Raw genomic sequence first — 141,558 nt, 5'->3', positions numbered from 1 at the left:
TGTGGTGATGGGCAGGGAGCTGGTGCAGCGTGGTCCTGTGGCATCGATGCTGGTGCTCACGTGGGAAAATGGGGTTTGTGCCTCTGCTCCAGCACCCGGCATCTCTGTGAGCAGCAGCATCACTCCATGGCCTGAACCTCATTCCCCATCATCCCGTCCTGCCCCGCTTGGGAGCGAGGTTCAGGCCATGGGCTCTGCTCCACCACCAGCCAGCACCAGTGCAGGAAATCACGCTGAGACACGAGCTGAGCTGGGAAACTTTGGAGTTTTGTAATAACTAATAGGTATTTTTGTAACTCAAATAGCAACTTGCCATCAGATGCTTGATAAGAGCCTGTGAGTGCTCGATTGATCCGGGAGCAGCCAGACTGAGAGTGATTGTGTTTGTCTAACTCTGAAATGCCCCTGATGGAGTTGGTGCCACTGACTCAGAAAGACCTTTGTGAGGGATTTGCCGGTGGAGGGCTGACGTTTCCTACCCGCACCATCTCGAGGGGCAGCAGATAAGCACCGGAGGTGGTGGCCTCAGTGGATGGCGGCCATGGGGCCGGGTTCACTGCTGGGATGCTCAGAGCAGCCCCACTGCAGTGGGATGGGTGGTGGTGGGAGGCTCCCTGGTGGATGCTGGAAGAGGGGATGGATGCGTGGTCCCATCCCGCAGACACAGTGACTTCCCCAGTGATCGTGGTGTAAAGCTCAAAAACTGGAGTAAATGAACAGAAAAATGCTAAATTAACAGGAAAAAAGTAACCTTTGAGCTACTCGGGCTGAATCATGGTGGAAAACCGCATCACTGGTGATGGGAAAGCCACCAGTTGTGTTGGGTTTGTGTGGCAAGGGTTTGGTGGCAGAGGGGCTGCAGGGGTGGCTTCTGTGAGAACCTGCTTGAAGTGTCCCCATGTCTAATGGAGCTACAGCCAGCAGCTCTAAGATGGACCCACAGCTGAGCCCATCAGTGATGGTGGCAGCACCTCTGCGGTAACAGTAAGAAAGGGGGGGAAACCCTGTGGAACAGCAGCCAAAGGGAGGACTGACAATATGTGAGAGCAAGAGCCCCACAGACCTCAGGGTCAGTGCAGAAGGAGGGGAGGAGGGAGGGTGGGGGGAAGATTTGGGTTTATTTCTCATTACCCTGCAGTGATTTGATGGCAACAAACTGATACCCCCACGTCACGTTTCCCTTGGGATGGTAACTGCTGAGTGATCTCTCCCTGCCCTCATCTTGTACCCGCCAGCCTTTTGCTGTGTTTTCTCTCCCCTGCCCAGTTGAAGGGGGCAGTGATGGAGCAGCCTTCTCTTCCCGCATCCTTTCCTGAGGGTGGGATGCAGCTGACGCAGCAATGGCTCCATTGCTGGCAGGGGCGATGGCCCCAGCTCCATGTGGTTCCCGTCTCTGCCCATGTGGGATGGGAGGATGTTTCTATAGCCCTGGCTTTGTCTTCCTCCCAGCAGTCCTTCATGGATGAAACTGCTGCCATTTCCCTTGCCAAAGGAAGATGCTTGTTGCAGAAATGTGCTCTCTGTTTTCCTCCTCCCCTTTGTGCTCTGTGGACTGAAGCATCTCCCATCACAGAGGATCCTGCCCGTGTCCCCGCAGCCACCGACCCTGGGCTCCACTGAAAGCTGCCACCGCCAGCTCTACGTTCCGTGTCCAGAGCTGGAGCATCCCAGGGCAGGCACTGTGAGAGAGCATCACTTGTGCCCAGGTAAGTTTGGGTTGCAGGGGCAGGGATGTGCTGCTGGTTTCGTACCTTTCTCTTGCCCACCACGCCTGGTGCTGGTGCTGATAGGGCTCAGGGGCATCCAGAGCAAATCCAAAGGCTGTGATTAACACCCCATCATGTGTGGTTGTTGTGGTTTCCTGCATTTACAATGCTTTCCAGCAGCTCTTTTGCCCCTTTATTTTGTGCCCCCGTACCTGCTGCAGCTCATCCCCTCTCCTCCAGCCCTTCCTCTCTCCCTGTGTTTTCCCACCCCACAGAACAGTTGGGTTCATTGGTGCCTTTTGCCTTCTTGAAAACTTGTTTTCAGTGGCAAACAGGAGATTTGCTGTTTATCACCCCAAAACCTGGATGGGGCTTGGAGCAAGCTGCTCTAGTGGAAGGTGCCCTTCGCAATGGCAGGGGTTGGAACTGGATGAGCTTTAAGGTCCCTTCAACCCAAGCCCGCCTGCAATTCTATGATCCTATGGAGAATGCCAGCCTTTCCCACCCCATGGCAACCGAACAAGGAGGCAGCACCCCACGGTGCTCTCCATTAACTCCTGAAGGTGAGAAGAGGGGAATGAACAGCATAAAGCAAGAGCTCGTTTGTCAGTAGTTTATTGCTTAAGCCCTGAGACATTTTAATAACATCAGTGCAAGGTTGAAATGAAGCATCCAAATATGTGCAATTTGAATATATTAACTCTCTCATAATACAAATACTTTAAATAGAGGGAAGAACAATAAATTACGAATCCCTTGTCGTGGAAAGGCAATCGGGCAGTAAGAGTTCCCTAAGGATGAGGTAGCAGTATTTCAAATACAACTCTTCCACAGACCTGCTTTTGTATAACTTAAACGACCTGAAGAGTGTCTTTCCCTTTACGTTGTGGGTCCCAAGTGAAGAACAGCTTTCACCAGCCAGGACTTTTCTGGCCTTTAATCTTCAGATTATGCAGTATAAAAATAAGTTACTTAAATAAAATAGAACAATAAATAAACCCCACAAGTGTGATGCCGATAAGCACCCGGCAGGTCCAGAGCTGTCCCACAGCCTCTCCCAGCCTTTACTTGTAATAACTTAAACTCTATGATCCTAAATGCCCACCCGCGATGGAGAGGACCCATTCAAGGTTGAGTGCAGAGCCCTGGAAGCCCCCTCCCTCCGCTGATCTCTCCTGGCTCCTGCTCTCGGATGCTGCCCTTCCCCAGCTCTGCTCCCATGAGGAGCCATCCCCCTGTGTGCTGTAGCAACCTGTTAGTGACAAAACGCGTCACTTCAGCCATAGATTTCGATCTCTTTAGGAAGAGATGGTGATTGCGAAGAACCTCTCTTCATTGGGAGGAACAGGAAGCAGATAACTTGGTTTTGGTTTTGGTAGCTGCTGCAGGAACGAATTAGAAGCTCAGCCTCCTCTGATGGCCCATCCAGGCATGATGCTCAGATCCCCCCCGGCTGGGGGAATCTTATCACTCCCAGGGAATGGGAGCCCTCCTGAGGGGTCTCATCCCTCCGGGTGCCAGCTGGAAGAGCCGCAGGGCTGCGAAGGGAGCACCAAGGGCAGCCTTACCCAGACAAGACCTCTCGTGCAGAGCTTCAGTAAGGTCTAACACACAGGACTGGGTGGGAAGCTTGGGAGATGCCCAGCGCCTGCCAGGAAGGGAACATTTCCCACCAGAGCGGTGTGATCCCGGGTCCCTGGCGTTCCCACTGGGACCTGCTGTTAGGATTGCATTGGGTTTAGGAGGGCTGGGGCAAGAGCTGAGGAAGTGCATGCAGCGAGGAGCAAAAAAACCTCTGCAAACCCTATTTCAGAGCTGCCAGCAGCACGGTCCCTGGGCTGGGGGCTGGCAGCGGTGCTCGGGTATCATGGTGTAGCCAGCGTGGCCAGGTGCCTGTACATCCCCTGGGTGAAGTTGCCCAGCTCCGGTAAGAAGTTGCGCAGGTAGATCTCGTTTTCATCGCTCAGGGAGCAGCTCTGGGGAGGGAAAAGAGTCACTGCAGAGCTGCCAGCAGGATGCAGCAGCTTAGCCAGGCTACCGGCCCATACCCATGGTTGGTTGCCAGTGCCTCTGCCTCCATACGAACAATGCAACGAGTAACACAGAACTGTAGACACAGAACCCCAGCCTGGTTTGTGTTGAAGGGACCTTAAAGCTCCTGCAGCTCCAACCCCTGCCACGGGCAGGGACCCCTTCCACTAGAGCAGCTTGCTCCAAGCCCCTGTGTCCAACCTGGCCTTGAGCACTGCCAGGGATGGGGCAGCCACAGCTTCTCTGGGCACCCTGTGCCAGCGCCTCAGCACCCTCACAGGGAAGAGCTGCTTCTTTGTATCTAACCTAAATCTCCCATTTCAGTTTGAACCCATCACCCCTTGTTCTATCACTACAGTCCCTGATGAAGAGCCCCCCTCCAGCATCCTTGTAGGACCCTTCAGATACTGGAAGCTGCTCTGAGATACTAGGAGGTGCTGCCCCAGGAGGTTGGGAATTTGTCCTTCACTCAGGACAAGTTCCTGGCCCCTGTGCTCAGCATTTGACCCCCATGGTCACTGGTGTGAGGATGGCCGGGGCTGGTGGAGACATTCACCCTCTTCCCATGGAGGCAAAGTACCCTGCAGCAGCACAACACCCAAACCTGGCCCCATGACAGACAATCAGTATGGGCTTGATCAGTCCTGGGGTGCACATGGGGGGCTGGCACTGGACTGGGGCTGTGCTGGGTGAAGGGGGACACGGGCACCCGGGGCTGGGGGCTGCAGGTCCTGCTTACCGTGTCTCCGTGTAGGCTCTGCAGGTTGATGATGAGCGGCTCATAGTCCTTCCTGCACCGCGTGATGCCGCTGAGCGCCGCGGCAGCCTGGCACAGCAGCTCCTGCTCCGAAACCTGTAAACCAGGGCAATCATTAGCACCGTGTAGTTCAGTTAAGTCAATGCCACTGAGTGGTGTCCACGGCTGGGGGGAGGCTTCGGGGAGAGCTGGGGACAGAGGCAGGTCCCAGGGTGCAGCCGGCATCACCCGAGTGACTGCACTTGAGCAGCTCTTGCTCAGTGACTAAAACAAGCCCCTCTGCTACGTGGGCTGTGCACCACGGTGAGGATGGTGCTGGCTACGTCTGTGCTCATTACAACTGCGGTCTCCACCTCTCCAGCATCTTTTACCTTTCGGTCCGTGAAGGCGACCTGTGCCACTCGGGTGTCATTGCAGGGGACCTGGGGAAGCGACACAAGGGAAAGGCATTGTTAAGAGACTGCCATTAGGAGGCCATCACTACAAGACCATCATTAGGAGATCACCGTTATGAGACCATCCCTGAGGAGCTGTGCCATGCATCAGGAAGAGGTGCCATGTCCCCATCCCTCTCTGCAGGACACGGTGTGGATGCACCCTGGATGCTGCCACCACTGAGAAGCATCAAAGCAGGCTCCTGGGAAGGTGGGACCTGGGCTTGCTCAGCACTTGCAAGCCCTTAAAGGGGAAGGGGCAGGAGGGTGCCTGGGTGCTCAGTGGGTGCTGTGGACCAGAGCAGAGCAGCTCACATTGCACCAGGACACCATGTCCCTGTCACCCTGATATACTCTGTATCAGCAGCCTCTTGTACCACCAAGTCAAGGGCTGAGCACCCAATGTCCAGGCTGAAACCAGTGCCCAAAGCTGGAGGTGGGATGCAGCAGACTGAGCCAGGGGTGGGCACTGGTCCTTGTGGTGGCAGTGCCTTGAGCACCAAGGACCATCACCGTTATCATGGTCAATAATGTTCCTCTGCTCTGTAAGCAAAGCAAAGCCAGGAGGTGTAGCAGCGTTTACCTGTGCTCTGGAGTTGAGCAGTTGGATGCGGTGGGTGATCTCTGAGAGCGTGCGCTTGGGAGAGGTGTTCATCAGTGGTCTGGAAGAAACGAGCTGGAGCAGGGAGAGGACAGCGAGAGCAGCCTTCAGCCAGGGGAGCATCCTGCTGCTGTGTGCTGGGCTGGCCGGGGCCCCTCTGCCTCGCTGCTGGGCACAGCCGAGGTTTTATAGAGCGGAGAAGGACCAGCATCTCCATGGGCTGCCAAATATAGGTGTCTTCCTGTGCTGATGGGGCGAGACGGTGGGAAGTGCCCTTGCCCCAAAGAAGGGCATTATGTAATGATGGCAAAGGCTTCTCGCCCTTCACCGGTGCGATCTGTGTCAGCGACCATGCAGATCTTAATCACCTAATTGATAGATGGAGAGATACCGGGATGAGAAGTTGAGAATTGCTCTTTGATGTTTGAGGATCTATTTACTATTGAGTGTTTGTAACGTGCTGCATGAACATGCACGACTCAACCATGCACACTGCATGGGCAAAGCCAAGCCATGAGCAGGTGAACGTCTGCAAAGCTTTCCTTTCTCCTCAATGGAAAAGACAAGCAGCTAGGCAAAAGGACCGGCCTTGGGATGTGTGGGGCTGGATGTCTGCTGGGCTCCTGCCCTGGATGTCAGTGACTTGTAGGGGATGACATGACCCCATGGTTGAGTTTGGGGCCGAGCACCAGGAGCCAGACCACTCTTGTCATGCAGGTGGGTCTGTGTCCAGTGGCTGTAGCTCAGGGATCACGCTCAGGTTAGAAAACCAGGGGATGAAGTGACACCGAAGCAGCTACTTGCTTTCGCACTTGAATGTGCCCTGCGCTGGGGATTCCACCAGCAGGGGATGTGGGTAGGAGCACCCTGGTGCTGCTTTCCAGGGCACCCCAACCACCTCCTGATCTGGGGGACCTCTCCTCCCTTGTCGCTCCTTCTCCTCCAGGACCGCAGCGCCCTGTGCAGCTCGGGTGGGAAAGGGCATCCTGAGCGCTGGCAGCACTCTGGGGCAGGAGCAGGCTGCTGCTGGAGGGCTGTGCGCTGCGCGCCCATAGGAGCAGCAGCTCCGGTCGCCAAAGTCAGACCCGAGAGAAAAGAGAAACCTCAAAACTTTTATCAAGATCCTGAACATCTGCAGAGACAAGAAAAAAAAGCCTCTTGCATGTAAAGGAAGAAGCGGCTGAGGGGGTTTTCTGCCGTGTGGGTGTGTGGGTTTAGCTAGGACTTGCTCAGCTCTGTAGCACATATCCCAGCCTGTGGGGATGGCTCCTGCAGCACCCAGCTTGGCGCGGTGCCTTCCAGCCCCACGCAGGGCTGTGCCTGTGGGCCATGGCCTCCCACGCTGTCCCCTTCCCATCCCATGCAGTCCCATTCAGTCCCACGCTGTCCCCTTGCCATCCCATTCAGTCCCACACTGTCCCCTTGCCATCCCATGCAGTCCCATTCAGTCCCACGCTGTCCCCTTGCCATCCCACACTGTCCCATCCTGTCCCATGCTGTTCCATGTCATCCCATGCTGGACCATCCTGTCCCATGTCATCCTATCCTGTCCCATGCCATCCCATGCTGTCCTACGTTGAACCATGAGAGGACATCAGAAAACCGGCAATAGCCACCTCATCTTTGAGCGACAATTATCACCACGGCTGAAGTGTGTTATTAGTGGGAATTCCACAGGGAAAAAGTTGACTTTCTAAAGTAGCTCATTTCTCCCCCAGTTTCCTAAATGCCTTTTCCAAGCACTGCTGCAAGCAGAGGCGACACTGCTTGGGGCACCCCATGGCTCTGCTCACACCAACACCCCGCACGGCTGCCCTGGCTCGGGCAAACCGAGCCACAGACCTCCCCCTGTACCCCGTCAGAGGCTTGTAACCAGTTGTGAACTGTTAAATTCCTTTAGAAAATGTAGGAATTTGAATGTTAGCCTTGTTTTAATCGCTATTTCTAATTCTCAGTGAAGTCAACGTGTTGCACAGCCCCAGGGAGAACCAAACTGCACGTTTCTGCACCCAAAGGCACGGCTTTTTCCTCTTCTTTTCCTCCTTTCCCAGCAGTGAGCCAAGGTTGGTTGCCCATAAGCACCACACACAAAGGGAAGAGCAAAGGGACAGGCTGGAGCCGTGGCCACCCCAGGATGGTACCAGTGGACATGGATGGAATCAACGGGAACAGGTATGGCCGATGGCTATGATCAGAGAATGGTTTGGGTTGGAAGGGACCTTGAAGATCACCCAGTTCCACCCGTGTGGCATGGGATAGATTGCCATAACTCAGACTTACAGGGGCTGCAGCTCCGTGTGGCAGTGTCCCCTTCTCTTCCCTGGCTCTGTAGGAAAGGGGAGCAATGGTCTGTGCTTCCAGATGGGTTGAATTTGTGCCTTCCCATGCACGCAGGTGACAGCTCTGCCTCAGCACCATTGCGGAGGCAGGCACAAGGAGTGGAAGGTTTCCCAGCCAGCTGCATTTGTCCACCCCTGGCGCCACGTACCCCACTTCTCCTGGGGGATTCCCAGCTCACAGCTGACTTTCCTTCTCCCACGGTTCCCTAATGCACTCAGCATGCCTTGTCCTGGCAATGGGAGGCCAAGTTCACCCCTATGGCAGTCCCGGCTGCACCGAGCCATAGGTTTTGTGGAGGGGAGAGACTGAGATCATGACATTAAGACCAGTGTCAGAACTCACATGGTCCAGTGGACGCTTTAATTGTGGTGATACAAACACCTCCAGGTCTCCCCCATCACTTCTGAGAGCCTAATTTTGGACAACCCTCCCGTTTCCTTCTTTCCAGTACTCTTCCAGCTTGGCCTGGTAGGAAATCCTCATGGAGAAGCCACCACACAACGTTCAGAAGATGGTGAAGTTAACACAGCATTTTCTAACATGAAAAAAAACCACCCAAATGTGGGTCACTGTGCAGTGCCTACAGCAATGTGGTATCTCTTGAATCAGTGGCTGACTTTGCAGACGCGTGTTTCAGCCCCAGGACATGGAGCCAGCGCTGCAGCGACAGCCATGGGCTCGTGTTCTGCAGAAACCAGATTACAAGAAGCAGGAGGAAGGTGATGGAGGAGAACTGGAAATTGCATCCCATTTCCCGAAGGTGTAAGCTTGCAGGAAGCAGACAGTAAGTGCTGGCTCCTGGCACCGTCTCTGGGGTAGGGGAGTAAACAAACTGTCATAGTGAAATAGATTAGAAACGATATTTAATGTGACATTTAAATGCTATCAAAGTGAAATGATGAAGCTTTTGGAGGCATCGCCTCTGTTTACTGGTTTGGTTTGTGGTGGTTATTTGCAGACAACTGCATTGGCATTGTTAGCTGTAACCTTGAGGGCATGCAAGAGCTGTGCTTGCCTAGAAGGTGGCCTGCAGGAGCAGAACGGGACCTCACCACTGGAAGCTGGACAGAGGTTGCTCCAGGGAGTAGCAAGTTACATGTTCTGTAAGTCACGCTGTTTGCTTCAAGCAGGTCAGAAAGCAGTTTTGGTTGGGAAAAGAAGGCACAAATTCATCTTCCCTGAAGCTTTAAGTACCTGAAGTGCTTTGGGCCGTGTTTGTCTTTGCAGCAGGCAGCAAGCAGGCAGCAGTGCTGCGCTGCACAAGTAATAGTGAAAGAAACATCAGCAAATCGAAGTGTTGGTTTTCCACTAACTGTAAATACACATTTAAATAGCATCAATTCCACTTAGAAACGAGACTGCTCAGACAGGGGTGTCCTGAAGCTTCTTTTTGTTCTAGTGAAAACAGCTGCCAACTTGCTAAGTGCAGATAAACCAAAAATGTGATGTTAGTGAAGAAATCAGTGCTGCGGAGGCTGAGAGGGAAGTCCCTCAATTGAGTGGTGCATTGGTGCATGCTGCAGCCCTCCAGATGCTGCAGATCCCTGGCTCTGAGAGTATTGGCCACAGCTGAGGCTGCATCAGCCCCCCATCCTTTGGAAGGGATTTATGCCCAGCCAACCCTTCCCTGTCAACACTTGTCCATGCAGGTGGGTGCTGGGTGCCTCCCTGGCTCTGAAATCACTGTGCCAGGTTGGACTCCTGGGCCTGCTGCAATTGTACTCAGTGATGCTTCTGTGATGGCGTGGAAAGGTATTTCTAGTTGGTACTTTTGGCTCTTACATTGTGGTACATCCGAGCTGTGTCTGCCTGCAGCTGTGCCCTCCTTGTGAAGGTGTGTGCCTGCGTTGCTCAGAGTCGCGGCTGCCCATCCCTGGAAGTGTTCAAGGGCAGGTTGGACGGGGCTTGGAGCACCCTGCTCTAGTGGAAGGTGCCCCTGCTCATGGCAGGGGATTGGAACTGAGTGAGCTTTAAGGTCCCCTCCAACAAAAACCAATCTGTCATTCTATGATGCTTTTATGTGGAGATCAGAGCCACCCCTGTGCCGGGGTTTCTCTGCTGGAAATCCAGCCAAACCACAAGGGCAAGCGCAGAGCCACTTTCTTCACCACTCTGCCACCTGCACAATGAGCTACCGCAATAAATCTGTGCCTCGCTTGCCTTAAAACACCTCTGCTTGGTTCCGCACTATAAACAGCGTTGAACTTTGTGTAGCAGCATCACGTAAGGGCAACAACGCCTTCTCCCTGCTAGCCTGCTCCTCTTGCCCCCTCACCTTCAGTCCTTTACCTACAGGACACGGCTGGAGGAGACCCAGGCGGGAGCAGAGGCAGCTGCTGCAGCAGCCGTCACTGTGCGCTGAGGCAGGAAGCGTGGTGGTGGAGCAGGGATCCCCCTGACGTGGCGCTGGGGGTGGCTGACTCTGCCCATCTGCAGCCCAGCTTCCTGTGGCTCAAACTACTTTATGGAAGGACTGCCAGCCATGGCTTTAACCTGGGGCTGGGGGGAAAAGGCACGGAATTCACAGAGGTTGAGGAGGTGCTTCTGAAGCTGATGCGATGCTCATGAGCTGGGATGTATGTGTCATGCTAAAACAAACTGGTAGGGCAGGAAAAATTGAAAATTCAAAGTCATTTTTTTTTCCTGTTGATTGTATCTGTAAGAAAATTCCCCTTCAGGAAGTAGTGCTAGAGTCAGTGAAGACTCTTAGTTAAAACTGCATCTGTAATGCATGGTGTAGCATTTTCCTCTGCCTTCTCCTCCCCCTCCTCCTGGTCTGGTGTTAATTGCTTTATCAGGGGACTGGTAAAGAACGCAATTGCTAGGAAGTCCCATTCATTTGCTTACCTGAGTGGTTTCCCAGTGACGGGGCCACCCTGGTTCTAGTGACTTGCAGTTTCAGAAAATTCAGGTGGAAATCATCCTTAGCTCAAGTGCTCAGTTTGTGTCATTACCCTTTAAGGCACCTTTGCCCAGGTCCACCTTACTCTCTGGCCACGGAGGCACTGAAAAACATCAGCTACTGAGATGCAGAATCAGACCTCTGCTGTTGTTGGGTTTTGTCTCTTTTGGTGCAGATGCCCAGACCCTTTAGGTGTTGGTGATGGTATCATGAAAGTGTGGGGCTCAGCAGAGGTGGGTGCTGGGGCTGCCTCTGTCCGTGGTGCTTAATGGGTCCAGGTTATGGTGATCCTTAAAACCCAGACACAGATTTATGCAAAAGCTTAGAAATTCAATAGTTTTTTAGGTTTTAACTGAAATTGTTATAAACCCTCAATAACACAATAGGAAGGAACTGTATTTTCAGGTGCCTTCATATGACCCCTTACAGGGTCAGGCAGCCAAGCCAGTCTGTAACATGTAATTACTTAAATTCCTAATGAACGTATGAGCCCAGCGAGCTGGCGCTGCATTTTATGATCTCAGAGCACTGGTCCACGCTCTTCCTTATCCTGTAGAAAGCTTCCACGTATTCCGAACGGACCAGAAGTTCCACAAAATCCTCATCGTGAGTTATCACCAGAAGCTGAAAATTACGCTGTTGGGAGCGGCTTTTTATTATCCTACAAAGAGATAGTGTGTAGTATTTATTTAAACCCCATTACTAGTGATTAGTTACTTAGTAATTAATGAGGTACTAGTGATTAATTACTAGTCCTAGTCTTAGAGGACTTGTATAAACAGAACAAAAGTATTTATTGATAAAAATATCTGTTGATCAAAATGTTTAACTATTGATAATGAATGACAAGGACCATCGAGCAACTTTTTTACCCACATAAAAATCCTTAAATTATTTAAGAAACCCTTTTTCCTTTCCAGATAAAGGAGAGAGAATCTAAACCCACTGCTTTGCATGTATATTTGCAGATGCTAACAGAGATAACACCAGCTTAAACTGTAATTAACTTCTGCCAACTGCTATTAACGTATAAAGAATACCCATCTTTAATGTTCTCAAGAAGGGATCACTTACTGCGTGAGGGCATGGGCAAGAGACTCGATGTTTTCTCGATCAAGGTTGGTAGTAGGCTCATCAAGTGCCAGTATGCCGCAGTTGAGGCAGAACGTTTCTGCCAGAGCAAGACGGATAATGAGAGAAGCAAGCACCTAAGGGGAAAAAAATCACCACCAAAATCTCACTCTTCAAAGTGTTTGCAGAGGATCTACATGTAACATGCTGTTCTTAATGCCACTACGAACCATGGGTAAAGTTTCCATAACGATGTGCTGATAGTTCATAAAATGGCAATAATTAGTGACTGAAAAACTACATTAAAACTTCAAGTTTGAACTGAAAGAGCTGTTCTGCAAAGTGATGTTGGGAAAAATACCAGAGCAGTCAAATACTCAAAACTGGAGAGATACTGGAAGTAAGGATTCCAACCTGAGGTAAGGATGCCACATCAACACCTTGCTCTGTTCAAGCCCCACCATAACACATCAGGGACAGTGGAAATCTGTACGGGTGTCACTAGGTTTGAGTTACTGACCTGATGATGCCCTAAACCTGAACACAGGAGGATTTACCACCTTACCCGTTAGCTTTGTGTTATCATACCTAATCGCACTGCTACGAGATCTCCTGAACCAGTGAAAACTACAGAACCCTCGATGGAAACTGTGCTCTCAAAAATACTTTCCAGTGATCACAACTGCTGGCATCACACTTCACGATCAAAGAATTCTGAGAATGTAAGCTAAGAAACTGTGAACAAGTTTCACTCTCATTTACATAGGACTCTAACGTAACATCCTAGAGTACTTTAGGAAAGGACACATTTTTTTGCCTATAGTGCTGTTTTAGAAGGTTCGGATTTCCCCTAGAATTTGTATGGAATTTTCAAACCCAAGTAAGTACCTACCCTCATGTGGGATTTAATTTGACAGCATTTTTCATATTCAAGCAACAATACATTATTCACCTTCTGATGAAGCATCCTTTCATGACTCTACTGCTGTATGCACTTAAAGGTATTGTGTATAATTTTGTTTCATTCCTTGATTTCATTTTCTACTACTGCCTGTACCATCTGGTTATGGAAAAGGCCTGGCTCCCAAGAAAGAGACTGGGCAGAGAATGGATGGAGAGCAGACTAAGGAAGAATACTTGGGGGTGCTGGTTGACAAGGAGCTTAACACGACCCAGCAATGGGTATGGTGTGGTATTTGGTGACATGAACTGAAAGGTTATGTTGAGCAGGAGACAGCAGCATAACTTGGAGAAAAAAAATGTTTTTTCCACCCTTAGAGGTAGATGAAGTTCTGAAAAGAAGACCGAGGGCAGCCCTCAGGACATCAAAAATAAGGAGCAAGTCAACAGACCTAAAACTATGGGAACCTTAGTGGTAACTAGCAAGAGACAGACTGGGAGGATTTGAACTTGAGGAGAGGGAAGTTGAACTCTTCACCCCTGCAGGACTTAGACCAGTCCTCAACTGAAACAACCCCAAAATAGGGTTCAGAGGTTCAGGCTCATATATTGCAGTGAGTAAAATCTAGACGCATGAAGGGAAGCTGCACAGAACTGTAAGTTACAGCTGGAGCCACTTCTTCTCCAGGGTCACTCAGAACACATCCCTCTCCTGCATTCACCTGCAAGTTTTTAGTTCATTTTAAAAAGCAAATGCTGTTACCTTCTGCCCAGCACTACATCTTCCTCGCATATCCAGTGCTGTACCTCCCTTTACCATTACCACTCTGTAATTGTAATTTCTTCTTTTATCAGAGGCTGAGACATTCTCATCGGCATCAGAACGAATTTCTATGTACTCAATATCTGAAAACAGGAAGGAGACAGTTTTCACATTATTAAAAATGCCACAGGTTACCAGGAGGTGAGGTCCACTATGCAGCAACCACAAAAGCTCAATTCAGAACTCCCACCAATAGCTGTTTCTACAAAAGGAGTTTTTCCTAAACTGAAAGAGTGAACTTGTGCAGTTCCTCTGCTTCAACAAAACTTTACCTTTAGAAAACATGGAAAAGGGAAAATCAACCCTACTTATCCTCTAACTTGCATATGTGTAATAAAAAGATTATTGTGGTGAACAACAGATGCAGCCTTTAGAATGAAACCAACTGGGTTTAGATCCTGGATTTTCCAGGTTTTGAAAAGTCTCTTCCACCTGCAGTGCTCAGTATCAAAGGGACACCTATGGGCAAAGCTACCACAGTCAAAATCGCACATACCTTGTCCTCTGTAGGTGCTTCGCCAAAGTTCACGGATTATTTTGTTGATTTCTTCCATCTTCATGCTATGAAATGTCATTATTGCTCTAAAACACCAACAACAAATGCAAACTGTTAAAGGTGTGACCACGGACTGCCAGGGACTGGAGGCGCTTTAAGGAAGGCAGCAGCTCCCTTTCCAATCCCTAAATACTTGCACTAAAAATACAACAAAGACGAGTTCAATCTGAATGCAGAGGTATCTAAAGACTAACACACGACTGCATAAATAACCCTGCTCTCACAAACAGCTCAGTCTCAAGAAGCAGCAGGGTCATGAAGACAAAAAGATTTGCAAGAGATAATTTATGTGAGGTATATTTAAGACTGACACCAAGGAGACAAACATGATGTTAAGGCTGCCAAAACAGCAGTACTGTTACTCCTTGGTGCAGTCTCCCAGCAATGCAAATAACTGGGTCTCCATAGGAAAGGAGAGTGGAGAATTCTTCTTGAGACTATAACTTATAATCACCCAAAGAGACATTCTGACTAGAGCTGCCTTTCTCCTCAGCAGCAAGAGGAACATAGGATGTCACTATTTCCAATTTAATTCCCCTGCTTAACGTATCAGCATGACTTTAGTTCAATAATAGACAAACTCCTTATGAAAGCATTCAATAAAGGACAGGATTCCTAACTTAGTTTTTTAAAGCCAAAAGTATTCTGTAATGAAACAATATGGTGGAAACAAAATATACTTCTGAAATGGACTTCTTTTACATAGGCTTTTCCTACTTCCCCTCTTACAGGAAATACTTCTACCTCTTCTGGGGAATACTGAAGAATCAACTCTAATAGGATTTGTTAAGTCCGAAGAAAGAAGACCGTGTTTTCAACTGTTTACTTTGTCAAACCCAAGAATGCATTCCTCATCAATATTTATCATAAACCTCTAAATATTAAGTCAATAAAGATGATCAAGTGATAGCACAGAACACCCGAAAAGTCAGCTTTCCCAGCTACAGAGACAGCTTTCAATCTCTGGCCATTAGAGCTAACATTTTGTCTCACCGATCTTTGAGACGATTACCAATAAGTGATGCTTATCTATTCTTCTTGAAATTACCAGACTGGTTTCCTGTTTTGCCTTAAATAGGAACAATAGATGATGTGATACCATACAGAAAGATTCTGAATTCTAAAAGGGAAGTTCTTGGAGTGCATTTCCATTTAAGCTGAAAGGGAAGAATTATGCAAGCTCTGAACCATTTAGATCTTCACAAAATACATTATGGTTTAGCTTACATTTTAATTCTACATTTAATTTTATCTTATCATTAAAACCGCTCAAAACAGGATTCCTCTAGACCATCTTTTCAACTTGGAAAGTTCTCCTCTGCTTAGTTTCTCTTCTTAACCGTCATGCTGCATGCTCAACCACACTACTGCTCTTCCACACCGCTTTTTCCAGACCCTTTTCAATGCAGGAGACCAAAGTTCCATACTCTATTCAAGACAAGGGTGTGCTGGGAATTCATAGGGTGCCCAAATGCTTCTTTCTTTCTTTTTCTCTTTTTTGTCCCTAATATTTACTTCATCTTTCTGTCACTGAGAACCAGTTTGTATTTCCTAAAACGTATGCACTGACTCCAAGATCCTTCCCCATCACCCACCAAGTTGCAGCACCTCACTGCAATTCCATTGTAACTGAACATTCAGGGGGTTTTCAGGGAGCCCTATCTTTTACTTTGTATATGTTTACAACTGCTGAAATGCTATTTTCGGCCACTCAGCCCAAGACTAGAAAACCAGCTTCCAGAGGAAGCAGACACAATCACAAAGTTGACTACACTTTCCATCAAATGCAAGACCTGCTGCTTTTCATCTTGCCTTCTCTAATATAAGCACAAAACCACCCACAGTGGAAACAGGGGAAAGCCACCTCTGTATAGTAATATTCTTTCATGCAAACACAATTGTTTACCTCAGAAGATCACGGGGAACAAAAAAAATCTACCTGGTGTATCTTATTTGTGTCAAGATACGACCAGAAGATGCTAAAATATACTGCTATAGAAACGGAAGAGTATGAGAGACTGTGCAAGAAAGACATGGGTTAATAATGAAGGATTTAAACCCAGATTCCACCTTGCCTTAATTGGTATTGTGGAGCATTTTGAGATAACGTGAGACAGACTTTTAAGAGCACATTCTCCCCATTAGCCATCACAAATCCTGTAATACTTCACTTCCCTCACAACCAAAACCCACCAAGAGACAGGCAGAAAGGAAAACCACCACTAATTCTGAGACACACAAAAGCATCCTAAAAATGCCTTCAAATCACTACAGAGGAATAGGGACAGAGGAGCAGCCTCCAGCTCCACTGCCTCTTCCATGTGTCCTCATATGAAAACTGAAGCTGAATGTGTTTGTTGTCTGGATACTCTCCAACCACCACTCAAATGTCAGTCCTAACACGTACGGCCATAACTCAAAACAGGTCCTACAGAGAGCTGAGAATAAATTCACCATGATCACTAGACTTATCTATGACTCTATTAAACTCCAGTTATTACCAATGCATTCCCTGTATGTACATTAGATACATTAACTTACAAATTTCCTACATCCTACCAATCCTGTGCAGTTTGTAGCATATTTTCATTAATTTGCTTTAACAGTTGTACCGTGTCACGTTATGTTAATATTTAAATGCCAGATTTTATAAAGAGAAATCATTAAATATCTCCAAGACTTGTATTGATTTCCTATTTGTAAGTCACCCCTGGAAGTCTGAAACTGAAGCTGCTTTTGGATCAAGGTTATCATTAGTAACAGAGATTAAAACATTGAAGGATCGCCCTCAGATGACAGTACTTACTTATCAAGAGCCTTGTAATAAAGGTCCAGGTCTTTGTTCACTAGCTCTGTTGTTCTCATGACAATCATCATGTCCCTGTATTTTCCCTCTGCATCTTTGAATTGTGGCTCTCGAAGTTCCTTTTTAAACCGGACAATCTCCTCCTCAAATCCATGCTGCCGACCAAGGGCAACATGATGGTTTCTTTTCAGAGATTCGATTTTCTCCTCTAGATGTTTCTGTTCACTGTGAAACCATAACTGACATGTAAGTCTTTTGTATTGAGTGTTTCACAATTTATCAGTCAGGGTTCTAATTCGGAGCTGATGCAGGTGGCTCATTTTATTGTATCTACAGTTAAAATTATAGTCCTAACATCACTGAAATGAAGACATAATTGAAATAAAAGCATTTTTAACTTTGGGAAGAACATATTCAAATCACTATTGTGGGTGGGAGAAGCAAGTTACGGAGGTCGGATGCCAAAGTGCTGTATGTAGAAACATACAATTCATTTCAGAGGTGGAAGTAAATTAGGATGCTGAGCAAAATAAGAGGAATTAATTGAGTAACCCCTTGAAAGCTAAATAAATGGTTCACATCTAAGCACTAGCATAGGGCTAATTCCTTTTCAAAAGTGTTTATTATCAAAGCAATTAGTATTAAACTACTGAAGTAAATACAAGCTTTTCTGCTTGCGGAGACCTACATAAGCAGGCTGTAAATGACAACTAAATAATCTGATCCAGAGACACGAGTTATTTTTACATGTGGCTTTAGCAATGGAATTCATTAAAAAGATGGCTTAGATTGGAACAGGCACGGACACAAGTGCACGTGTGTATTGCTAGCCAGAAGTACTATGTAATTCAGACTCATTTGTGTTGTCATCACAGGGACATTACACAAACGTGAATTTGAGGAGGAAGTGGTCTGCATGAATGGGGAGAGAACTGGACCAGGAAACCCACTAAAAACCCAGAGAATATCACATTCAGACACCCAGTGAATTCTTGTGCAGAACATGCCTTGCTGTTTTGAAGCCACTTACTTTTTCATTTCCGGGACTTTCATTTCTCCCATCTCCCTCACAAGTTGCTTTATATTGTCTTCAACATCTTTGAGCTCTTCATTCCTCTTCCTCAAAGTAAGATTATCCTGCAGCCACCTTTCCTGTATCTGTCTCCACAGAAAGCAAGAAGTTGTGTAATGCTTCAGTATATTGATTCCCAGTTACACAATATGAGCTCTGCACAACTCTAAAGCATGCTGCAAGCATAGAATAACCGGCGACAACAAAAATTATCAGAGTGAGAACTCATCTTGTGCTGGAAATAGGGTATAAGGAAACTAGCAGTATTATTTCATACTTCAATCTGAAATAACAGTATTTATTGTCACAGGTGAACAGATTTACTGTCACGGACTGATCCTGTGTGTGACTACTATGCAGTGTTTCAAACGGGGCCGTTACTTAGTCCCCCATGTCAGTTCTGTTATGTTAGACAGTAGAGCAGGGAAAGACATCTTTCCTATAAAGAATGTAAACAGCATTTGAAATACATACACAGGAATTTAAGGTACATGACAAAACCTGGAGGAAGTAGCAGCTTGTGGTACCTGCAGTTCGGTACCTCACTTCAGAGGGCAGGTATCCTCCACATAAAGGCTTTTAAAATGCATCTGCTTTTGTATATACAAATCTCAAGCCTTTTTCCAGCCTAATGCACACAGAGCAGCTATTCTGACTAACACCTGATCAAGTAAATCAAGAGAAGACAAACTTTGCATCACCACGGACATAGGCAGACTTAAACCAAACCCAGAAATCAGTTTAAACTATGCAAAAATACGTTTACTCTAAACCAACACATCTACCTTTTGAGTGTCAATATCCTGTCGAATCGTTTCCATCTCTTTACTTATCTTTTCCTTCTGTTTCTCCCAGTCAGCTAACTGAGAATTCACTTCACTAAGTTCAGACTCCTTTTGCTAAAGAAATAGAACAGCAGACAGTTTAAACACAGAAGTATTTCTGATGTCAACCCTTCATTGACTGGGGTTTAGGTTACCTTTTTATAGTCATCTCTTCCTTTTTGAACATAGTTTTCTATTTCTTTCATGTACTTGTTGATATCTTTAACTTTCTCATTAATGCCATTCATCTGCAGGGAGAAGATTTCAAATGAAATGCAGTCTTGTTCAAGAACCGATACCCCCTGTATCAAATATTAGATACTGGATAACACTACTGTCAAAATACAGTTCCTTATCGTAATTCCCTTTAATTTACTTATAAAGCCTTCAGCTTCTGAAGGCCAGATGCTCCTTATCACCACGCAAATGTCTTCCAAAACAAATGGTAAATCACTCATTTGAGCTTATACAAGAGTCACTTCACCTAGGGAAAATGTGGTTGTCTCTTAGCCAGGACATGTTAAGAGTCACCCTTCCTATTCCTCTTAGGTCTATTAGGAAGGGCTTCTTAATATCACTGGTCATTAAATATGGGCAAATGTCCTTTTAACAAGACAGCCAAAGGTTAATTACAATTGAGTTCATCTCCTGACCTAGTTATGCTCCTTTTCTATCCCCAAAGCTCCACCAATCTAAAGCACTCACTAAAGTCACCATTTCCTAAAAGCAAACTTGTTGCCACAGCTTCCATCCATGCCTGAAAACCAACATATAACCTTATCTTCCAGCTAAGCCAAGAGCAAACAAACCTTATCCTGTGTTTCTTTATTACTTGTAGTCCTTTTATTCACTAGATCCTCCTTCTCCTGCTGCAGCTTTTCTAAAGTGGCATCCAAGGGAAATACCTGTTCTTTTGCTTCCTGCAAAGTAGGTGGAGAAAATCCTTTTTATTTTCTTATTCCATTAAAGAGCCATAATTTTTCCAAGTGGTAAAAAAGTCATGTGGTTACTGAGCTCTTTTTGTGTGTGTGGTTATTGAGCTCTTTTTGTGTTTTCATAAACATGAAAATATGTATTAATAAATTCTGGACATTCCCAAAGATACGTAATAGCAACACCTTAAAAAATACATCTTATTTTCTAGGATTACAATGTTAAATATAACAGGATTCCAAGTTTTCTCCCAGAACAACAACGCTAAGGGTTAAATGATGAGTATTTCCTACCTTGATCTCTCTGCATAAGGCCTGAACCTCAGTGCTTAACTCCACTGTTTGCTCCTGCAGCTGGTGACGACGCTGCATGTTGCTGGAGAGCTGAAGCTTCTCTGCTTTAAGCTCATTAACGGTGCTCTTCAGCTGCTGGATCTGATTTTGTTGGTCTTGCTTCAGTTTCTGGTTTAACTCAATTTTACCAGTGACTGCAGACGAAAACAGACACCGAGGGAAACAATCTGTTATTACAAACATTATCTTCCGCATCAAAAGTCAAGTCTAAATTAGGCCAAAGCAATCATTAAACTAAAATGTTAATGGCAGGAAGCTTGGAACGTTCTTGTCAATGCAAAAATAAAATACCAGTCTTGTAGGACCTACCTGTATCCCACAAGTGCTTTTTCTCTTGTTTTTCTTGGCTTACTTGCAGAACAGTCCTACTTAAATCAACCCCAAGCAGCTTAGCCTCCTGCTGAGCAATTTTACGTTCAACATCCCTAATATCAGTCTGAAAGTATGAGGAAAAGCACTATTACTATTGTAGTAGTGTTAAACAATGTCTTTTTCATCTCTGGCACACAACGTGACTGGGGCGCGAGGCACACATGACTCAATGCGTTCGCATTCATCCCTGCTGCTGGAGCAATGTCACATCATTATCAGGAAGGTTCTGTCAGCCACAGGCTGCTGGAATCTGGGATTCCTGTTTGTGAGAGGAAAACAGCCAGTGTGGATGGGCAGGCTTTAAGACACCCCAAGCCCACCTCAGAACAGCTACATGGGCTACTCATCCCCGTGCCAAGAGAACCATTGGAGCCTCAGGAGCTGCTGCCACTCGTGAAGTGCTCTCAGTCCTTTGCCTGGCTCCAGGCTCTCTCGTGGTTCTTGGTCAAGCCAAGATTTTGTGCTGGTAATACAGGCATGTAGACTGTCAGAATCATAACAGTGCAGGATTATCCATTCCCCTTCACCATATGGCACGGAATGAGGAAGATGTGACAAGATTTCAGAAGTACATAGAGTAAAAGCTGAGAATACACTGCACTGTAACGACTGCGAGGACTGAAATACACTTTGGTGTACTTCCAGTCATGCTCCAGCTCTGGATTATGCCTTTCTTCCCAGTTACTATAGCACAGAACTGAACTCAAGGGACTCTGTGGTCCTCAGAAGAAAAAAATCATTGCATAAAGCTTGAAGCTTTATTAGCCCCAAGCTCACCTCTCCTATGCTGTCTTTGAAAGTATTTTTACTTTGCTTCAAAGGTCTTAAGACCTCCAGGTTTTGTCATATTCTTGACTACCATTTGATATAGTAAAAGAAATTACCAAACATACCTGGTACCTTTCCATTAGAGTTATATCCTGTAAACGTGCCTTGGCACCTTCCTCCTCAGATAAAGCTGTCTGCAAGAGTGATTCCTGCTCTTCTATCTCACCCTTCAGGCCTGTCAAATCCCTGTTTGCATTCTGTATCTTGTTCCTCAGGTCCGGTATGTCCCTCGCTTGGAGTTCAACCACAGTTTGCCTTGAATGAAACACAAATCCATCAGATTTCCTTTGTCAAAACAGCAGCATAAGTTCAAGACATTCAAGATCACAAAGTCTGTGACAGGATCTAATAGCAGAAGACTAAATTTAGCCAATATAATTCCCTTAACCTTGCCCGTATTTGATGACGCTGACGTTATACACCCAGCTAAGGAAACGCATCTCTCGTGTTGGGTAAGTAGGTGAAACAAGCAAACAAAATCTCTTTTGGTTTTTAACTTAACTGGAGCAAGGGCTCAAGAGAGGGATGAAATCCCCTGTGCAAGAGTGCCCTCTTGTGAAGGAAAGGATTTCTTGAGGCTCAAGCACCCTCACCTCCGGGCAGGAAGCCTGCCGACTCTGCCCTTACTCTGAATGCTGTTCATATGCTAAAAGAAGAGGAAACCAGGACTCCGACCAAACCTCTTTAGGCCAAGTGTTATTTGTTGATGCTTTGGAGCCTGTCAGTATTTTCACAGCTTTAAAAAGACAGCCTAATTCAGCCTGGAAAGTGGGAAATACCGCAGGCACCTTTCCTGCACTTGTTAATGTTACCTACACTTTGTGTTACCCTGCGTGTTCAAAACACCCCCCCCCCCAAAACCACCCAAACATCCAAACCCCAACATAAAAAGGTTAAGTAACTACAATAACAGAATTCACTCCAATCTATGGATTGTCTGTATCAGAGGCAGACATTCCCAAACAATGGAGCTGCAGCTGAGTGAACCTCAAGGAAACATAAATGGCATTTATGTTTTAATGGCGCTAGGGAAGTCCACTATAAAATCCAGAGATGCCTTTCTAAAACAGGACAGTTCATATGAAACTGCCAGTTCATACGAAACTACTGTTAAGGGAGATATGAATCAAGATAATTTTCAAGGGTGTTTAATACAGGTTCAGCTCCCATTCTGGCTCTACAAACTCCCATTTCAGCTTTGTTAAGACACATATTTAAGGTGATGCGGTATGAAAAACATTTCAGTAATGGCGAAACCAGTCTGCCCATTTCAAATCACAAGGGTAAGTAACAAGGAGGGAAACCGTGCCTCTATAGTGTAAATAATCAGCAGAAAATGAGCACAGAACTACTTTTTCTGTCTAACTCTCACGAGACACCCCAAACGACCAGAAATACCAGGAATATAAAATAGTTTAACATTAAAGTCCAAACGAGTGGAGAACAAATGCTAGGAAGATACTTAACAACTGAGAGTTCCTGATGAATTAACAAGCACTACAATCAATCCTCCTCGATGTCTGCATTACTTTCAACAATAAAACCCAAGGATGTGAAAGCAAACAGCTTGCACCAATCCGGGGCGCTAAGGACTTTACCTCAGTGGTTTCAGACTCATCATTTCATCGCGTTTCTTCTCTTTCCTTTTAAGCTCGGACTCTGTTGACTTCAGTTTGTCTGGAGCAAGACGCAGCTTAGACTGCAGATCACTGATGACATCTTGCAGCTCGGCCTCTGTTTCAAACCCCCTCTGGCAAACCGGACAACACGACTGCTTCTCCTCCGTCAGCTGCGTGATGAACTGGGAATAAACGGCAGTGGCTCCCGCAAGCACGGCTGCGTTAAGAAGAAAAGACTTTATGTTGACTAAACAGGGCGTAATCAGATCCCATCTGTACTTACCATAAAAGAAGACAACATTATAACCCATAAATCACACAGGTAGGGAACTGAAATGGTTCTAAGTGACCTGGTTGGAATTCAGTGCTCCCCCTGAATCACCTCAAGTCCTTGCCAACCTGAATTCTTCTATGAGTGTTTTATTAAACCATGCTCATCCCTCTGCAATCAACAGAAGTGATTTAGGAAAAAACAGTTAAGACACAGTAAAACTCTTTTCTGTGCCTACTGTTTGCCCTGCACAAGCAAGAGATCATCTCAGTATCCATGGCTTACACTTAAAACAAGCTTTAGGAAAGGAAGTAGCCATATGCGGAGGTACCTCGCTGTTTTGAGCTCTTCTCAATTTCATCCTGAAGCTTGTTCAGATCACTGTCGAAGTCTTGGCTTCCACACACATCAGAGAGTTTCTCTTGATGAAGGGACAACTGCTCTTCTTTGTTTCGCAGCTCACTGCTGATGTGGGTTTTCTGATACTCTACTGACGCCAGTCGCTTGCTGGAACATCAATCAATGCACAGATGCTTTTGTCACAAAACCCCACAGATTTCAAACTGCTTAAGCCAAAACAAAGACTTGGGAAGTTGATCTGAAATTGATACTACAGAGCTGTTCACCAGCTCTTCTTTAGTGACGTTTCAGGGAATCCATAGCATCAATGTTTTATTGACTGAAGTACACCATAAAGTGCTTCATTTTCATTCTCTTTTGGTTTATTGCTGCTTACTGATGAGAAGCTCATTTCTAGCAGCAAAGCTATACAAAACTTTACAGAGCACTACAATATCAACCTTTTTGCCCCCTACAACAATTACTGCTTATGAGCTACTACTGAACCTCTTATGCAAAGAACGCTAGCACCCTTCTATGTGTGCTCCACACTTCCTAATTATGCCATATGCTTGTACTTAAAGTCTTGGGGGGTTGTTCTGTGGAGGTGCAACGTGCATCATTACACACTGTGGTGATCTTACCTATTCTTTCTAACAAACTCCTCTACATGATCAAACGAAATCAGGACAACGTAATCACACATGAACTTGTCACACAGTCACCAAGCACTGTGACTTACAAGAAGGTCAGAAGAGCAGCAGTCTCCACTATCTGCTTTTAGTGCTGCCTCTGACATGCTACACATGTTGTGATTTATTAACTAGCACAAACTGTGGCAGCCCTACATTGCACAAATTCTGCAGGATGCTTTCTTTGATGTCTGCAGATAGCTAAATAAGCAATCATAAGGTAACAAGGATATTAAGCATATTAAACTTCCCAACATTTAAAGTCATATAAATCATATCATAATCAATTAACTAATACGTACTGAAGGCTGGCAAGATTATCCCTCGTCTGATTAATCTTCCTATTTTTACTATGAAGCCAGTCTTCAAGCTGGTTTTTATTTGGAAAGTATCCCAGCAGTGATGTCAGCTCCTCAGAATGTCTTGCTTTTACTTTTCTGATCTGCTCTTCTTTGTCTGCCTGGCGAAATGAAGCATTTTGAGTTAGTTTTTTCGTATCTTCAAGCCCATGTCACTCAATGTGTTCATGCAGTTAATGGCTTCTCTGCAGTCAGACAGAAGCTTTATGTCCGATTGTTGATAAACACCTGAAAATCACACAAATCTCAAGGCCCTGTATTCATTTTATGTCCCTGTCCCATGAGATCATGATAGAAAAATTACCTTGTCTTTCTTCAGCATCTCCATTTGGGTAATAGTTGTGGTATGTAGATTCAATTGTTCCATCTCTTGATCCAGCTTCCTAAGAGCTTTGTCCAGGTTTATTTTCTCATTCTGCAGAGTCCTTACTTCCAGTTCCAGTTTCTCCACATTGCTGCTGCCCTCAGTCTTCTCCAGCTCCTTTTCCTAATCAAAAGCCCAGAAGACTTACACAGTCAATGAAGTCCTAACTAAAGGTAACAGAAGAGAGCTCTCAAGCTGCCTGGCAGCAGTGTCATTTGCTGTTACAGGAATGACACAAGATTTGTAAAGAACAGATGAAAAAGGACAAAGGCTGTGATGCTGGCATATTTTTCTGGCCCAATAATCTAAGACTGACTGACCTTATGATATTCCCCAGCTGTGGCTATTACCCTGCTTATACCAAGCAGCATCACTCTATCCTACGCATGCAGTATAGAAAAACAAAGCAGTGAACGGTCCCTGTCCCAGACGGCTCACCATCTAAACAGACAAAGCATAAGAGAGGGGATTAAAAGGGCAAAAATGCAGCAGATGGAGTAAACGTCAAGAGGTTTTTGTTTGTTTTAATGATACAGCCAAAAGGTTTTACTTCAGACTCCTATAAACGCTTTAGAAAGGTGAACTTACTGTCCTGGCAATCTCCTGCTCCAGCTCCAGAATTCTGTCTGAAAACCCCTCCAACTGCTGCAATTCGTGTATCACATTCTTCAGCTCAACTTGTTTCTTATCTTTAATGCCCGATTTCAGGTCAATGGTTTTTTCTAATCCAGTTTTCTGGTCTCTTTTTTCATCTATCTCCTTCTGTTTCATTGCTTCTTTTCGCGTAAATTCCCTCTGAAAGAAGTCAGCAACAACACACTCATTTTTTCACAGGGAAACAGCATTTAAACACACTTCTTCACACAAGCTTGTGAACAGTCACCACTGTAATACAAGCCATTGAAATATGCAGATAACTAGAACTTGTCAGGGATTTTCTGCTGAAAGTTCTCGACAGGAAGATGCAGATGCATCGCACTGGAGTGTTCTGTGAGAGCAGCTCCATTTGAAGATGACTTCAATAAACAGTTGCTTGTTTTTAAACCAGCTGCCCACTGTAATTCATCCTCAGGGTTTTTAGCTTCTCAGCAATCCACCTGCCTGAGAGGGCTGCTGAGAAAAACCTATCCAAAGAACTGCCATCAGGTCACTTGATGACCACACCGAGTTCCAAAACTCGTTTCCAAGGAAAGATTCACGCAACCCATAACAAAGAATTCCAGAAGGAAAACCAGCTTCATTTCCCTCCCAACATTCTTCCTCCCAGCACCGTGAAGGCACCTACGGACCAATATCACACTGCTAACCAATACTAACCCCACTACTAAACCAACAAAATTCTCACCATCAAATGTTGCGCAGCTTCTGTATCTCTTTGCTGCCTCTCCTTCAACAAGGTGTGAAAACTGGTAATGTGCCATTCATTAAAAGGTGTCTGCTCAAAACCATCTAATTCCAGCTGTGCTGCCAAGGACTGAATTAATGAATCCCTCGTGGAGATGTGTTCTTGGTGACGATCTGCTTCCAGCTGAAGACGACCTTCACAAGACAACATGATATAAGCACCCAAATACCGAGGCAGAAGAGATACGCTGAGTTGTGACTCATTTTCTGGAAGTATTTGAAACTGGAGTATGTTTTAAACACCACAAAAAGGGTAGAGATGAAGTCTAAAATACCTCGTTCAATAAGGAGCTCCGATTTCTCACTGTTAAACCTCTGGCATTCTTTAGTGGCTCGATCCAATTCCCGCTTACAGTCTAATAATCTCTTCTCCTTCTCCTTCACTGTTTTCTGGTGGCTCTGGTACCTATCCCTTAGTTGTTCATCTGTTCCTTGAAACACCTGTACAACAAACACAAGAAGTTAACTTGATTCTGTATTAATTACATTTATAAGCCAATTATTGATGTTTTAGAAAACATATCATTTTTGCCATAGCACAATTCAAGAAATAAGAAATAAACACCTCCCATCCAGAAGTTCCATATGAAGACATACACTGGGAAAAGCCGAATGTGCTACAAGCAAAACTGGGAAAAGATCTGTTTTTCTCAGCCTGATAAAACAAATTCACCTAAATTCTTACCACCGAAGGATTTCTTCCCATTTACCCAGGAGGTTTTAGATGCCCTGGCACAATCTCAACAAAAGACTGACCATTGCTTCTTATTTTAAGAGAAAGAAAGACAAAAATCTCCAGGGAAATGAGCAATATTCATGCCAGGAGACATCCCATAATGGTCAATCTGGCTGTCATCAGCATATTGTGAGAGAGAAATACGCTGTTACCCACCATAGGGCATTGTTACCAATAATCACCACTATTTCCTGACAAGCCAGATGATGGAGGAGGGAAAAGTTACAAAAAGCCATTTAACCCAAATGACACAGACACTAATACAGCTTTACTGAGCTGTATTTGCAGTAGCTGCTAATATCAAGTGAGTTGCATGGGCTATGGAAATACTCTTCACCAACATCTGATGCATAACAGAACATACACTTAGAGTGAGGCATCCTTGCCTATGGCAGGGGGGATGGAACGAGATCATCTTAAGCTCCTTTCCAACCCAAACCATTCTATGATTCTACTCAGTTCACTGGGTAGCAAAAGACAAACCGATTGTACAGCAGAAGGGATGATAGCATGGAATTTAAGAGGCAACCTTCTCCATCTTCTGCTGCAAATCCTGATTATCCTTCTCCATCTGCCGCCTCCTGCTCTCCAGGGCCTTGACGTCGTTGTCTATCCTCATGACCTTGGTGAGATTCTGCTCGACTCTTGCCAGAGAACTCTGCAAAGGGAAGAATGCTGCAAGTAAAACATCTCACGGCTGATGAATCCCACAGTCTATTGCTCCACACAGCAGTCTACATGAGAAACGTTCACCTTATGAAGTATTTTACACCTGGGCCGGAGCAATCCCAGGCACAGCTCCAGGTTGGGCAGAGAAGAGATTCAGAGCAGCCCTGCAGGGAAGGACTTGGGGGTGTTGGTTGATGAGAAAATGAACATGAGCCGGCTTCAGTGTGCACTTGCAGCCCAGAAAGCAACCGTATCCTGGGCTACATCAAAAGGAGCGTGACCAGGTCGAAGGAGGTGATCCTGCCCCTCTGCTCTGCTCTTGTGAGACCTCACCTGGAGCATTGTGTGCAGTTCTGGTGTCCTCAACATAAAAAGGACATGGAACTGTTGGAACAAGTCCAGAGGAGGCCACGAGGATGATCAGGGACTGGAGCACCTCCTGTATGGAGACAGGCTGAGAAATTTGGGGCTGTTCAGCCTGGAGAAGAGAAGCTGCGTGGAGACCTCATAGCAGCCTTCCAGTATCTGAAGGGGGCCTATAGGGATGCTGGGGAGGGACTCTTCATTAGGGACTGTAGTGACAGGACAAGGGGTAATGGGTTAAAACTGAAACAGGGGAAGTTTAGATTGGATCTAAGGAGGAAATTCTTTCCTGTGAGGGTGCTGAGGCACTGGAATGGGTTGCCCAGGGAGGTTGTGAATGCTCCATCCCTGGCAGTGTTCAAGGCCAGGTTGGACGAAGCCTTGGGTGAGATGGTTTAGTGTGAGGTGTCCCTGCCCATGACAGGGGGGTTGGAACTGGATGATCTTAAGGTGCTTTCCAACCCAAACTATTCTATGATTCTATTATTTTTAAGGGTAGGGGGTTTAAGTTTTACTTTAGTTTTCATTTTAGTTACAGGTTATCATGGTTCTAGTTACCAGCTAAATCTGAGAAAGAGAGGTTTTAAATTAAGCTATAAACCCCCAACGCTGCTACAGGAATTTCCCAAAGGATGCTCATAAACCTCCATTGACTGTTTACAGACTAGACCAGCACCTGCCAGGGTTGCTGAGGTATGCTCGATTCTGCCTCAGAGCAAAGGAGTAGATAACGCAATATAAAAGACTAAGATCTCAATCAAGAAATTCATCGAGCTTTCCCACTTTTCTGTGTTCTTTATACTTATGAACTGCTTTGTGTCAAAGTCTTAACGTAATCATGATGCAAACTACCTTGAGAGGATCAAGCTGACTCTCAATTGCTTTTACATTCTCCTTGGAAGCAGCCAGCTGAGCCTCTCTGTTGCTCAGATGATCCTGGATTTCCTGTGCTTTCTCTTTATTCTGTTTCAGGTATTTCAGCTCTGTCTGGCACTCCTTTACTTTCAAGCCTTGTTTCTGCCGGACCTGACGGAGAGTTTCGAGTGCTTTAATATACCTGTAAACCAAACAACATCTCAGATCCTATGGGCCATAGAGTAACAATGTACAAAACAACACCTTAGGCATCTTTGTCAACAGCTACATTATTAGGGAAGACAATTTCTTACTTAGGTGTTATTTAGTTACAGTAAAGAGAAAAACCTTGTTGCTGAGAAGATCTCATCAAACTTCTGCTTCAGGGCCTTCCCTTCACTTAGGGGCCAGTTGGATTCTTCTTGGTGGCAGAAAATGACATTGTTGATCACTGATTTGGAGACACCAAGGGCGCTGATCATCTCTCGATCGATTTCAGCACACTTGGAGCTCAGGCTGACCTTCTCCCCGTGCCTATGTAGCACAGGTAAAGAAAACCCCCAAAGCAGTTACTAGCAAGTTCTTGTAAAAGCAGTAAAGTGCATTTTAAGCAGTGTAATCTCATTGCAACGTACTGATTAAAAACCTTAACAAGCTCCCATTTTTAAGCACGTAATTACCATTTTCAGCCCATGCATTTAACACTGTCGGAGTCTGTATCCAAGGCTATCATTACACATTTTATAGCTATGCAGAACCACCAGAGGGAATAAAAAAGATCTTGAATGCAGTGAACACACTTGTCAAATAGTGGAGAGCACAGTTAAACGTGGGCTCACAATGATCTGAAACTGAAAATGGTGCTGAAGGAAGCAATGCCTACATGTTCCACACAATGCTACCTTCAAGCTCTATCATCATTGATAATGATCATTATTAATATAATTTTCAGAGAAATGCAAGTGAGCAGGTAAGTATTTCCTAAAGCAGTGGCTATCAAATGGAGGAATTTCTTAATCAACTAATAAAGGGATATAACTACATCTAAGAGCACTGGTGGCTACTTCAATGAATACATTATTAAGTTTTCTCTTGTCTTACACACAAAAATACACAAACCCCAAGCTGATCTCCACGCCAAAGTAAGGAAGCAAACCTTGACAACTTACTTTGTTCTAGTAATGACAGATTCAAGGGTTTTAAATTCTGGTTTCTTGCCTTTCTGGGAGCAAACCATGGATCGCTGCACAGCTACGAGCTCTCCATTGACATCTCGAAACTGCAGTCGAATCTGAGCTCGAACATCTGTTTCATTGGCAACCTTCAGTAGAAACAAAATACTGAGTAAGGGGAATTCTTGTCAATGCTCACATGCAAATGGACATTCCAGCTGTGGATAATGTTCCAATGTCCCCCAGCTCCCTGTTTTTCCTGAAGCAACGCAGTCAGCTCATGTCTGCTTAGAACTTGAGCATCCGTTTCCATCACAAACCTGAGTGCAGTGAAGTATTTTACTTAGGAATATACACACATTCAATCTAATCACTGTGACTTTTACCTTTGGATCGTGAACAAATGAGTTCCCTTTGGTGCCAGGAGGAAAATCTCCAGTGGATATGTACTTAAGACATTCAATGATAGTCTGTGAAAACAGAAGTAAGTATATAGCTATAATGGCAATTTAGAGGGAACAAGCTGGACTGCAGGCAAAACCACCCAAATAGTTACAAACGGGTTAAATATGCGAGGAGAGAGAAATATGAAACAACATTCTCTTTCCTGAGTATCACGACAATATGGTCCTTGGCAAAATTAGTTTTAACCAGGATCTGGGTCAATTCCTTATGAAAATATCAATCAGTGTCCGTAAAACCCAGGCATGAAAGCAAATCTCAAATAATGCTAAACACAGTATTTGCAGTGAACAGCAAGATTTCTGCAGCATCATTAGTATCTTGCTGTAGAGATCACTATTTGCATTTTGAGGCCTTTCAGACCCATTTACAGTTCGAAGCCATACATATGCCAAGCCTTACCGTTTTCCCTGCACCATTCGGTCCCACTAAAATAGTTAACGGATTAAAAAAGCTGATAATTTGTTTGTCCTTATCCTCCACACCAAAACTCCTCACTCCAAGGATACTCATTTTCTCAATCCGTGACATTTCTACGGCGCTTCCCCTCCTCCAGGGTGAACGTTAGAAAGCCTGCAAAATAAAACCTTGTGAGAAGCGCAGAAGGCAAAAATCACAGCGCCTCACTGAAAGCGCACAAGGCATCTATGCAAGCATGAAATATTAGGGCTGCCTTTAAAATCACAGCTAAGATTCTTCAGTAATGGCTCAAGTAACACAACAGGTAAGGCAAAACTCCTGTTTTTTAACCAGAGAAGCTGTGGCTGCCCCATCCCTGGCAGTGTTCAAGGCCAGGCTGGACACGGGGGCTTGGAGCAAGCTGCTCTAGTGGAAGGTGTCCCTGCCCGTGGCAGGGGTTGGAACTGGATGAGTTTTAAGCTCCAGTCCAATGCAAACCAGGCTTGGATCCTGTGATTTGTTTTAACCCGGGAAGCTACCCAACTCCAAGCTATGAGCAGTGTCATACTAGTTACCACTAGATCAAGAACAGCGGCCAAAAACAAGCCTTTACTCCACATCACAAAAGCCTCACACGTGCTTTCAGAATGCCCCAAATACAACACGAGGCCCCAGGACTGATTCTCTTTAAAAACTCCATTGTAGCACCGCAACGCTACGAGAGCTTCGCTCCAGCCGCTGCTCCCCACAGGGCCGCATTCAGACTCTCACGGGACACCCCGGTTAACCCTGTCCCGACACGGCGTGGGAGGGGAAGATAAAAAGCAGGGGACAGCGCAGCCACCGCCGGACGGGCGAGCACAACCCACGGGCGGGGGGGAGCCGATGGAGCCAACTGCCCCCCCCCGAGGCCGCGCTGCCCACGCCGCACACGTGCATTCCAAGCCCGTGTATTGCGATGCGCTCCCGAAGGAGCGCGGCTCGGCGCCCACGCTGCGCCCCGACGGCTCCCCCCGGCCTCGCCGCCCCCCGAGCCCCCGCCAGGCCACGGCTGCGGTGGGAGGCACCGGGCGGAACAGGGCATTTCCTGGGCAGAGGCGGCAGCGCGGGAGGGGGTTCCCCGCCCGGAGCCCGCTGCAGAGCGAGGAGGGGGAAGATGAACGGGACGTTCCCCAGGGAGCGGCGATGGCACCGCGGCGGCGGGAGCGCCCCCCCCCCCCTTCCCGAGCCCGTTAATACCCCCTAAGCCGGCAGCCCGCTCACCTCCGCTCCCCGCCGTCCTTCCGCGCTCCCCAGCAGCCACCGCGGCCGCCGCCGCTCCGCCCCGGCTCAAGACCGCCCCTCGCTGCGGGCGCCGCGGCCGCGTTCGTGTTCGCGTCTCTGCGGTGAGCGCAGAATGAGGAAGGGTGGGGGAAGCGCGCTGCTGCCCGGCCCTTGTGCGCCTGGAACCACAGCGACGCTCGGCTGGAAGGGACCTTAAAGCTCCTCCAGCTCCAACCCCTGCCACGGGCAGGGACCCCTTCCACTAGAGCAGCTTGCTCCAAGCCCCTGTGTCCAACCTGGCCTTGAGCACTGCCAGGGATGGGGCAGCCACAGCTTCTCTGGGCACCCTGTGCCAGCGCCTCAGCACCCTCACAGGGAAGAGCTTCTGCCTAAGAGCTCAGCTCAGTCTCCCCTCTGGCAGGTTAAAGCCATTCCCCTTGGCCTGTCCCTGCAGGCCCTTGTCCCAAGCCCCTCTCCAGGTTTCCTGCAGCCCCTTCAGGCACTGGAGCTGCTCTCAGGTCTCCCCTTCAGGAGCCTTCTCTTCTCCAGGCTGCCCCAGCCCAGCTCTCTCAGCCTGGCTCCAGAGCAGAGCTGCTCCAGCCCTCGCAGCATCTCCATGGCCTCCTCTGGCCTCGCTCCAGCAGCAAGCACTTTGATTAAAACTACAGAACAATAATAAAATTCTCATTCAAGAGGAACGGGCTCTGGCAATGCCAGTGCTGTTGGCAGTGGTGTGTGCTCTAGTTTTTCCAGCAATAGGATGAGTCCTTGGGGCTGTGGGTTAGCGGTGGTTCACCATGACGCTGTTGGTAGTGTAAGTGTGATACATCCCTCTCACAGTGACAGATGAGAGTCAGGAAATGGTTTACAAACCTGAGGTGCTTTTTGATCTGGTAATTCACTTTCCTCGGTAGGAAATCTACAACCCAAACTGCAGAAATTCCACATCAGTCTCAGTGCAGGAAGAGAATGTAGTCATGTATCTGTATGATTCCTCCACTTAGGTTTAATTTGAGGGGAACTTTCCCTTTAATCCGTATGAAAAATAGGGAAAGAATGACTAAGCAAGTGGTATAAGGTATCCTTGAATAGCAGGACTCAAGAAGTGCTGTTAGAGTATATGAGATGTGTGAGGAGCCTCTGCCACATACCCCCTTGCAGCGGTTGTGAGGCACAAGCATTGTACTTCGGCTTCCTATTGTAGTAATTAATACAGGCCATTGTGATCACTCAGATACCATTCTGATGGGTGGGGTGTTCAACCCAGACATGTGGCCTCCCATCAAGCAGAAATATTCTACCTCATGGCATATAGTATTCTTTTCCATGTTTTCCACCTGCCTACAAAGGTTGTTGGAAATGGAATATAAGCTGTTTGTAAAGAAACAGTATTGCCTTCTTTTTATTTGCTCTCTCAATGTCTCTTGTGGACTGAGACTTGCCATGCACAGAGGGGAACGGTGTTGGACTTACACCCAAACGTGAAAATAAATCACAGCAGCTTTTCACATGAAATGCAAACAGCTTCTGTTGTTCCACAGATGGCTCAGTGGCAGCTGACCGAAAGCCACTGCATGCTTCCAGGTGAGCGATGCCAGCAATTGCTACAGGCTGGAAAAGAAGCCAAAGAAAAACTCAGTTTCCTGATTAAATTAGAACAAAATTAGAAAGCATTCAGAAGTGCCTCCTGTGTGCATCTGAAGGGAGACTGCTAAATAACGGAGTTGAAATTCCGTGTCTGACAGACAAGATACTTGCATTCATCTGGGAGATGAAACCTTACATATCGATCTCATTTGTCTCTGCTGCAGTTGGGCACATGGCGCTTTACTGGGAGACACTTACCCTGTGCTCCCTTCATGCAGTTTTGTCCTTCTGCTCCCACGTGCCTCCCATAATGTCACAGCTCTTTCTTTATCCAGCTTCGGCCAGACTCATGGGCAGTGTCACACAAAGAACCGCCACGGCTCTGCCCATGGGTGACGGACAGAAGCCTCCCGTTATTAAAAATCAAGCGCCTCTTGCTTCTCTCCCAGGTCATGCCAAGTGAGTAAGAGGGTGTTGGTGATTCATGTGCTGGTGCGAGCCCGGAGGGATTAGATTATCTGCTAATATAGCAAGAAACGGTTGCTCCTTCAGTTCTTGTTAACTAGAACAACAGATAAACTCTGTTGGACTATCATGTGATATGAATTAGATACGAGATAAACTAATGTCTATATTACTTCGTAATGAAACCGCCACTGTTTGTGAAACGTACCAAAATGCTTGCTTTATAGCCATGCTATGAAACATGGCAATGCTTGTTTGGCTATAAAACAAGCCTTTTCCATGTGGGAAAGGGAAACCTTTCAGACGACCTGCGTTTCTTCTGTCTGGTTTACCACAGGTGCTTTTTATCCCTCTCCATCCATGGTCAGGCAAAAGTCTCTCTTGCTCAGTATCCTGCCACTAGAAGTAGTCAGGCGCTGATTTCTATGGACGAATGCCAGTTTGTGTTCTGTTATTCCTTGTGCTCTTCCAGTATGCAAATGTTTTCGCCTGGGGGCCTCTTATATTTCTCTGGATATGCTCTGACAATAGATGCTCTATAAGCCTGGTGTTAAAAGCTTTTTTAAGGGGCTTTTTCAGTTAGAATCAAAAGATTCTAACTAATGGTTCAATTAAAAAAAAAAAAGGTTTTCTTAACTTGCAGGCATTCTCCTCTGGTTGACTTTTAGGACAAGAATAGGTATTTGAATAGTAAAGGAATAACTGTTTAGCACTGGTTTTAACAAGACTGATAGGGATCTGCTCATAAAATTACATCCTGAGCAATTAATTATCTGATTGCGTAAGGTTATTTGCAACATTCCGCAGCCGTTTGCACAAGGTCTGCTGTGTTTCTTGCTTCTCAAGCAGGTGGCTATGGAAAGCAGGATGACTCTTCTCACCCTGGCGAATGATGGGTCTCATTTTGCTGGAAAATTATAACCTTTTAATGAGCAACCGTTGCCCTCGCACAAGCCCTTTCCAGGCCTCCGAAGGGAGTTTTTAACCATTTATGAGCACTTCAGTATTTCTCAGTAGATATTTTCCGCTGATGTTAAAGGACAAGCCCGGATGCCAGGACTGCTAATTTCTGCCATTAGTGCCCATCGTACTTTTGCTATTTGGCTATGACTAGTTAAACCCATGTTTCCCTCAGCTTTATATTATATACTGAATTTCACAGAAGAGCGAGGCTGAAGGAGGAAGGCTAAAGGAGTCAGACTGGTTAAGTGGTGTTAGGGTCTGTGATGCCTAAGAGCTTGCTATTATTTTTTCCTATACCTAGAACCACAGTTTATGTTAGAAAATCCTTTTGAACAAAGGATGTCCTACTACTGAGTGGAATGTAAGAACTATTTAGGTTTCCAGATCTCCAGCTACCTGATTGTGTGTTGCAGAAATAAGAACAGAACCACATAAGGATGTGTGTTCTAGAAGGAATGCTCCTATTTCCTGTGATGAGCTTTTGATACCGTGTAAAAAAATGACATCTCTTATCTACAAAGGTATTTTCCCTTATTTGATGTCAGAGGGAAGGAAACCCCCAACCTGTCCCCACTGAGGCATCCATCCCACAGTGCCTGTAGTAATTCACACTGGGTTCTTGTGCCTTTTCCTATATGAGAAAACTTTCCCATTGATTTAATATTCAAGGTGTACATGGGTATATATAGGGACCTTGTGGCGTTAAGCTGGCATAAATCAAACCTAGCTTTCCTGGAAGCGAAAATGCTGTTGCTCTATGTCTTCTTATTGAGTAGCTGCTTCTCTGGCTCAATGGGAAGTGCAACAGAAGAATTTCTAGTGAACTTCAAGGATTTAGTGGATCTGGCAGACAAGAAGGTGGGTCATTGCCTTTTCTTCTTCATTGTCTACTGTGTTTTGAATGGAAGCCTAAAATCAAGCCCTGGCTAGTTTCAGCTTAGGTTGCGTGTCCTGTTTTGTTTGTTCAACTTGAGATGCTGAAGGCACTGCGTGTCAGCCTCTCCTCGGAAGCTGGTGCTGCAATTGTTTCCCCAAAGGAAGTTCAGAAATAGAAAACCTGATGGAGACGATATGTAGTTAGGTAGAGATGCTTAACAATGTGGCAGTCGCTTGGAAGAGAATTACCCTCTAACACTGTTTTCTGCTTTAAAATCTTAGAGCTTTCTTCCAGTACCTGCCAAGAAATTTCAGGTAAGACTTTTAAAGCTTCTTTATGACTTTTGTTGTTAATCCTGTGGAAAATGGTGATGCTCTGCAGAACTTGAGAGAAAGAATGAGTTAGGCTACTAAAAGAGACCGAATCTCACAACAAGGGAGTACACGTGCTAAGAGTGTTTTCATCAGTATATTCATCATTCTGCCAAATTCAGTGAATTTCCTTGGATGCAAAAAGTCATGGAGATAAATAACCAGTTCTGAGACTTGGCCATGCTCCTGCTGAAGGCAAGCTCAGGAGCTCGTGCAGAGAGCTTAATACTGAGGCTGTTCTTGACATCACTATGAGGTGAAGAGCCTGAGTATGACCTGGTGTCATTTAGAACAGAGACAGTGAATACAGTTGGTGCTGCAAACACTGACATGTTCTTACCTCTCGGCAAACAGCCAAGTTGAGTTGTTACAGAGCATCGTGGGGTTTGAAGGGAGCAACTTACAGGCAAGTTATCACACACAGCCCTGTTGATCAGTGGGTTTCAGCCTGTGGTCTGCAGGTTTCTCAGGCTCTGGGAAGTGAGAAAGGGTTCATGGAAAACACTGAAGAACAAGCACTCTGTTGTTGGGAGGCTTTACCTTTGGAGGAATGTTTAGAGTCTGCAGCTTTAAAGGGGGTGAAGAACAGACTTTAGAGACAGAGTTTCTGTCCTTCTGCATGGAGACAGTAGCTGTGAAAGGCAATTAGCAGATGGAATCTTTTCAGGCTCCTCAGTGTGATTTTGATGAATCACTGCAACCCCAATGGATTTTAACACTCTTCTACAACTGTTTGCCCTGTTTTTCCTTTCTGTTGTTGGGGGTGGGTTTTTGATGCTACATGCATTTTTCTCTCCTCAAATTCCAGAAAACACAGGAAAATCATAGAAATCATAGAATCAGCCTGGTTTGGGTTGGAAGGGGCTTAAAGCTCATCCAGTTCCACTCCCTACCATGGGCAGGTACACGTTCCACTAGAACAGGTTGCTTCAAGTACCATTTCCCCTAATTGTGCAGAACTAGAGTAGGCCCTGAGTAACTGCTGTTTCTGCTGTGCATGCAGTTAGTTACTGAACTGAATGAAAGACAAAATCTAACTCATCTGCTTCTGCAAATCATTTTGCTTGGTATATTTGTTTTTTAGTGCAACCACGTTCCCTGTCACCTCAACAGAACCATGAAACAGCTGAAGCATTATGTTAATAATGATCAAATGAGAAGATACTTTTCCCTGATGGAGAAAAACAAGGAGGCCATAATATCAGCTTTAAGTAAATCACATACAGTAAGTTCTTTGTCTGTTATTTGCAGTAATTAAATAGGTAAAAATCTGATGTTCTGAATTAATGGCTTATTCATATTCAAACCGTGAAATTAAACAACTCAGCAGCCTGGTCAGCTAAAGCCAGCAGCAAAACTGTGATGCTGTTTCCAGACACTCTTCATTTTGCAATGGTTTTATAGAAAACCCTTGCCTGTATAGAGTCTGGATGGAAGTTACACATTTCTAAAAGATGCATCACCCTTCAACAAATCCGAACTTGTCATTAGCCAGGAGATGAATAAGAAAAGGCCCTAAGCCACATCTCGGTAAGCAGAGTCAGCCGGGAAGCGATATTCCCACTACTCAAAAGTCTTCTCTCTGTTCATTCATGAAGACCTCTCATTCCTTCTGATTAAATATCACCTAGCTGTGGTTGAATAATACAGCCACAGCTCCGCAGCAATATGCTCTTTTTAGTCTCTCCTTTATGGCCACTATTACCTGTTGGTATCATTATTCTTCTAGAAACCCGAGAGGGACGGTGACTGTGCGATAAGAGAGGTGACCCTGCTCATTGCCCTGCAGCACTACAAGAGGTTCTTACAGAGGTTTCATGAGCACTGCTAGAAGCCCTGCTGACGGGTGATGCCATCCCAGCAGGTCCGAGATGCCTCTTACCCAACACTAGAGCCAGTTCTGCTGGAACCCTGCAAAGCTGCCACCGAGCCCTGACGGCCCAACGTCAATGCGGATGTTTTATGTGTGTCTCATCAGCTATTTATGTCTTATTGCAGGTGTAAATGTATTTATTTAATTTATAGAGAGCTTTATATTGGTACCGAGCTCAGATGTTCAAACTGACCGTTAATAAAAGAACTTCAAATTATTCCAGCGTGGGTTTCGTGCACTGTAGTGATTAGAGCATATGTCAAGGCTTGGATAAAACCATGTGAGTGAAATGGAGAAGCATGGATTGGAAGGCAGGCCCCTTGCTGTGCTCTCCTGCAGATGTTTAGCAAATTGGCAGAATCTTCATTTTCTGAAGGTAGGAGAGAAAAAAAGAGAAAAAAGCTCTTTAAATACGAGCAGAATTGAGTTTGAAATCAGGGTGTTTTCCTGAAGTTCCGTGGCATAGCTGCAGCAGTACCTGCCTGAGGCGCATTATTTATTTACGGATATGATATCAAGATTAAATAGCTGAGATAAAAAGATGAAATATCTATTTAATCTATCATAATATCATATTTATGATCAAAGATTAAATACATGTAGTTATTTAGAACTTTTTGGTTAGAACTTCCTGCTAAGAGCTCGTCTCAGTCTCCCCTCAGGCAGGTTAAAGCCATTCCTCTTGTCCTGTCCCTACAGGCCCTTGTCCAAAGCCTCTCCCCAGCTTCCCGTTAGGCACTGGAGCTGCTCTCAGGTCTCCCCTACAGGAGCCTTCTCTTCTCCAGGCTGACCCAGCCCAGCTCTCTCAGCCTATGCAAACCACATTACAAATGTGTGCAATAATATGGTGTACCTATGGTTGGGAAGGATATTGCTCCCCCATGGCAAGCTAAGCCTCAGGAGGCGAGCAGAGACAAATGCTGCTGACTGCTGAAGAGACCACGCTGGAGCTGAATTATCTAATTAAGCAGGAGAGTCTCTAATTAGAGCATATTTAAATGCAGCCTTGTGTAAGCTCAGCTCACACCTACAAGTGTATTCTTCACTATGCCTTTGCATGCCCCATCCCTGGCAGTGTTCAAGGCCAGGCTGCACACAGGGGCTTGGAGCAAGCTGCTCCAGTGGAAGGTGTCCCTGCCCGTGGCAGGGGCTGGAGCTGGAGGAGCTTTAAGGTCCCTTCAACCCAAACCATCCTGTGATTCTCTGGTTACCTGGCAGTGGGTCCATCCCTGCAGGGCAGAGCACAGGGAAATCGGTTTTCTTTCAGTTTTGCTTTTCTGGAAGCATTTTCCTTTCTGCATTAGTACAGGTTAGCAGAGTTTGGAGCACCTGAAATTCTCATTTCATGCTATCAGCTCCTCAGGAGGACTAGTGCCAGGATTGTAAGACAATTTAGAGTCCTTGTGAGCATTTGAAATCACCCTGAGTGGAAGAAATTAGTTCTTGATGTGCTGCCAATGCGGCGCATCATGTTTGCCATCTGGCCAACCTAGGGAAAAGTCATTTCAGAAGAAAAAGGAAAGGTGCTGTGTCAAATCAGAGTCATCGGGGCACGTGAATGAGGTTCTTAGGAGTGCTGGGAGGGAGGAAAAGGCTGCACACCTAAGGGCAGAGGATGTTACGAGGCTGGCAGTGCAACCTTCTATTCGCACTGGAATAGAAACAAGGGCTGGTGGCTCCATCGAGTCACCTGCATGTCTCTGGGCACTGGGCTGGATCCAGCTCAGGAGGAGGCAAGCCCAGCAGTCCTGAGCAGCTCTGCTTTCCCAGGAGCAGAGGGAAGAGGAGGGGTTCCCACAAACCACGGGTGCAGCTTTTTATGTGGCCAAGTATGTGGCATCTGCTGCAGCTGAGATGCTGGTGCTCAGGTGGGACATTGCAGCCACTTCAGAGGTGCTCAGGAAACACTCATGGTTAAGGAGATGTAACGTTTACTGCTGATGTTAATGATGACATGGAGTTTCCATGTGTGAGCTTGCTTTAGTCAAAAGCTGCCCATTTATTAAGGAGGATTAAAACCCAAGATACGGCCTCCAAAGCCGCATGATCTCCTCATACATCTACCCTGCCCTTCAGATAAGGGAGGAAAAGGACACGAACGTCACTCTGCCCTAGGGCTGAATTTACGCCCTCCCGTTTACCACCAAAACACCCACACGCTGTTTCATGGGTGTCCCCTCAGCAACACCCATGGGCTGCGCACCCCGATCAGACCCCCCTTTGACACGTTTTGGACCCCCTCTTGGTCCCTAGACCTCAGAATAGAGAGGGAAAGGGGTTGGGACCACAGAGGGCTCCTCACCCTGCAGCACCCCTGTTACCTGCTCCCTGCAGTGTGGCTCTGGATGAGTCCTTCACGTCCCCTGGGACCTGCCCCAGCAGAGGGGCACGGGCAGCTCCGAGCTGTCTGCAGGGATAAGACAGTGGGAAATGAAGCCTGGGCCCTGATATCCAGAGCCCATTTTCTTGCTCCTGGCCGCTGGAGAGGCACGAGCATCTGCACCACATCCATGCTGCACGTCGTACTCGCACCGGTAAAGAAACCTTATCTGACCATCGGGACTTCATTCGTATCTAGATGAAGGAGCAAAACCAACTGCTGCAAACAGTTGCAGCTTCCAGCTAATGATGCCAGCAAACAGATACGAAGGCAGCAGCAGCAAACGATAGCTCACTTGTTCCTGTGGGCTGCTGCAGGTCACCTCCTCTGGGCACCACAGTGCTCTGAGCTGCTGTGGTTTATGCAGGGGCTTCACGGCGCTGCGACAGCCAGGGATCAATGCTGCGCTGGGCAGGAAGCACTGAGCAGCTCCCACAGCTTCCCCGGTGCTGGCTGAGGTCCTGCAGCACTTCAAAACCAAGCTGCCCATGGAGGTCTGCAGTGATGGGGTCACACCTCAGCCTGGCTCGGCAGGTACAGCCCAGGGGCCAGCCAAAGGGGAGAGGAGGCTTTGCTGAGGTCAGTATGAGTTTGTAGGAGACCAAAAGACACAAGCAGTAAAACACCAAACCCACAGCGGACTGAGAAGGGAGCATAATATTTTCAGCTGCATGGCTTGGAGCAAGCTGCTCTGGTGGAAGGTGTCCCTGCCCGTGGCAGGGGTTGGAGCTGGAGGAGCTTTAAGGCCCCTTCCAACACAAACCATTCCATGACTCTGTGATGACTCAGACTTACAAATTCAGCTTGAGGGTGCCAGGCAGGTTCTCTACAGAGCTCCCAGCAATGCACTGGTGCAGAGTCAGTGTTCCTGCAAGGATCGTATCCTTGCAGGTACCACATGATAGGAGACCTCTACAGATAAGCATGCAGTGTAAAACAAAACTCTATTCCTGTCAGGGATGACAAATGCATATGGTGAAGGAGGCAGCAATCAGCTTTCAGGTTAGCTCGAGCTAAGCCACACAACCACTACTGACTTTTGACTGCCCTAATTCAAAGTACTGAGATATTGAGCAGCTTACTCATCACTGCTGCGGCATGAGGCTGTGGGGCACGAGCCATGCGGAGTGGAGCCAGCAGGTCCGCTCCTTCCCAGGAGAAACGGAGCTGGATTCCCTGCTGCCCTCACAGGAACCCACCAGCAGAAAGCCAGGATAGCGCTTTTTGGTCAGTGACACTATTCTCCTTGAAAAGACATCAAAAAGGAGTTCCTCCAGCTTCCAGGAAGGAGGCAAACCTGAGTCACGGAGTTAGCTAATGTGGTCAGATAACATCGTAACACTTTGGATGAATTAAGATCTTAGATGTGACCCCTGTGAACCCTATGGGCTTCCCCCTTTGTAGCGTAAAATCAGCTCCCTGGCCCCTGCCGTGCCCACGGGATCCGGGCTGACACGCTCAGGGCATCCTGCATCCCACCTTCACACCCAAAAGGGGCTCCTTCACCATGCCCATCACCAGGGCCACCCTCCCACTCCAGCACATGCTCCAGGGCACTGGGTTATCCTGCTGAAAATGAATTAATTCTTATGGAATACCTGCATTTTGACCACACTTTGACACAAGTGTTGCATAAACGTCATGTTCCCTTTCTAGGCAGTGGTCCACATGTTCTCCGTGGAGTACTTACGCCACAGCCTTTTTCCTATTGCCTATCAGAACATCAGATACTGTTATCAGAGAAACTCTGAGTTCTAGAGAAGTGCCGTGGAGATGACAAGTGCTTGGTCATGCTTGGGGTCTTTCTATATATTAGTGTTTAAAAATGGAAAGGCCACATTCTTATACATTTATTACCTACTTCTGTGGAAACGCTGACTGGGTAGGGAGCGTGCCCCAAGGTTAAACCCCAACTTTACTGGAACCTGTCTCTTCCAGAAAATCTCAACAAATGGCCTTTTCCCTATCAGCTTCAAAAATCAACCAAAACGGTTATTTCCCTGTAGAGAGACCATAAAACGGGAGAAGAGTGGTCCAGGGCCACTTCAGGGTTCTCTGAGCACATCAGGATGAAGACCCATCTCTACCTTCTTCTGCTGGCTGCAGGCATCTCTGCTGCTCCCTACATGAGCAGCACGGCTGAATTACTGACATCATTGCAGCAAATGAGCGAGTCAATGGCCAAGGACAGTCAGGTAGGTACAATGGCCATGATTCTCACCTAAAACCTGACATACTGAATCCTCCTGTTCTTGACTAGCTAACCTTTTTGAGAGTCTATTTATATGACATTTTGTTTAGACTCAGGTAATGAAGATGATATTTCAAAGGCTTCATTAATGTGTTCTTTTTTCAGAATCTGAGGATTGAAACTCCAGATGACATAAATGTAAGGAAACCTCCTTTTTTTCTTTTAAAGAAAATTAACTTTTTCCATAAATTTAGTCATTGGAAATGGAGAGAGCTTTAAAATCGCTGCCTCTGTATTATACCTAAAATACTTTGTATTTAAGAGCAATGACTTTAAATGCATATGCAGACAGCATCATGCCATGATGTTCTCGACCAATGCACGATGCTGTCTGTGTTTTCTCCCTTTCATCTTCCTCATCTTTCATCACTTTGTTCTCCCATTACACCTCCTTCTGCTCCTGCCACTGATGGCTGTGTCCCCTCCTTTTTGCCTTCGTCATGAGTTTAACCGATCTCTTCCAAAGCAACCCCACGCTGTCAAGTGTGACCATCATCACTCTTTCCTTCTGTATCCCTCAAGCCCTTTTTGTCACCTTGCCCAGACCCTGAGGTCTCAGAGACAAATGCCAGCTACCACTTTAGGGAAGAAGACCAGGATTCCCAGGGCATGGTCATGCTTGGGATGGGACAAGGCAAACAGGGCTGTGACATGAGAGTGTGGCCATTGTCCCCATCTCTTCCAGCATGCAGTTGTTGCAGAGGCTGATGCCTGGAGTAGCTTCAGGTTCAGTTGTTTTCTTTCTCTCCTGTTCAGACAGCTCCAGCTCCTGGGGCAGAAAGCATCTTGCATCCAAACTGGGCACATAAACCACAATAATCTGCTGACACGAGCAGATGTGAGAAATCAGACTGGTCCTCAGATGGCTGCAGAGGAGCTAGGACAAAGTCTTTAGATAATTACATGGTTCATGTGGGCATTACCCTCACAGAACTATCATTTGCCACGTGTCTGTCTGCAGAGTAAATACATGTGCACATCAGCAAGCCTGTTTGCCCCAGTCATTTGCAAATACGAGTCCAAAAGTCAGTAACAATTTATTTGCCACCAGGCAGCTGCATGAAACTCGTGATGATTTCCAATACTTACTGTGGTCGATGGTTACAAACCCTTGTATCTCAGCTTTGCTGTTTCTTCCATCTCAGGATGTGAACTGCATCAGCACCATCTTTGAAGGAGCAGAACAGCTCAAAACTGATCCAGCCATGAAGAAGTTCAGTGGGTTTTTCCAGAAGTTTGAAAGACTGAAGCAGTCGCTCACACCAAGCCTGGGAAGAGAGGTAGGAACTTGCTTCTTGTCCCCTTCCCTTGTTCTAGTCCACCTCTAAAATAAGGACTCCCATGCATGATCAGCATATTTAAGGTTTAAAGAGAACCATATAATTTATAAAAGCATTTCAAGCTGCAAAAGCTCCAGATCATGGTTAAATACTAAATGAAATCATTTTCTTCATTAACTTCTCAGGAGAAATGTGATACGGAAAGGAAGAGTGCAACAGTGTTCATGAGGAAGCTGATGACGTTCATCCAAAAAGCAGCACTAAAAAACGCAAGAGCATAGAACTACAGGTTTCTAGAATCGCTGCAGATTTAAACAAGCAGTCAAAAGGTTATTTGGTTTAAGAGCACTCCTCCTGCATGTCAAGATGAGGCAGAGCACGTCTTTGGTTTCAGTGGTGCTGTGCTGGTTGGTGTTTAGTGTGTAATCTCCGAAAGCATCGATGGCGAAGTGTCATTTGTATTTCTAGATGGAAATCTGAATGCTTGATAAAGCAGATTGGGCAGGGGGTATGGAAGGACCTAGGCACAAAACCGTCGGGTTTCTCATGAAGGGGTCACGTTCATCTCTGAACAGTCACAAGGGTAATGAATACAGATGATACCTTGGTGGATGCTTTGCACTCTGCCCAAAATCTTCCCCAAGCACTGAGAAGCACTGGTCCCACTCTACCCGCAGTTCTGGTGGACCAGTGGAAACCCAGCAGCTAAAGATCTTCTAAAGGTCTTCTAGAGCTAACAATAACTATAGGAGTGTTTAGATAAATATGAATTTATTTCTATGGTGCCATTTAAATTATAGTAAATTTTATAGATATATATTTTTGAGAAAATATTTATTCTGTATTTTTACTAATTTTAATAAAGTGAGTAAGTGTCTCTGCCTTTTCGTCCCATGAATTTCTTCCAAGCTATTCCCACACTTGAGCAAATCTAGTTATTGTAAAATCTCTGATGGTCAAAGGAATTAGATCCTTGAGGTGAGAAGTGTATTGCTGGAAGCTCATTCCAATGATGCACAAACCACCAGGTGCACATCCCTGTGATGGAGCTGAGCTGGGACATTAACAGAGCTGTTGGGGAGCCCCTGCTGGAACATGGGGCCATGGAGACCTAAGGGGCTGGTCACAGAAAAGCTTACTGGTTTCTCTCCCTCCTTTTCAACAGTTAAAATAGAAGGGGAGAGAACCCAAGTATCACAGTGCTCCCAGGCACCTGACTGCCTTGGTTCAGAATGCCTGGGCATGACATGTCCTGGTAAGGACCATTCCTAGTCCATTTTCAGGTGCATCCCAGAGACCCTCACTGAAGCATGGGTGAGAATCCCGTGCTACCAGAACACATACACAGGAGTAAAACACCTTCTTGCCACATCAGTACTGATTTCCCCAGTGTTTTCAAGAGTTATCATCTAACTTTTATGAAGGAAAAATACAGTTTTTCACAGTACAGCTCCATAAGATGAGGTGCAAAGGGAGGGAGGGGTGGAATGGGCAGATGCTGGTGAAAAAAGGGTTAATCAGCAAAATTATTTGTGCAGACCACAACAACCAAAGTTATTGGTGCAGACATTGTTCCGTAAGACTTCTGGCTCTGCCTGCACCAGCCAGAGCATCCTCCCATAGCGGAACGGGAGGAAGGCTGACAGCAGGTGGCAATAAGAGACCGGAGATACAAGATGTAAACCCCGAAACCCTCTCTCTGGCTGTTTCTCGGAAGTCAGTCTTTTCCTTCAGACAGGCTTTGAACTCCAAACTGGGCGAGCCTTTTGCCTCCGGTGTGATTGGAGCAGGAAGGAGTCATTGAGTAGCCATTAGCGTAATGAGTATAACCGCTGGGTGCAATCACAGCGTGACAGCTAAATACGGGCCCAGGAACACTTACTGTACAGATCCCAGCTTAGTTTTCATGGGTTCAGTGCCTGCACTTCAGAAGGGCCCACAGGTGGACAATAGGCAAGGTCTGACCAGTGCCAGTGGGACAAGGTTATGGTGAACACCGCAGGGATGGCAATGAGAAATGGGCGAGGAACAGAAAGGGTTGTGCTAAACCTGCCTGTGGGTGGAGAAAGCAAACCCCTGTCCATCACCTCCATAAATCAAAGCAGGACCAGTTCAGTGCCACCAAAAATAAAGGAACTTGTCAATGTTAATGCTGCCTGGCAGTCACTGTGCCCCTGATGCCCCCTCAGCTATGAGTCCCTCAACCCACTCTGGTCTGTCGTCCTGGGACCCCCCCTCCAGCACCGGCTGATGGCTTCACGGTGATTCAAACGGTGATTTCACGTTGTGAAGCAAAGACCGGGGTTCACAGCCTGGTTGGGAAGGGACCTGAAAGCTCCTGGAAGGGAAGGGACCCCTTCCACTGGAGCAGCTTGCTCCAAGCCCCTGTGTCCAACCTGGCCTTGAGCACTGCCAGGGATGGGGCAGCCACAGCTTCTCTGGGCACCCTGTGCCGCTGCCCCCCCACCCTCCCAGCCTGCCGCCGGGTTCGGGGGGTTTTGGGGTGGTTTTGGCTCCCCACGTGTCCCGGAGGGGATGGGGAGCGCCCCCTCGCGGCCGCGGCCGGCACTGCGGCTTCCCGGAAGCGCCTCAAACCGCCCGCGCCGCAGCTTCTGCGGGAAACCGAAACCAGGCGGCGGGACGTGAGGTGTGAAGGGAGCCGGAGCGGGGCGGGGGAAGGGAGGGAGGGAAAAATGGGGGAAAAGCAGGAAAACAAAAAAAAAAGAGGGAAAAATAAAGGAATAAATAAAAACGTGAGGAAAAAAAGAAAAAAAGGGTATGGGAAGAAAAAACCTGGGAAAAATGGGCAAAAAAAGGGGAAAGAAATAAAAAGAAAGGTGAAGAAAAAGGGAAAAAGATTTTCCAGGCCCCAGGCTTGGCTCTTGCTGATGTAAGTTATTATTGTTATGAAGCCAGGCTGCTTAGGGCTGTGTTTGCACAGAGGTGGCTGCAGCTACATCAAGGTTAATGGTCAATGAATAACAATAAAGCCTAGGGCATAAGGCCGGGCTGGTTTGGCATCTGTTGCTTGCAGCACATCATTGGCACTATTGCTGTTGCCATCATATGAGGCACTTGGGACCCACCTGGTCCCGTCCCCCCCCCAGAGCCTGGAACAGCACAGCCGGAGCTCCCATCCCTTTCTTGGTTGGTTGGTGGGACACCAAGCTGCCTTCCCAGCACATCCCACCTTTGCTATCCCATCCCTCTGCCCCTAATGGTGCTACCGTGACAAGCCCAACGACGCTTTGCAGCGTCTGTAAGAGCTTCCTTTTTGGCAGCCCCGTTGAACGAGGATGGGATGGAGCATTCCAAACAAAGCAGGGCTATTGATGCTCTTCCTGAGGTGAAGCAGAGGTGAAACACTCCCAGGTCCCCTTTTCCTGGAAGGCCATAGTATTCCCCCAAGGTCTCCCTGCCTCCATGCTCCAAGTACTCTGGTGTGCTGGAGCTGCCAGCTTTGCCTGGTAGGCAAGAGCAGGGTGCAGGCAGAAACATGCAGAAGCCTCAGTGACCTCCAGCCTGGGCAAGCTGGAGCTTGCTGGAGGCTCAGCACCACACTCCAATGAGCAGCCCCTGTTCTGCCCCTGGGAATTGCAGCACCTTTTCCTATCAGTCCAGAATCCCACCCAGCAGGGAGCCGGACACCAGGCACAACCAGCCTTCCTGCAGGCTGCGGCTCCCTTCGGTTTAATGCCTGCTCTTCAGGGGGCTGGTTGGGCAAGCGCATCCATGGAGACCTTCAGAGGGGTGCTCTAAAGGCATATAAATATATATATACCTTTTAATACACAACTCACCTTTCCTGTACTGATGTGAGCCCCAGCTGCAGTGGTGGGACTTCAGTGCTGAGGAATGAATGGACTCCTCATTCAACTTCACATGGGTCAGATGCAGGGACACCATGGGTCAGCATGGCCCCACTGAGAGGGGGGGAGGCGAGGAGGACTATGATATCACCACTGACTCCCATGCCCCCCACCAGCTCCTAGGAATGACTCTCTCTGACCTTTACCAGGAGGCTCAGGCTGCTGCAGGGCTGCACCCTCATCAGGCAAACTCCCCACAGCTGCCAGGTGCCTGCAGCTCCCAGGGTTTCCTTGGCAAACACTTCAGCAAAGCTCTATGTCCTCCTGCAAGGACAAGAGAGCAGTGAGGGGCTGGGGAATTCTGGGGACAGCAGTCGAGTTCTCAGGATTTCCTTTCTCTCCCGCCAAACCAAGCACAAAATCTCACTTGGGTTCAGTCTGAACCCACACCGTGCCCTCAGTGGGGACAGCTGTGTTGATCTGGGGTCCCAAGATGGGTCCTTCCAATTCCAGGAAGCTGTAAGTGGCCCATCCCAGGATATATTTATTGTAGCCTGTGGATCAGAGCGCTCACTGCTATTACATCATGCCATCTGGGCAGGCTTTCAACATTGCTGACATTATTTATTCCCCTGCATGTGCTTCATCCAAGCTTCCTTTTTCTAACAGAGGCATTTATAAGAAATGGAAAGAGCTTGCAGCACGCCCTGCTGCGAGCCCCGTGCTCTCGGGGCCACTCACCCAGGAGCAGCCGGTTTGTGTTGTTTGCCAATGCAGGTTTTACGGCTGACAACTTCACCCCTGCTCCTTCAACGTCTGCTCTGCATTAACCCCTCTCGTGCTGCCTGCCCGGAGCTGACCTGGGGCATGGAACCGTGCCTGTCCCTTAGCAGGGAACCGGGGCATTCATTCTTCAGGTGATGGTGAAGGCTCTGGCATCCCTGGCGGTGTTCGGGGCCGGCTTGGACAGAGCTTTGGGCAGCATGGTCTAGTGTTAAGGAGTACCCATGGCAGGGAGTTGGAACTGCATGATCTAAAGGTCCTTTCCACCCCAAACCATGATTCTATAAGGCTCCACACCCATTCTGTGTGCTCCAGAAGGAATTGTTTCCGAGTTTGACAGGGAAAAGGGAGGAAGGCAAGTGGGGGAAATGAGAGAGAATTTGCATCAGAGCGGGTTTCTGTTAAAACAGGTAGAAAGGAGGAACAGCCCCCCAGAGGGGGGTTGAGAGGACAGTTGAGGGCTGGTGGGCATGAGGATGCATGCTGCCAAGCAGCAAGGGGAGGAAGCAGCCAGGGCCATGAGGAAGCAGATAAGAGGCTCTCTCTTGCCATGCTCCCACTCTTCCCCTCCACGAGCCCCTCCTGCATCCTGTGTTTCTTCACTCCCCGCACCCAAATACCACCTGGGCATGCAGAGCCTGGGCTCTGTTCCCTCCTGGGGCTCGCTGTCAGTCCCCAGAGCAGCTTCCTGTGGCAATCCCTGTCCCCATCTCTCCGTGTCTCCATCTTCCCATCCCCACCTCTCCCATTCTCCCAGTTGCCAGAGCAGGGATTCCCTGCTAAAGAGCTTCTCCCTTGGTTGGATTCAGAGTCCTGGGAAGGGAGACTGCCATCAACACAAGGTGAAATACTCAAGGTCTTTCTCCCCAGGGTACCTTAAGGATTTAACACCCGAGGGACATCTGCCCCATCCATACCTCATGTATAGCACTGGGAGAGCACAGGGCCAGTGCACTGGCTGCTGCATGGTACCTGCACTGAACCTGGGGGTAGCCCTGTCCTGCTGCACACATGAGGGCTCCTGCAGCATCACCGTCCCTGAGGAAAGGGCACCCTGCCTCTTGCTGAGCTAGGAAGGGAGCCTGGGATGGGCAGTTATCGGAAAGCTGATGGACTTCTACACCAGTGCTCCGCTTACCTGGAGGTGAACGTGGCTCTGGAGCGTGCCCCGACTTCGGCAGCTGTGTGCGTGCTGGAGCATGCTCATTTCCTGCCCTCATTTCACCCCCCAGCATCTAAAACGTGTTTCTGGGTGTTCAGAGCCTGCTGGGTTTGGCTGGGGGAAAGCATGAGGGGGTCTCATCCCCACTGAAGGTAACCTCAGAAGGAGGGAAGAGCGGAGATAAGGTAGGAAAGATGCTTCTTTTGCACTGCTGGCAAACCAGTGTGCTCCGGGCAGCCCCGCACCAGGCGGGGTGCCCATGGGTGAGAAATCTGTGCCACTTATCCCTAGGGAAGAGGGAGCCAGGCTGTGCTCTGAAGATGGCAGGTTTGGGGGGCCGGTGCACAGTGCTGCTGGCTGGGACGTGGCCATTCCACAGCACACGGGGTTCAACATTAACCACTGTGCATGTAGGCCAGGAGTGAAGTCATCCTGAGCTGCTTAACCAAGCAAAGCAGGGAACAAAGAACGACCTTAGAGCCCATACACCCAATTCATCACTCTCCTTTTCGGCTACACCAGGAGCTCTGGGGTTGATGCCACATAGTTTGTGGTTTTTAGCATTACCTGAAATACAGTCATCTTGGGAGCAGCTTATTTCAGGGCACTGCTGATTGAGACAGAGAGGTACCCATTATAGAATAACAAATACCACTTGCTGGAGTTGCATCAGTCAGGAATTTGATTTGGTCTTAGATAAAAATATCATCAAATATTTCCTCTGCACTGGGAAAACAATCCCAGACATGGGATCTCCCTGGATTGGGTAAATGTGATGGAACAGTCCAGCAATCTGGTTCTCTGTGTCTCAGTTTACCATTGAAACAAGAGCGCTGGCAAATATGAAAAAGGGGGAATGCCAGAGGTTGTTGAGAGCCACAGGGCCAAGTGGGTGTCTGAGATAAGAATGATGTGAAGTAGAGCTGGAGTGGGGCTGCAGCTCTGCAGTGAATCAGAGGTATGGCAGTGCCAGGTTAACGGCTGGACTCCGTGGTCATAAAGGTCTTTTTCAACCTAAATGATTCTGTGTTGTACAGAAATTCTTGCTGAGTGATAAATGGGGTGGAGCAGGAGGGTTTTATGACCAATCATTTATCGACTCCTGGTGGTGCAGGTGTTACCCCTTGGTCACACTTCTATACACGTGCGTGTAAGTCCAAGTGTGTGTTCTTGCTACGTTAAGCAAGCTGCTGAGAGGGCTGTTAGTGTAGGGGTGCACATGGGAGAAGGAGCTGGTTTTGTGAGGAGAAAGCTTTGAGATGCAGTGCAAGGACATCCTGACACACAGTAACATCAGGAGAGACAAGCTGTTATTTCCTTGTTTCAGCTGAGAGATAACAGCGCAGCAAACCAACGTAAGGCATCCCAGCTTGGGCAGGTCATGCTCCATGGAGGCTTGTCATGCAGATACGGGAGAGAGCACGGGTAGAAAGGTCAGTTCAGTTCCACTGAGTAGGATCTGTTTGGGCTTAAAGCAGGGAAAGGGGAGATTTAAGGCTGGGACCGTTAACCTTCCTTCGTGCATTCCTATTCCTGTTCTGTGTGGTGCCCGGTGCCAGCTCCTGGTGGGACAGACTGAAAAGAGCCAGTAAGGATCATAACAGCACAGAAGTCTTGTATGAGACAAGTCACTCTTCAACATCCATTCAGGTATGTGAGATACACTGGCTGTGTGCACACATTAACCTGGCAGAACAGGGAGCTCAGGATTCGGTGTTCTTAGAGCTGGCTGAAGGGTGAAGGCAAACCATGGGAGGTTGAAAGGGAGGACAGCATCAGTATTTAGGTTGTATAATGTTGTGTATATTGTTAGGTTGTATGGTGCTGTGGCTATTTTTGTAGGTGATACCTGCACCGGAACCTCAGATACCTTCTGTCCTCTCTTTTTCAGGGCACTTTCTATTACCTGTAGATCTCCAGACGTCTTGTGCTAAGGAGTGAACCTGTGCCCTCTCACAGACCATAAACTATAAATGTCCCAGTGCCACACACCTTGTCTATGCACCACTGCCCGGCTTTGATCATTTAATTTACGTAATATGTTGTATCTTCACCTATGAGGAAAGCTCACTGGTGCCTCACCCAGCACAAAGACCCAGCCAAGGGTCCTATCAAGGTTAAAAAGTCAAGGAGACAAAACCAAATCTGTTTAGGGAAGCAGGACACACCTACAGGGCGTTCTTCCGCACTTAAACCCAGGTCTGGGCTTTTCCACCGGAGCAGCTTGCTCCAAGCCCCTGTGTCCAACCTGGCCTTGAGCACTGCCAGGGATGGGGCAGCCACAGCTTCTGTGGGCACCCTGTGCCAGCACCTCAGCACCCTCCCAGGGAAGAGCTTCTGCCTAAGAGCTCATCTCAGTCTCCCCTCGGGCAGGTTAAAGCCATTCCCCTTGGCCTGTCCCTACAGGCCCTTGTCAGAAGTCCCTCCTGTCCAACTGTGGAGGCTTTCAAACCAATGACAGAGCAGCTTCAGGCAGGGTTCATAATACAGCTTCCCACCGGAACTGCGGTCTGCTGGTGCCAGGCAGGGAATCGTGTCATACACCGGTCCCCTGGCTTAGGTGCACCTTGATGTGAGCCAGAATGACCCTGGTGACTCCACGGACCTGTTTCATTGAGCTGTGCATTCAATGAGCGTGCAACATTAGAACGCAGCAGCGCATTCCTGTCCCTCTCCCTGCATCACTGGGCCGGCTAACGCTGACACTGAATGGCTCATTTCGTGCTGTCTGTTACATGCCAGGAAAGCATGAATGCGGAGGAGACAGTCTGGAGCATCCCTCACAATCTTCACATATTTTCCTTTGCTATTGCCCTACCTATCTACAGCCATGACTGTTCCCATTACTCCAGGCCCTACCACATCCCTTCTGCAGCTCGCTAACACTGACTAACAAAACCTGTACGTGGTTTCTGCCCTCCTGTTTCATTACTCCTGTTGTCAATAGCAAAAGCGTGTCTCATGGAGCCAGCGCCAACCCAGAGTCCTGCGGCAGTGAGCGAGCAAGGAACTGATCTGCTCAGAGCCAGCACCGGGGCCAGTTCCTCAGCGCTCCACACCAAGTTGATCGGGACGTGACTGGACCAGTTTCCACCCATCAATGCCCTCATCCAGACCTGGCATTTCATCCATTTCCTTTCCTAATCTATGAAGGTTGCTGCGGGCTGGTGGCAAGTCTGCGTGTCTAAGCATTGGGATTTCTGTGCCATCTCCAGCTGCAGGGGATGCACATGAAGGGCAGCCGCACACGGGGAGGATGGGCTGGGGCTGGATCTGTTGGGGAGATGGGGGTTGGATCCCTTGGGAGACTGCAGCTGGATCCCTCATTGGGGATGGGCATGTCAGGGGGACCGGGGCTGGATTCCAGGGATGGGGGTTGTATATATCGGGAACACGGGGGTTGCATCCTTCAGTAGGGATAAGGACTGTACCCATCCCTTGGACAGGGGCTGGATCCTTCCACTGGATGGGGTCTGGGTCTCTTGGTGGGGACAGGGGCCCGATCCCTCCGTAGGATGGGTCTGGGTCCCCTGAGGGTGACCGGGGCCGGATCCCCCTGTGGGGACGGGGCCTGGACCCCTCCACGGGACGGGGGCTGTGTCCCTCGTTGTGCACCGGGATTGGATCCCATGGGGAGCTCGACCCCCGTCGGGCCGGGGCTGTTGGGGGGGGCGGGCTCCCCCCGCGCCGCTGGTGCTACAACGGCGTGATTTCCCCGAAGTGATGCCGGGCAGCGGGAGCCAATGGGAGGCGCAGCCGCCCCGTGGGGCGCCGCTGATTGGCCGGGACTCGGCAGAGCCCGGGGCGGCGGGGAATCCCGGCCGCCGCCGCCGCGTTATACCCGAGGGCGCGCCCCGCAAGCGGCAGAGGCGGGTCGGGCGGCGGGCGAGGAGGGATCGGCTCAGCTCGGCGCAGCACGGCACGGCTCAGCTCGCCTCATCTCTTGCACAGGCTTGCACGGCTCGGCACAACGAGGTGGGTCGCGGTGCTCCCCGTCCCGTCGCTCGCCCCCCCCCCCCCCCCCCCGCGACTTTGCACGGCACCGGGGCTCAAGGCGAAGTCCGTGGGAGCGGCCCCTGGGGCACGGCTCGGCGGGTCCCCGCGGGGCTCTGCCATGCGGAAGCTGTTTCGGGCCGCTGGGCATCCCTCCGGGGAGCCGCGACTCCTTACGCAGCCCCACGGGACGCGGCGGGTTGGACGGGGCGGGATGTGTCCCCCCCCCGCCTGCGGGGTCGGGCATGTCCGGGCGCTGCTGCGGCTTTGCGGGCTCAGCCGGAGGCTCCGCTCCGCTGTTGAGCGGGTGCCAGCGCCGCGGCCCGAGCCGTGCTCCCCGCGGGGCAGCTCCGGCAGCCTCCATCCCCGCCGGGGCCGGCGCTCTGCAGGCCCGCGTCCCGCCGGGCAAGCTGGAAGCGCGGTGTTTTGTGCTCACTGGGAAGTTTTGCTCCGGGTGTCTTGAACAAACACCGCGAACAGGAAACTATTTCTCTAGAGGGAGGGAGGGCCCTGCCGCCCGCCCCGGCTGCGCCGCTAGAGCGCAGGGCGCAGTCCTCCGGGGGCTGTCGCCGTTACCAGCGCGGAATCCCCCCTTCAGCAGGGTCCCCCCCGCCTCCCCCGGGGCGCAGCTTAACTAATAACAAGCTTTTTAAACTACGACCGTGCAGTTGGTGCCTGTCGGGGGACGCGGAGGGAGGTCCCGTCCCTGTCCGCGCACCCGCTGCCGGGGGGCTCCCTCCCAGGGCCGGGGCTCTCCCCGCCCCGGGCTCCCCTCTTGCGGCACCCACCGCTCCAACCAATCCCATTCCCGGCTTGGGGACATCGGGCGTTTTTCCGGATCTCGACGGCGGGGGCATCTCCCCGGCAGAGGGGGTGCTGGGTACCGGGTGCCGAGGAGGAGCTGAGACTCGAGAAGCAGCTTTGGTTCCATCCATGGCGGTACAGCCGGTACGGGGTGTGTGTGACACTGCGGAATGTCCCAAACGGCAGGGGGACTTTGCTGACCTGTTACTCCTTCCTCAGGCAAGATGCCGGTGTCAAGAATGCGCATGAGGCCCTGGTTGGAAATGCAGATTAATTCCAATAAGATACCCGGACTGATATGGATTAACAAGGTGAGGATGGTTTATTGCTATTATCAGTATTACTTCTGTGACATTAGCCATCCTTGTTCTCAGATGACGCTGAACAGGAGTCAAGATCATAAAGGAGAGAAAAACATGGGGAAAATTTGCATTATGTTTGAAAAACAACTACCTTTGTTTGCAGAAAACATAGCTCTGGTTGGTACCCGGGGTGGTAGCTCCATTTTTCCTGGGAAAACTCCTAGGAGGGAAAGGATAAATGACAATAAAGCAGGCTGAATATGGTGCAGAACCAAGAAAACTCCAAGATCTCTTGTAACACCTCCTGCCCCAGCTCAGGACCTTCTCTTTGACTCCCAGGCTTAAGATTTGGCCTGAAGGAAATGCTGTTTATTTTGGTCCAAAGCTACATCCCTGTACCTGTAGCACAGGGCTTATGGAGCCAGGTCTCATTCTCTGAAGTCTCCATATCCACCCCAAGGTGATCTCTAAGCTGGGACGTGTTTTCCTTAGGATTCCTGCAGGATATTATGGGCAACTTTAAAAAGGGATTTTCTACCAAAGTATACCTAGAAAATATACTGTAGCTCATGACATACTAATAGATTAGGTGCAATATAAGTGAATTTTGGATGTATTTAAATGATTACGTGATAAATTTAACAGTATTGCTTACTTCTACTGTACCACACACAGGGTTTTCCACAGTTTTAGAAGCCATTAAAAGCCTTAAATTCCTTGAACAGCATAGATGGAAGGATGGATATTTAATTAAAATACAGAGCAGAGGGTTTATAAAATTTCTGAGCTTCTACTGGGAATTCTTGGGTTAAATCCATTGCTCCAAACTAGCACTTGACACTTTTTAAGTCAAATCTCTATGGGTTTCCCTTCAGGACAAGATGATGTTTCAAATCCCATGGAAACATGCAGCTAAGCATGGCTGGGACATGGAGAAGGACGCCTGCCTCTTCCGGAGCTGGGCCATTCATACAGGTGTGTGCTGGCTTTACATGTCCCTCAGTCACACCCATATCTCAAGACATCTTTTTGTCTTGAGTTGCACCTCAGGTAGTTATAATTACTATTGTGTGTGTCAGAAAATAGATAAGTAATCTGGTTTTGCGGTGGGAAGAACTAGCACTGAGAAGTCCAAACGCTCCCCCCATCTCTTATTTATAGGAAGATACAAAGTAGGTGAAAAAGACCCTGATCCGAAAACCTGGAAGGCAAATTTCCGCTGCGCTATGAATTCACTGCCCGACATCGAAGAAGTGAAGGATAAAAGCATCAACAAAGGCTCCAGCGCCGTCAGGGTCTACAGGATGCTGCCACCCTTGACAAAGGATCAGAAGAAAGGTAAGTCCTCAGCAATCCAGCTGCTGTTGGTACCACTGGTGTTTGGCACTGTTATTGCCAATGGTAACAGGTCATAGAATCCTAGAACACCAGGTTGGAAGGGACCTCAAGGATCATCTGGTCCCACCTTTCTTGGCAAAGCCTGGCCTAGACAAGATATCCCGGCACCCTGTCCAGCTGAATCTTAACAGGGCCCGGTGTTGGGGATTCCACCACTTCCCCGAGGAGATTATTCCAGTGGCTGATCGTTCTCACTGTGAAGTTTTCCTCGTGTCCAGTTTGTACAGACATTTTATCCCAGATTCTTTGAACAAGCCTAAAGGCATCACCAGGGGGGATCAGGACTCACTGCTGACAGCAGCGGCAGAGCTTGCTAAGCAGGGCTCAAAGGTGCAAGAGCTCAGCCCTCACCCAAAATACCAGCCCTTTCTCACATTCATCTTGTTTTTACTTAACAGAAAGGAAGTCAAAGTCTTCAAGAGAAGCCAGAAACAGGAGCAAGAGAAAGGTATGTGTCTGTGGAGGCTGCTGAAGAAGCTAGAGGTTTTGGTGGTTTTCATGCTTTTTTTTGTTCATGTAGGCACTTGCACGTTCTTAGGCAAGTTTTTCATGCTCTGCCCTTATTTCTGTAGTCCCATGAAGATACGAGGACGGAGGAGTCCGCAGAAAGGCTAACCAACACTGCTCCGGCAGATGACCACAGCGGCTACACTGTCCATGACTACGTGGGGCAGGAAGTGGAGGTTGAGAGCACGTCCATCACCTTAGGTGAGACTCTGTTTTTAGCTCTCTGAGCACAGTGGGAAGTGCCGTTCGTGTGTAACCCATAATCTCTGCACCAAAAGACAAAGATGACTCTTGGGGCTGGGCCATCAGATGGGCAGGGAGGAAACAGAGGTGGTCGTGTCTCTGCTGAGTGCCAACTCCTCCTGGTGCATCCCGCAGACCTCTCCCCATGTGAGGCGAGCAGCTCCCTGACCGACTGGAGGTCACAGATGGAGGTCACCATGGCTGACAGCACCAATGACATCTACCAGCTCCAGGTGTCTCCCCTGGCTTCATCCTCAGAAGGTAGGTGCTTCTTTTATCCTTACCCCTGTCTTTCACTGGTCTAGTGAAGACGGATTTGGAAGCAAGGCAGCGGGATGAAGGAGTGGGCATCAGGAGGAACAAGAGTTGGGTACAGTAGTAACAGTAGAGGTAACCATGCTTCCCAATAGGGAAAACCATAATAAATATGGGTGGTTCTTCACTCAGGGTGCAAATCATCTTCCCTCCTGTCTACCAAGCAGGTTCTGCTTTGGCAAGTCTCAGGTTGTTGAAGAGCATTTGAGATGAAGGGCCGTGGGGATGGAGGTGCTGATGAGATACTGCACCTCAAACCCAGGAGAGCCTCTCCTCAATGTTATCCCTGGGGGGGAAGTAAAAGGTTGTGGTAATGTGTGACAAGAGAATATGAAGTGGGTTGTGTGGTGAAGAAGCAGAAGTGCAAGGGATAACATGCAAAAAGTTGACATCTGTTTTCTTCTCTTTTTTTGTGTACTTACAAAACAGTCACAGACGAAGATGAAGAGGAAATGAATTCGAATATTTTTAAGGTAAAACCTGCCTCTCTGGTCTGTATAAAATTGGCCAAAATTGTTGTTTGCACCAAGAGAGGAAGGGAAGGAGCTGTCTGATCAGTCCTAAGAGAGCTGGACATGTAATCCAGGACCCTTGTTTAATGGGGGGGGGCTGAAGAAGTAAAGACAAAGAGAAGGCTGCTTTGCAGACATGGAGAGGACACATCCATGGAGCTATTTACTCTGATGTGAAAGTCAGAGGAAGCTCTGCTCGAAGTAGAGGTTGCTGTATTAGAGTCTGCAGAAGTCCTCAAGACTTTATCTTGCTCATCCCTCCACCTCTGACACACATGGAGCTTAATCTGTGTTTCCAGATGTGTCACGTTCATCCCACTGATAACATGGGGGGTTCATCACTGGTTTGCATTAGCTTTTTTTTAGGCTGGGAGTAAACCAAATTTCATATAACTTAGCACAAGGAGATACAATGGGATCTCTTTTGCTGACCTGTCTCCTACTTAAGGGAAAGAAACAGAACACTGCACCCATGGGAAGAAGTGGGTTTTACCATCTCCTTCCTCTCTTACAGCTGCTCGAACCAGCCCAAGACTGGCACACCACCAGCGTCGGGGGGAAAGGCTTCCTCACCAACGAGCTGGGCACACAGACCTTGTGCAACACTTACAGCTACAAGGAGCAGGATGGGGAGATCGACACAACTTCAGGTACAGACTCCTCAGTTACCACCCAAGGGCAAGGCCATGGGATGATGCAGAGCACGGGTTTCATGCAGGGCACTACCTGGGAGGGAGCAATGCAGATGGAGGAGTCCACACATCCCTGTGTTGTGAGATTTCCAAGGAGCCTGTTGGAAGGCTGTAAGGAATTTGTTGGTAAAAAGAGAAACTACCTCTAGTAGGTAGGAGTATTCTACAGCTTTGTCTTAGGTTGTGTCAGCTTTCAGGAACTCCTTGCAATGTAACTGAAGTATTTCCACTTAGCTGAAATGGGACAGTTCAGTAGAGAGTGTTTGGAGTATTGCAGCAAAACATCAGCCTAGGGTATTTACTCCCATTAGAGCAACCATTCCATTTGAGATACATTTATGTATACACATACACACACTGTTTTGCTCTTGCTGCATGCGAGTCAGTACTCACCTGTGTTTGGTTTCCTCTAGGAGAGCTGGAGTTCAGGTTCTTTGACCCGAAAAACAGCTTCGAGTTGTCTCCCTGGCTGGAGACAGTGAGAGCTCCCATGCAAGTCATTCCCTGTGGCTTGTAAAGCTCTGGCTTCCTCAGACCACAAACTGCTCTTGGGTAGAAACTTGGACAAGCCTGAAGAGAATGGAAGAAATTGTTTGTTACTGACTGAAGAAAGTAGCTTTTCTATTCCGTTTTAACTTTTAGGCCTGAAAAGTTTAGCAAGGGAAACTCCATTATCGATTAGAAAGGGGAAAGGAATCCCATCACTAGCAGGACTCCTGGCTCCGAAGATGCTCAGCAGCAGTACGCACCTTGTCATTGCTTTGGAGGTGAAGCTTCTGCTGATGGATGTGACCTGGTGGGGTACCACTGAGTGTGCTGGAGGTCTGGGGAGGAAGACACTGCCTCCCTGTGCGAGGTGCGATGGACACTTTACCCACGGAGTGCTGAGGAGACACGCTGCAAATGAGACTCTGACCCCTTAGTTTTGGTTGCTGCTTACCTGTGCAACACTGGTGACGTTGGGCTTAACGACTGTCATACACTTAGTCAGGAGAATTGCACTAATTGGCTCTCTTCTTTGATTTACTCCATCACATAGTTCATTTTTCAGCTGCGTAAATAAGATGTGAAAACCCAGTTTAGGCTTTGCTTCCACATAATACACTTACCCAGGTCCACTCATAGGATGTTACCTGCTCGTAGACATGCCAGATGTACTTCCACATAGTAGTTGAAGAGCTGCTGCATGACAACTTTTGCACTGATAGGGGCAGAGCTCTTTATTTATTCCATGTCTTCCTGGGATCCCTTCTAGCACCTGCAGCCCCTGCGCCAGCACGAGCAGGGGAGCGTGGCTGGGAGGGGTTCCAGTGTGTATGTGTTATACCTAGGAATCGAATCACTAAGCTGTAATGGTCTATTTTCTTGTACATTTTATTTTTGTATATAAAGTGCTGTATATTTGTTTTACTAAAGAGGTTTTATATACGGTATGTTTACTTTTTCTCGTGGGAGAGCTCCAAGAATGAATTCCAGATTCCTTAAGAATTACCCAAACAGCCGTGCTGTTGACAGAGACAGTCGGAGGGGTTTTTTATGAGTCATGGAAGCACATGGAATTCGCTACTTTGATCCCATTACCCACTCCCCCTCATCCCAGTGCAGCTGATGGGTGGAATCCTGCTTGTCCTGGGTCCTATACACATGTGGGGTGGTTGATTTTTATCTGCCAACATCTGCAAGTCAGAGCCGGGTGATGGGTTCTGCTGTTAAGGAAACCTGCACACCGAGTCCCTGCTGTGGATGTCCTCATCAGTGACGCCATCACCCTCTATGATAAGATGAGCAGCGAAGACCTTTACTAAATAACTCATGTTTGCCTAAAAAGATAGCACATGCACAACACAAGGCAAGGGGAAAAGCAGCTGGTTTTCCCCTGCATATTTCACTCATTTGCCATACTTCCAGGCTGGAAGGGCTCGACACGATATTGCATCATTTGGGGTGAGAGGCAAGAGCGCAGTGAGGCTGAGGCAGCACATCTCCGGCTGCAGCCACCAGCATCTGATACTGCCTGGAAAACCCCTGTGCTGAGCAAAGCTGTGCTGGCCTGTGGGGAACAGCTTCATTCACCGAGCAAGAGCAACAGTGGGCTGAGGAGAACACCAGGCTGCAGGAGAGGAAGATCCAGCCCAAAGGGCTGGAACGAGCACAGGCTCTGCTGTGACTCAACCTGCAGGCGCACAGGGACAGATGTGGGGTTTACCCAGGGAAGAAGGGGGAAAGAACACATGTCATGGGAAGCAGGTGGTGGTGGGTCTCAAAGCCAGCACATCCAGGTGGATGGGCAGCGCGGGCAGGGAGCGGCTGGGCAGGGTTGTGCAGCACCAGTTAGTCATTAACTGGCCTTGTCTGAGACAACCCAAAGCAGGCAGCTGCAGGCAGACAGCAGCTTCCTATGGCCTCATCCCAGCTCTGCAGGGCCATGGCTCGGAGGGTGATGACCTGGCTGTCCCTGCACCATAATGTCTGGCTCAAAGGTCCCCCTCCCTTGGATCCATCCAACCCCCTGGGTATCAGGGCTGCTGCCTTGGGTCACCCCCACCTCAAACCCTGCACCACTGCCCAGCACAGGTCTAGGGCAGGCGAAGAAGTGATCCAAGAGATCAGACCTGTGCCACAGCCAGGGAGAGCACATGGGGGCTGCTGGACCTGTGCCCCCAGGAAGGGACATCACCTGGGTGGCATCCACATAACCACAGGAAGTGGGTTTTGTCTCGAAACCACTGCAAGTTTGTTGCACACGGGGTGGGGGGGTGTGGGAGAGAGAAGGGAAACTTTCTATGATGCGAGCAGTGCTAAAAATAAGGTAGAGATTAATTTGCCCTTTCATGCATCGAAAGGAGCAAGATTTTCAGTTATGCTCAGATGCAGAAAACCCAGCACTTCGGCTTTCACAGGTTAAAGGTCTGACCAAGATCCGAGGACAGAAGAAAACAGTGGCCAGTGCCTCACATTGAGCCCAGAGACACGCTGCAAGGACAGAGGAGATGCTTCCCTCATGCCAAGGTACCTGTGTGACCAACAGCACGTCAGGTATTTCGCCAGTGATGGGATGGAATTTATCCATCCGGTTGCTTCGCTGCCTGGGTAACTGCCAAACTCAAAGTGTTTCACTGTTGGTTTTGTTGGTTTGAACTCTCTGGGAGGGGAACAAAAAGCAAAGTCGTGTTCTGCAGCTCAGGAGGGGTAGGACATGCTCAGACTCGGAGGATTTGGTGCCATCGATGCCTGGCTGGCTCCTCCATCACCTCCAGGTGATTTGTAGAACCCACATTTCAACACCCAGTGCACACTAAGGAGACCTTTAGGCTGCTTGCACCCAGAGGAGCATCATGAGGGCTTCAGGATAACCTCCTGCACAGGCTATGAGATGAAAACAGTTTTAAAACCTTGACGTTGGATTCTCCTGAGCTTGCCTATCCTAACCACGCTCTTCATAAACCCAGCAAACCTCAGCTGGCTTTCCTGTTTTCACCTTTACTGTGCACACAGCTCCACTCAGCTGGGAAGGAATCACATACCAGGAGAGCAGGTCACTGGAGAGAGCTCTTCCCTGCCACCCAGACAAAGCAATGAAAGGAAAGCTTTTATGGCTAGGGCTTTAAGAGCAAGCAGCTCTTTCTTGTGCTATGAACCTTGCATGACGGTGAGAAAGATCTACAGGCAATGCAGCTGTTGTAAAAATAAAGAAAGAGAGCTCCGTGCTGGAAAACCAAGAGGAGTCCTTGTATAATCAGTGGTCATTTGGGAAGTGAATGGGGCTAATGCTGCAGGCTCCAAAGGCTGCTTGAGCAGAGGCTCTCCACCACTTACACCACACTTCAACCATCACTGGTTGCAGCTTACTTGCAAACCTTTAAAGTGCTTAAAACCATCCCAAATTCTCCTTATTTTGTTTTAGAGCTTTAGGACGTCAACAGGACAAAACCTCCTGAAAATAACACAACCATCTCAGAAACAGTCCCACAGCCTGAACCTGGGATAGCCCTTCAGTGGCTCAGGCACCGATTTGGCTGCTGCAGCATCCTGCATCAAACCCAGGTTGGACACAGGGGCTTGGAGCAAGCTGCTCTAGTGGAAGGGGTCCCTGCCCGTGGCAGGGGTTGGAACTGGAGGAGCTTTAAGATCCCTTCCAACCCAAACCTTTCTGTGATTCTATGAAGGTGGCAGAAGACCTTGGTTCCTGCCAATAGGCTTTTCAGTGCTGTAGAGGGAAGGATATCCCTCATCTGTTAACTGCAGCTTTTCCTAGTGAAAACTCTTGACCTGTAAGTAAAGAGCTGTTGCTTTCCCCCGATCTTTGTCCAAATGGATTGTTAAAATGCCTTTCCATAATTAGAGGGGAGCACAACTTCCTACACTGTCCACTTGGCACATTGCTCATCATTTAATCACTCATTACTAGCGACCTGTGAGCACTTCCTAAAGGAGCCTTTAGCTCCTGGCTGCCTGGCGTGATGGCCCCTTGTGTGAGCTGGTCTTGCCAGCAGCAGAGCCTGCAATTATGGTTTCGCCTTTATTTGCTGAGGCGATTGAATCCTGATAACGGGACACATTTCCAGGCAGTCACAGGGCTTACGGTATCACACCTATAAAGGGGAGCAGGCTCCAGACCAAAGGTATGAATTTATAACTGCGGAAAGTAGTGGCACATTTGTTTGTGGTGCAAAGGCAAACTGCTGCTTAGATTGCTACTGAGTGTCTCGGGCTGCAAACACCATTTCTCTGCTGTTGCGCTGGGTCATTCCTCCTCTTCCAGTTCTCCAAGGGTCCATTTCCCCCCCCTTCGTATTTGTACACACAGCACAAGGAGGACAAAGTTCTGCAGGGCAGACAGCTCTCCCTGGGGAATGCCAAGGGGAGAAATACTGTGTGTAGGAAAGTCAGGTTTAGAGCTTAGATGGGGAAAAACGCTTCCCTAGAAAGAGGCAAAGGGAGGCAACTCACATTTTACTGTACAGTTTCTAAGTTGTGTTTTCCCCTATGCCAAGTCCTTCAGACCACTTCCTGCAGTGCTGCACTTCAGAGCTCCTTTTCCTCCCACATTTTTCCATCCCCTTCGATTTTTGTCTCCTGTTAAACTCACCCCGGCCCTCCCCATCCTTCCCATGTGCAAAAGAAACAAGGCAATAATAAAAGCACGTTTGAGCAGGCAGCACAACACGTGTGTCTCAAGCTGCTAGCACACTATGTCATTCCCCTCTAACCTTTGGTCTTCCCTGTTCTGCTCACGTCAGGATGCAGATCAGAGCGGTTCCCTGCCACATCAGGCTGTGTGTGGCCAAATCACAGACAGCACGACAGGAGTGACAAGGAGGACGGGGTACCCAGAGGGTCTATAGCCATGGGTGTAGATGACAGCAAAGAGGGCAGATCTCATCTCAGTCACCAAAAACCCAGTGGGGAGAAGGCTGAGCTGGTAGCACATCCAGATGCTGGCAGCTCCTCCCTGGAAAGCAGCACCAGCCCCTGGTCCAGACCAGCAGCAGTGTGCATTGCTCACCCAACACAGGCATCCCAAACGATGATGTGACTGCCTGCATGGAGGATGCTTGGCTATCGCAGATGAACTCATCGTCTATTTTGGGATAGGAAATTTCACACTTCAAATGAGCGCCTGCCTGCTGTGCATCGCTCCCCCTGCACGGTGAGACACGCTGCGCTGCAGGCACATGGCCGCAGCACCAACACACAGAGACACTGGGGCAAGCAGAGATGCTGCTGCAGCAACTTCTGGGGATCTTCCAGGGGAATTCAGCCACAGCAGCTCCGCACGAGTGCCTGAGCAGAAGTGGCTGCCCCTGGCAAAGGGAAGGACTTCGACTGCGTGCGGCAGTGGTTAAAAACACAAAAGCAAGGGAGCGGCTAAGGGGGAGGTTCCACTGGGAGGAGGATGGGGGAAAGGAGCTCTGGGCAACTGGAAAGTAGTGGAGGTCTTGTTCCTTTCAAAGCATGTGGTGGCACAGCAGTGATAGCATAAGGATGCTGGCCTTAATTCAGAATGAACCCAGCACAAGCATTACACATTAGCTCTTTGCAAGCAGGGCTATTAAATAGCGAAACCCAGACTAACCACAGGCACGGACACTGAACCTGCCCAGTTCTGATATCTGCATTACAAGAATCTGTTTCACTGAGTTTGTTCTGTCATGAGCTAAAACCAATAAACATTTCACCAACAGTCTTTAGGCAGAAGAAATCCATTGTGGAGCCAAATCCAGACAGGCAGGACTTTGTTTTCATCAGCATCATTGCTGAAGAAAGCAGAGGGAGCGGGGAGTGAAGCGTGGACTGTGCTGGCTTGATCCCAGGCTTGTGGCTGGTTTTTAGGATATTATTAAAGATCTGAAGGGAGATGGCATAGATAACCTGGGGCATCGCTTAAATGCATCAAGTGAACCATGTTAGCACATACGCATTGCACACAAATAATAACTGAGTGCTATATCCAGCAGCTGCCAGTCCTGCCCAGAGCAATCCTTTGCCATCACCTTTGGGGGAGTCTCACCAGTGCTTCTCCCCTTCTGCATGCAGCACCCTCTCTGGTGCTTCTTTTGGGAGCATCTTCTGTGCATGCATGCTTCTGGAAGGCCACAACTGACTTTCTCAGGGGTGTACCAGGGTGACTGAATGATTCACACCATCATTTCCTCTGTCCCATAGCTCCACACACTCCATAGTGAGGTCTCAGCTGACCCAGTGCAGGCTGGGTCCACAGCAAAGCCGTACTTCATCTGCCTAATGTTCATGGAACAGTATCATCTGTATCATCTCAGGCTGCATGCCAAAAATCCCAGCACAAGCTGCATCACATGAAGAGATCTCACGTAGTTTATATGTACTAACATGCAGCATCCATCAAGCTCACACCAACAATCAGCAGCTGCATCTGAGCCATACCAAAAGCATCCCCAATGTCGCCTACGCAATATGATTGGAACCACAAGGGTTGCAAAAGTTCTACAAGGACCAGCTGCTGTACTTCATGCTACCCAGCTAGGCAAGGGGAATGGTCCAAACCAGCACAGCTCACTGATGCTACATGCACAGCCCATGCATGGGTGATCAGTCTCTCACTGATACCGATTTTTCTCCAGGAGCCAGAGAGATGAAAACTACCACTGAGAAGAGGAAGAGGACTTAAAAACCCCACAGGAATTACAAGTTATGTTCTTGAACCTATTTTAAATTTTCATCTCGTGACTGACCGTATCACGGGTTGGGGTGTGCTTAATTTAGGCGCTGTTATTAAACTGCCCTTTCTTAGCTAATTTAGTGTTATTGTGCCCTACAGCTAGGACTCCAGACGTTTTCCCCATTGATTTAAAAAGGCTTGGACCTACCTAGGTAATACCCCTACTCAGCCATACCAGAGCCAACTGAATTCCCAGATCCTGTTTGCTGCTGGGTCCATCCCAGCACTCTGGAATCTCTGCTCTGATGTCAGCAGCAGCACATGAAAGCCATGAGCATGTGCTGGTAGCAAAGCTTGAAGGCAATTCCTGTCTTCAGGAAGTTTTCCCTCCCTCAAAACAACAATTCCTCATGGAGAGGTGTGAAGAGCTTTGCTGGCAGAGCCCCCTCATCCCCATCCCTGACAAACAGCTCCGCAAGGGAATGATCCCAGCTAAGCAGTGGGTCTATATCCTCAACAGGACGGAGCAGGAAACCCACTGCTGCCTTCCCACCCATGGGATGGGCACAGCATCCACTCGGCACAGCCCTGCCCTCTTGGTAAGGGGCTGGAAGGGACTTTCAACACCCCTCACACACTAACAACCCAGGTGTGGCTGCAGCCACTTCAGTGGCAGCTTCACAGTGAACCCTCTGCGTTCAGCAGACCTGAGGCGCGTTGCGATGGAGGAACAGGAACCTCGAGGTCTGCAGGATGCGAGCCCAGCCCTGCAGGAAAACCGACTCGCTACGGTGTCAAAACCCAACAGAACACTCCAGAGCCTGCACTCAGGACACGTCCTGTGCTGCACGTATCACCAGTGCCCTCTGTGCAGAGCCCTCCTGCTCCGAAACCGGCCCAGTGAATGGAGAGCAGCTATGAGAAAGGCTCATGCTCTACATGATAACAACTCGCACGTCTGCTGAGCAAACCACTGTTTCCTGAACGGAGGTGCCAGGCATGACTTACTGCACATGCTGGAGCAACCGTCACCGCCTGCAAAGCGACAAACAGAGCGAGAGCCTTTCCTGGTATTTGGTGCATAAATCAGGGTGCGTCCTGTGAGGCTGCTTGAGATTCTGCAGTTGAGAGCTCCCTGGTTTCGCTTGAGGTGGTGGCTGTAGAAGTGCCTCTCTAGGCAGGGTGGGTTTAGCCTAAGCCGCTTTCTATCACAGCAATTCTATAGCCTGCCTGGCTGGAGAGTGCAGCCTGATGCTGCTGCAGCAGAGGGTTGCCAGAAGCCCCTGTGGGCATCAGGTAAGGCCATACCTGAAGGACTAAGCACTTGCTTCCTGGTATATTGTCCTTTCCCTGCAGCTAATATCCTTTCCTTTCACTCCACATCTCGCCCATGGGGTGGGAAGTGACTCTATCATTACTCACGGTCTGGCAGGCTGATTGCTGCATAAACGTTTGGTTTTGTTCTTATCCCTGCAGGTATTCATTAATCATCCCACCAGGTCCATCCCCAACAAGTGCCCAGCACACAGCATTGCCTGCAGGCAAGATTCTAATCCGAGGGTAACAGGGAATTAAACCCAAGAATGACTGTAGCCCTTTTAAGCCACACGCAGTTCAATCAACAATATGAAGGCTTCCTTAGATACATTTCTAAGACATTAGACACCCCAGATCAAGACTTATTAAACCCCAGACCCTGTAGTTTACCTGCCCTTATTTCTCATCCTAGTGCCCCAGTATATTAGCTGGAGGTCACCTCCCCAAACCCAACACATCCCCACTAGCAGGACCGCACTCCTAGTTTATGTCAAGCACTTCTATCCTTGGGTAACAAGCAATAAAAACATCAAGCAATATCAAAGTACCTGGTGCAAGGAGGAGGCGATGCGATGCCAGCTCCCAGCCTGGCTCTGCTGCACATCACTTTGTGGTGTGCCACCCCAGGAGCTCTGCTTTCAGATAAGCAGCCCCCCTGGCTCCTTTTCTGTGCTAAAAAACATCATACACAGCCCTTACTAATAAGCAGGATATAGCCAGTGAGGCATGCCCCTGGCTAAGCTGCTCCATGGAAAACCCAGAGCATGGCAGGGAGCTGAGCTGAGGCAAAGAGCTGCAGGTGCTGATCACAATACTTAAATGCAAATGACAACAAAACCCACTCACAAGATAAACAGCAACACATGGGAGCACACCAGAACCCATACAAAAATGCACTGCAGCAGCTCTACTTCCTATTTCCTTTTCCTTAGAACTCTGAAAATAATAGCTGCAAAGGTCAGGGGCTTTGGGGACAGTTGAATGCAAACAGGCAGCAAAGAACACTCAGGAGCCAGGTCCCAAACCCCATTTCCAGCCTGATCCTTCCTACTGATTTCCTACCTGGAGTACCATCAGGAGCAACGCACTGCAATGCAGAAGCTGATTTATGAGAGGAGCTTTGGTGGCAGCAATACCTGGTGGTGGGATCTAGGGATGCCTAGGGCAGGAGGGACCAGCTCAGTGATGCAGCGTGGGGCTGCCAGAGCCTAAAAGCCAGCTTTGGGTCTGAATCAGCTCTTTTCTGGTGATGCCCGCTGAAGTGTCTCTTGCAAACAACCAAATTCCAACTGGTTTTTATGTTGAAGCAGCACCAAGGCTCCTGGCCAAAATCAGCATTGAACTGTGAGAGTCTGCACAGATACTGAGGTGTGCTTGGTCTAACAGCCTAGGGGAAAGGACACACAAAGCAGAGCAGGAATCATCACCCAGACCCTGTGTGTTGCACCATCACCAGAACCACCTTCCTCCCCCTCCTCACCATGGTGCACTGTGACCCCCAAATGGCAGCACCATCCCTGGTGGCAAATGAGGCCCTGGGCACTGTGGTGGGACCAGCACTAGTTAAATACCCCAAAAAGACACAAACAGCAAGGTGGGGTGAGCTGGTGGGAGCGGGACTGCAGGTCCTATTCACAGCAAGGATCCCAGCGACTATCTAATGGTCTGACACACACTGTACAGGGTATCTGAGATACCAGTTGGTGTCTGTTTAATGTTAAAGGTCAGGGAAGTGGCCCAAGGTTTGGTGAAAGAGAAAAGAAAGAAGGGTCTAGCTAAAAAGAGTGGGGAAAGTCAGGTGCGAAGAAGAGAGGTTATCCCCATGGCCAGGTAGCGTGGTGAAAGTATTTTACTCTAGCTTGTATTGCTTGTAGTCATCAAAATATAGAAGGGATGATAAATGCCTGTTTGAAGACAAAATGCAACAGGAATAGAATCATTGAATCATAGAATAGTTCGGGTTGGAAAGGACCTGAAGATCACCCAGTTCTAACCCCCTGCCATGGGCAGGGACACCTCACACTAAACCATGGCACCCAAGGCTTTGTCCAACCTGGCCTTGAACACTGCCAGGGATGGAGCATTCACAACCTCCCTGGGCAACCCATTCCAGTGTCTCACCACCCTCACAGGAAAGAATTTCCTCCTTAGATCCAATCTAAACTTCCCCTGTTTCAGTTTGAACCCGTTACCCCTTGTCCTGTCACTACAGTCCCTAATGAAGAGTCCCTCCCCAGCATCCATAGCAAGGACTTAATTTCAAATAGTTAAAGTATGTCTTGGTCCAAGGCTGAGAGATCCTTGGCAAGTAAGTGATGAAAAGGGCTTGAAGTCGATGAAAGAGGCAGTATCAGGAAATGGGAACTGAAGCAATATCTACTGGTGGGAAAAGAGAAGTGGCCGGGATATTTCTCAGCTGGTTTCACATCCAGGCACCTCCTTCCACACACAGTCACTCCTGCTTTATAGTGAGTGGGAAAGTGAGAGGTCTGAGCCAGGCTCTGTATCACCAAGGGTATAAGGATGCCAATGGAAACACACGAGTGGGAATGATTCATGGAGCACTTCATATTTAAGACACCATTTTCCCTCTCATGCAAAAGCTGCAATAGGGAGAACAACCCCTCAGTTGCAAAGTGCAAAGTCTGGCTTCCTGCTGGCACGTTTGAATTGTTTTCTACCCAGAGGAGAAAACATTAAAACCAAAAGGATCGTTACTTATGCTTGGCATTAAGGACTATTTTGGCTTAGTAAATGAATGTGTAAGTGGTAGGAGTAAGATGCAGACTAAAGAGCATGGCAAAGTGTAGAGGACACATTGCAGCTTGGTACCCAAATGTGGATGGATGGCAGGAAGAGTTACAGAAGCACTGGGGCAAATTAGCACTGAGCTCCTATCCAGCACCAAAAGTTGCTTTGGGACATGGGTTCATATTGGTCTCATACATGGGGATCACAAGACACCCCCAGAATAAAGTGACCCCCGACTCATGCCTATGGGGCCAGCACAGAAGGCTGCGAGTAGGGACACTTGTGCTTGTTCCGGCTGTAGCATCTGCGTCACCTCCCTCCAGATCTGTAGTTGTGCAGGTTTATTTTAGAAGACCCAAGTAGAGGGGCAGGTTTATGTTTCTGCTTACTTATATTTACATCATAAACCACATAAATACATCCCAGCACCGCAGCAACCGACCACACGAGCCAACAGACAACAGCCTTCCTTGGCTGTACCCAGAGACTGGGCTTGGTTTAATTCCTAACATAACTCTGCCAAACAGGGACTTCCTGCTTCTTCCTATTGTAACTCAGGGTATTGTATGCTGTCTAAAAACACATTTGGAGAGGCTGTTTTATTGCGGGTGTTTCTTCAGTAGCAGTTTGTAACTTATATTCTCACCTGTCAGCTGCTTCATCCCAATCTGCTTTGGAATTGGGCAGTGAAGTTTAATGATGTTAAAGTAAAACCTCTCAAAGATTAAGGAGGAAAAAGCTGTTTGGACTTTGAAAAGAGGGGTTTAGAGAGTGGGTGCACAGATAACAGCAGTGAGAAAGGGAAGTGCTGCTCAGGATGTCTCTGTTCACAACACTTGAATGCTTGCAGCAGATGGGGGTCCTGTGCACAGTGACTGTGGCTTCCACCCCGAGCAGCTCTTTACCTTCCATCAAACACAAATCTGGGTCTCCATCACCACTACCTAACGCAGGATTTCTAGTGCAAAGGAGGAAACCGGCGTGGCTGGAGCCACAGGTAATGCAGTTAATTCAGAGGAGAACGCAGGGGGTTTGCACCCACCGCAGGCTGCAGGGATGGAGGAGGGCAAGGAATGAGTGTGATCCGGGCACACGGGTTCTGTGTTGTGTCCCCATCTTAAAACACATAACAAGGAGGATGCAATTCACTACAGGTCTGTTTTTCACCATCTCTCAGAGTCATTTAGAAACACCAGCAGGGACCGGTGAAGCAGCAATACGATGACTGAACTTACACTCACCTCTAAGCAGCCTGGGAAACAGTAACCACAAACTTGAAGTGAATATATCCAAAGCCACAGGGATTCTGCCTCTTTTTTTTGATCTCTCTCCCCCCCCCCCCCCCCTTTTTTAGCTCATCAGCCACAATACTTTATAAATACATTTGTAATATATCAAAAAAGAAGAACTGAAAACTCCAGAGGTGCATTTTATGCAGTATGAAATGTGGTCATCTCCAGTTTCATATCTTATATCTGGCTTTTGCTGTATTCCAGGATAAGACTCAGCTTGAAAGGAGCTGTATAATGGCCTATATGGACAAATCTTACATATACAAAGGAGAAATGCATCCTGCCAGCATCCTTGAGGAAATCTGCATCTGAAATCTGAACTAAAATGTGGATCTTCAAAGATGTTTGTTTTTTTTCCCAAAACCTGTTTTATTAAACTCCTCTTTAACATCCTTAATTTAATTTTCAGTGCAGATGATGCTACTTATCAAATGCTTTCTAAATAATATCTGAGTAGGTATAGCACTGTATTTTAGGATAAGAAACCTACATATAGTTGCTCAGTTAGTGAAGTCCCTGTTTCAAACCTCCTTCAAATAGTGTGACAACCCCAGAGGCTATATTGTAGAGATACAATATACACATTCATTCCACCATGTCCCCATGTGCCTGTGGGAATACGAGCTTTACATTCCTGATACATTCACAAGCCGATTTCTAATGAACCAAGTAGTTCCAGGAAGGCGAAACGTGCTCCTGAAGAGAGGGATTGAAGTGGGATGAGTTAGTTCAGCCGAGGTTGGTCTTTCTTTTGCGCTAGGCAGGGGAAGCCCTTGCTGGGATCCCTGGTTTTGGTCATTTGGCCACTGAAATCCAGAGGGACCTGATAACGACCTTGGTAGGGTCAGAGTTTGAACGTCAGTGAAGGTAAATCCAGCAGTAACAGACACAAACAAGGTCAAAACCTCCAACAGCGACGCGATGTGAGGTGGCAACCGTCCTTCATTGCCTCACACCACGGCTGCGTGCCGAGGCAGTTGGCTGCTTCCATGAGAATGAATCCACTTCTCTGGAAGTGACCTAAAACCACACAGCTGCAATGCCAGCATTCCCAACGCCCCCACGAAGAGCAGGCACAGGCTGTGTTCTGGCTGCAGCAGGCATGAGAAACGCCAGAACTAAGATCTTAGTCTTTCCCAGTTGCAAAGCGCGTGGCTCAGAGCCTGGATGCAGGAGCAGGAGTGACTCAACCGACTTTCTTCTGCTTTTCCCTGCAGTGTCCCCTTGTCACAACAGCCACCCAACAGCTGCTGCACGGTGAAAGCTTCCCCATGGCCACTGCCCAGGCTCCGGGTGTGCAGCCCATCAACCGCGGCTCCACGAGCATCCACATCCCTGCTTCCAACAGGGACCTTTCCCAGCTCTGGCTTCATCCCGTGCCTCTTCTGGCTATAAACCATGGATCAGGAGCTGTAAAGAAAGGGGCAATGTTAGCATATTGAATATTACTGTATTCTTAGATCAGCTGGTAAAAAGAATTCTTTCTTCGCCAAAATGTATTGATTTCTTTACATGCCGATACCCATTCTCCCTGAAAGTGTTATATTTAGATATATATTTAGATATATATTTATTATATTATGATATATTATGTTATATTATATTTTATATTATTTTTATATATATATATTTATATTTATATTTACACACACGCACACATTTTTACCGCACTGGTACCAAACCAGCTGACAGTGTTACCTTCAGTGGACAGCAGGGTCTGCCCTGCAGAAGGCATCACCACGGCAAGACGTGAAGATGGAGAACTGCATTTTCTAAGGCTCCTACCCTGAGGTCACTTCCAAGACAAGGATTCTCTCCTCACGGTCCAGCTGGAAGGTGAAAAACCTAAACTGGGGAGCCTAAAACTTCTGTAACCCTCCACCAAGAGCCGTGGGTGTCCTCGCAGAGCCTCTGCTTCCCCAAAGTTTACCCATTTCTGCCTCCTCAGCTCACTGTGAAAACCAATTTCACATATTCCTTACCTCCTGTGCTGTCCAAAGGTGCTTTTACTGTCTAAGATCTGCTTTCTGCATGACCCAAGATAATGCTTAAACACTTGGATGTGACAATGTCCAGCTTGTAACAAGAACGAGCTGGAGGTGTTCGGTCATGCTGGGACTTGCAGGCTTTCCATGCCTTGTCCTGTGCATCACAATGACTAACGCAGGGCTTGCTGCTGGCTAGGAATAGAGCAAGGAGGTATCTGAAGCTCTGGAGTTTATGGCTACCCAAGCAATGAAACTCAAGCACATTGCATACAATGAGAAATGCGAACCAAGACAAGGAATTCTGCGCTGCTGAAGACCCAGGAGATGGCTCTGGCATGGGGATAAGCTCCAGCCTTCAGCTTTATTTCCATCGTTTTCAGCTTCTGGAAAAGGGAATGTAAATAAGTAGTAGATCAGATTGTTCTGGTGCTCTAAAACATTGTACTTGGCGTGCATTTCAGCTTATTCTCTTTCATTCATGCAAAGGCACTGCTTAATGCTTTCCTGTCAGCAGCCAGCCCTAACCTAAAACACACCCGCTGGATGATGTAAAATTCCTTGACCAATATTAATAAGCAACAACCACCAACCACTCAAAAGAAGGTTGGAAATAGCTGATGTAAACCCCAGGACAAGTCCTTTGCAGAAGCTTCCTCACTTCTCAGCCATTCCCGTTCGGGTAGGATGAACTCAGGCATCATCCTGGGAAGCAGCTGTGGTTGTATCCTGCATTTACAGGGCTTCCAACCGTGTTTCAGCTGAATTTCCCTGCACAACAGCGAGGGCTGGTGGCAGTCCTACTTATTTATGGAGTCAGTGGAAAGCCACATGAGCTGGCATCACTCCCACAGCATCCGTCACCTGCGCCTTGTACACAGCCAGCGCTGGTTAGCAATAGAAAGCACATGAACATAAAGGGGTGACTCAACTACATCACGAAACGAGATGAAATCAAATACTTCAATGTGCAGAGCATTGTTTGTCTCAAACAACTAAAACAAATGTTGAAATCTGAGTTGTTTGGAGCTTGCTCATCACCGCGCTTTTGTCTCAGGAAACGTGATTTAGATCAAAAGGGAATTTCCCACCAGCATAAATCACCCCGTATAAATATAAACCCAAAATAAAGGGCTTCAGTTGTGTTTATTATAACAAGAAACCCCACCAAGAGCAGCTGTCTTGTGGAAATGAGATGAAATACTTGGGGTTTTCTCAGCCCCTGACCTGTGTCCACCTGAGCCACCATCAACCCATGAAGTTTCTAAGGAACTTTTGCACCTCCTGACCTCACTTCCGTGGTCAGAGTCCTCAGCCAACCTGCACCACTCACAGCACAATGTATTTAACCTTTAACTTAACCTTGGTGCTATCCCATGGACGTTCATGACCACAAACAAGTCTGTCCCCAGGGGATGCAGCCCTGTTTCCTGACGCACCCTGCCCTGTTTTGATACTAAGGAGCACCACAGTGGGTGACTGCCCTCAGAGAGGGGCTCACTGGAGACCCTTCCTATGCTGTATTTAGAAAGGGTGACTGAAAAACCTGACAATGTGGGATTTCAGCTTCATACCCGACAAATTCTTTTATCTCCATTAACATCCGTCAACACACTGACAAGACAAGAAGAAAACGTCAAGGCCAACTTACATAATACTGCTAATATCAGTAGGTTGAGTCACAGAACTTATGTCAAAGTTTCCTGCAGAGACTGTTTCATTTGCTTATGGCTTTTCTTTTCCAAGCTCAAGCAAGCACCTTTGGAGCCCATCTAAAACCAAGCCAAGAAATGCAAGCTTGAAGTTGACCTTCAAATGTGCGAGATGATAAAGGAGGCAACTTCACCAAAACAGAGCGAGCCCTCGCCATGAGCTGCGGCATCACCTTCCTCCTCTCACCCTGCTCCTCACGCTTCAGAAACCACAGCTCTCTGAAGCTCTGCTCACCACGGCTCAGCCTGGGTTGTGCAGCTATTTCCAGCACCGCCGCTGTACAGCGGCCAAGTTCACAGAATTATTTATGTGATTTTTCAGAACTTCCTCCAAGGGTCTCTCTCTCTTTTTTCCCATACTCAACGTTTTTGCTCTTCCTAGGTCAAGCAAAAGGCATCTTTGCCTTGGCGTCGTGCCTATCTGCGTGCTCCAGTTGCTGCAGTTCTTATGGTGGGTGCCAGCTCCCAGGGCGGGTGGAAAAGGCTGGGCAGGGGGGACCCCACTTATTTACTAAGAGCCCATCAAAAACTATCTCCGTAGAGCAGATCCAGCCCCTTCAGAGCTGAAAGGGCAAGGATTTGGGTGCTTCCCCATGGGAAGGCAGTTCCCAGGTGGCTTCCTGCTGGGTACATGCTTTGCAGACTGAAAGCACTGCTGGTTTTCCTCCCTTTTTATGTCCATTGTGAGGCCTGCGTTGAGTTCCCCATCCTGCTGAGGACTTCACTGAGCACTGTTATGTGCCAGTGCTCTGAGTTATTGCCCTGCTTGAAGGCAGAAAGGAAGGCAGTGGAAATGACACTGGCGGGGTGTAAGTGCAGAAGCACCGTGAGCAGACACATGCTCCAACGGATGCTAAAGGCAGAAATTCTGTTTTCTGACAAATCCCCAACTCCAACCCTATAGTACACAAGGTCCATGCAAGACTTTTCAATGCACATCAAGCAAGTGCAGATACGAAGCTTGCACATGCCAGTTTACAACAGCAGAGGATTGACCTCTTTAATCCCCTGCTCTCATCTGTTAATAAAGCACAGAAAGTAGGCTCGGTGGTGCTGCGTTCTGCTAAACTCAGGCTCCAAAACCAGCTCCAAGTCTCAACAGCCATGGATGAGATGTTCCTGGGGCTTTGCTCATTCACCCTCTTGGGTCCCCAAGCTCTGGGAGGGCTGCAGCTCCCCGCATGCAGAGCTCAGCGTGTAGTTATTAATACAGCACACCACGGGAGGAGGGGGTGAGCGTACTTGTGTGATGGAGGCCACCAGGCTGAAACATTCAGAGCATCAAACACAGAGAACATTCAATCCTAGAATCCCAGGGTGGAAGCAACCTCAAAGATCACCTGCTCCAACCTTCTAGGCAAAGCAAGGCCTAGACTAGATGTCCCATTCAATGTACTCAAGTGTTTTTCTTCCTTTTATCAATGGCTGCTTCGACTCTTCAACTTTTTTCCTGCTTGACATGCAAATGCTGCCTCAAGCTCTTGCTGTTCCCATGTCAGGTGAATGCAGTCAGCTTTCTCACAGCAAAATCACCCAAAAGCCTTGAAACCTGAAAGACACGGGATTGCCAAGGAGAAGAGACTCCATATGCACCCTCAGCTCCTGCTCCAACCTGGCCCAGCCTCTGGTGCAGCAGCAGAGGTGTGCATGAGGCATGAGGATAGACCATGCCTAATTCTCAGCTGATGCTGCAACACTCAGCTCCTCCCTCATCCACGTTAATCAGGCATCACCCACCTGCGAGTGCAAAAGGCAGGGCAGGGCTGCAGTGAGGGACAGGGCACTGCTGGCAGCTATTGCAGCCCTGAGAAACAGCCGAGTCAGCCTCACATGGGATAAACTGTTGACTCATATTTCCAGTTTCTGATGGTTCCAACCAAAATGCATCTGTTGGGAATTCACGTGATTCCGGGCTTTCCTGTGTGAGCCCCCTCCCTTATTCCCTCATTCCCTTAAAACGTCCAGTGCTGCATTTCTCAATGGAAAGTGCAATTCCTAAGGCTCCCAAGGGCCCAGATACCTGGTGAGGATACGGTGGCAATGAGGATGAGCTAAAGCCATCACTCACAGCTCTGGCAGACAGAGCGCCCCGCAAGCAGGGAGACCTCAGCCCTGCACTCCTGACTGCGGAGAAGAAAGCAGGAGGCAATTGAAAGGCAATTACTTGAGAACAATTAATCAGAGGTGGGAGATAGCGGAGGTAACCACAGGAGCAAGCCTTTGGAGCTACCTGCCAGCACTGCAAGCGCCGGAGGGAGAGTTGGAATATCAGTGCGTGGGCAAGGAAGAATGCTTTATCTTGGGAGCACCCAAACATCTCCTTCTATCGCCTTAATCAAGCCTTAATTCATTCTAGCAATGAAATTAAAACAAGAAATCAAATGCAGGAGTATGGAAAACCTAAGCTGCCTGCCTAGATAAGTAACTCTGATAATTTCATTCACCTTAATCATGTGAACCAACGCTATAATGAAGGTCATGGTGGGAACTCTCTACATCAACAGGAAGCATGAAGCAACGCTTGAAGCTGAAGATTAGCATCAGGAAACCTGCTGCTATTTGCTTTTCCTCTCTATTTTGTACTTTCATCATCTATAAAACAGGAATACCGACACTCTTGCTAGCCAGGTGATGCATACTAAAACAATTCATTAATGTTTATGGGGCAATCAGAGAGGTTCAGATGAAAAGGGCTGAAGATATGAAACCGCAAAAGGCTGCAAATGCTTCACATGTGCCAGTGCCCCAGGGCTGCAGATTGCTCTACAAGGACCAAACCAGGGCAGGGCAGCGCTCTGGAAGCAAAGGAGACAAGGCTAAAAGCTATGGCTAAGGACCTTGGGAAGCGTCCCAACTGAATACTCCTTTTCAAATCTATTATGTTGCAAGGCTGTCAGAGATCCATAAAGGGAAGGCTTTATTTCCCCCTCACTGCCCAAAAGTCAGACTGACTTGGGCCATTTCTTCCTGTTGCTGGACAGGAAAAGATGCTTCCCATGGCAGCTGGAAGGGTTATTTCAGGGTGAACCTAGCAAGGCTAAAATGAAACTAAATTACATACATAAGTCTAGGAAATGCTGGTTGAAACACAGCTCCAAAGTGCTAGCTGCGCTCATTAAACAGTGCTGATTAAATCAAAGAGACCTCCATCAGCAACTTGTGATGCTGCAGAGCAGGATTAACTTAGCAAGAGAGTTCAATTTTTTTCTGAGTGCATTTTACAATACCCGGACGTGAGAGCAGTTTTCTGTGTGCAGCCCAGCAGCCAAAATTACCCTTGCTATTAGGCCGCAGCTAACTGGGTATGAAGCACACTGCCCACTTCACTGTGTAAGCCCGAGGATGAGACAAACCTGTTCAGTCAATCTGCTTGTTCTGACAAAGCACTTTGCTTGCAGCCATGTGATTTCCAAGGAAGTTCCCTCAGTGATGCTTTTCATTTCCAGTAGGTTGAAATGCTCTTGAAGCATTCCATGAGAGAAACATCATCATAGAATCCCAGACTGGTTTGGATTGGAAGGGACCTTAAAGCTCATCCAGTTCCAACCCCTACCATGGGGAGGGACGTCTCCCACTAGAGCAGCTTGCTCCAAGCTCCATCAAAAAAGCCAAGATAGTTTTGCTTTGCCAGTTTTCTGGCAAAAGGGTACCCCGCTATGGGCTTAGCTGCTCTCTTTGTGCAGACCAACCCAAAACAGCCTCTGCCAGGCTGTGTGCTGCTCAGCTCCGCTTTGCACCGATTTACAAGAAGCAGTATTTCCCATCCTGGTGACTCAAGGTTCGTGCAGTACATCATGACTTCTTATTTATGGCATAGTGACCCTTCGCCTGGCTCCAAGGATACCTGGCACTACCTACCCCGCCAGGTTTAAAGCAACCATGGACACTCCTCACCACAGTAACCCTGATCATCGTGATTGGGTTTGTTCCTTCAAACCACAGGATTTGCTCTCAGGGTGTCTAATTCCTGTTAATTCAACCCACTGTGATAGAGGCACCCACAGAATTCTTCCCTGTGAGGGTGCTGAGGCGCTGGCACAGGGTGCCCAGAGAAGCTGTGGCTGCCCCATCCCTGGCAGTGCTCAAGGCCAGGTTGGACACAGGGGCTTGGAGCAAGCTGCTCTAGTGGAAGGGGTCCCTGCCCGTGGCAGGGGTTGGAGCTGGAGGAGCAGGGTGTTCTTTCCAGCATTATACCAATGACAAAGGAAAGCTCCTGCTAACATGGCCTCAGCCATCAGGGCTGTTTCTGCCATGATAGGACAAGGGGTAATGGGTACAAACTGGAACACAAGAGGTTCCACTTGAGAAGAAACTTCTTCTCAGTGAGGGTGACGGAACACTGGAACAGGCTGCCCAGGGAGGTTGTGGAGTCCCCTTCTCTGGAGACATTCAAAACCCGCCTGGACACATTCCTGTGTAACATTATCTAGGTGTTCCTGCTCCGGCAGGAGGATTGGACTAGATGATCTTTCGAGGTCCCTTCCAATCTCTAGCATACTGTGATACTGTGATGCACTCAGCTCTCAGAAACGGCAGTGCCAGGAGGAAACCAGACACGTACACAGAAACACATCCAAGGCAAACACGGCAACGTTGCAAGCCCGAACAAACAGAAAGTTCACTTGGAAGCTACAGTCCTTCCTGCTCAAGGCCATAACACAGCCACGGGGCTCACCACAGCACAGTCACCTTCTTGGGTTCACCTTCCTCAGGCTCAAGATACCGCGCAAGTCCCCAGCTCACCGCAGCCAGCACCTGCCCGGCTCCTGCGGTGGGGCCATTGGCACATGAGGAAGGCAAAACTCATCCTAGGGCAAGCAGAGGCTCAGAAACGTGGCTGCATGGTCTGCAGTCAGCCAGCCTTTGAGTTAAGGGTATTTATAAGGTGGGCTGGCAAGCCTGGCTCTGCTTCTCCAACTGTCTCTGTTTGGATGAAGACCTGGATGCTCCAGTCCAGCCCAAATGGCCTCTAATGGAAAGCAGGGTGTGAGGAGAAGGGGGACAGGGCAGTGGTGCACATCTCTGCCTTGGTGTGCACCTAACCCCACAACCAGAGCATACAGCAAGCAGCAGCTACAGACATGACTCCCAGGGCAGCAGCTTATCCACATTCCAGCTGTATTACTTCAATAAGAAAATAGGGGCAGCCACAATGGATACGTTTTTCATTTCCCCATCGTGCTTTGGAGGCAAAAGAGCAGATTTTGTACTATAATAGTGAATATCGTATCACTGGACACACATAGAAGCTTTTTTGTCCCTTGCTCTGTGTCTGCTCTTGGTTCTAAACAAAGGACAAGATAAATTATAGAGTAAGAAGTACTTCAACAAATAGATACACTTCCCCCCTGCCCCCCCAAACTGTCTCAGTTCTGTTTATTCTGGCTGGGAGACAGCATCCTCCATTCCTCTCAAACATACCAAACAAAACCCGAGCCAATGGCGTGAGTCCTGTAATGAAGGTCACAAGTCTGGGTTTGCTGGTGTGCAGCCAAGCATTATACCCAGGGCAGGACTCACCTAAGCTTCATCTGAAATGGGCTGAGTATCAAAAAACTGCAAGAAAAAGCGCTTTGGGAATGCTTTCCTCTCCAAAGACAAGAGCAAAGCTTGAGGGTCCTCTGGAGTGCTGCATCTAAAGGAAGCTGCAGGGTGAGCTGTGATCTGCTGAGGTCAATGGCAAAGCTCCTCTCCACCTGGGGCTGTACCCAGCTAGGGAGGAGGGGAGCTCAGAAAGAGGAGGGAGGGCTCACTGCTCAACCCCTGCAAATAAAGGAGTCATTTCCCAGCTGAGAAACTCACCTGGGGCATCAGTGCCTTAAAATAGCAGTGGTGACTCCACCATGGCAAACAGCAGCCGCTCCCTGCACATGAGGGATGTGCGCTATGGCAAACAGAGGGTTCTCTCTAAACAAGGAAATCAGCACAAGGAGGACTTGCAGATTATGTTGTTGACACAAGAAAACCTGCTTCAGCTCGTAAGTCTGTTGTTTGCTTGACAGAGAAGAAACCAAATTGGCTTTGAACAGAGTGCTGGCAATAAGGCTCAGCAGCTCAGCTGGGACGGCTCGGGGTGTGGATGGAGAGGAGTGGGAGTTTGCACTACAGCTGCTTGGAAACCACAGAATCATAGACTGTTGGATTGAGGGCACCTTAAGGCTCCCCCAGCTCCAACCCCTGCCACGGGCAGGGACACCTTCCACAAGAGCAGCTTGCTCCAAGCCCCATCCAATGTGTGCCAGCTGGAGAGGGATGCCCGGGGGTGGCAGGAGCTCTTAGGGAAGGCAGAAGAGAGGAAGAGCTTTGCTGCAGGTGATTCCAGCTTAAAGTACCTGTGGGACACTCTCACACGATTACAGTGCACTGTTCTTCATCTATTGGAACCAATACAACCAGTTTCGGAGGAGGGTAATACATGTTAAAGCTCTTTTAGAGGCAGCTCTTCCAGAGCACCTTCATGTGCTGCAGAACCTCCTGTCTTTATGCTGTTATGGGCAGGTTGTCACACACTCGACTTTTATTAACCACAATACTTGTGCAGAGGAAGGTGATGCAATGGCTACTTGGGAAGTGTCAGCTATTTCATACAATGCTGTTTATTGTGCCAGAAAAGCCTCTCAAAATGGAACAGTTGCTGCTGCGGTTCCTGACCTCCCCAAAAGGCTTTTGGCTGTGCCTTTTCCTCCTGAAAGGGAGGCAAAAATGCCAGGATGCAAAAATTAGTGCACGTTAGTGAGGAAGCGAAATGGAGCAGCAGCAGCAGCACTGCCCCTGACCCGTGATCCTCCTCCCTGCATCTGCTCTGGCTTCTCCTGGGGGCTGAACTCCAAGGGTTGAATGGATAGAACAATCCTTTCTCTCTATCTAATCTCTTCTCTGCCCCATTATCTCAGCACAAACACATGTTGGTTTCTCCACTGCTCAGTTAAACCCTCTCGGGAGCAGCAGCCGTGGCACTGCCTAGGCTGCAAATGGGGCTGGTCCATCCTTGTCGAGGAAAAGAGGTGGCATTGCTCCCCCAGGAAAGGCTCACAGAAGGGAGCCTTGATCCATGCAAATACCACACGTGGAATTTCAATGCCTGCTTGTTTTATGTCGCTTTCAGTTACCCTTGTCTCATAAGGGGCATAAAATCAGGTCAGCTTCACCAGCTCCAGCCATCTCCATCATCACTAACCTCACAAGAGCCTGCTGCATTCAGGCATGTTTCATCATCCATCAGCAACAAAAAGACTTAAACCACAACCTAATACATTGACAAAACCAGATATAGGTGATAAACAGCAACTTATCAATGTGCATTAAAAGCAGATGGGTAACAGAGTTACGGACTGGTTTGTTTTGGAAGGGACCTTAAAGCTCACCCGGTTCCAACCCCTGCCATGTCCAACCCTGAACACTTCCAGTTCCATCTTGCTGCTGCACATCTACTCGATCTAACACATCCATAATAACACATCACTAGAAGCAAAATCACATCAGTCAACCTGCAACGGGGATGCTCTGCAAAGCCACTTCCTCAGCAGCAGAAAGTCGGGGGAGCAGAAACAGCTGCTGCATAAAGGAGCCCGCACACACGCTGCTGCCCTAGTGACAATAAATAGTCCCTAATGCAGCCTTTCCACTGTGCAGCCCGTCTGGGGACCAATATCCTCTGGAAATCATTAACTCCAAGAGGCTACACAGACAGAAATGTGATAAATGGAGACTGATAAAACTCAGTTTTCTCCAGATTAAAACTGAATTCTGTTTTCAGGCTCCTGGTGTGCTCTCACTCTCAGAGGCCCGATGGTGTGGTTGCCTTTCATCCACCGGCTGCTTGGTAACTCCTAAACTGTGGGACCTGCCTGTGGACTCAGTGGGACTGGGACACATTCCTGCAGCATCCACCAGGGGTTTGGTCCAGACACACAAGGGCAGCTGGATTTCCCCGCTCTGCACCATGGGATGAGGCAAATGCTGTTTCATCTGTAGAGTCAGGAGCAAAGCTGCTGATTCACATGGAGGTGCCAGCAGGCACCTCTGGTTCACCCAGTGAGTTAAGATCTACCGTAAATAAGATGAACCCTTTCCTGTAAACGAGTGGCAGAACTGGTTTTGCAGCCCTTGCCAATTTGCTGATAGAAAACAAGGTGCTTATAAGGGAAAGCGAGTGAGCTTGATTCAGCTTAATCACTGGGTTAATGAACTGTGCACCAGAGGAACACCACTGAAGTTGCATAACTTGTATAAAACCTCCTTCGGTAGGGTTCACTTGAAACAACAGCATCTCACCCATGAAACCATCGCCTCCAACAGCAGGAGACTGATGCTCCCAGGAGCTGGTAAAGAAGAGAAGAGAAGCTGCCCTGAGGCTTTTCTCTAGACCACTAAGGTCAGTAAAGTCACACAAGGCATTCCCCTTCCTCCAGGGGCACAGTGTTATTTGGGCTCTTAAATTTAGCAGCACAAGGATAAGTTGTGGATATTGTTAGGGTGCTGAGGCACTGGAATGGGTTGCCCAGGGAGGCTGTGAATGCTCCATCCCTGGCGGTGTTCAAGGCCAGGCTGGACAAAGCCTTGGGTGAGATGGTTTAGTGTGAGGTGTCCCTGCCCATGGCAGGGGGTTGGAACTGGGTGATCTTAAGGTCCTTTCCAACCTGAACTATTCTGTGATTCTATGATTCTATATACTTTGCTAAAGTCCTAGAATGGTTTGGGTTGGAAGGGATCTGAGCAAGGCTGGCATTGCTGGAGGAGGAATAGATGATACATGGATGGATTAGTGGGGATGGATGGGCTCATGAGCAGAGCAAGTTACTGCGCTCATGAACACAACTTCTGTCCTGCACAGCACAAACTGGGTGGCAAAACGTGGTTACAGGAGTTGTGTATCGTGATAAACTCATCTCACGTGTAAACACAGGTTCCCTTGGGTGCCCTCAGATACCGACCCAAGGGGGAGACACAGGAGGAGGTGATCCCACAACAGCAGGCGCTGGCTCCGCTGGACCTCCGCAAGGCACAGCAGCGCCAGGCAAGTAATAGCACGGTATGAAACCGGGCTGAGCTTTACTAATCTGCTAAAGAATGACTGCAGGGGGAGCGTATCTGAGCTCAGGAGGGAAGAACCTGCTCTTCCCTCCCTCAACCACAGCCTAGCAAGGGCAGAGTGCTCTGACACCATCTCTGCTTGTTTCTTCAATCAAACCCAGCCGTGCTTTCCCCACCCGACCTGGCTCACTTCTGCAAACCTCTGTTCTCCATCTCCCATGCACACAACCGCCCTTCCAGGCTTCCTCCTGTCTCGCAGCCCTGCATTTGGCACCCAGTGATTCCCACCAGTGCTCCACAGCACCTTCAGCTGAAAAGCCTGGAGCATTTAATAGGAAAAACTCGGTTTGGTTTATTTTAAGCTGTTGTAGCGGAGCTGGCCCAGGCTGGGGTTGTATTTGGCACATGTCCACGGCTGCTGTGCAGCGATAAGCGTGGCTGCTACGGCAGCATCAAGATGAGACAGGAAAGGGTGGGATGGGTGTCAGCTCTTGAACAAGCCGTGACAAACATGGGGCAGGAGGCTGAAACTCCTGACCTACCACACGTGATGAAAAGGCGACCACAGACCCCCTGGGTCACCAAGGAGAGGAAGCCCCACGATGCTGCTGACATGCGTTATGGGGCCAGGAGTGGCACAGAACCAAAGCCAGTTGTGTTTTCATGTGTTTCCATGCTGCAGCCTATGTTAAAGCTCTTTGCTGTCACATCACAGCAGACCTGGCAAGTAACAGCACGGTATCAAGCTGGACTAATCATTAATCTGCTGAAGAATGACTGCAGGGTTGGCTTACCTGAGCTCTAGAGGGAAGAACCTGCTCTTCCTTTCCTCAACCTGAACTTGACCTCTAGCCCTGGGGATAAACCCAACACAGGGGTGAAGTCAATGGGCTCTGTGCAAGGGTCCCAGGGCGAGGAAGAGATGTGGCTCCCACCCGACATCTCAAAGCCACTGCCTGAGGCTGGCTTTGGCTTCCAGAGGGAAAAGAAATGGGCAGAAACAACACGGATCTGTGCCCAGGCTTTGTGAGCTGAGGGCTGGCACTGGGGCTCTGGGCCCCAAGGGTAAGACAGTCACTGCAGGCACAAGCTTGGCACAGGCTATGTGTCACACAGCACAGCTATTGGGTACAGCCAGCACTGGGCTTAAACAAGAACAGGGGAACAGCCCATTGAGGAAAAGGGACAAGTGCAAGCTGCACTTCCAGCAGGCAAGAGAAAAGATGCTGAGTGCGGAGGAAGGCAAAGAGGCTGGACATAAACCACGCATGCTTCCAAGTGCTCAAGGCAATGCTCTGGCACAAGACTTTGATCAGACTCGTAAAGCTGAACTCAGTGCATTCATTTCTTCCTGACCGCTGCAATAGGACCAGCAGCCCCATATCCTCAACCTGAGCTGCTCCTCCAAGACCTCTCAGAGCTGCTGTTCTTCTTCCAGGACTGCTCAGGACCTGGAAGCTCTTCAGAGTGCCCAAGTGCCCCCGCAGGGTGCTCTGCAGCCTTTTTAAAGGCAGAAGCGCACTGTGCTTGGCTCACATCATCTTTTGAGCAGTGCTGAGCCTGACCGAGGCTGTTTTGCATTGCTGGACAGCTGATGGTGTTCGCCATCAGGGTAGTGTAAGGGAAGCCTCACAGTGGGTATCAGAATCACAGAATCCCAGCCTGGTTTGTGTTGGAAGAGACCTTAAAGCTCCTCCAGCTCCAGTCCCTGCCACGGGCAGGGACACCTTCCACCAGAGCAGCTTGCTCCAAGCCCCTGTGTCCAACCTGGCCTTGAACACTGCCAGGGATGGGGCAGCCACAGCTTCTCTGGGCACCCTGTGCCAGCGCCTCAGCACCCTCATTTGTGTCTTGTCTGGAACGGACATTCCCAATGCCATGGCCAGGCAGTGCCAGCACAGAGGACACCAGGACAGCCCCCGACAGCCACCAGCACACACAATAACCTGCAGAGACCTCCCTTAGAGCAAGGCAGCCCCAGTGAGGGCCGCAGTGACCCACACGCTGCTCCCCAGGGCTCTCCCCCGCCGATGGGCGCTGCTCTGGGGCAGCTCCTGCAGCAGCGCCCGGAGCCACGGGTGTCTTGCGGGTGCCACTGCCCTCTGCAGTCCCCAGAGGAAGGCACCAGAGCTACAATCATGACTTGACCTGACATAAAACAGGGGAAATAAAGCTCATAGGATGTGCAAATCATCTTCTACTTGGGCAACAGAATCTATTCTCCCTTCCCAAAGGCACATTCCTTGCTCGGAGCAGAGGGAAGCTGGGCAGGCTGTGCTGCTCCAAGGAGAGATCACCACCACCAGGGCCACCTGGGACACAAGGGTCAGTCCTTGCCTCCCTCTTGGCTGGACTAGAATCAGTAAATACCAAGCTGAGGCGCGCATCCAGGACGGAACGTTTTCAGCTCAAACAACTGACAACGGCAGAGTTAAAAGCAACTGGAAACTCAAACCCAGGCACCTGGAATGGGATGAACCGCACCTCCCTGCAGCCCTGCTCGCTCCGGGGGCACGTACATGAAGGACAACTCCAGAGCCGAGGAGCGCCGGCATCCCCGGGCAGAGCAGCGGGCAGGGATGGAGGAAGCGTCAGAAACAGCGCTGATTTCAGCCGCGCTCACACTCACCCGCGGCGGGGGAGGAGGAGGGAACCGCGGAGCCACGACGGGAACCGGGGCCGCATCTCCCCTGACCCCGCAGCCCGCTCACGCATCCAGCTCCGTCCGCGATGCTCCCCCGGTCCCGCCGCTCCCCGCAGCGCGGCTTGCGCGGGGTCCGCCGCTTACCTCCCGCTGCCCGGCCCCGCGCTCCTTTCGCTTTCCCTTTCCCTGCGCAGAGGGGCCGGGCCCGGCCGCGGCCGCCCTCAGGGGAAGGGGCTGCGGGAGGCTCGGCTCGGGCCGGGGCGGAACCCGGAGCGGCGGCACCGCGATGGGCGCTGGGGCAGAGCCTGCACTGGTCCGCATGGCACCGACCGAGGCCGGTGCTTCCCGGTGCTCGCCGTGACCCGCAGCAGGCAGAGGGACCGCAGCCCTGCACCCCTCGAGGTGCGAAAGAGCCGACCCCGAGGGTGAGGGGGGTTGATTTGGGACCTGGAGATGGGGTGCTTGGGATGTGAGGAGCAACTTCCTTCATGGGAAAACAGCGGCCTCCCAACAGGAGAACTCCTTCTAACCAGCCCCGTTTGTGTCAGCAGGAGCTGTAAGAACACCCGAGCCATAAGATTTCTGATGGCTGAGGACAATTCATGGATAAATCAAAAGGGAATCAAGTTAATTCGCCCCAGGGCCAAAGAACCCTCCAGATGGTCACAATTAAGATGCCTCAGAAGCACGAGTCAACAGTGAAAGAGCATCCCCGTCCAACACAGCTGGGGGAGAGGAGCAATCAGCAGGAACAAGGAGCCTCCTCCCCAGATGTTCTGCTCTAGTCCTTCTGCACGCTCCAGGGAACGACTGCATGCTTCAGAGCTGGTTTCTCCAGGGATGTAATCCCTCATCTTGGCATTTCCTGCTTATCACTCCTGTTATTTACCTTGCCTCGAAGTAAAGCTGTACCAGAGCAGCGAGCAGCAGGTAGCGCAGGGGGTTCTGAGCACAGCCCCTCTTTTGGGGTGTTTTCCCACTGGACACAAGAGGGAAATTCTTCACAGTGAGAACAATCAGCCATGGGAACAATCCCCTCAGGGAAGTGGTGGATTCCCCAGCGTTGGACACTGTTAAGATTTGGCTGGACATGGCGCTGGGACGTCTCATCTAGGTTGTGCTTTGCCTAGAAAGGTTGGTCCAGATGATCCCTATTGTCCCTTCCAACCTGGGATTCCATGGTTCTCTTCACAGGAGCACTCGTTTCTGCACAGGGCTGTGCAGAATGCACCTCACAGCCACCCCCCCCCCCCAGAAGAAAGACCCCAAACCCAAGCAGCCCCGCAGCACACAGGCTGCTGGAGGCCACGGGGATGTCACGTTCCTGGGTTGGTTTGCAAGGGGAAGAGCAAGGTGGGGGCTCAGCCCTGGATCCCAGTGGCCGGCAGGGATTGCACAAGCGCTGCTGCCAGCTCTCCGTGGGTCTGCTCTTCTCCAGGCTGCCCCAGCCCAGCTCTCTCAGCCTGGCTCCAGAGCAGAGCTGCTCCAGCCCTCACAGCATCTCCATGGCCTCCTCTGGCCTCGCTCCAGCAGCTCCACGTCCCTCTTGTGCTGCTGCCCCAGCGCTGGATCAGGACTGCGGGGGGGGGGGGGGGGGGGTGGTCTCACAGAGTGAAGCAGAGGGGGAGAATCCCCAACTTGTTTCTTAAACCTGCAATGAACCAAACTGAGCTGACCTATAGGGATGCTGGGGAGGGACTCTTCATTAGCGACTGTAGTGACAGGACAAGGGGTAACGGGTTAAAACTGAAACAGGGGAAGTTTAGATCGGATATAAGGAGGAAATTCTTTCCTGTGAGGGTGGTGAGGCACTGGAATGGGTTGCCCAGGGAGACTGTGAATGCTCCATCCCTGGCAGTGTTCAAGGCCAGGTTGGACAGAGCCTTGGGTGCCATGGTTTAGTGTGAGGTGTCCCTGCCCATGGCAGGGGGGTTGGAACTGGATGATCTCAAGGTCCTTTCCAACCCAAACTATTCTATGGTTCTATAGAAATACGATGCTGTGCTGGTGGTACTTCTGCTTCTCCACAGGCACACAGCTGAATGCTGCACATGGAGGGGAACCCCCCAGACTGAATGGAGCAGCAACGTTTGCACAGCTTGTGTGCTTGTTTCACGTGGGAACACAGAATCATAGCACAGTTAGGGCTGGAAAGGACCTTTAGATAGAGTAAATTTTCTTCCCAGTAGCTGGTGCAGTGCTGTGTTTTGGCTCTAGTCTGAGAACAATGCTGATAACGCTCCCATGGTTTAGTTGTTGCTAAGTAGCTTTTACCCTGATCAAGCACTTCCAGTCCTCCACAGAATGGTTTGGGTTGGAAAGGACCTTAAGATCATCCAGTTCCAACCCCCTGCCACGGGCAAGGACACATCACACCAAACCATGGCACCCAAGTCTCTGTCCCACCTGGCCTTGAACACTGCCAGTGACGAGGGGCACAAGAAGCCAGGAGGAAGCAGAGCTGGAACCCTGACCTGAGCCAGCCAAAGGGGTTATCCCGCACTAGATGATGTTACTTGAATTATTAAACTGATCTTATCTCAACCCACAGGTTTTACCTTTTCCCTGATTCCTCTCCCCATCCCACTGTGGGGGCAACGAGGCAGCAGCAATGTGGGACTTTGTCACCAGCCGGGTTGTCTCAGGCCATCGCTTTGCTTAGAGAAGTATTCAACAAAAGAATCATGGAAAACAGTCATTATAAATCATACAAGATCAAGGAAGGTAAAGCCTGTAAGATCACCAAAAATGAAGCAGCTCTGCTATACAGAATGTCCTAAACATAAAGATGTAAAGCACCCCAAAAACAAGAAGGCGTAAAAAACCCCATATGAGAATGCTCCATTTTAAGATAATTCCAGATTTTATTCTGAGTTTTACAAATAACAATAATTTTTCTACAAAACCCTCAAGAATCAGTCTAGTTACAGGTAGGAACTTTTACAGTTCTACATCTTTCTATACACAAGGCTGTGGCTGCCACTAGTTTAAAGTGCCCCAAGGGCATTTGTAAGTAAGGCATTGTGATGCCCGAGCCCATTCTAGGCTTTAATAAACCATTGACAACTGCCAGGATCAAGGTTCTGAAAGAGGTGTTTATTTGCACAAAGCATCAGTGTCCTCACGTGCTTACTGTGCTCAGGGCCCTGGAGAGCATTAAAGGGAAGTCTCTGTGGTGGGCCTATGAAGCAGAACTCCCTTCCTCCATGGTACCAGCAGCTCATAGATTTATCCCAACGCCTCTTGCAAAGGTAAATCCTGTCCCTTTCCCCTTACAAGGCATCACTCGCTGCTTCTTTGAGGATAACAGCAGCAAAAGCATTGACTTCCCCAGAGAGCAGCCCCTCTGCCACAGGCAAGACCAGTGTTCAGGAGCAATCAGATACCGGTACTAAACCCCATCAGCTCTCTACCAAAGGGACAATGTGTGTGACTGCCATTGGGATTCAAGGCACGGTGCAGCACCAGGACTTTATTCTGCAGGTACTGCCATGCTTAGTGCTACAAGCCTTACCTCTCGCCAGCACTGATGCCACTCACATTCGCCAGGGACAAGATCAGGACCTTTCATCTGCACACTGATCACCCACCTGCACTAAGATATTCCCTCAGCTTCTTTTGGCAGTACCTATGAGCTGGATTGTGCCTAACCAGAACAAGACCCGTGTTTAAAACATGAAAAGAGCAGGATAGAAAAGGACTTACAAAGGTATCCATGACGCCACATTAAATATAGCCCATGTTTCCGACTCATACTTTTCAAAACATCAGCAAGGAAAAACCCCCAATATTTTTTGACACAGAGGCTGCCATTGTGCTTGTGGCATTAGTCATAACCAGGAAATTCCCCTTTTTGCCAGAAAAACCCCCAATTCCTTCCCCTCTCCCTCTTTAGTAAACATCACAACAAATATGCAAGAACAAAAGTCCCTCTGTCAGGCACATACCTGGAGAGAACAGTGGATAAGAATCAAGAGCTAAATTGGACCTTAAGTGGGCTCTGTGCTTTAGGACAGGAATTCCCATGCTCGCTCCTGTCTCAGGGACGCAGGGATCTTCCATTTCAGGGCTGTTTTCTGAAGCAGTTTACAGGAAGAGACTCACGGGCCACAGTTGTTTATACTGGCAAGCTCATGACAAGGAAGCTGGAGCTCAGCGTGCTTTGCCTCAGATTCCTGCAGTTATCAGATAACTCTCCTGCAACACACAGAAAAGCAGCAGCTTCTTAACGCTCCTGCCCCTAGAAATCAGGTTTAAGAAGAGAACCTTATTTTAGGTTTCAGAACAGGCTCTTTCAGGTTTGCAATGAGTATGTCAAACAAGGGGACAGGCCTGAGAAATTGCATCATGTCTTTTGGGCAGGGGAGACCGGCTGTTAATGCGCTCTCCTGCCATGCATCTGCTCATGTCAGGGCAACTGTATGATGTGCAGCAAGGCTTACAAAATCCATCCTCTTGTTTCTGCACTGGCTCCAAACCCCACACTGCATCTTAAACCTGTCAACTTAAACACAAGTGACACTGAACCTGCCCAAGCATTTGGATTTCTCTCCTTGGAAGAGCTGAGGGTATGAGCTGGTACCACCGGGCAACTTCCTGCTGCATCCAGAAGCCAAAGTACTGAACAAGTAGGGGAGAAAACACAGGGAAAGTGGAGCAAACCCTGTAGCTCAAGACACTGGCAGGAAGTTAAGCAAACAAACCACTATAGTCTATACAGTGTTTTCTGCTTTCTTGTTTCTGCAACAAGCAATCCCAAGGGCGCACATCAGTCTGACTGCTGGAATCAAAGTCTTGGTTAATGAGAGATGGGAATCAGCCGATGTCTGCTGCGTTCAGAAGACAGAACCAGTCTGGTCGTGTCTGTGACCTGTGAGGGTGCTGAGGCCAGGTTGGACACAGGGGCTTGGAGCAACCCGCTCCAGTGGAAGGTGTCTTTGCCTGTGGCAGGGGTTGGAGCTGGAGGAGCTTTAAGGTCCCTTCCACCCCAAACCAGTCTGAGATTCTATGACAACTCCCACAGCCAGGTCCCGCAGCAAAGTAAGGCCCTTAAAAGCTTTGGCTACAAATGTTTAGGTTCTGTTTATTAAGTCTCAACAAGACAGAACAAAATACAGACAAGTGCCATAAGAGAGAAATCTTTCACCTTTCACATCTGTCAAAGTATAATCAGAACAGCACAAACAAGACAGGGTGCACAGATAAACTGCATGTATTTAAAGAAACACAGGTAATGCCAAGGGTGCTCCCACAACTCAATGAACAATTTCTTGGCAGATTGTCAACAAGATCTCTTTCTTTAAACAGGTTGAGAACAATTGAGTGATTACATGAGAGCTGAGTGAAACAACAGACCTCACAGTAGTTGTAGTGTTGGCACCTGAGAGCGAGCGAGTGCTCAGAACCACGTTCTGAAGTTTGTTCTCAGTACGTTCCACCATGAGGCGAACACAGTGCCACAGATTAACACAAAACATAGCTCTGAACACATTAATTGTGCGTGTGTGAATGTGCACGTGTGTGAAAAGCACAGAGCAAGGACAGGAGAATTGTTTCCATCATCCAAATTGCACACGAGACGTTAAAACAACAGGCACAAAACGTCCACCACCCACCAAAGCAGAACAACCCCAAATACCACTGCTCCCTCCGCACACAGACAAAACCTTCTGCGTCATTCAAAGTAAGCCTGGCCTGGAAGCAGGCCACAGGCAGGGCCAGATGTAAACAGCTTCACTGTGCAGGTAGAGTCAAAAACCAGCATTGGAATCAAGTGGATTTCGTGAGCAAAGCTTCAGTGCTTACAAAGAGTTTGTGCAAGACAGCCCTTTCCAACCGTGTTGAGTGAGAACACACCAAGGTCCAGTTCACCCTCAAAATCTTTCTTTGCATCTTCCTGAATTTGGTAACAAACTCAGCATGTGCAAAGTCATTTGAGTGAGATCAGGGGCATGTTCCCATCACCTCCACTTAATAAATAAGTTTCCTGTCCAGAGACAGAAGTTCAGGACTCAAACCCAATTAGCAGCTTTGTCTGGCAATTTTGACTTCGTGATGTGCATTAGCTGTGGGGAAGGTTCACTGAGGGATCCAGGTATCTGCCAGCCCTTGAACTCATCTTCAAGCGTCTTTCAGCTGAACTACACACTTAAAAGTTACACAGGATTGCTCAGATACTGTTCATGGTACTGCTCTATTAAACCAGCTGTGGCTGACAAACCTCACTGATGGCTATACACTATTTCTGCTCATATAAAAAGAGAATGTATGGAACACAGTGTTTAAATTAATAAATAAGGTTAAAATTACAGGAAGTGTTGCCACTAGCCCTTTCTAGAATGCATTTTAGAGGAAAAAGTCCATTTAACTTCCAGTCCACCAGGGAAGTACACAGGAGTTCCATCAAAAAGCTGTGCTTTTAAAGATCTCTGGGTTTTCTTCTTCCTCCTTGGAATCCCTTTTGTTTCTAGAGGCAGGTCTGTATTCTAATCTGGGGAAAAAAGGAAATACAGAACAAAAGAAAGAAAAATCACTTAGAAAAACAGATGGGGAACAGAGGAAAAAAGTCTTTGATACCCTGAGCCCTATTTGATATTACAGCCTCCTGATTTCACCATCCTGTTGGCTTCAGTCAGACAGGTCCCTTTCCAACACCAGGCCTATGCTCATGTGCCACCTTCAGAGCAGTGGCAAAAGGCCAAAGGCTCTCAATGCATTTTTAGGTCAGTTTAACTAAACTGGAAGTGTTCAGCCGCCCCCCAGTATTTTTAGAACCTAGGAAGATAGATTATAACCCACAGAGTGTCCCTATACCTTTATAAAGCAACACACTTAAATGCATTCATGGACTTCTATTCAGCCTTCAGAGTAAAATGATAGATTTGGAGCTGAGATGTCCAAAACATACACGCTTGGGAAGAGGAATATGGCAATACTTGGGGAAGTCCATTCCCCTTCTCCATATAGAGAACAGATGTGTCAAGATCAGAAGGTGACACGGTGGCACTTACCCTTTCACCAACAGCATTTGATCAATGGTGTCTGGAAGAGGCATTCCGTAGCTTTCTGGCAGAAATAAAGTCAGAATTCCTGATAGCACAGTAAGGCTCCCCATCAAGATGTAAGGCAGGAATCGGTCATAGGCACCTAGCAGAATACATTAAACAAACAAGCAAGCTAGTATCAGTTCCAAGTCGCTGGTGATGTTTGTACCTAGGTACGGGGCTTTATCCATGCAAGACTTATGCCTTCAGCAGAAAACAACCCAACCAGCCCCCCTCACAGTCTGATGTTCAAAGCATTGTTGCTATAAGGTTAAGGAACTCAAGAGACCAGGAAACAACAGCTGTAAGAGCTGTCCCCGTTCAGTCAATCAGATTGTGAGTCTTCAAAGCATCTCTTAAACAGCAGAAAAGCCCAATGACCTGCAGAGGCAGGACACTGATGGGGGCAGAAAGTATTGCCTTCCATCCACCAGCATCTCCCCCCACACAGGAGATTACTCACCTAGGTAAACGAAGTAAGGCGAGAGGATGCTGCCCAGCCTAGAGGCCATGGAACTCGCTCCAACTCCCATGTTTCTCACTACTGTTGGGTAGAGCTCAGCCGTGTAAACATAAACTATTGAGAAGGCAGACGTGATCCCAAATTTCCCCAACATCACCAGCAGAATAGACAGTGCACGAATATCTGAAATCAAAACGCAGTAAAGACTTCAATAAAGCTCTGATGATTCATGGCATCTCTCAGCTCCATTGTGTTTGTGTAACTCCTGCCTAATTCATCCCAGTGTCTGGCATCTTTTTTCCCCTGTAGATCTCTACAAGCATGGGCAACGTTTTTATGCTTTAATTCTTAATTATTATAGGACTCAACATTTTCATTTCCTCTTGGGCATGGGGCTTCCTGCCAAGCAAAGAATAAAAAGAACAGAGCAAGAATGGGAGAGGTCCTCTCAGATTTCTCTATCCCTTTTTAATAATCTCTATCCCTATCTAGATTTCTCTATCCCTATCTAGATTTTCTCTATCCCTTTTTAATAATGTGAACCAAGTTAAACATTTGAAAGAAGTTATTTTTGGTTTCCTGCTCTCCTTTCTCATTAACATTCCTAGCTGCAAGTCAATAATTTAATTATAGGAAGCTGGGCTGACTTTAACTGGGACAGAGTTGAAAATGAAAACAGATCGTATCAGTGTGCAATTGATTCACGACACGTCTATTACCAGTATAACATAAGCAAGGCAGGTCTTGTGCATTCTTTTGTTTACAAATCAAAGCATAAACAAGTGCTAAGCAACAACAACCCCCATCATATTCCATATTGTTATCAGTAATGAGTCCATAACCCTATTAATGTGACTGTCCTGAAGATACATATGGTTTGATATCCAGTACATGTTATTTTGTCCTTCTTTCCAGTTGCCAAACATTATCTTAATTATTGACACCAATTCAGTACAAGCATCTCTGCCAAGCAAAAATGCTTCCACAATGGCTCCCTTGAATATAACTCTTGAAACAAGCCATAAAGAGACAGTCATTGACAGCTGCTTGGGAAGTAAGTTCTGCAGCCTCTTGGTAATCTCCTATCAAAGTCTGGTTTGTCTAGTCCCAGTTTTACACTTGGACCACACCAGGGCACCTTGTGAGGGATCTGCACGAAAGGCAAATCTGGACTACAATGCTAATCCCAACAGACCACAAAGCCAATGACCCACCTTTCAAAATGCATTTGAATTGACATGTTGTGTGAGCTCCTTGTGCAGCAGCACGGAGAGCCAAGGGACAAAGACAGGAAATGAACATCTGTATTTAGTCCCCCTCAGCACACTTTTCCTCCACATCTGCCTAGCGCAGGGTACTGCACTTCCCCTATCATACATATTTGAGATCAACTAACGATTCCATACGTGAAGGCACGAGCTGAATGAAGAGAAGAACACAGCCTCCCAAGAATAACGCAGCAGCCATTGAGTACCGTCGCGGGAGATTTCGAAGCAGCAGCCAGGAAATAATGTAGGCTGGAACTTCAATCACTGCCGAGAGGAAGCAGTTCACATAGACATCTCCATGCAGGTTAGGTGTGTCAAGAGACAGTCCAAAATAACCAACAGAGATGATCATCCTGAAAGAAGCAGAATAACAGGATCAGACTCATTTCTCTTCTTCCTGAGGCTGCTGTGAACCTCTGTTACATCTGTTAAGCACAGAAACCACCCCGGAAGGCAAATTCAGCATGTGCCAGATTCTTTCACCTCTGAAGCAGCTGAAGTGCCAACTTCAGAAAGAGCACGACAGCAATTTAACAATGCTGATGCTTTTTATCTTCCAAGTTGCTCTTGAATTCAAGGAATAAAATATACTTAAAAAAAGATTAAAAATATCCTATTCAGCATTACCACAATGAGGTAACTCCAGAGCTGTTGCTAGCCTTGCTGAGGCACAGGTCTATGAGCCCATGGTCATAGGTGCTGCATGGTCCTTCAGCTAGGGAGGTCATACATCTTTTCTGATGACGCTGCATGACTGTGCAACTGTCCATCCCACTTTTGTTCAGAGCCTGCAAGGAAGCTCTGGGCACTTGTCACTTTTAGATACCTCATTTGTCTCTGCTTACTGTGCTAATGGAGAGGGGCTGACTAATTCTCACGTATTCCTCCATGTATCAGTATCATATATCCCATACCTTGGGAGATAGGTGATGATCATTCCTACTGTGGGGATACAGCAGTTCCTATTATTAGTAGTTACAGTCTTAAACTGCAAGTCTTTACTACCAAATTTGACTGCTGCTGTGGTGTACCATAGCTCTTCATTATGTTTACCAGGGAGCTCTGGGTGAAGAACATGGTTTCTGGGTCATTACCCTCCATGCTTTGTGTATAAAGTCAGAGAGAAGGAATACACCAGCACAGCACACCCAAACAATCGGGGATTCTCTCTGCCATGCCCCAGGCTGGCTGGGCAGCATCCAAGCCATGTCTGCATGGCTCGGTGCCTGGGCTGGTCAGTGCAGCAGGACAGAGCCTGGGGGCCAGGAACAGTGCCACCTTAATTGTGCTGCTGCCAGATGAGAGCTGGCTCCCACACGATCAAGGGAAACACACAAGTGGCCTGAGAGACAAATCCTGTCATGTCTTGGGAGATGCTGGGAAGAGAAGGTCATGCTTCACCAGCAACACACAATAAACAAGGAAATAATGGGCACTGGCTCAGGACATGGCCAGGTGCAATGGTGGGTACAAAGCACTCAGCACTTCATCTCCTTCAGCATCTGTGTTTGAACAGAACTGGAGCAAAATCACTGCACAGCACAACGTGAATCACTGACAAAAGGTAAGTTCTTCCTCTGCCTCACTTCACATGGAAGAGCCTTCATGGTCCAATTGCTTAAAATAAGTTGCATTGTACCTGGGAAAGTATGAAGTCATACAGCTGAGGGTGACCCCCCACTGCCGAGCGTGCCCTGCCAGCTACAGCTATTCTTCTCAGAAGTAGTTACTCAGTGTTTTCCACAACACTGTACTCCTAGGAGTTATTTCTATACACAACAAGCTGTGCTTGCTGGAACTCACTTGCAGCAGCAGTTTGTCTCACTTTATCACATTGGCAGATCTCGACACAGTTCTACATTTTGCAGAAAACCTCTAGAGGTATTTACACACCCCAGGGTGAGAAGCCAAACTTCCTCCTCCCTGATGCAAACCCAGCAATGGGATTAGTGTAAAGGCTGCTACTTACTCAAAATGAACAAAACACTTGGCAACATGTAAAGGTGATACTGCTACCTGCAACTACCCTCTTTTACAGAGCTTCTTTTATGAGCTCTTTTGGTTCGTAATGCAGAATATATGGAAACTGAATTGATATTCTTGGTGATGGGCAATGGAATCTGGTTTAAATATTAGCCAAGTCATCCTTTGACCCCAAAAAGCCACATCAGCTTGTACGTGCTGGCAGCAATGTGAACTGACCTCCAAAGCTTTGCCCCACTAAAGCACAGGAACATTGTTCAAAAAGGCAGCAAACAGACTTAGTTAGCCCCGAGGCACTTGAGAGACCTTCTTGGTTAGGACACTGCAGGTACATGCACTAATTAAACCTCACTTTTATAGCCTCTGGCAGGCTGTAAGTTCCCTCTCTGTTTTCTCTGAGCAATTACAGCTTCACTGAGATTTCCAGTAAAGGCGAATGACAACTGTTCAATCAAAGCATGGCTTCAGCTAGTGCAAAACCCAGCTAAAGACGGCAGGGAGACAGAGCAGCCAGCAGGAAAGTCTAGGGAAATCTCAGATTAAAACTTCAAAGGCAGCTTTATCCCTTTAAGAGACAACATAAAAGTGATAGGAAGATTCTCCCCACCCTAAGTCAAGCATAGATGTGTTCAGACCCCTGTAGTTCTCTGACCGGAAGACAGGGCATGACTTACTCCTCTTTGAAGACTTTGTTACAGTCAGAAAAGCATTCCCCAAGGCCCAATATAAGGCAGGATTCCCACACATCATCACCAGCTGATCTGATTCTGGCTCAGTTCAGGATATGCCTGACTGCTTCAGAAAGGAATAACAATCCAGATGTGTTTCTAGACTGTTACTGAGATTAAGAACCTACATAACCAGATTTCTGTTGCTTCAGCCAGCAGGTTGTTGGCTTTTGAGCTGGTTTGGTATGAATCTCTTCAGAACACCTTTGTGTTCAAAGAGCAGGTTTGAACTTGGACCACGCTTGCTTACCAAATAATCACTGACATAATCGTGATAGTGAGGATGTTTCGGGTTCTCACTAGATCCAAAATGGTGTATGTCTGCTGCTTCTGGGAATCCAGGTCTTGCAGCTGGAAATAACAACAACAAACATGGGAACATTAACTTCCTGCAAGCAGAATTACTGTGAAAGTAACTCCCTCCCATAGCATACGCTGCAGGGCCAAAACAGGTGCCTCACTTTTACCCAAACTCATATAAGCCATAAGAGCCAACTACCTGTGAAAGTACTTGCTCCTCCCTCATGTAAAGACACTTAAAATTTAGGTTGAAATTAGGAATGATTTCTTCTGCCTGAGGCTCCACAAAGCAACTGCTTATTGTTACTTTTATACGTGAAGTATAAAGTGACAGCATTAATTCATGATTTATATGTCACTGCTGGTAGGGTCTTACATCCAGTTTTGAGCACTGCACCTTGAGGATCATGCAAATCACTGCACCTTGAGGATCATGCAAATCACTGCACCCCGACAAGAAGAGAGCAACAGGGATGAGAAGACACTTGAAACACATGATCTGTAAAAGCACAGGGTTTATTTAGGGCTGGAAGACCAAAGACCAAGAAAAAAAAACAGCAAAGTGATAAACTGTCTGCAGTGGACCTGGAGGACCAGGCAAGAAATAACAAGATTAAAGTGCAGCAGGGCAGATTCAGTAAATGACTCCTCATGCTGCATCAACAGTAATGCATTTAAACCGAGACAAACTGGCTAATGAGTTGAAGAGCCCTCACCATTATCTAGCCTGGTTTTGAGAAGATCTTCTAAGAATACAGGCAAAGAAAGACAACAAACTTCTCCTTTCCCCATGTAACTTTCCAGCTACTCAATATAAAACCACTTCCATGGAAGCAATGCAAAGATGCTTGTGCATGAAGCACATGTACAAGTTTGGTGCTCAATAAGACTGTAGAAATGAAGAATTTAAGGCTCTTTTATACTCCTCAGATTCAGACTCTTAACTAGAAGTAACAGGGACAGGCTTTTCAGAATATATAAAAGGTGATTTAAGAAGACAAGTTCCATTGATTTAAACTATCAACTCCGATAAAGCAGGAGAAGAATCACAGTTTTCTAGCCAGGTCATATTTAGCTATCACAAAAGACGGTATGTTTTCAGGATTTATCACAGCTGCTCACTCATCAGCTTAATGGTATCTTTAACAGTCTCACAGCAAGAACATTAACAAGAAAAAACCCATGTATCCACCTGAGCATCCTTGGCACTTTATCCACCTCAGAACTGAAATGAAGAAAGGCAATACTGAAGTATTTTGGCACCTTTTGAATTGTAAGCTGCCAAGCCAACACCTCACAATACTGAAGACTTCTCTTTCCACAACTAGAAGACTCACTCTCGCCTGACAGACCTCTATGAGGTGCAAGCACAATAAACTATATAGAGATCACTTCCTCCCTTGATCTGAGGATGACCTGAGGATGTTGACACCAAGCTGTGTGGTTCGGTTGATATGCTGGAGGGAAGGAATGACATCCAGAGGGACCCTGACACGCTTGTGAGGTGGGCTGATGGAGTTTAACCTCCTCATGGAGTTTAACCTCCTCATGGAGTTTAACCATGCCAAGTGCAAGGTCCTACACCTGGGTGGGAGCAATCCCAGGCACAACTCCAGGTTGGGCAGAGAAGAGATTCAGAGCAGCCCTGCGGGGAAGGACTTAGGGGTGTTGGTTGATGAGAAAATGAACATGAGCCGGCTGCAGTGTGCACTTGCAGCCCAGAAAGCAACCGTATCCTGGGCTGCATCAAAAGGAACGTGACCAGCAGGTCAAAGGAGGTGATCCTGCCCCTCTGCTCTGCTCTTGTGAGACCTCACCTGGAGCATTGTGTGCAGTTCTGGTGTCCTCAACATAAAAAGGACATGGAACTGTTGGAACAAGTCCAGAGGAGGCCACGAGGATGATCAGGGACTGGAGCACCTCCTGTATGGAGACAGGCTGAGAAAGTTGGGGCTGTTCAGCCTGGAAAAGAGAAGGCTGCGTGGAGACCTCACAGCAGCCTTCCTGTATCTGAAGGGGCCTATAGGGATGCTGGAGAGGGACTCTTCATTAGGGACTGTAGTGACAGGACAAGGGGTAACGGGTTCAAACTTAAACAGGGGAAGTTTAGATTGGATATAAGGAGGAAATTCTTTCCTGTGAGGGTGCTGAGGCACTGGAATGGGTTGCCCAGGGAGGTTGTGAATGCTCCATCCCTGGCAGTGTTCAAGGCCAGGTTGGACAAAGCCTTGGGTGTCATGGTTTAGTGTGAGGTGTCCCTGCCCATGGCAGGAGGGTTGGAACTGGGTGATCTTAAGGTCCTTTCCAACCCGAACTATTCTATGATTCAAATTAAATTCCAATATGCTTAAAGACTGAATTGCCTTTTGTTGGCACTGGCTGCTCCATGGTATGTACAAATAAGTTACCTACAGAAATGAACTACGGTTGCAGCTAAAGTAGAGTGCAACTACTCTTGACTTTAACCTTTACTCAACTCTTTCCACCTGGTCTAACATACCATCCTCTACTCTATTAGTTCAGCTTACTATGCTTTTTTCCCCTAAAACATCAGGCTGGTTCAGCAGAAGTAGCTGGATGTATTGCAGGACATCACACACCAATAAAGAGACAAAAGCAACCATTAGTTTAACTTAATTCCTCATCAACCTCTCTTCCATATTCAGTTAGTGATGTTTCTTTTGGCAGGGTAGTTGCTGGACACTGATTTGTGGCCCTTATCTCTTGTCCCTCAACTCAAAACATACGTTATCTTCTCCACATCCTGTAAACTGTATCTGAGCTAATGGGAACATGAAGTTTAGGTAATCCCTGCAGTCAGGTGAAAATTCTTTGAGTGCTATTTTGCTCTGACCTGGAGGGTCTGATGCTTGTGCACACCCAACTGCAGTGTATTTGCCTTCATAAATCTTTGTCGTCTAAGAAAAGCAAAGTTCTTCATGTTTGATAGCTTTCCCTCTGCCTGAAGCCAAACCTCCCACGAGTCAGCTTCAGTCAGCTCTGCAGCTCCCAGCCTTTCTCATAAATCACATGCTCTTTCCTAAGCACTCTCCAGTTTTGCCACTATTTGCTGCCAAGAAACCAGCAAACAGGAAACAAAAAAAGGAGGGAAAAAAAACCCCCAACCAAACCAACCACAAAACAAAACCAGGAACAGCAAAATTCAGCCACAGCTGATGAGAAAAAAAATGAACATGGCTTTTAGGAGCTGGATAAATGGACAACATAATCCCTGACAGGACAGGCTAGAACAAGAAGCTAAGAGAAGAGCAGGAAGGGCAAAACGATGGCTTGAAATGAAGCCTGTAACCCAAGCATTTCTACTCCCCTCACATGGGATAACTCAATCAAGCAGGCCCTATATGTGTGCTCTGCAGCTTGTTTGCAACCAGTCACCTGCAGGATCCTAACTGGTTTTAAAATCTCCAGAGCCTGAATGCTGCAGGTGCTGCTCCCCAGCTGCCCGGGGCTGAGGAATACTCCAAACACGAGCTGGCCTTGCTCCTCCAAAGGAGGAGAGTTCCAAAGAACTCACATTCCAAAGGCAGGAGGGCTGAGAGCCAGCCAGATTCCCAAGAACCTCTCTGCAGTGTCAATCAGCTTCCTGAAAACCCAAGAGGCGGTGAGCCTCCTGCTTCACAGCTCTGCAGAGAGCAGACATGGGAACAGGGCAAACAGACCACTGATGGTGAGAAGCTCTGCACTACTTTTTTTAGCCAGGCCACTACTTTGACCTTGAAAAGTAAGAAGATGGGCAGGAGTTTTGCATTTAAACAGCACCTGTTCATCAAGCTCATTTCCCTTTGCATGCCAGAATGCTAATCCGCATTTCCTAAAGTTAACGTGCAATGATTTATCTGTAAACAAGCACCCTGAATGCCAGCCCATCCTGCTGCAGAAGTCAGCATTTCCCCTTGTCCAGTGTTTCCTTGCCCCTGCCTTCTGCTGCTTTGTAATCTAACCCCATTCTTAGATGGCAAACAAATCAATGTTTCTTTCTAAGAACAGGAGATAGAGGATTCCAGGGACTCCTCCTATACCTTAAGCAGATGTTGCAGCCAGAGCTGATTTTCTGTTCTCCTGCCGCTCACAATGGGTGACTTTTCCTGGCTACAGCATGAAAAGAGGAATAAAAAAGGAGAAAAAACCCATGTCCTGATGACTATCCAGGGAAAAAGCTCTCCTCAGAAGGTCTGAGTCCTCCTGGCATTCTCTCTCTGTCTCAGCAAGGCCAGGATGTCTCTCCTACTATCTACAAATAAGTCTGGACAAGCAGTTTGTTTGCTCCTCAGCTAACTTCAACCCAAGCAAAGCCTTTTCAATGTTAACAGCAAACACTCAGAAACTTAATGTGTAACCATCTGCCTTAGCCTGGGACAGAGGCCTTGAAAAGCAAGTGAGCATACAAGGGATTGTCCCATAAATTACAAGATAATACCAGTTGTCAACCAGAACACAACTGGGTAACTGCCCAGACAGGTTCTACACATCTGCCTAGAAAGGCACCATTCTCCCGGATTATGCAAACACTCTGTCTGTCTGACCTTTAGAGGTCATGTCTGAATGAGTGTGGATCCACTCTTACACCTTAAGGTCACCAAACAGAGCAGACAAAGGGGAGATACTGACAGGAAACAAGAATGTGTTGCAAGAAATAGGTGGGAAGAAAAGATACTGCTACCTACTCCATCTTAACAGGGCTCAAGTTTTGCTTTCCTTAGCATGGAGTAATTGGAATTGAATATGAACTAATGACATTAATTCCAGTGCCACTCATCAGGATTAGTCTTGTGTTAAGACTTACAGAACTATACTAGAATGTGCAAGCACCAAATCTGTTCAGCCCTGGTATTCAGATCACAAAGCAATTGGTACCTCAAATTCATTACCTGCCCCCAAAAGCTGCAGTTTAAAAAGGAAAAGGTGGCTGTAAACTGGATCAAAAAGAATGCATGCTGGCATTCCCATGGGAATGGGACAGCAAGGGCTTGGCAATCTTCATGAAGCAGGAAAGGGTATTCTGCTTTTCAGAAGGATGACCTTTTACCCATCTGAGAAGTACATAATAACACTGCAGGCAGAACTCAATTCATATGTCTGGAAATCAGTCACTTTACATGGCCATTAATAGGTCCAATGGATGCTAAATCAATCTTACATCACTTGGGTGAAGTACCACGTCCGGGGCTGTAATGCCGTTTGTTTTTGCAGCCTTTCGGATGATGTCTTCTGCCTCCTGAAACCTTCCCTGGGATATCAGCCACCGAGGAGACTCCGGAATGACCCTGTATAAAAGGTTGAGAGTAACAAGCACTGCTGCAGGCACTAGCCCACATTGTTCCAGGTATGAAGATCTCAAAACCTGCCACATCTTGCAGAAATTCGAGCAATGACAACAGAAATCAGGTTTACAAGAGCAGACTAGCACGTTGGACAAGAACAGACCAAAATGTGTTTGTGGGTTTGAGAAGGACTAAAGAAATTAGCAATGACTCAGAGAAAAAAAAAAGAGCAATCAAAACCTTCAGAGTATGGGAAACAGCTAAAGGAATTCAGAAGCGTGACTACACAAGTAGCATTTCGTACATGAAGAGGTGCATCCTTGAAAGATAACACATGTACAATTAGCAACTGTAAATACTGTCACATAAAGGCAAGTCAGAAAGCAGAAATCACCAGTCATTCAACTCCATGAGAAACTGGAGGGAGCTACAAATGCTACACGGTGAGGAAACACCACCACCGTGTGGACTATTTGAACGTTACACGCCACCTAAAAGTAGCAGTTGACTATGGAGGAAAAACACGGAAGTCTCAGGTGTGCAAGTACCTTGCCGTATCTACATCACCCGAGCATCGCCCAGCTTCCCAAAACAACCGGTTTCTCCTTCTGCCCTTAGTGCAGGCCTACTCATGGATTTCAGCTGGTGCAGAAGGATGAGCATTACTGATTTTTCTTTATTTTCTATATATGTGCATCGCTTCATTTTATAGAAGCCTACAGAAATGAAGAGTAGGCTTCTCGGGCATGAGCCACATCACCCACAAAGCTATGGACTGGCAGCTGGGAAGAGTAAAGGACACAATGTCCATTCTTCACCTGCCCATTCCTGAATTTCATTGGTGAAGGCTGGTTGGAGTCTGGACCTTAAAAACCTGCAGACAGGACCTGTTAAAGACTGAAGTCTTTTAGTTTATACTCACCACCAGAGCGGGATGCAGAGCAGCCCAGGTAAAGTGAGTGCCAGCAGCAGCATCCGCCAGTCCCTGATGAAGTAAGCAAACAGTGGCAGCAACATGTAGCCAAATGCATAAAATATGCAGACGCCCAGCGTGCAGAACAGCACCCGGATTGACTTGCCAAGGATTTCTGTGCCTGGACAAAACAGCAGAGGGAAGGGCAGTATTTAACTTAACAGCGACCACATCATGTACCAAACCCACCTCTACTAACTGGCTCTGAAATACACTATATAGGATAGCTACAGCATTTAGTGCAGTGTGCTGTCTGATTTTAGAGGCACCACAGATCTGCTCCATGCAGCGATCCTTCATCAACCAAGGTAATTATATATAAAACAGGAAGAGAGCTGGGCCATGAAGTATTTCTGTGGTTCACAGTAGCTAATACTTCTCTGTTTTTATCTTCTCAGAATCTCACATTTTACTTGAGGAACTAAACCCACCTGACATACTGCAAAATATTCACAGCAGTTAACCTCAGCTTGATCTCTACAGGGTCCTCTCCAGCTCATGGAGAGAAAACAGCTTCTTTATGGAATAATTCAGAGATGCCTGAATTAGGTCCCTGACCTGTACCACCTTCTGAAAGACTATTTTGTTATTGGCCCCAAAAGCATTGCAAGCTTTTTTGATGTACACATTTTAAATCAAAAGGGCATTCAGGCCCCAAAATGGACAACAGAAATGCCTGAGAATTCATGTCTTACGTGTCTTATCTCTCCAACGAGAAGATGGACTTTGCTCCAAATAATAGATTTTTTGCCTTTTTAGGATGGTAAGCCACAGAATTAATGCAGATTACACTTCTATTGACTGGAAACTTCCAAGGAGAGAACAAGTTATCCACATGTGGTGAGGGCACTCTTAACAGTGCTGCCTGGCAAACAAATCAACCCTAAGCCAGTACTGAAAAGGAGCAGGAAAAGGACAAGATGAGAGAACACATACTGTGCCCAGCAGGACTTTCATACCAAGAACAAACGCTGCCACGTAGTTGGAGATCTGCCCCATGCCGACCAGCATGAATAACACTGAAAACATCTCCCAGCTGGTAGAGAAGACCTGTATGAAGCTGAAGCCAGTCTGCATCGCCAGAGTTGCAAACAGCACTTTCTTCCTGCCAAACCTTCCATGGACAGATTAAAGAAAGAAGAAAAGAGATTATTACACAACAGCACAAAGGAAATCTTGAGACACAGAAAAATAAGATTACTCATATGAATTCTCAGGGAGATACAAAACATCTGCAGAAAGCAGAGGCTCAGAAAACACGACACAGGCACAACTATTCTAAATACATTAAAACATCCACTGGCCGAGAGAAAGTAACATTCCAAGGGCTGCTACTTAAGTTGCCTTTAAGTATATGCTGGGACACTATTTTCTATTTACTGACAGCATGAATAAGGAATAAAACCATCAAGTTATTTAAAATGCAGGAGTATGAGATGCTCCTTTCCTAAGGAGCACACACTTCATGACATAGAGGAGCATGGTAAAACACAAAGAAGGAAAGCTTCTGAAGGAGAGGTAAACCTGAGGTGTGTATGATGCTGTTATCAGTAGAGTGATCCCATGCTGCAATCTTCGTGCCTCTTGGTAAAAAATGAGCCAATTTAAGGGACTCCAGCAGTTCTACTGAAGAAGTATTAAAGAAGAAAAGGAATTAAACTCAACCCAACCCATCAAGCTGTTGTAGGAGTCAGTGCCAATGTCCTGTGAGAGTAACTGGACGAGCTGCACCCCTGGTCTCCTTGACAGTGCCTGTATCACCACGTGAAGGACCTGCAGGAGGAGACTCCTGTGACTCTGAAAGTAGGAAGCTCATGGCTTTTGCCACCAGAACTGCTCCTGCTTCACCTGTTGGGCAGTTACCATGCAAAACACGTGGCATCCTTGTAGCAGACAAAGGGCTGGCAGCTCTTTTGAACGAAACACCCAAGTCCTGCAGCAGCACCAGGATGAAATGGTGGGAGACACCTCATAGTGAAGAGTGGAAATGTGAGAGCAGCCAGAAGGCACGGAACTCTGTCTGTGGATGGATGAAGAGCCAGACGAGAGCTTCTTATGGGTCAGGATCAGCAAGTAGACCAACACTGGCATTGCTGTGGGTGTCCACTGCAGTCCACCTGGTCAGCAAGAAGGAGGCCAACTTCAGACAACCACGGGAAGCTTTGTGTTCAAAGGCACTGGCCATCATGGGGGATTTGAAGGACAAAACCCAGGAAGTTTCTGGCATGCATTCATGGTAACTTCCCAATGCAGATGACTTAGGAGCTGAGAAAAGGAGACACTGCTGGACCTCAAGCTTGCAAACAAGGAGAGCTGTTTGCAGATGGAAGGGCTGAAGGCTGCTGGCTGTATCACGGTGAAGTGCAGGATCATGAGGGGAGAAACCAGGCAGAAGGAAGGATCACTGGGAAAGCAAACACTGGCCTCATCAGGGATCCGCTGGGGAAAATCCATGCCATATTGCTCTGGAGAGAAGTCCAGGAGAGCTGCTTGGTTTTCAAGGCTCACTGCCTCCAAGGTCAAGGTTGGTCCAACCCGATGAGCAGGCAACCACACAAGGGCCCTGAACGATGCTACAAGATTCATGGCACAGGGACTGTGTTTCAAAGAAATATAACCCCTGCAAGCGAATCAGCAAGTTAGAGGACCACATACTGTTCTCTGACAATCAGGAAGACAGCACGCATTGTTCTGCACAGCAAATCCCAGGGAGAGAATTGGGAAAACCGAGCTTTGAAAAACAAACCAGATGACTCTTGAAACCACAAAAACTAATGGTTTCTTCCAGTTCATTAAGGTTTGTATTGACTGACAAGAAAGCCTCGCTTCCCTGGAGTACAGCTGAGCAGCACTCAAGCTTTGAGCTTCCACACATGCAGATCATCGGATCTGAATGCTGCATCTGATGACGAGGAAAGAAGCTATGGGTGTTTACACAAAGAGTTCCAAATTTGACCTCAAAAAAAGGGAAAACAAGCCTCAGGAATCCCTCTGATCATGGTCCAAAGTAATTCGAATATCCCTTATCTGATGTTTCCAGACAAAACTTATCTCCTACACCTGCTCCTGGCATAAAACCAGTTTGCTGCAGAAGTGCTTTTGCTGAAAAAAATAAAGAGATAAAGATAACCCCCACTAACAATCTTCGTAGCATTCTGTTCTAGTTCAGGACGCGTTCCCTACACACTGTGTACATTCAGATTAGACAGTCATGGAACAAAGATGTGTTAGCAGTTGCAGACAGATACAGGACCCTTCACATATAGAACTCCTTACGAAACAGCATCAAACAGAGCCAGCAGCTCCGGTGTATATACTTTACTTGTCTGAGAGCTGTCCCGATATGAAAGATCCAAGCAGGACGCCCACAAAGAACAGGGAGGTGCTGAGGGGTCCCTTCCAGTCGTTGTCACACACAAGGTTCCACTGCAGAGAGAGAGAACATGAAAGTCTTCAGGTAAACAAGGCTTCCCCTCCCTTCGAAACGCCTCGGCTGAGCCTGGATGACAATGTGCTCTTTGGACAGAACACCTCCACAGGAGGATGAGTAACCTGCTGCAGAGATGCAGCTCTGCAAAAGCAATGGGAAGGGATGCTGGGCTGCTGTGTCTGAAAAACCTCTCCTTATGTCAGACTTCAGAACTCTCAATTATTCTTGCACTTACTCCCCAAACCATTCCAGCCTCCCACCACCTGAGGCACAGGCACCAGCCCTCCGAGCACTGCTTCAATAAACCCTGCAACACCATCAATTACACATCATTACAGAAGCTCCTGTCAGAACTGTGGCTTTCTAATAACAAATTCATAGCACTCACGTAAGGGATTTAACTTGCTATAGTTATCAGTATCATGTGGATTAAAGCCTGCAATTAACATTTATAATTAACTCTGCATTTATTCCATAAAAGCTGTACTTCATTACAGATTAAAGAATGTTTGAGCAGTTCTGTGATGACCCCACGGCTAATCCAAGTTGCCAGATCCATTTTACTGAAGCTTCCTGGCTGGAACTACGCAGTAAATGATCATTACCAAATTCATGCAGGCCACAGGTCCCAGTGGTTATCACAAGCCTACACATGATGACACTTACCAGGAAATCAAACACCACGAATACAAGTCCTGCATTACTAAAGGCTTGCCTACTCACAAAGAACCATCTCTGCACCAGCGACTGGAGCTAGTCATCTTCAATCACAGAACTAAAAGCTGCTCTAGCTCAGTGATTTACAGTCATTATTAAATAAGTCATTATGTTCCAGCTGACCAGCTTGTACTTGTGAGTTGGCATCCCCCTGTACTTTGACATGAGGCTGTGGCCCACTTGGCTTTCCAGACACTGATGTGTTTGTGCCCATTAACAAACAACTTCTTCAGACCACTGAGGACAGACCTGCCTGGAAGAGCTCATGGTAGTAAAATGTTTTGCACTGTTCTGCCAAAAGCTCCTTGCATTGGCAGCTGGGACCATAGTGGTTCTTTAAATGTGGCAATGATTACCAGCTTGTTTTTCTCTCCACTCTACTAAAGCAATATTAGGAGCTGTTATGCTGAAGATCACTTCAACAAGGCACCAAAGTGAACTTCAACACCAAATTTCCAAGGAAAAAACTGCCTTGGTTGCGCAATACCAGTTATTTACAGACTCCACAGATGCACAACCATCAGACCAAAGGGATTTTAAGGTCTGTTACTTCTTGACCCAGTAAATGAATGTTGAAGTCTTCAACTTTTTAATAACTGGCCAACAAGGTCTACATTATTGTTTGTCAATGATGGTGGCATCAGCCTTCCAGAACCATTCCACAACCATACCCTTCCCTCAGCTGTATGTTGCCCAAGAAGTCACTGGAGCATCACTGATAGAAGACCAGCATCACAAACACTGAGTGTCCCAGTACTTACTGATTGAATCCTGCTGCTGGCAGTGCTGTTTGGACATGGTCTAGCATGACCCAGTGCTCTAAAATCATGTGCTTTTTTCACTTCTTAGTATCCTTTGACTTGGCCTGCCAGCTCTAACGGCCTTTGCCCCAGTGAATGAGATAAGATTAACCCCAGCAACATATGGGGGACTCCAAACAGGAGAAAACCACTCCAGCTTTGTTTCAAAGACCAGCTGCTGCTGTTGCAAAGCACTGAGCTGCTGAACACTGGTACTCAATGCTCTAGGCATGGCACAGAGCATCCTCACTCCATTTTATTACAACTTTAGAAGGGGACACCCTCTGCTGAGGTTTAAACTTATCTTCTTACTCTGGCAGCTTGAGCTGTAGCTTCTTCCTGAACAATGATCAGGCTGGGGTGATGCCTGTCAGTATCCTCACACCTAACCAGCAAGAAATACTTATGCATTGGAGCAGAGATGTATGGTGGGATATTCACCTCCATAAGATTCCTGGCTGATACCACCTGCTGGTGAGGGTGGGTGGGAAGAGGGGACTGGTAGAAGACCTGAACAAGAAGTATTATGGCAGGTTCAGCTAGGACTACACTAGAACAGCATCAGTCTTACTAGACTAGCATTTCCTGCACCTTTCCAACATGCAACTGAACACTAATATAGCTTCTATCAAAAAAGTTTTCACACAAGCCACAATCAAAATGGAGACTCCAAGATGAAATATTTTGAGTTTTTTAAACTGCAAACTGTGAACAGCATTCACAGCCCCAAATAACAGCATCACACTAAAACCACAAGGCAAGGTCAGGCAGACAGGATGCCACAAGTCCAGCTGAAGATACTGCTGTACCACAGGTGAAAACCACTGTTCTTCTGTGTTCTCCAGACACTTCCAAACCTGAAGGGGTAGAGTAATTTCCTGTGTGCAGGCTCTGCATCCACTGCACTTGCAAAGCACCCCATGCCTTGAAAGGAGAGCCAGCACCTCATGAATTACTAACACTAAATCCCACAGTGGCTCTCATCCAGACACTCAATGCAGCTCCCTCATCCTGCTTCCCTTTCACTGCAATTCTATCACCTTGTAAGAGATGGCAAAAGAGGAAATAACAGAATTCTAGCTGCTAATAACAAGATGCCACCCTACGTAAGGATAAAATTTGCCTGATATTTTCAATCCATCATAACATGGAAATTGCAAGGCTAATTATAGAGGAGTTCTCAAAACATTGTCAGGCCTTGCAATAGCATCACAGCAAACAAATATATACCAAATACAGACCACTACCAAATACATTGTGAAAGTTACAAGTAGTTGCAAGGCCACCACCAGTAGAATTTAGGGCTTCATTTGACAAAAGGGTGTTTCTCAGATGAGAGAGAACTGTTCCACCACAGAAACACTCCCACTTCCCCAACAGCGTTACTACAACCCTGAACAAAGACGAACTGTGACAAATACAACAACTTCAAGAGCCTCACTCCCTGTTATAGAAGGAAAAGCTCAATAGGAACAGGAACTTTTACAGCAACAATACCTGGTGTCCTCCCACTCCTTTATTTATTTCTTTTTAAGCCGTCTTCCTCTAGCAGAGAATAACGCACAGTTGAAAACCAAAGAGGGATGGGCCCATGTGCCAATGTTTTCTTTATAAAGTCAACATGTTAGCAAGTTTTTGAAGCCAATTCAATCTCCTGTACTCTCTCTCCTACCACTTGCTTCTCCCTGCAAGTAGAGGCAGGCTCTTCAAAAACAATCTCGCAGCCTCACAACCGGGTACTCCCAAGCTCTGATTCAGAATCTGGTCTTGTTTATACCCATATAAACATACTCTGCTTACTCGAGAGCTATGAGTGTTATTAAACACCCTTTCCTCTGACAATACCTTTGTGTATTTCAAATACTTCGAAGCTCTAAATGTGACATTAAAGGTCATTATCCAAATACAAACAGAAGTCTGTATGTACAAAACATACATGCTGCTCAATTTCTCCCCTTGTTGTTTTCAATTGTTAGAGAGAAAACCTGCATAGAACAGGAAGGGAAGTGACAAATATCTTACAACTCCAGTGCAGAAACTGAACTACCCCTCACACATCACATTTTTGAGAGGGCTGGAGAAAAAGGGCAATGTCTACCATGACCCGGGGTTATTTTGGTAAAGCAAAACAATACATCCCTCTGCCTTTCAAAGGGTGAACATGGAAACCTCTGGGTCCACAGCTGTACCACAGCGCCCATTTTCTGTCATTACAGATGTCACCACTGCCATCTCCGCTTCCTTCCTGAAGGTCTGGCATAACCTGTTGATCTCCAGCAGGTCTCGCAGCACAGCGGGGCACTTGAATCCCTGGTGGGCAGGGAATATAAACCTCTGGGCCCTCAGATCTGCCCAGAACCTTCTCTCCCTTCATGTCCATACAGGACAGAGCACCAGCCCTGCGCCAAGCCTCAGGACTCTTGGCAGTACTCACCACGCGCATCCTTCCTTCGCCAAAGCCAGTCCCTGAAGCTTGTAAGAGCACAACAGGCATAAACCACACAGCCCTGGAGCACACCTCCTGCCCTGAACTGGTTTCAAACCGATGAACAACACAACACATCTTAGAAGCAGAGGGTGAACACATGTATACCAAATGTGCCTGTTTATGTTTCAGTACACTAGAATTACTCCCATGTGGACTAAACTGCTTTGACTGCTGTATCATCTAACACCTTCTCCTTATATCATATTTCTAGTCCACTCATGCTCTTAACTCCATTGCTCAATTCTATTCCCAGTTATTCAGTATAACCCCATAACAGGTCAGACTGGCAGAAGTTAGCCTTTTCCCCTAATTACCCCGGGTTTTATTCCGTTTATTACCTCACAGGTACTTTTATTACTCCTACATTCTTTATGGGACTTACGGAGGAGTAAGCGTGACACAGACGGCTTCTTGAGCCAAGGCAAAGCTTTTCTCATCCCCCAAGCTACAGCATTTCAAGAAGTAAAAGAAAGGGATTTTGTTACATGGGAACTGGTTAAGTACTGCAGACAGGCTAATAACAACCTTCTGTTGTTAGTCTGTGGGAGAAAAGGAAGTGTCTCCCCAAGTGAGGGGGAACTGAATGCTTTAAACCTCTGAAAAGCAGAACTATAAACGAGGACTTTATCCAGAGGCAGGAGAGATTCAGCAAAAAGCTTGCTTTAAAACAATTCTCCCTTCCCCCTCCCTTGGCTGCAGAAATCTGGGACAAAGGTCCCCATGATTATTCAATGAGTGCGAGATATGCAACGAAACACAAGATTGGTCAATCATGAAAGCAGCAGCAGCAAGCCAAGAAATGCAACGAGTTTAACACCAAAAACCTGTGAGTATGTGAAAGGCCACAGCTCTTGCAAAACTCCCTCGGAGGCATTAATAAAGGGAGAAAAAAACCAACCCTGCCTCGGTGCACGATGTCTGGGCAGACAGACATTACCTCCCACAGGCACACAACATCTGCCAAAACCAGAGCTGCTGGGGAGGCGCAGCAAGATGTTAGCTCCTGTTTCTCATAGATTATAGGACTCCTGGACAATACCCTGATAGCTCAGGATGTTTTAATTTACACCAAGGCAAAGCTCAGTGAAGAAGCTCCAGAGACAAAGCTGAAACCATGTCTAAGCCAAGTGGAACATTACAGCAAGGCACTGGAACAAAACCTGCGTTTCAGCCCTGAATGGGACTGCCATGAGAAGATGCCAACTGCCTTACGCTGCCCTGAGCGCAGCTCAGCCTCACACAACAGTGCATTTCAGCAAGGAGCAAGGCCTAGAGATTCAGAGCAGCTATCCTCTCTAGCAGCTCTTTAGAAATAGGTGAGGTGATGCCTTGTGCATCACTCAAGGCACTGCTGCTGTGTATGTTTGAGGGAAGTTTCCAACAACTCCAGTGCCACCATTCCATGAGTCCCTATGCTGCCACGGCTCCTCTCCCACACTCCCTTCCTCATCCCAGTCCTCTTCCCAGAGGAAGACTTCTGTGCTCTGTACTTAATGCTTATATGTTCATTAGATGCTCACACCCATCACTATCCAAACACCCCATTTTGCACAGCAAAGAATAACAGCAATCATAGTTCCAGCTCTGTAAAACTTGTCCACGGGCACAAACAGGCAATGGGACCGTACAAACGCTTTATAAGCCTTTTGAAACAAACCCCAACAAACTATACATGTTTGGAAACTCAAGTGTTCCTCAAAATCTATTTCCTTGCACTTTAAGTCGATCAGCACCTGCAGATCACTTCAGCTTTCACCTAAAACAAGAGGGACCATTGGCACAGCTTCAACCGCATTGCCTGCCCTGACCACAGGCTTGGCTCATGGGGTGCTTACGAGCAGAGGAGAACATGACCTGCCCCTGCAGGTGAATGGGGACATCAAAGCAGCGGGCACGGTCAAAGCAGCGGCATCGCGGGCTGAACAGGTGAAGTTCAGCGTCCTTTAGGACACAGCATCACGCCAGGGCTTCCCGACTGCTGCATCGTACACAACAAAACGAGACCCTTTTGATCTCCCGAGCCCAATGAGCCCTCTCCGAACCACGAGGCGGGCGCACCCACACTATCCCTGCACTGACCCCTGCTCCAAGCCGCTACACAGGTACCGCATGAAGCCCATTCAGCAGCCGCCGCACATGCACTAAACGCGCTGCGCTTAGATGCTACTTTTACAAGGAAAAGCGAACAGACCCAGACCCGGCATTAGGATAACCCCGCGCTTCCCCTCGCAGCCCCGGTCCTGCGCCCCGCGCACCTCGGTGACGATGGAGGAGCGGTAGACGTCTCGGCTGTACTCCCAGCCGTCCCGGCACGGCTCCTGCTCCAGCGACCCCAGCTCCACGTCGGAGCCGGGCCGCAGCCCCAGCGCAGACAAGTTGGTGAGCGCGGCCAGGCGGTAGCGGCGGCAGCGGCTCGGCACGGCCCGCCCGCCCCGCAGCTCCAGCGGGATGCTGGCGTTCAGCCACTCCGCGCTCAGGTTGGCCCCGCTGGGCACGACGCACCGGTGCTCGGGGGTGCCGGCCAGGAACACGATGGAGAGGCCGTTGAAGCCATTGGGGATGATGCTGGCGCTGAGCAGGAAGAAGACGAGGCGCTGGAAGCGGCCCCACTCGCCCAGGAAGGCGGCCACCTCGTCGTAGTCGCGCATGGCGAGCTGCGGCCGCCGCTACCTGCGGGCCGGTCTGGCGGGGGCAGGAAGCGGCCACCCCGAGCCGCCGCGGAGCGCCTCGCCATGGGCCGGGCCTCGCCGGCGGGGGAGCGGCCGGGGGTGGGGTTTGCAGGCGGAGGCCCCTCAGGTGGGGCCGGTCACTGCCGGCACCGCCGCCCGGCCCGGCCCAGCGCGGCCGCCTCAGCTGGGGCAGGCGGCTCCCGGCGTGCCCTGCGCCCGCACGGAGGCGCGGCGGGGGCTTGGCTCCGGTTCCGGCTCCGGCTCAGCTCAGCGCCGGGCAGCGGCCCGAGGGAGGGCCCGGGCCTGGCTGCGGGCAGCGCCTCGGCTTGTATTGACAGCAAGGGCCGAAGAGGCGGCCGCGATGTGCGGGGTGAGGCACAGAGCCCTGCGGGCAGGAGCGCTGCCGGTTCGCACGCTGCTCCCTGCGTGCCAACATCGGGCTAATCCACGTTTCCGACCAGCCTGCTGTGGATGGTATCTTCATCTCTTCACCACCAATGTACAGCTTTTACAGCGCTTTTGAATGCCTTTGTTTGAAAAGATCTCCTGTTCCGTGTGGGAATTACAAAGCTGTGAAAAAAACCCCATGCGTAAAATGGACAAAGAAGAAGTTAAACCTCAAAATCAGCCTTGAGGTTGGGCAGGGTCTGTGTCCATGCCCTTGTGGGATTGCGGAGTCAGGACAGATCCATCTGAAAGCCAGAATAACTGTACTACACCATAACAGCCTGACTGTGTAGAACAGCTTATTTGTGGAAGAGCTTGTTTTAGGGTTATATTTTCATCCGTTATCCATGCTAAGTACATTTTAAACTACCTTTTTACGCCTCTTTGCCCAAAGCGTTAAAGCGAGGACACTTCCTCTTCAATTGCACTCCACACAGAAAGCAGGTTTTACAATGCCAGCGCAGATTTTATTACCATGAAGACATAAGTGAATGAGTGGCAATTGCTACAGTTTCATATATGCTTTAGCACATCCAGTGAAACAGCCCAGGAGCAAAGGTTGCACAGAGAGACGCAGGTAAAGTGACAGCGGTGACAGCTGAGGCACAGCGCAACAGCCCCTGCAGTCAGTGAGAACGATCCCGCTGGTGCTTCCCTCCTGCCCTTCCCACTGAGGATCGCAGGGAGAGGCTTAAATAGCTCATAGCAACACATTTAACTTGTGCCAGCGGCTGCTAAACCAGTGCTGTTTGCTTCAGCTTTACAACTAAGAGAATAGTAACTGGCCAGAACCCGGCACTGCAGATTCATCCCTGTTGGGTTCTTCCACAGACCGTTGCTCTTTGGGGCTTGCGAGCCTGGGGAAGCCACTGGCAGAGGACAAAAGTTCTCTTTGCAAACGCTTCATGAGCTGAAGCAATCCCCTTTTCTTGTTTTTCACCATCCTCAGGCACCATGAGGCCTTGGAACAACACCGTGTACTTTTCAGAAAGTTATTCCACAGCTGGGAAAGATTTGCCTTTGTTTAAATGTGCCATTGAAAACACTAAAATGTGACCCCAGCTTGAGTTCGAGTACAAAAAATGAGACCGATTAAAACAAGGTATTTAAACTAAAACCCAGCACAACCCTTTTTCTTATTTAAAAAAGGAAAAATAATTTTTTTTAAGTTACCACGCAGTTCAAGAGTACAAAAATATTTACTTTTTAGAAACACCCAAGCCCACAATCACACAAAGTAAGTATCAACTTGATATAAAAATCTTCATAAAGATACAGCCACCTCTATTTAATCCAAGTCAAACCCTGCCCCATGCTGATACAAAGGCTTTGCTGACAAATGTAGTTATGTCTAAACTGCTATTCTATAGATTAACTTTATAGTAAGTAAACCCAAGATTAAATAGTGCTGATATCAGACAAATTCCAGCTTGAGAAAGGATGAGAACATCAAGGATCACAGGATAATGGTTGCCTTGTGTTACATTCATGGCAAAAGCCTAACTGCAGCAAACTAATGTGAAAGTAAATGGTATTTCTGCATCCCAAAGGGCAGCTTAAAGTAACTGCACAAGTTCCTTGTACATGTTATAAAGCTTTATATTTGTGCTTGAACTTGGGAGGGAGAGCCTCCTTCCTATGCCCAGTGCCAGCACAAGACCAGCTTGCCACAAACTCCCCCTTTAGAGGCAAGACAGAATGCTTTTGTTGGCCTTTAGAGAAGTCAAATCATGGCTAATTGATACTTACAGAGGATAAAAATCAGTCTACCAGGTCTGATCGACTTATGTGCCCAAGAACTGTATGCACTGCCAATAAATAGGAAAATAAAAGGTATTCTGCTATGTAGTGTCCATTAAACAGTAGTAGCACAACTCTAAACTCTGCATTTGTTTTCATCCAATCTAGTGTTGCTGAACTTAAATACATCCATAACCTGTAGGATCTGAAGAACAAAACACTGGATTTGGTGGTGGTTTGGTGGGGTTTTTTTGCTCTGAAAAAACCTATGGTCCCAAATTAGCCCTTTTGTGGTTTTTCATAGCTGCGGGTGAACATCTCCAGAACAGATTTCTGTGAGCATCAAATCCCCTTTAAATCTGTAAATGGTACAAAGACTACACAGAGGCTTTTAAAACTCTCTTCTCTGTACTTCCTCTGAAGGTACAGAATGATGCAGTATATCTTCAAATGAAATGCTTTGGAAAAAACACAACCCCAAAAGATCTAAAAACCCTGCTTATGCCCATATACCACAAAACACCTGAAAGCTAAAAGCTGTTTGGATGGGGTCGTTGACTTGCTTAAGCCCATGTGTCTTCTGAAAGAAGGCACAGCCCCTCAGGTGGTCAGCAAGCTGTAGTCCTTACTCAGTGTTAAAGATTCCCCCTCCATCCCCAAGGGTACCAAATGTTCATGAAGCCCAAGGATTTCAGTGGGCTCAGGCTTTATGAACAAGCATCAGTTTTTACAGGGACAAGTGGATCCCAGCTCCTGGGAAAAGCAAGCGACATCAAAAGATACTCTGCTGTCATGTACGAATCCCACATCCTTACACTGAAGTGCATGTCTGCTTTGCTACAATGAAATCCTGATCCTACTTAGTCTATTAGGCTTTGGTCCCAGATTTCAAAGGAAGATCTTCCCTTTGGGGGCACGTGCTGGGGTTTTCAGAGACAGAGCACAGCTCCCCTTCATCCAGTCAACAGGCACAGTGAGAAAAACCATGAGCATTTTGTTCACTACCCTTTCTTTCCTTTGAGCAGCTTTCATTGAGTACCCGACTGACTGGAGTCATTGCTGTACTATTCCTAACACTCATGTCTAGCTTATTCCTTGAATTGTGTTTAGCACAGGCAGGCCCCCATTTCTCAGCAAGGGAGAAGCCCCAAGTGTCAGGACACTGAATTACAGACTGAGAGTCCTACAGGGCTAGACAGCATCTGTTAGTAAACTATGTATTTGGGCAGAGTAGCACAAGGGATAACAACTATGGTGCAGTAGCATTGACTGTTGGGTTTTCCTCTAGCAGAAGATGCATTCCGAGATGTTGTTCTTCTTTCAGCCCCTCTGAGCGAGTGTCCTTCACAAGGGCGTTACCAGAACCTTAGGACTCTCCTTTCCATTCCTAATGCCATTGGTTTGTTGCCCATTTCTGAAACTGAAATCAAGTAAAAGACTGAGAAGCCAAGGAACATTTTACTGGGTGTCATCAGACACTTCCCCCTCCTGATTACCACCACTAAAATAACCATGTTACACCACCAACAGAAGTGTTGGGGAAAATGCCATCCTTTCCGGATGGCAGAAGTAGTGCAGCAAAACAACACTGGGAACTTGAACATAATTCACTGTCATTCAGCTGCTTCCATCTGTTTATGCAAGAAGCCTGCTGCTCCCAAGTATTTCCCTCCCCGATGGTAACTGGTGAACTGGTAGCCTCCCAAATGAAAGAGGCTAGAGAACTGCAATCCTGTGTTTAATTTGGAGTGGTACCTAATGAACTTACGCTGAAAGAGTGAAGTGCTTTGGAATGTATGACATCCCACTAAATGAATAGCTTAAATGAAAAGGAGAGCGAGTGCTAGAAAAGGATTGAAAGTGTTGGGAGATGATAGAAAGCAGCAGCCTGAAGGTGATGTGAGGGTCAGCCTTGCTTTCTGGGTGCCCACTTTCAAGCACAGCAGCTCTCAGGTTCACTTTGAAAGATCTGATGTTTTGCAGTGGATCTGATGAAACAGAATCATAGACTCATGGAATGCTTCAGGTTAGAAGGGACCTTAAAGCTCATCCAGTTCCAACCCCCTGCCACGGGCAGGGACACCTTCCACTAGAGTAGCTTGCTCCAAGCCCCTGTGTCCAACCTGGCCTTCTTTACCGATTTACATCTTTACTGATTGTGAAGAGGGACTATGTAGAAAGAGGTGCTGAATTCTTGTGATGATGGGATGAAGGAAAACCACCTTACCACTTCACCTTCAGCATCTGCTCAAAGCTCTCAGGCAGGGAATTGCCATAGCTCTCCGGGAGAAACAGGGTAAGAATCCCAATCAGCACAGTCAGGCTTCCCATCAGGATATATGGGAGGTGTTTGTCGTAGGCATCTGTAAGAACATAGGACACAATAGTAGTACTTAACGTGCCCAAACAACTACCCCATGGGTAAAATTTATATTCCAAATATTGCTGGAATGCAGAATTAATTGAGAATTATTAGCTGAACTCTTCATAAATATCAAAGGCAAATCCAAAACCAATATACTTCTGTTATCTGTCCGGAGATGTTTTCAGTTTTAAAACTACAGCGTGCACTCGAGTATAGTCAACACCTACCATTGGTTTCATGCCATCCCCCATGTCTGTGTAGCAGCTAATAGGATTTTTGTACACTTCCAGCTGGGATAGCCAACATCTCTGCAAGGTAACAGCTCTGCTGGGATCCTTGCTGGAGCCTTCAATCCTACTCTGTCATCAGGAACCAAATCCTCTGTTAAATAATTCAACCTGAGGGAGGAGAAGTGCTCAAACAGCCCAGCACTCATCAGCTGCCTGGGATTGTGCTTCCTGCTGGGCTTGTGCAAAAGAACAGGCCAATTACAGACTAACAGGCAGCTAACAGGGGAATCCTTAGTTACCTTCCTGACCGCACACGGAGAGAGCATCAGGCCTCCCACGACAGACAAGAGGCTCTGACCTTGCTCTTCCCAGAATATTATTTTGGACTAGAAGGCAGCGGCCCCTGCCAGCAGCCTGAAGCCAGCGCACAAGTGTTTGGGCAGGATGCAAGATCTTCACATCACAATAGCATAGCAAGGAAAAGGGATTTGCTAGGAGTTAAAGTATTTATGGTGCAGAAAATACCAAACTGGACTTGCCAGCTTTAAGTTGGTTTAGAGCAACATGCTTTATGATGTATGGAATAAACTAGCAGTAAAGTGAAGACCTCTGGGTATTGCACACAGAGTCAAAGTTTGTGATTTGATCTCTTCTGTGTTCATGAGCTGGATGAACTGCAAGGTCCTAATTTAGCTGTAGCAAAGATCAGCAGCTGACGAATTTCTCCTAAAACCTCCTGAGGTTTAGGAAACTATTCTGATGAGTGGAACAAGAGGGTTTTGGAACAAGAGTTCTTTGAAAGGCTGAGCCTGTGGAAACCTGGGATAAAAATAACCTCAAAAACCCAACCAACAGTTTGGTTTAAAAACTATTATCGTTACCTGTGCTGCAATAGGGACTGAAGACCCTAAGGCGCATCACAGTCCTGCTGTCCCTTTTGCTTTGTATTTGCACTGTACAAGTATGAAATAAAGACTGCGTATTTTCATTATTTTTGGTGCAGTTTGTTACACTCATACTGGGATGTGGATGTGCGACAACATAGGTGAGTTACAGACAGCAAAAAGAAGTAGTCTTCTCTTCCCTCTCCTGCCATGGTGAACCAGCAAAGCCCCCCTAGCAGGACACCAGCAATGTTCTGCTAGAGTCAGCAGATACTTCCACCCTTAATCCCCTAATCTCTGTTACCTTTTCCTGCCTGCAACATGCGGATCGTTTCCATGTACAGACCCAAGGTGAGAGAAGGGACTTAAGAGACAACAAGTGAAGTGACTTAAAGCTGAACCTGCACTAAAGAAGCTCAGATAATTTCTCTGGGCAGTTGTGCAGCACAAAGCAAGGAACACAAAATGTCTCACCCAGGTAAACAAAGTAAGGAGCAATGATGCTGCCCAGCCTGGAAGCGGTGGAAGTAGCTCCAACTGCCATGTTTCGCACTAGTGTTGGGTACAGCTCCACGTTGTAGACATAAAGCATTGAAAATGCTGCTGTGATGCCAAATTTCCCAAGCATCACCAGGCCCACAGACAGGACATTAAAATCTGGAGGAGATAAAATAAAACCAAGGTGAATAACAACATCCTGCACTTACTACTTGTATTTCTTCTATATCCCAAAGATCAGATCACTGGTTTTTCCTAGTGGTTGTGTTCTTTGTTTAATTATAGAATGCATTATACATTTTGCATATATATACATATGTACATGTATGTGTGTATATATAAAATTATACACTGTATTAGCCCCATCCCTATATGACTTGGCTGCAAACTTCCCACTGAACACAATGTAGATGCTCAGGTTATTTTGTACTGTTCAGATTTTGGTTGTTTCCAAGTAAAACAGCATTCTTGAAATGGAACAAAACTGGATTATACAGCAATAAAAGACAAGCTTAAATCCACCCTTTTTTCATCAAATCCTGCAGAGATTTACACACAGTGAAATCTGGAAGACTTGCAGGGTTTTTTAGCCTCTATGCACAACCAGATAAATCACAGGACACTTTTGGCTCTCATTTTACAATTCCAGGTTCCCCTGGGCTATAAAAAGCTCAGTAACTTGACACAATAAATGACGCCCGTGCATGACTCAGCATCTTCATAAAACCACATCATGGCTGCAAGTGATGAGCACAAACTTGACTTCAAATCCTAAATGTGATCACGGTTTCCAGCAATTTCACTGAACTATTAGGACCATAAACTATTTCTATCATTTTTAATGCTCAAGTTGTGTATTGAACCTTGTACCTGCAGGAACCAGCTGAATGAAGAGGACAACACCTCCCCCTAAAAAGAAGATGCCAGCTAAGGAGTAGCGCCGGGGGAGGCAGCGGAGGAGGAGCCAGGCAATCACATAAGCTGGAACTTCGATCACAGCCGAGAGGAAACAGTTGATGTAGGCATTTCCATGCCAGTTTGGAGTGCTGAGGGACAGGCCAAAGTAACCAACTGACGTGAAGAACCTGAGGAAAGCAGTAAACCCAAATGATTCCAGAAACATCAGTCTCTGAATGCCTCCAGTGTTGCCTCAGATGTTGTGACAAAAAAAGGATGCGCCATTAAGCCATGGGCATCGTGGCGTCCCCATCTTTCTAATTCTGTCATCCCTTCCAGTGACCATATCCACAGCGGCTGGAAGAGACCTCTGATTTCTCTGTCCTTCCTGCATACACTATATCAAGTAAAAGGCTTTGTGTAGGTCGCTCACAAAGGCTTTTCACTACAATGGAGTCATTAATGGCACAGTGAAAAAACTCTGGAAAGCTTCCCATGCCAACTACATTCCTACTTGTAGCCAACTTCAGTGACAGGATCTCCCACCCTCAGCAGTTCCGTTACATCTTATTTAATCTTCATGAGAGAGCTGGATGTTCGGGTTTCAAATCTCAGGAATGCCTTACTCTGGCATGCCAAGTGTGCTAGCCAGTTCCTTTCTGCTGGGGGAAGTATGTACAGGAAAGGGTCCTCGTTTGTCTATATGGTATTATTGGGTCCTCATTCCTTGTGGCTGCCCAGACAGGGACCAGGATCTCACTGAGATGGGCAGTGTACAGAAACCAAACAAAACCACCGGCCATGGGTCTGCTTCTTGTTATGCTACTGAGTTGCTGCCTTTGCTTCAAGGAGGACATTTCTCTTCAAACAGTGATTACAGAGTTGGGAGCTTCTTTAAAGAAACCAAAGCAACAGAATTTGCAATACACGAGCTGTTACCTATAATTTCCTAACTATTTTACATCTAAGTCGATGCTGTTCTCTCCATGCTCTTGTGGATTAGTGCAGTGTGGGTGCAAGGACACAGAGGGCCAAGGACCATGTGGATGGGCTCTGAGGCTTAGACTTATTATCTAAACCTGTGGCATGTGCCCTCAGATCAGAAACCGTTCTATTGCCTGGGTACTGTAGGAATACACATTTCCTTACCACAAAAGTAATGACATAATAGTAATAGTTGCAATGTTTCGGGTTCGAAATAGGTCCAGAAGGATAGCCTTCTGCTGCTGCTGAGGCTTCCAATCCTGCATCTGAAGGAAAGAGGAAAACAAAACCAAAACATTCCCACACACCTGCGAGCAAAGCAACCTCTGCCCCCCAACAGGTCTGGGCAGTTACGATGTTATGACTCTATCAGGGGATAACCAGTGAGCCCAAGGGCCGCTTCTGCACCAGGGAGGGCAGTCCTTAGGTAAAGCTTGTGTGCACCCACTGTACTCGTGGTAGTTTCCAGGGTTTTGTTATAAGAAAGGTAGCAATGAGACCACTGCTCCTGCTGACTAAGGAAAAAGGTGCCAGCTGACAAGGCAGACACATCAACATTTCCTTACGGATCTAACATAGAGCTTCCAGGAGTCACCTCAGTACCAAAGGCACTGTCTGTGCACTGTCCACTCGACTCTTCCATTCAACCTTCACAAACAATGGGAAATCAATGCAGAAACCCACCCAGCTCTGCTGCCTGTGGGCAGGACGGATGCCAGAGCTCAGCATGGTGGCATCATTGGAGACAGAGGGTCCAGTTTAAGGCTTGAAGCTGGAATCTTCTGGGTGGCATTAGGGAGCTCTTCTGCCTGCATGGAGGGTCCTTGCTGGGGCAAAGCCAGCGCCCGTGGCCAGGCTTCCCCCCGAGCCCAAAGAGGGAACCACCATGGTCCTCCCTATGGGGCTACCCAGTGGATTTCCTTTCCCAGGAAGAGAGGATGGTTTCCAAGGAATGGCTTTATAGCAATGTTTGAGAAATACTTCCAATGGAGGACTTCACATGCAAACATCATCCTCAGGCTTTGGTGGACAGATGCTTTGGCATACAAGATTTCCATGCAGTAACAGACAGCGAAGCTGCTGCTTGGTCTCACAAATACACAGGAGTGATGGAAAGCAAAACACTTTACTGGAGCCTGAAAAGTCATGTCCAGCACGAAAGACATCTGACCTCTGGCTGTGAAGTAATGAAAATGCTTTCCCATGGTTTCTGTAGGATGAGCTTCCCATCACTGCAACATGCACTTCGGTTTACACTAGAACATACACTTGGAAAAGAGATCTTCAGCAGCTCAGCCAAAGTGTGAACATGACATTGAAGGGATGGATCCAGCCCATGGGAGGTGCAGCACGCAGCATCTTCCTTGCAAAGGAGCACACAGTGCTTTGTTTTCTGCTCCATCGGGCGACATCAGGAGGCCCAAAATGCAGTGAAGTGAGATCTCACATACAGACACACGGGTATTACTGATGCGTGGCTGGTTTCTTTGCACAGGAGAACGGTTTGTGCTTCTTCAGGAGCTCCAGCCAGGGCAGAGCCACTAGAGGGGGAGATGAGCCCAAGAACCAGCCATCGTGCTGCTGCTGAGCAGCTCCCTGGCTTGCTGGGGTTGTGCTGGGCTTTCTCCTCTTAACCAATACATGTGAAACACAGCAGAAAAACAGACCTGAAGAGCTTGATATTCTTCACCACCATCGCTGCTTGTGGTTTTCGTGTGCCCGTGTAGCACTGGGGTGCTTTGGTTTGTGCCACCCAGCCCCAGCACATGCGGCTGCCGATTTAGGGTCCCCTGCACAGCCTACAAAGGGTGGCTGTCAAGCTGCAAATCCCTAACACCACAACCAAGCTGAAAGGGGGACAACCACATCCTCCTCGGGCCTTCTCAGCGCCAAAGGCTGAAGCAATCTGGGTCAGCCTTGCTCTGAAAACCACAACCGAGCACTGCTGAGGAGGAGAATTCCACTGTGAAAACCAAACACATGAAAGCCCCTCTGGCTTCTCATTTTGAACTCCCTAACTCAGCACTTACCTCGCACCAACAGTCACCTGAAGAGCTGCTGGTGCGAACCAGTTCTGTGCTGGCATTTCCTCACAAGTCAACTGGCCAAAGGGGGAACGTTCTGGTGAGGTAAAGCACCAGGACACATGCAACATACCTCTGCGGTGTCAAAAAGCACCTCTGGGGCTGGCACACCATTTATCTTCGCAGCCTTTCGGATAATAACTTCTGCCTCCTTGTACCTTCCCTGGGAGATGAGCCACCGAGGGGATTCAGGAATGATCCTGCAATGGGTTTCACAATAAACAGCTCAACGTTTCTCACATACAGTTATTAAAACCACATGTATCGTCTCTACGAGTTCCACTCTCAGCTGACAGATTGCTTGCAGCAGAAGGCAGCCAGCACAGAAGCACGTGGGCAATGTAATTCATGGATTTGTCCCACCGGGATCAATAGGAGAATTCCAGTCTATGGGAGGTGTTTATCCCCACGCTGAAGTAAATGCAAGCTTACCCTTGTCCTGGGTGGTTGGTTTTTAAGGGGTAATTGATGCCCAGCGGACAAACCCCAGATGTCACCAGACAGAGAGCAAAGGTGGGGGTAACTTAGCCAGTGGTGAGCAAAAATGTTGTTAGGGAACCACACACAACATGGAAATGCTCGAGCTATGCACAGGGTACATTTAAAGGCTCTGAGTCATAGGAACCTTCTATACAAACCTCACATAGCAGCGATGGCTGAGTGAGGGTGCACCTACACGTCACCAGTGCTCCAGAGCTGGGATGGGTGTGTGCAGTGGGAAGAGGAAAGAAAACATGGACTCAGCTACCAAGAGGACAGTGTGGGATGGCTGAGAGGAGCAGGGGAAGGAAGAGCCAACCTTTGGCTTAACCAGACGCTTATACACGCTGAAAGAGCTCACAAATCAAGGTCCTGCTCCAGCAGCCAAAGCCAAGGCTGGGAGGACGCAGGGCTCCTGGCACACGGAGCCTCTGGGAGGGGGCTTGCCTGCGACTTAATGACATGGAGAGCAATGAACTGCTTAATGATAGGAAGTGCAATAAACTGCTGCGTGCGAGAGAATGGGCTCAGCCTGGCACTGGGGTACCTGAGAAGCTGTGGATGCCAAGGCCAGGTTGGACACAGGGGCTTGGAGCAAGCTGCTCTAGTGGAAGGTGACCCTGGCCGTGGCAGGGGTTGGAGCTGGAGGAGCTTTAAGATCCCTTCAACCCAAACCAGTCTGGGATTTTAGTACCAATCAGCAAGTGAATCCACATTAAAAAACAGCTTAAATTAAACAAGGAAGGAAGCAAAGTTAGAACGAATCACGCAGTGGTACTACAGGGGTAAACCTAAAGGTGGTTAACAGTGTCCAGAGCTACAAATCAAATCCAGCATTCCCAAGTGCTCTGGAAAACCAATGCACAAGTGGCTTCAAGCACAGGGCCAGCACCAGCAGGGCTCTGTGGGTAGTTAACTTGACTGAAAAGTGGTACTCACCACCAGAGCGGGATGCAGAACAGCCCCGGGATCGTGAGTGCCAGCAGCAGCATCCGCCAGTCTCTGATGAAGTAAGCAAACAGTGGCAGCAACATGTAGCCAATTGCAAAAAATATGCAAATTCCTAATGTAGAGAATATAATACGAACTGATTTGCCCAGGATTTCTGTTCCTGTTCAAAACAAGGGAGGGTGGATTAGCATCTCAACGCTTTCTTTCCAAGCATCACTCAATACTTTACTGCGTTTAGGAGAAAGTTAAGCTAAACAGTCTTAGGAAGGAGCAGCACAACACAACCCACCCAGTACAGATAAAGCTGCTTGGGAGTATTGGGGACCTTCAGATGAAGGAGTGACTTCTGTTTGCTTTGGTTAAAGCATTGTCAGAGATGGATAGGAGCAGGCAGGGAATGGCCAGCAGCCTTTCAGGAGCCTTTCCTGCATGCTTGTCTAGGACATAACCTGCTCCTGCACTGAATCCATTGGGATCTAAGATGTTAAGTTCACTGCTGAGCACTTCAGGTCTGACATGGGATGAAAGGATGTGAATTACAGTGAGGTGGAAACAAACAATGTTTATTTGGAACAGAAGGCCGAATGGTGGACCAGCACATCACAGGCTGTAGGATACCACCAGGGAAGATGCCATCATCTAACAATGCTACTGCTGCAGTAGCCAGGTAGCAGCCCATGAAAGCATCCTACAGCCACTGTGTCATGTACAGGATGTGGTTAAAAAACATCTCTATAGACTTTTGCCACCACCTCTGGGAGGAAACTATTCTCATGAAGATGGAAGCAATAGTGCTAAGGGCAGGAAGAGCCCCGGAGGCTGGAGCAGGGTCTGTGTTATGCATAGGGCAGCAACGCAGGTTTGGACGTTGGAAGCTGGAACGACAGGAGAAACCTGTGTTAAGGTGGCCCCTTGAAAAGACAAACACTTGGGGATGGGGGGTGCCAGGGCTGCAGCACAGCCAGCATCAATGGGGGCTTTATATGTGCCCATGTCACTGCTTTCCCATGGCAGGCACTCGCTCTGGCTCCATCAGCTCCACACAGGAGTTAACTCCCAGGACAGGGGGAGCAGTGGCACTGGGATGGCAACAGCAATGGCAAGTGATCTCCCTGCTGACAGCCTGACCTACTTAATCCTCCCTCCACCACCGGCAGCGGTGACTCACTGCTGCCCGGGGACATGACAGTGCATCCCCTCCACAGCACTGATTTCACATCATGTTCTTCTGCTCTGTTTCCCTCCCCAAGCATTAAAGCCTCATGGGGTAGGAAAGAACAGCATTAACTATTAGGTTTTAATTTAGACTAGCTCATATTAAGAAGTACAAATTGTAATACTAATGCAACTGGTTTAAAATACCTACATTTAAAATACCTAAATTGGTTACCAATATGTAAAGGGGCCAACAAGAAATCTGGAGAGGGGCTTTGGACAAGGGCCTGTAGGGACAGGCCAAGGGGAATGGCTTTAACCTGCCTGAGGGGAGACTGAGCTGAGCTCTTAGGCAGAAGCTCTTCCCTGTGAGGGTGCTGAGGCGCTGGCACGGGGTGCCCAGAGAAGCTGTGGCTGCCCCATCCCTGGCAGTGTTCAAGGCCAGGTTGGACACAGGGGCTTGGAGCAAGCTGCTCCAGTGGAAGGGGTCCCTGCCCGTGGCAGGGGTTGGAGCTGGAGGAGCTTTAAGGTCCCTTCCAACCCAAAGCAGGCCGGGGTTCTGTGATATCAAAACCTGACATAAACACATATGTACACACAAGAGAGCTCTTGCAAATCGCAGCTCCCACCCGAGGCCTGCATCAGTCATCCCCATAATTCCCTCCGACAGGGAGGAACCCGAATGCCTTCTCTATCTCAGACCTGCTTCTGCTGATAACAAACCCTGAACACTGCCTTGAACTTCTTCTCCAAAGAAGAAGGAAATAGATCTTTAGAGTCTTCTTGCTCTCTTCCTTTCCTCTAAACCTAAAGGAAATATAGGCTTGATGTAGCCAAGAGGAAAAAATTTACACTGGCCTAAACTAGGAATTGTACCAGTGAGGCTTCACTGCTGTCTAAATAAATGCTCAGAGGGGAAAAGAAAATAACAGTACATGAAACAAGTACTGAATCCAATGCAGACATATTCATACCCAGTATGAAGGCCACCACGTAGTTTGAGATCTGCCCCATTCCCACTATGAGAAAGAGCACTGTGAACATCTCCCAGCTGATGGAGAACATCTGCAGGAAGCTGAAGGCAGTCTGCACGGCCATGGTCAAAAAGAGGATGTTCTTCCTGCCAAACCTGTTGCAAAAGAGAGATTACTACTGAAACAGCATGCATTGGTGGAGAGGGGCTGCGTAAGAGAGCAGGAGGGAGCACAAACAGCCAACCTCAAGCAATGCAGCTCGGCACAACCTGAGGTTTGGTTCCTCTTGAAGAATCCTGGTTATTAGTTTCATAAGCACTAAAAATGTTTTCATTTCCAAGATGCAGGAAATTCACCAAGAAGAAAAAGGAAACTTCAGTGAAGATGTCAAGCCACACAGCTGAAAGTTAGGAAGCGAAGGCTTTTAGGCTACTGGCATCTATACATTGCAACACCATTATGCTCTGGATGTATTAAATGGCTTTACCAATGGGTTTCGGCCTGAGTAGTCATTGTACCCTTTCTCTCACCTGCCCCTCTGCATTAGGATTCCATAGCATTGCCTTATGGGAAGGTAAGAGCAAAAGCAGGGTTATGTTCAGGTTGGCACATCCATCCTGTGCATGGATGCTGCCCAGGCCGCCCCACCAGCAGCAGCCCTTGACTTAGCAGAGGTTTCTGCAGCAACAGAGGGAACCCCTCAGCTGCAGGCTCAGAGCATCCCCTTCACTGACAAAACACTTCCAAAGCAACTCAGTGAATAGCTCGCAGAGAAGGTGCTGGGCTCTGGGGGAGGCCGACGGGGCACACAGCCTTGTCTGATGCTCCCAGCGGGCACATGGCACCAGTGGGATTTAGTGATTATCTCGTCTCCCTTTCAAACAGTAACACCGACTGACTTCGGCACCGGGGCAGGAGTCAGGAGACTAAATTCAGATCACATGGAACTTAATCCTGGTGGCTTTAGGATTAAGATTCCCATCGAGTTTGGAAGCCTCTTCGCTGAATACCCAGGGGAGCACAGTGGCTTTTACGGCTTCCTCACCGACAGGCAGCTGCGGTGTTACCTGTCTGAGAGCTGCCCTGAGATGAAGGAGCCGATGAGGACTCCCACGAAGAACAGGGACGTGGTCAGCGGGGCTTTCCAGTCATCCTCACACACCAGGTTCCACTGCAAGAGAAGAGGCTGTGCTCAGACACAGCCATAATGCTCATCCAGGCACAGGGGTTACGGGCTGGAGACAGGCATTTTTCCACATAATTTAATTCCATTTCTCCACACCCACATTTCCACCCCTCCCTGGCACCAGCATTCGTTTCCACAGTGAAGGTCACTGCCCAATGCCCTGTTAAAGCACAGGCAAGCCCCATCAGGCCAAAACGCTGGCAGCCATCTGATGGGACCCCACCACCTCTTAATGCCAAACCCAATGGGCAGTTGGTGTTTGCAGCCCGGGGGCTGTCCTGGCCCCATTTCCAGCACCATCTCCCCACCACACACCCCAACTGCCACATCAGACCCCCAACACCTAGGACATAGCTCCTCATGTCCCGAGATGCTCCCCATCAGGAAAGCAGAGAGATGGAAAGGGGTGAAGGACTGCCCTATCCCTGGCTAGGGACAGTTTACAGATCACCTGCTGCAATCCTGTAACTTCAGGGGTTGACAAACCATACGCAGACAATGCACAGAATGAAATTTCTCCTCCTGCACTAACGTGTTTCCAACTTCCTTTCCATCCCCATCCCCATAAACCGCAGGGCTCCCTCACAGCCTCACGACTGGCCCTGGCTGCGGCTGGAGGTTTAGGACAGGAGCCAACATGGAAACTTCCACCCCAGGCTGCTCCTAACCCCAGACAAGACGAATAAAAGCAGCATCATGAGTCTCTGCCCGCTGAAGCTGGAGCTGTGGCTTGCTCCATCCCAGTGACTAATCTGCCAGCCAAGGCATGCCTGCCGGGAGCACGCATGGATAGACTTCAAACATGTTAGTGTGGGATTAGATAGTTCTACCACAGAAGGAAGCTAATCAGATCACAGATCAAAGTATAGCATCATTTTAATAATTAGCCATGCTATCAGAGAGCGGGACATAGCACGCACCAGTGCTGGGGGCATGGATGGGCTGAGCCATCGCAGCAAGCCTGGGTAAGGCAGGGGCAGTGGAGCAGAAACCTCCCCTCAGGGCTGCTCAGGATCCTTAGCTCAGCAACAGGCAACAAGAATGAGAAGCTTCTGGGCTCCAAAGAGATCCAGGTGCCATCTGACAGCACTGTGGGTCCTGCCAGAACCAAACCATCAATGGGGTGATGGCCGGGCTTTGCTTCTGCTGCAGAACAAGGAGAAGGAAACCCCCAAGCAGGGAGGGATGCGGTGGCTCCTCCAGTTTGCTCTGGGCTATAATTCAGGAACGAGCTGCAATCAGTGCCTGTTTGCGGGCAGAATGAATGTACCCTGCCAGCGGAGGGAAGCTGGGTACCTGTGCCCGCCTTGCAGAGTAGCACCAGCTACATGACAGAGAGATGAACCGGATTTAAGCACATAGCCCATGCCTCCTCCTGGGAAACACACAGGGGCTTTAATTTGGGAACATGGAGATTTGAGGACTGAAATGTGCCTCCAAGAATTAAATCTGATTAATCATGGCTTTAAGCTGCCGCATGGGAGATACAGATGAGAGCTTAGGAAGCTCCCTTCCGACCCAAACCATTCTGTGATTCTATCAATAACAAAACATTATTGATATAGTGTTAATAATAACAACATCATCATTAAGACCTATGGCAGCCGTTTCTAGAAGATGGTTTCTCATCCCTGCTGGGAAGGAAGAGATGCTGCCGTGAGCCCACCTGGGTGCACACCAGCGCTCATCTCCACTGTATTTGCTTGGATGGATGGGAGCACGTGTCAGGAACATTCGATATGGTCAAGGATGCTCACAGTGAAAAACACACACAGGGATCCGCTTCACATGGCAAAGAAAACCCATCCCGCTGCACTTCCCTTTCCCTGCTCTGGGAAAGCTGGTGACAAGGTGGTGGCAGAATTTGGAACCAATACAGACCATTATTGGGGCGCTGAGCACCTTGCTCTAGGGCTGCCAGCGCAGTGCCTGCTTCTGGACCCTCAGGCTTCAGTCGCTCATGGTGAAGGGTCAGCATTTTAAAATGCCTCCACTGTGCCAAAGGCACTTTGGCTGCAAAGTAAAGCCAGCTAAATAATAACTGCTTTGTGCTCCCTTGGTGCCAAATGCCTCCCACCCAGCCGTTCCCTTTGTCTTTTCCCAGGACAAAGGAAGAGCTGTGTGCAGGAACTCGCTGTCTTTGACCAGAAAACACACAAACACATCAAATCCAGCTGATTCCACATATACCTCAATCTGCTGAGCGAAGAAACCGCACCTCCTGTGTTAGATCCAATGCCACACACAGCACACAGGGACATATCCAGCCCTACTGCATAGGTACACCTTGTCTTCTCCCAAAGTACCAGACTCCCACCCCAGAGGCACTTGCTGTCACGAAGGCTCATGCCCTAGCACTGCATGGCGATGGAGCATGTGTCAACATGCGAAGACTTCACTTGTGCTTCCATGTACAGGGCTTTCAGTTACTCATTGCACGCTGACTCCTTGCCAGCAGTACGTGGGGGAAAGAGATATTTAACTTCTCTCTTCCTTAGAGCTGTATCCATCACAGCTGGTGCTGAGCACACCATGGCCCCAGAGCTGCAGCCCAGCCACAGCTACACCATCTATAGCTACAACCTCCAAACTGTCTGTACTGGACTAATTACTCATTAACCAGAAAATAAGTAATTCTGTCATGTCCCTGGCTAAGCATACAGGGGAGCAAAGTGCAGTGTAAGCTTCCAAGGAAGTGCTCTGAACACCAGGAATAAGAGCTGCTCAAGAGCAGCACTATTAAGGCATTGTGAGACTTGAACCCCCTGCAGTTCCATGCTCAGCTCTGGGGCCACCACCACAGGAGGGATGTGGACCTGCTCAACCTTAAAGCTCCTCCAGCTCCAACCCCTGCCACGGGCAGGGACCCCTTCCACTGGAGCAGCTTGCTCCAAGCCCCTGTGTCCAACCTGGCCTTGAGCACTGCCAGGGATGGGGCAGCCACAGCTTCTCTGGGCACCCTGTGCCAGCGCCTCAGCACCCTCCCAGGGAAGAGCTTCTGCCTAAGAGCTCATCTCAGTCTCCCCTCTGGCAGGTTAAAGCCATTCCCCTTGGCCTGTCCCTGCAGGCCCTTGTCCCAAGCCCCTCTCCAGGTTTCCTGCAGCCCCTTCAGGCACTGGAGCTGCTCTCAGGTCTCCCCTTCAGGAGCCTTCTCTTCTCCAGGCTGACCCAGCCCAGCTCTCTCAGCCTGGCCCCAGAGCAGAGCTGCTCCAGCCCTCGCAGCAGCTCCGTCACCCTCTGCCATGGCTCTTTTCAGCCCCCATCTGCATTTTTAAGACCAAGCAGATGACTGAGTCTGGGATCCTCCGTTCCCAGGGTCCCTGCACACCAAACACCACGGATCTGGCATCTCCCAGCCTGTTCCCCTCAAGCAGCCGTAATAACAGGATTTGACACAACTGCACAGATCAAAACTACCAGAGCTTAATCTTGTGCCATCATGTTTTGCCCCTCCATTGAGTTCTTCAACTGAAGATGCTTTTTCACTGAGCTTTTCTGACAGCATGTCCTGGCCTGTCTGCCCTAATGCAGAGAAAATGTTGGCTACAGAAATAATCAGCTCAAGTTTAACTGGACTGCTTCTCCACAGGGTTTCATTGGCACCTTTTTTTCCTGCTATTGAAACCAAATTCTGTATGTTTTCCAAACATCCATGACGATCTGAAAACAAAACAAGTACCCTTCTTTTCCATCTGGCTCACAGATGGGAACCTGGCACTTGGTTTCCATCCCTATTTGCTCTACGGCATGCCCCAGGTCCCATGGCAAACCTCACTGCTGCATCCCATCAGCCTGGGGCTCTTGTTTGGCATCTGCCAACTGAACCGTTTGCTGCTTGGTAAGAAGGAAAAGCATTTCTCCTCCTTTCCTTCATTTGCAGCCTCCCTCAGAGCAACTGACTCCAAACCAGAGATTCCGAGTTCACAGCCACCACGGGATAACCTGGCTGCGCTCTGGCACTGAGCACCACGGCACTGCCTGGATACAGCCGGGCATGTCCATGTGCAGCAGTGCGCTGGTGCTATGGTTCACCCAAGGCCAGGAGCAGGGTGAGCTTCCCAAGCCTTGATTTGGTGTTGTGAGGGCTCCCCGGTGGCCAGCACAAATGTCAGGAGATAGGCACACGTAAGTGTCACACATGCCCATGGCATCGCTTTGGGCATGTGAGAGGAGGCTGCATCCCTGCCCTCCCCTACCCTGCAGCTGTCCCCTGCTGCCTCCCTTCCCCACAAGCTTCAGTGCAGCCCAGTCCATGTCCACACACCCCAGTACAGACCCTGACCACGTCCCCAGGGCACACACCTGCAGCCACACACCCCCCAGCCAGGACCTGTGCCCCCATGCAATGTGTTCTGGTGGGAGATGTTGGTGCTGATTTACAGGGATCCCAGAGAAGCCACACAACTGCTCCCCAAGAGCGAGCCATCAGCACGTCCATCAGCTACCTGCAGCACGCTGCTCGTGCCTGTCAGCCACCAAACCCAAACGCTGGCCGGCATGAGGATGAGCTGCTTTATTTTTAAAGCCTTTCACACAACACTAAGGAGCAGCAGCTTTGCTGGAGCCCTGTTTTCCTTCTCTACCAGAGCTCCAGGCTCCTCACCAGCACAGGCAGAGACACACACACATCCCTGCTGCTGCACAGCCAGGAAACCCAAACAAGCCAAACCTGACCCATCACCATCCCATAGATGCTCGGTACAATTGAGGCCACCGCACAGACTTGCACACCAAGCTGATGGCTTTGCCACAGCCAGGACCAGGCTCACAACAAGCCACGTGTGCTGTAGACAGCAACCACAGCGCCTGCCTTGCACATCTCGTCTCACCCAGCTCCTGGTGACCGTGTCACCAGGGCTGGCAGCGCTGGCACAGGGTGCTGGGGCCAGCAAGACCCCATCGCTGCCCCGGACCCAGCCAGGCTGCTGCTGTGATGATGGAAAAGCCTGGATGTCCCCTTGCAAAGTGCCGCTGGGAACCAGGGATTCCATCAGGTGGAAAGTTTACCGGGGCAGTCAGCATGCCAGCAAAGGAAATGACTGGGCTTCTATTTAAAGCCTTGGCCTCCCCCTATGCAAAAAAGCCCTCCCCAGACAAACAAGCAGCGGTTTCAATGGACAGTACAGCACGAGAGTAGAGACCGGTGGCTCCTCCTGGGGCCCTGCACCCCATGTCCCCCCCTTCACCCCGCTGCATCGCGTCCACCCGGACCCTCTCCCACAGGCACTTCACCCGCTGGTCACTGCTCCCTATTCGCCCCCTCCCAAGGCAGAACGACTCCCCCCCCCCAAAAGCCCCGGCAGAGCTCGGCAGGGCATAGCCGGGGGCAACAGGGGGTGGACGGAGGGTACCGGGATAAGGGTGACGAGCACCGAGGGTTGGGGCGGGGGGTACCGGGGTTTGGGGTGTCCGCGGCCGCGCACCTCGGTGACGATGGAGGAGCGGTAGACGTCTCGGCTGTACTCCCAGCCGTCCCGGCACGGCTCCTGCTCCAGCGACCCCAGCTCCACGTCGGAGCCGGGCCGCAGCCCCAGCGCAGACAAGTTGGTGAGCGCGGCCAGGCGGTAGCGGCGGCAGCGGCTCGGCACGGCCCGCCCGCCCCGCAGCTCCAGCGGGATGCTGGCGTTCAGCCACTCCGCGCTCAGGTTGGCCCCGCTGGGCACGACGCACCGGTGCTCGGGGGTGCCGGCCAGGAACACGACCGACATCCCATTGAAGCCATTGGGAATGGTGCTGGCGCTGAGCAGGAAGAAGACGAGGCGCTGGAAGCGGCCCCACTCGCCCAGGAAGGCAGTGGCCGCGTCGTAGTCACGCATGGCACAGCGCGGACCCTCCGCGGCTCTGCGCGCCCGCGGACACCCCCGCTCCTTGCTCCGCCCCGGCCCGGCCCGGCCCCGCGGGGCGGGGCGTCCCGCTGGTGCTGTGGGGGGGCCCCGGCCCCGCAGGTCCCCGGTTACCCCGCGGCTGCTCGGGCCGTGAGAACGTTGCACAGATTTATTCCCGGCGGCTCCGGGACCCGCGGCCGGTACCGGAAGCTCCGCACCGTGCCCGGCCCCGCGGTGCTGCGGCCGGTGGGAGATGCGCGCCCGCGGGCACGGGGAGCACCGGGCACAGCGTTGGAAACCGGCGTTATCCGCGCCCGGTGTTTCCCAGCCGTGTTTACACTGCAGACAAGGTCAGCGGCGGCTGCGGCAGCGCCGGCCTCGGGAGAGGAGCTTTTTCTGTTCCGGTTCCCTGTCTGTTAACGGTTACTGCTTTGCACATGACTCCGGGCTTTGCACGGACTCGGAGACATCTCAGACATGAGACAACGCTGTCATCTTCTGAAATAACTCAAGGGTCACTCAGACACGCGCGGCTGTTCCAAACGCACGCTGGTCCTCAATTGCTTGGAAGATGCGGCTCCGCGGAGCAGTGTCATTGCCCACGGTGCCTGCTCGGGAATGGGGTAGTTTGGGTGTGCAGAGCTGAGGATGAGGGCAGGCCGGGAAGCATCTCTGCAGCAGAGGTGATGCAGGGCTGTGTGTGTGTATGGAAGATGGAGGAGCAGACCGAGAAGCGGTGGCTGCGGCAATGCCTGGGAAGCAGAAGCAGATGGCAGCATTTATCCGAGCCATGCAGAGATCTGCTGCTGCTTGGGATAAGGGATGGAGAGCTCACGTCATGCAGTAAATGGGGAAGGTCTGGATACCTCCAGCTTGGAGAGAGGCCGGAAGTGGCAGATGCTCACCCGTGCTGGGGACCTCGAATCCTGTGTTCAGCTCTGGCCCCTCACTAGAGAAGAAACACTGAGGTGCTGGAGCGGGGCCAGAGAAGGGCAATGGAACTGGTGCAGGGCCTGGAGCCCAAGTGTGATGGGGAAGGGCTGAGTGACCTGGGGGGGTTCAGTTTGGGGAAGAGAAGGCTCAGGGGGGACCTGATGACTCCCTACAAGTGCCTGACAGGAGGATGGAGCCAGGAGGGGCTGGGCTCTGCTCCCAAGGAACAAGGGATGGGACAAGAGGAAACGGCCTCAAGCTGCACCAGGGCAGGTTTAGATGGAGCTGAGGAACAATTCCTTCCCCAGAGGGTGCTCAGGCATTGGAACAGGCTGCCCAGGCGTCACCATCCCTGGAAGTGCTCACAAACTGTGTAGATGAGGCCTCAGTGCCGTGGTTAGTGGTGGCCTCGGCAGTGATGGGGAACGGTTGGACTGGATGAAACCAAAGGTCTTTTCCAGCCCAGCCACTCCAGCCCAGAGGTGAAGCTGGCCCCAGTGATAAGAGCAAGGCAGGGGCTGATTTGGGTGATCAGGGCCTCGCAGGCAGCAGCTCTCAGCCTGCCCTGCCCTGAGGCTATGCAGGAACCACCTAACACCAGGCAATGCATGGCTGCTCCACCAGGAAATAAGGAATCGGGAGGGTATTGTCTTAAGTATTAATGCTAATGCAATCTTAATAATTATTCAGTCAACAGTAAGAGTTTACAGAGGAATAATTTGCAGTCCTAAGTGACTGTGGTTAGACTGCACATTTCGTGAGCAGGGCGTGCTCAGGATTAGCTGGTTTGCAGATGAATCTTTCATGTCTTTAAAATGAGGTTTTCTCTTACATTGTGAATCTACATGAATTAGCAGTCCTATCAACACCTCGTGCTCCAGCCAGCTCTGCCACAGCACCACCAGCTCCTGCAGACCATCATTTCAGACCCAGAGGGGGGATTCAACCTCAGGGATGCTTCAGCCCAGGCATGGAGATTGTGAAGACCACATGGAGTTAGCATCCAGGAGCTGGCTGGGGCAGGCGAGGAGCAAATTCACTGTGGAGGAAGGGCTGGTCCTGGTTCTCCCCAGTGACCCCTCTGAAAGCAGTCGGTGCATTTCAGTGCAGCCTCCTAAGCCATGCTTTGGCTGTTAGATGACGAGCAGTGTGCGGGAAGCGAGGTCAGAGAGATTCCTGTAAAGTGAAATCAGATGCGGAGGAGGAGCAGCTCTGTCACAGGGGGGATGGAGAGGACCTTGAAGAGCTGAGGAGGCTCCTCTTGTGCAAGTGTCTTGTTCTTGTGCAAACACATTGTCTAACCTGGCCCAAACCAGGCAGGAGGGGCTGGAGGAGGAAGCAGCACCGACGGGATGCTGCGCTGCTGCAGGCTGCCCAGCCATGGAGGAGCAGCCCCATCCTGTGTGTGTGCAGGCACATCACCTCCCCCTGTGTGGCACTGCCACACAGCACGGCCATCACCAGGGCTCCTGGGCTGCTGCCTGCGGTGGCTCTTTCTCTTCTGCCTGGGCAAGGCCCCTCTCAAGGGACCCTCTGCCTTGGTGGAACTGATGTGCCACCCTCCCAGTAGCCATCTCAGGAGCTGGGAATTAAGAAAGCACATAATTTATAGATTTCTAATCATGGTGTTTGTGTAGCACCGGGATCAGGTGGAAGCTGATGGGGCAAAGGAAAATCATAGAATCCCAGACTGGTTTGTGTTCCATTCAGTTCCAACCCCTGCCTGGACCCCTTCCATAGAGCAGCTTGCTCCAAGCCCCTGTGTCCAACCTGGCCTTGAGCACTGCCAGGGATGGGGCAGCCACAGCTTCTCTGGGCACCCTGTTGTGTGTTTGCTGATCCTGCCCCTCCGAGGGCTGAGGTGTTCCTGCAGACCCCCCCGGCCCCCAGCAAACCAAACCCTGCTTGTTTTCATCAGTAAAGCTGGAAGCCTGAAGCGTGTCCTCGCACAGCAAGAGAGCGACCCTGTGCATGTCAGCCCCGCAGAGCAGCGGCGGTGGCCGCAGGCCAGGCCCTCCCTGCACAAAGAACTGCTTCAGGACTACATGAAAACCCTAAATGTTTACGTGTCCGGGTGTGAGGAGCTGCTCCCGGGCTGGGGAAGCTCCGCGGGTGCTTCCTGACAGCCTCCGCCTTCCCAGAGAGACGCAGAGAGGCAGAATAGCTCACTGAGGAGCCCTTTTCTGTGCTTTACCACACACACGGGGAGATTTTTCCCCTGAAGTAATTAAAAGAGCCTCTTTCACACAGGAGAAAGGGAGGAGAGGGAGCTTTTCCAAGCAGCCTCTTTCCCTCCCCTCTTACGGCACAAGGACTTTCATCCTAATACAAATGGGCCAGCTGAGATTTTTGCTTTGAGGTCTCTGGGAGCAGCCACCCAGTAACAAAGCGCAAAGTTAAAACAACTCCGAACAGCAGCAGTGGCAGAAGGGGGTGTGGTGGTGGAAATAATGCCCGGCCAAGTGGGAAACTTGAGTGATGATACATGGAAAAAGTTAAAACAATTAGAACTTGAATCCTTTGGCACTGGTCCCACCTCACTGAGCTAATGATGCCCTTTGTCGGTTTTGATCTTATGTGCCTTCATTTCCGTGGCGTGAGGAGCCTGGGGGATGCTCCTGGGGACAGTGAGGGCTCTGAGAGGGTCCAGCCAAGCACCCTGTGTCCCCATCAGTGTCACCCCTGGGCATCACCCCATGGGGCAGCAGTGCCCAGGGCAAAGGGGCCATGGGTCCCTATGATGATAATATATAAACACATCCAACATACATCTACATTCAAGGGGTGAACAGAAAAATCACTAATTGGAAAGCCACAAGCACATTATTTGCATATGTGCACTAATTAGACATGGGGTTACACAGACCCACACTACATGGAAATCCTCGACAAGCAGAGCCTCAGAGGCTTTGTCTTTAAATCCCCCAAGGATACAGCAGCTAAACCCCAGTGAGTCTGTGCTCACCCTCCTGCTCCTCTGGCTCCCACAGCCCAGTGGGTTTCCATGATTCAAGGTGGGACAGAGCTTTCACAAGCCCCTCTTGCCTTTCTTCACAAGGGATGGAGGGACAGGCCAAGGGGAATGGCTTTAACCTGCCAGAGGGGAGACTGAGATGAGCTCTTAGGCAGAAGCTCTTCCCTGTGAGGGTGCTGAGGCGCTGGCACAGGGTGCCCAGAGAAGCTGTGGCTGCCCCATCCCTGGCAGTGCTCAAGGCCAGGTTGGACACAGGGGCTTGGAGCAAGCTGCTCTAGTGGAAGGGGTCCCTGCCCGTGGCAGGGGTTGGAGCTGGAGGAGCTTTAAGGTCCCTTCAACACAAACCAGGCTGGGATTCTGGGTAACGGGCAGAGACACAACAGCCCATCCCATCTCTGGACCTGATGGGATGCAGGGTCCCAACGTCTCATAAGTGAGAAAAACCCCCAGGCAAACCCTGCCAGGGACACAGGCCAAGGCTCAAGCAAGGCTCTCACTGCACAATGCTATGAGAAGTGCAGCTGCCTCCAAGATCATCCAGTTTATCCAGTGTCCTCCTTACCCCGCTGCCGAGGGACCCCCACACATAAGGGCACGGCCATAGGAAAGACATCAGGGACCAGTCAAAGGCCGAGCAGTGACACGAGACACAAAGCCATCAGTACAGCTTTATTTTGTGTTCCATACAAACGGTGCCCTGCCCCTCTGTTACAGTTTAGTGGCATTCCCTGGGGACACGGGAGCCTCGCGTGCGGCAGCTCCTACAAACCCCATAACGTGAATGAGGTGGCCTGAAGGCAGGAATCAACGTGCCTGGGGATGGGGAATTCAGCACAACTGCTTCTGACAGTGGCAAAGCTCCAAGCGGAGCCCTGCAAACAGGGCAGAGATGCTTCCCACCCGATGACTATCGGTCTCCTCATCATTTACAGTTGTCCCAGGTATTTCCCTTCCACCCCCCCCAAGCATGCCCATGTAGACAAGGAGCACAGCACTGTGATAACAATTCCCATGTGTTCCTGTACTTTAACCACTGCAGATCCTGATGGCAGCAGGAGGGGAGGTGGATGTTCCACTGCTGGCAGGGAGGCGCGGGGCCAGCATCCCTGCGGCTGTGAGGTGGTACCCGGCTGGGGGGAGCTGCATGCTCAGGAACAGGGCAGGAGCAGCTTCAATCCCTGTAAGGCACTGCATGAAAAGGTCTAGATATAGCCCAGTACCACCCTAACATCCTTCCGCCCTCTGGGATGCAGAACCTGTAGGAAGAGGTTGTGTGCTCAGCCTCAACTGGGATTGTGCTCCCAACTCTTCCCCAGTCCCAGATTTCCGAGTTATGGAGAGCCAGGAGGAGAAGCAGTGCTTTGCCATTGCCCCATCTCTTATTTTCCTTTTCTATGTATGAGAAGCAAGCACAGACATTCCTTTTGCTCTCCCACATCTTCCCTCTCTCAAATGAGGAGGAAGGAGGCTGTTGCAAAGCAGAAGTAACCTTGTGGTACCAAACACACGGCTCCTGTCAGCACCCAGCAGCTGGGAGACTAAACTGGGAGACTCGACTCTCCCTGCTCCTAGCACCAACATGAAAACAACCCCATTTCTCCAACAAAGCATCATTCCAAGATCCTCAAATCTTCTCCCCATCAAACAAAGCGGATGATGGACCTGGCTGAAAGCAGAGCCTTGGGATATGGGTACAAATCCAATCCTGCTGCCTGTGGATCAGGGCTTACCAGCTCCAGTTACTTCCTAAGAGCCAGGAGGGATTTGATCAGCACCTCCCCGCTGGGAGGCAGATGCGATCTAGAAATAAAGGGCTACAAAACTACAGCAAATGATGGGGAAGAGTCAGGACAGGCAAAGCAATGAGTGATGGGGCTGGAGCAGAGCTGGAATAGCCAAGGTGGGCTCCGTGCTATTTCAGTGTCCTTTAAGGTGTGCTGGGGGATTGGATGACAGAATAAAGAGTGAAAGAAGGGAGACAAAAGCCTCCTTGCATTATGAGTGTGGAGATCTCCTGGGGAACTCGGATTGGTCCGTGTCAGCCTCACACTGCAGTGCCCTGCTCCAGGGAATTCCGCAGCAGTTGCTGTTC

General features: G+C 48.7%; 4 protein-coding genes and 1 long non-coding RNA gene across 7 annotated transcripts; 1 reads left to right on the top strand and 4 right to left on the bottom strand.

Annotated features, from left to right (window-relative positions):
- Positions 1 to 11,158: 11,158 nt before the first annotated feature.
- On the bottom strand, positions 11,159 to 32,331 carry RAD50 (RAD50 double strand break repair protein). 2 transcript variants are annotated; one of them, XM_057415853.1, is made up of 26 exons: positions 32,277 to 32,331; positions 31,017 to 31,187; positions 30,539 to 30,622; positions 30,150 to 30,301; positions 29,329 to 29,514; positions 28,978 to 29,182; positions 27,623 to 27,751; positions 26,633 to 26,798; positions 26,299 to 26,492; positions 25,542 to 25,748; positions 24,894 to 25,076; positions 24,533 to 24,690; positions 23,531 to 23,706; positions 22,908 to 23,145; positions 21,375 to 21,564; positions 20,419 to 20,545; positions 20,050 to 20,243; positions 19,633 to 19,743; positions 18,979 to 19,071; positions 18,785 to 18,898; positions 17,958 to 18,085; positions 16,928 to 17,152; positions 14,062 to 14,147; positions 13,506 to 13,648; positions 11,846 to 11,979; positions 11,159 to 11,432 (listed from the first exon to the last, which is right to left on the bottom strand). In XM_057415853.1, exons 2-26 carry the CDS (start codon positions 31,143 to 31,145, stop codon positions 11,246 to 11,248), a joined length of 3,939 nt encoding a protein of 1,312 aa, XP_057271836.1. In that variant the 5' UTR covers positions 31,146 to 31,187; positions 32,277 to 32,331; the 3' UTR covers positions 11,159 to 11,245. The 2 variants fall into 2 exon arrangements, with proteins under 2 accessions (XP_057271836.1, XP_057271837.1); XM_057415854.1 differs by lacking the exons at positions 30,150 to 30,301; positions 32,277 to 32,331 and having other exon boundaries at positions 31,017 to 31,175.
- Positions 32,332 to 55,028: 22,697 nt separating this feature from the next.
- IRF1 (interferon regulatory factor 1) lies at positions 55,029 to 60,271 on the top strand. Its single transcript, XM_057415868.1, has 9 exons — positions 55,029 to 55,185; positions 56,052 to 56,151; positions 56,338 to 56,514; positions 56,973 to 57,022; positions 57,147 to 57,282; positions 57,460 to 57,585; positions 58,069 to 58,112; positions 58,666 to 58,801; positions 59,257 to 60,271. The coding sequence occupies exons 1-9, from the start codon at positions 55,099 to 55,101 to the stop codon at positions 59,358 to 59,360; spliced, it is 960 nt and encodes a 319-aa protein (XP_057271851.1). The 5' UTR covers positions 55,029 to 55,098; the 3' UTR covers positions 59,361 to 60,271.
- An 11,194-nt stretch (positions 60,272 to 71,465) lies between these two features.
- On the bottom strand, positions 71,466 to 86,801 carry LOC130602716 (uncharacterized). The gene is made up of 2 exons (XR_008972969.1): positions 86,701 to 86,801; positions 71,466 to 72,751 (listed from the first exon to the last, which is right to left on the bottom strand). It is a non-coding gene; the product is annotated as an uncharacterized LOC130602716 (long non-coding RNA).
- A 4,977-nt stretch (positions 86,802 to 91,778) lies between these two features.
- LOC130602711 (organic cation/carnitine transporter 2-like) lies at positions 91,779 to 114,982 on the bottom strand. Of its 2 annotated transcripts, none has more exons than XM_057415858.1 (10): positions 114,446 to 114,982; positions 108,078 to 108,181; positions 105,715 to 105,869; positions 104,705 to 104,876; positions 103,659 to 103,785; positions 98,451 to 98,551; positions 95,628 to 95,842; positions 94,222 to 94,404; positions 93,726 to 93,861; positions 91,779 to 93,200 (listed from the first exon to the last, which is right to left on the bottom strand). In XM_057415858.1, the coding sequence occupies exons 1-10, from the start codon at positions 114,836 to 114,838 to the stop codon at positions 93,182 to 93,184; spliced, it is 1,605 nt and encodes a 534-aa protein (XP_057271841.1). In that variant the 5' UTR covers positions 114,839 to 114,982; the 3' UTR covers positions 91,779 to 93,181. The 2 variants fall into 2 exon arrangements, with proteins under 2 accessions (XP_057271841.1, XP_057271839.1); XM_057415856.1 differs by having other exon boundaries at positions 91,779 to 93,205; positions 114,446 to 114,979.
- A 3,090-nt stretch (positions 114,983 to 118,072) lies between these two features.
- SLC22A4 (solute carrier family 22 member 4) lies at positions 118,073 to 135,586 on the bottom strand. The gene is made up of 10 exons (XM_057415859.1): positions 135,158 to 135,586; positions 129,616 to 129,719; positions 128,549 to 128,703; positions 126,408 to 126,579; positions 125,062 to 125,188; positions 123,070 to 123,170; positions 121,894 to 122,108; positions 121,000 to 121,182; positions 119,274 to 119,409; positions 118,073 to 118,466 (listed from the first exon to the last, which is right to left on the bottom strand). The coding sequence occupies exons 1-10, from the start codon at positions 135,548 to 135,550 to the stop codon at positions 118,391 to 118,393; spliced, it is 1,662 nt and encodes a 553-aa protein (XP_057271842.1). The 5' UTR covers positions 135,551 to 135,586; the 3' UTR covers positions 118,073 to 118,390.
- Between the last annotated feature and the right edge of the window lie 5,972 nt (positions 135,587 to 141,558).

This window comes from Pezoporus wallicus, unplaced genomic scaffold, assembly GCF_028554395.1.
Source record: "Pezoporus wallicus isolate ANWC-B61680 ecotype Strahan unplaced genomic scaffold, APGP_CSIRO_Pwel_v1 contig_9052, whole genome shotgun sequence".
Taxonomy (NCBI): domain Eukaryota; kingdom Metazoa; phylum Chordata; class Aves; order Psittaciformes; family Psittacidae; genus Pezoporus; species Pezoporus wallicus.
This window is presented reverse-complemented; position numbering and strand designations above follow the sequence as displayed.

Bases quoted from the DNA above. Each gene is read 5' to 3' on its own strand.
- RAD50 (XM_057415853.1), bottom strand. From the start codon at position 31,145: ATGTCACGGATTGAGAAAATGAGTATCCTTGGAGTGAGGAGTTTTGGT. The intron at 26,493-26,632 runs GTATTTTAGACT...TGTCTTGTGAAG, and splicing joins GGAGCTCCTTATTGAACGAG to GTCGTCTTCAGCTGGAAGCA. The intron at 20,244-20,418 runs GTAGGTCCTACA...TTTCGTCTGCAG, and splicing joins AAAGCACTTGTGGGATACAG to TCACTGGTAAAATTGAGTTA.
- IRF1 (XM_057415868.1), top strand. From the start codon at position 55,099: ATGCCGGTGTCAAGAATGCGCATGAGGCCCTGGTTGGAAATGCAGATT. The intron at 56,515-56,972 runs GTAAGTCCTCAG...TTTACTTAACAG, and splicing joins GACAAAGGATCAGAAGAAAG to AAAGGAAGTCAAAGTCTTCA. The intron at 57,283-57,459 runs GTGAGACTCTGT...TGCATCCCGCAG, and splicing joins GAGCACGTCCATCACCTTAG to ACCTCTCCCCATGTGAGGCG.
- LOC130602711 (XM_057415856.1), bottom strand. From the start codon at position 114,838: ATGCGCGACTACGACGAGGTGGCCGCCTTCCTGGGCGAGTGGGGCCGC. The intron at 105,870-108,077 runs GTAAAGTATATA...TGTCCATGGAAG, and splicing joins TCGGGACAGCTCTCAGACAA to GTTTGGCAGGAAGAAAGTGC. The intron at 103,786-104,704 runs GTGAGTATAAAC...CCTTTTATACAG, and splicing joins CTCTGCATCCCGCTCTGGTG to GGTCATTCCGGAGTCTCCTC.
- SLC22A4 (XM_057415859.1), bottom strand. From the start codon at position 135,550: ATGCGTGACTACGACGCGGCCACTGCCTTCCTGGGCGAGTGGGGCCGC. The intron at 126,580-128,548 runs GTATGAATATGT...TGTTTTGAACAG, and splicing joins CGTGGTGGCCTTCATACTGG to GAACAGAAATCCTGGGCAAA. The intron at 119,410-120,999 runs GTGAGACATTTT...ATGTTCTTACAG, and splicing joins TCCTTACTTTGTTTACCTGG to ATGCCTACGACAAACACCTC.